Source organism: Alosa pseudoharengus, unplaced genomic scaffold, assembly GCF_046254945.1.
Source record: "Alosa pseudoharengus isolate Yale_2024_CS ecotype anadromous, Long Island Sound unplaced genomic scaffold, YU_APseudo_1.1 YU_APseudo_1.1_scf_7, whole genome shotgun sequence".
Taxonomy (NCBI): domain Eukaryota; kingdom Metazoa; phylum Chordata; class Actinopteri; order Clupeiformes; family Clupeidae; genus Alosa; species Alosa pseudoharengus.
In genome coordinates, this window is record NW_027468859.1 from 20,645,361 (window position 1) to 20,789,539 (window position 144,179).

Sequence of the window (144,179 nt, forward strand, 5' to 3'; positions counted from 1 at the left end):
CAGGAGTGGGGTCCGACGGACCTGCCACGACGGGGAGGGCGGGACTGCCGATGGCGTTGTGTGCGAGGAGCACGAGGTCACCCTTACGCAGGCCGGCGTCGAAGGGAATCCCTGCCTCCGTCAAAGAAGCGGGCCCAGTCGGATTTGGCCTGGATTGACCTGACGCTCCTCCTGGGCTGGGTTGGAGGAACAAAGTCCTCATCCGAATCGGACGACTGGATGGCGAGCAGAGGAGAACCGAGAGACATGGTTCGCGAGTTCTAGCTCCTAGACCAGGGGTCACCAAATGGCGGACCGCGGTCCGTCTCCGGACCCTGATGTGATCCTATCCGGACCCAGACCATAATAATTTAGATTTTCACGGAAGATTTCAAAGCTGCGCTAAATGTTTCGTAGGTTAGGATAACAGCTTCAGGAAAAATCATCTCGCTTGCTGCTACTCAGCCAGTGAAATCTGTGCATTCTGATAAAGTCGAGTCAGTGAGTAGGCCTAAAGTTACTATGGTGAAGAGACTCACTGATCGCCTGACAGGGATAACGATCGAGGAGACGGGACGAGAAACAATCGGATGGATATGTAAGTTAGCGATAAGTAAGTTATTTTCAAATCATGGATTGCTCAAAGGGGAGAAAGCTAGACAGCGAGAACAGAGCTTTATATAACGATCAGGGCAATTACCACGCATAACTGTCACGTCCATAACGTCAACTAAGACCCCGTTTACACGAAGGGAAAACGCAGATATTCCCCTGCGGTTTGGCCTCTCGTTTACACCAAAACCCCGTTTTTATCACAGAAAACTATTATTTCTAAAACCTCCGGCCTAAGTGGAGATTTCTGATAACGCCGGTTATGTGCTGCCGTGTCAACAGGGATAAACGGCGTTTTAGCTTCTTAAACGTCACATTATGCGCCAGAAAATCCTTAACGTCATGTGAGCGCCGTTTACAGTTTCTTTGGCTATTGATCAGGATTATCATGGATGCTGTTAAGGTGCTACCAATTTTTACTTTTGTGCAAACGCTTCTGGCCTGTTTGCATTTGCAACAACTGCTCTACATGGAGGAGCAGAGGCGAAGGATCGCACGGAGGTCAGCATTTTTACTGCTCGTGTTAGTCGTCGGTGTCGATTCTGAGGATTTTGATTGGCCAGCATGGCTTTATTCCTTTCCCTACACTGCCACCCATAGGTTTGGCATAGTTATTATGGCGCTCGACAGCGTAAATGCGGGTTGATGTAAATGACAAGTTTTTTGAAAACAATGTTGTGTGCACGATGTTATTATTGAAAACGGAGGGGTGAAAATATTCGTTTCTCTAAATACCCGGCTATGTGTAAATGTGGCCTAAATAGCCCTATGATGGCATTGTGTTGGCGTTATGGGTGTGACAGTTTTGCGCAGAACTGCCCTGTACTGACTCTTATACATATTCTGAGATAGGCGATTGCTAAAAGCGCCAATTTGAAGCTAGGCCTACCCATTCAACAGTGAACTGAGACCACAGAATATTTACGATTTAATTAAGAGTGCAATATGATTGATCCACCACAATCTTAACAAATCCATTCACTGCCCAACAATGTGATGTTCCTTAAAGGTTTCCAGGATTTCGGGTCAACATTAAAAAAAAAAAAAAATAGAATTAAACTTGCTGATTGATCCATCCTTGTCTCAGCTCAAATCTTATTTTAAGTTCACGTTAAGATCTTAAAATAGCCAAGGCTACTCAGTTTTTCTCCCCAATTAGGGCCTACTCTTATCTTCCTTATTTCTCCTCATTTCGAATGTTGCCTTTAGGCTACTAATTTTATTTCACATTAAACATTAGGCCTAGGCCTACAACTAGGCTCCATCCATCTATCCATCATCTATCCTCCAAATATATATATATATATATTATGATTCAAATTAAAATGATATATATTATGATGCTCCGGACCTTTGCTTGAGGACATTTTCCGTAACTGGACCTCGCTGAAGTTTAATTGAATACTCCTGTCCTAGACTTTCAAGGTAAGGTTTAAATTTGAATCGTAGAGTAACAAAGACGACTGCGGTAGGATGTCAAAGTCGGCGTACTGAGAAGCAGAAGCAGTGTTAGGTGGAACATATTTAAAGAGCCCACTGAATTCCTATAGGCTAGCGCTGATTGAATGAGCGAATGATCAGATTGCAGGGCTTTCCCGAAAAGCAGGCAAAGCTAAGATTGGTGAAAAGCATGGGAGGAGTAAAGGCTACACTACGAGTCTTCCTAGTAGAACTTTCGCTGAAGCTATCATGGAGAAAAGATAACTAAATCATCAGCATACATAAGGTGGTTTACCAGGGTGTTGCCAACCATGCATCCTGTGTTACTGGCTCTTAGTTGGTCAGATAGACCATTCATATAAATATTAAAAAGGTCGGGTGAGAGTAAACCCCCTTGACGTACCCCATTACCCATGCCAAATGGTGTAGAGACTGCATTCCCCCACTTGACCTGCATGCTCCTCTTTGACTGAGCTTAGTGGGAGTGACTGAGAGGTGGAGCTTTCTAGAAATCACAAAAATGCTATTACATATATTTTTCAATATTATCAAATCGTAATATACATTTTAGTAAATTAAATGATTAGAAATAGTCTATTCGCAAAACAATATAAAGAGACAACAATAAAACAATAAAGACCACATGATTTAATATTATTTAGGTAACTGACTATCACTCGATCTTGTTACTGTTTGAAACACAATTCCAAGAGCTATGTCTGTCTGATAGGATATGTGATATAGTCCAAGCCTATGAGCTAGAATTGGTCATTGTAAAGCATATAATAATATGTTTATCATTATAATCAGTTATTATTATTATTATTTACTTGTTGGAAGGTTGGATTGAAACAGGCTGTTCCTCAGGCAGTAGGCCTGTATAGATGATAAAATGTGTGTGTGAGGTCAAAAGAGTGTAAAACAATAGGGGGCAGTCTTGGCCCTGGACAGTAGGCTATTGCATGTAGCCCACATATGAGTAATGTGTGACTTTCTGTAAACTGGGAGCATAATTTTACACGTGTCTCAGTTGTCTTTAATGACTAATTGAAGTATAAATCCAAGATGTACTGTACCTAAATATAGCTCTTAGATTTTTCACCAAACAAACATGAGTACAACCACAATGTATTCTTCAAAATGGTGCCTATAGCAAAATAAGGAACGAACACATTGGCATGCAAAAAATTGGCCTACATCATCCCAAAAAAGCACGCCAGCAGATAGCACTCCCATGTGAATTCATCTCACAAAACAAAGCAATCATATTCTGGGAATGTGGCTGGGCTTGACGTCCCAGGCAGAGGTCATTTTCTGTTTGATGTTGTTTTTTCTGGCTCCCTGCCTCGCAGTAGCAACGGTTCCTCTCCCTGCTATCAGGGTTTGCACTTTGAAATGGCCTTTTGTTATGATTGCATCTCAAAGAATGATGGAGAAAATTAACGACTTCTGTTGACATAGAGAGGGGGGAAAAGACCCAACAACACGTAACACTCTAGACCATTATATAACGTCATGAACTTTCACATCCAAACACTGTAAAGTTGGTGCAAGTCATATTCTGATTCATTATTCTTCCATATTTAACTGGAATGTAGAATATGATGTTTAGTATAGTGTAGCTTGTAGAATGTGGTGTGTAGTCTTTTGAAGACCTGTTAGTATCTGGTTTCTTTTTATAATATGTTTCAGCATGCCATATGCATATCAACAGTGATACAGCAACAGTTTAATTCATGTCACATGTATTGTGAAGAGTGACACTAAGACATGGTACCACACATGCCATTGCACTCAGGAAGAGAGGGAGAGAGAAGGAAGGCAGAGAGGAGAGAGAGAAACAGAGTCTTAAGTCATACGTTCACAGGCTGAGCCAAGTGACAAGCACTAACGCTGTCTGTTCTCCTTCCGAGACTTAAGTGTGTGTGTGTGTGTGCCTGTGTGTGAGTGCAGCCTCTGCAATGCTGCTCAGCACGTGTGGTCGTCTAGATCGCTTTCATCTGTCCACCATGGGGGACCTCTGGCTCAGTGGGTGGCACACAGTGGCGGGGTGACTGAGAAGTGTGTGTGTGTGGGGGGGGGGGGGGGGGGTCTGGGCTATATCACCCCCCACCACCACACACACACACACACACACTCATCCTATCAAAAAAAAGACGGTTTCTGTCAGCTTGGAGGAGTAAGTCCTACGCTGGCTGGGGCCTGGACAGACTGTGTCACCACCTCCACCACAGCCCTCCCCCTCATCAGCAGAAAGCTCTCCATTAAAGGTGTAGTTCCCAACTCTAATCCAGACCATCACGTTTTGGTGAGGCTCAGTTTCAGTTTTCTCCATAGTCCACTCCACTGTATAATCTGTGTATACACAAAAACCCTGTTTTTATAAAGGGGTAATTAGACAAAGCCATATAATATTCAATCCAATAAACAATGTTGCTTCAGGTGCATGGATGTGTGCAATGTTGTTTGATTGGCTCCTGGACTCAAACAGCACCAACCTTGTAGCTGCTTTTTAGTCCCTGGGCAGACATGCTGACAGCACCTGCTCATAACACAACTGGTTTGCTCTATCTGCCTCACAAGAGTTTTCCATTTGTCTGATGGACACTCTTCTAAACAACCATCAAAAGGGGATAAAGTGCATCCTAAACACTGGGCAACCAGCAGGAACTGATTGACCATATGTATACTGGTATGCCAGAAGTATACGTCATTACACTCTACCGGGGACCAAACACATTTCTAAACAACACGCCTGGTGATTTCCCTGGAGTTTAGAATTTTCTTGAACACACTTATTTATTTTGTTACTGTATCTGTATGGTTTTTGCCGATGGATCTTTGGAAACATGCGTTTCTTTATTGATGTTTGTGAGATAAAAAATAGCAGGCTTTCAATTTCCTGTGTTCCTATAACATATAGTTTGTTTTATGCTGTCCTGATTTTTTCCTTCTTCTTTTGCGCACTTTCCTTAAACATGCCCTTCCTCCTCTGTATTCACATGTGTGGGATATTTATCTGTTTTTCCTCAGTCCAGATGTGGTCAACATCTGTGGCATTATTTCAAAGGATGCTCATCTGCAGTCAGCATCTGACTCCTCATGGCCCGACTCGGTGCATTCATGAACCAGTGACACTGCCTCGGGTAACGTTCACATGTATGAAGCTGCCACTGCAAACAACTAGCGCCGTCGGATTTACTGAAGCCCTCAGCACAAGCAAAAATGTCTGTAGCCAAGAATAATAACATCAACAATGGCATCAACAACAGTAATAACAATACAAGCTAAAGATGTCTTGAGTAAATAGCAAGTTATTTAGTTTTTCACTCAATATTTTCAACTGATATTCTAGCATAATCCCGTGCTTTAGGATGAAAGAGCAGAACATATCTCCAGAAATATCGAGGATTACTTTATGTGGATTCACATTACCTTGCCCCTTGACCGCCTAATCCCTGTCATTTAATCCAAGTCTAAGATTCCTCTGACTCTTATGATTAACTGCAGGAGAGGATTGATATCTGTGTGCCCCAATGCCGGAAGCTTATAAGGATATAGTCCACTGGCCATTGTAAAGGGTTATGTAAATGCCAGTAGGCTATTGGTGAAACAATTTCTACACATTTTCTACAAGAAATTCCCCTGTGGAATACTACCTTAAAATGCATAATTAAATGTACAAAGGCCTCAGAAAGATGTGGTGTCCTCCTTTTTAACAAGGAAATGTTCAGTCAAATGTGGTATTTGGACTGAGCTGACCAATAAACTGAAGTGGGCCATCTCTTTTACTGAAGAGAGTTGTGTGCTTCCTTAATATTCCTTCCCTTTCATTCACAGGACAAGCCTCATCATCAAACCTTAGTTCATGTCTGCTATCTGTTCTCTCTCTTGATCCTCTGGAGTCTATCAAAGGGAACAAAATCTGTTTGCCTAAATAGTGACGGGCTGATGTTTTCAAGACCCCCTTTCCCTGATCCAGATGAGGAATAAGGCTGCTCCATACTCGTGGCCTGGGTTCCTCTTACACTAACTAATATCCATCATCCGTGAGTGCTAGAACACAAAAGGCCCTTTGATCCAGTGTCCCTGGCTGCCTCCTGACTCCTCAGAAGATAGAGCAGGTTTGTCAGAGGATAAACAAAACGCAAAATGGAACATATTGCCTGTCTTTCTCTGCGTACGGGGGCTGCAAAAATTGGAAACAGATTGTGAAGAGCTGTTGCTTTGGTGCACTGGGGAGATCAGCAGTCCCTGAATGGTGCTGCTTAAGGCCTGAATGGCACCAAGGAAAGCAAATTGCATCAAAACCAATTTGTATACCTTCAGCTAGCACCTATAAGACATGCTTCATGGGATGCTTACATCTCCTGAGATAATGGTATGAGGGAATTGTTGAACTACGGCAGCTAAAGACCCTTTGGGTTATTATGCTTGAGTCCCTCTGTCTGTTGGCAGATGAGTTACAGCCTGTATATTCCCTACAAATGTATATATAAAAAAAACAAATACACAAGGGAATAGATTATCTTCATACACATCTTTGTATTTATCACAACATGTTTCTTTAAATTGTGTAATGCAGTGAAAGTCAGGAAAATGCTGCACATGATACACAAATGAAGCAAAATGTTTTCTTTTGATCACAATACAGTCATTGCTATTGAAGTGGTATGAGGCATATGAATTCCCTTTTGACCTGTGGATCTCAGTCTCGAGTAGTGCACCGTCTGGACAGAAGCATCAGTTCAAAGCTTAAAACGTTACAAAATAGACAATAAATACTGTACAGGTACAACCCTACCACTAATCAATGGAATTACTTAAATGACGTGGAGCACTTCATAAGAAAGAATGCAGCAAGTCATCCCTTCACAATAACAGAACTGCTGTATGAACATAGAACAATTCATACTCATAGACATGTTCATTTCTATATATACTTTAAATAAAGTGCCATTCATAGTAAGTGAATGTGATGCACATATGCACACACCGTAAAATCATATGTTCCTGATGAGAGGTCTGGAGCAAACAGTCCACAAGTTTTATACAGGCCTCAAGCGATGTATATGACATATATGAATAATAATAATCATTATAATAATATAACATAACATATACAATGAATGACAGGTTAATTGCTCGTCAAAGACTGCATGTTATGTAAACACATTGCAAAAGGGCTGTCATGTAAATGCACAAATAGTATCAACTGCATGTCAACATTCATTCGGAGACCATCACATATACCAACTAAATTAGCCATGTGTATTACTCTCTAACATTCATCCTTCCCCTTTGATGCTAAGTAACATTAGTGCTCCATTGTAGAGGTACATTGACTCTAACTGTAGTAAGATGCGCCCCCTGAGTTAACAGTGAAAATAAATGTCCTTCAGGTGTCCCCCCCAAGCACTGAGGTTGAGAGACCAACAATCTGTTGCTTGTGACTGATTTGAAGATAATAAAAAAACAGACTTCAGAACAAAGAAGAGCACTTGTTTCCTATTGGTATGTCGGTAGTGGAGCAAATTACCCATCTGTGAGGGACTTTCGATATTTGATGTTGGAATTGATGTTTTCATGAGTGGACAGTCCACCGTGTCCTGGGTGGGTCATGTCACCAAATTAAAGGGCCCTGCTTGAGCACTACCATTAGCACAGACAACAAGCTTAAACAACAGTCTCTCTCTCCTCTCCCACATTGTGGCGGTGTTGGGCTCGGCTGGCCAGAGAAGAGCTCTGAGCCAAAATAGTTTCCCCATGTTCAAGCTTCCCACAGTCGAACGGCTTGCCCCAGTCACACAAACAGAGGCTTGTGTGTTTGATCAGGCTGGATTGATGCTGCTCAGCTAGGAACTCTGTCCAACATTTAAACTCACTGCAGAGTTGTAGAGGCTCGTCAGGAATTCCACTCTTCAAATGTGTGAGTTGGAAAAAAAAACTTCAAAGGACTCACGGCTGATCAAATATCAAGTGCACGTCTACATATCAGTGGCAATCACCCCATCACATCACATAGCGTATCTGATGTCCTTTCTGTCCATCTTAGCAGCGGCATTGATATGAAAATATACTTTCTGTGTGTGTGTGTGAAAGAGAGAGAGAGAGAGAGCATGTGTGCAGAGCTATAATTTACAAACTCTGTAAAACCTCCAACATTGGCAAAGTATTGTCCAATCTCTAAATGCTGTTTTGCCAGGACTATGAGCACAACATGCAGGCACTGACAGTTACTGCGTGGTGTTTGAGTTAGACACGTCACCAGCCACAACACCAGAAAAACAACAACAAGAAAGTGTCATGCTTATGAGCTGTCAAGGTTACAACTTAATGTGCATGATCTAAGAGTTACAGTGCTCACAAGCCCATGCATGCATGCATGATCGAAGCAAGACCAACAAAGGCATCTACAAAAGTCCTTGTTTGGGTGCATTTTGAGTTAGTAGTTGGTAGAAGCACTGTGTGAGGGAGGACTGTGATATGGAACACCATAGGAATGTAGTTTCTGGTGGAGTGAAGGGAAAGGAACTAGTTTTGGGACGCGGTTGGTTAAGTCAGTGTTGGACTTGTTAATGCTAGGCTGGGTTGGTTTGGTGACTTGCCAGTTATTTCTTGCCTTGAGCCTTGAGCAAGAACAAAGGAAAGGGTTGGATAGAGTTAATCTCACTCAGGATGAGTTTTTCTTTTAATTGTTTGATACAGTCTGGATTGATTTGGCAATTCAATTCCATCAAGGCTCCTTTAGCTCTTGCTTAAGCGTTTCCTAGTTCTGTCCGGCTCGGGTCAGTTGGGTTTGGTCGGGTTGCTTCAGGCTGGGTTGGTACGGTGCGGTTCTGGTTGGGTTTCGGTGGCTCAGTACTCTCGGGCCTCCTCCAGCTCGTTCATGAACACGTCCTCGTGGGGGTTGGCGGCGCAGCCGCGGCCGTTGTTGGGCGGCCGCACGGCGTGGAAGCGGCTCCAGTCGCCCTTGCACAGGATCCAGGGCAACACGTCCACCTTGAAGTGGAGCTCGGGCGAGAACTCGGTGCTGATGAGGTTGGGCGTGCCGGCGCCTTTCCCCCGCGTGACGAGCCGCCCACGCTCGTCGTAGCAGCAGTGCTGCGCCGCCAGTGTCGTGCCCTCGCCTGACAGCGCCGACCGCGCACACGTCCTCGCCGACGGCTTGTAGATGTCCAGGCGCTCCTTTGGGCCGCTGGCATCGCGCCAGCGGAAGGTCCGGCCGTGGCCTTCGTCGACGATGCTGACCGCTGTATAAGCTAAGCCCTCAGGGTAGATGCAAGGGCAGCTGGGTAATTCTGACAGCACCTGCTGGAGGTAGCGCTGAAGAAAGTCGCTCTTGCAGTTCAGCCACTTCTCACAACTGTCAACATCTGGAGGAGAAATCAGTTTTGTCAATAACTGCCCCTGAAGATGAAGAATATCTGCTACGGTACCACCCATCAGTGTCTTAAAAGTAAAAGGGTGTAAAAAAAATGGCATTGAGTGAAATCTGTGTGTGAAAAATGTATCTAGGTCACTAACCTGTTCCAAAAGGTTCTGAACCATTCACCATCTCAAATGGGAACAAATCTGACACCGTATTCAAATCATCTGCATAGGAAAAAAAAATCTCAAGTTCATTTTCATAAATGGGACAGACAAAGCAAACCCCACAACATCCTTTGCTCTAAATCAATCTAATAGTTTCTAATTTCATTTTATTTCAATTACAAAAACAGATGAAGATACTATGGAAGTGTGTTTTATGTGATAGATAAGAAGGTGTCTAACCAGGGCATGGCTCAAGCTCACAGGTCCTGGTCTCTGTTGCCGTGCACGAGTAACCACATGACCGTGTACGGATCTGGTGCCCATGACCACAGGTGACATTACAGGAGGACCATGAACTCCACTCCTCGTTACCGGCATTCTCTGGAAACGAACAAAAGAAAATGCTGGACATTTAATGCTGAGGATACCGTTGATGTGTTACATTTATGGTTTGTTAAATCATTACAAAAAAATCAGTGTGAAATTATTTGCCTAAACGTCTTCCCGCTAGAATACAGTAAATGAATGAGTTTGGTCAGCGGGTAGCTGTCACTCATAAGCTCACAGCTCTTTAAGTGGTGCGCTTTCCCTTTAAAAGCCTTTTTTAAAGGCTTGTTTACCACACTCGTTTAATAGGCTCTCCAGGAAAAGGAAAACAACTTCAAAAGAGTGATTAGGGGCTTTGGCAGCCGTTCCCAAACGGGCATACTTGAGGCAAAAAATAGATTTAACCTTTGATTACCACTGGGTCTGCTGGGGACAACTGACTTGCACTATGATTTGTCATTGTGGCCCCAATGAAGAAGGACTAGCTCACTACTGCTGAGGTTCACTACTGACTCAGAGCCGTGCGTCCATGCTACTCTGTTTGTGTTTGTTTTCCTCTCGTGACTCACATATCATGCGCTGACAACTGATTTTTAAATCCAATGTCAAACAAAACCCACATCTAAGTGGGTAGATTTTTTCCACTGTTTTAACCTTGCCCCTCCCTTTGGTCCAGTAATGAAAAGCTGTCAAGATTACTGACGCACTTTGTCTCAATATTTGACTTTCAAGGCAGGGGGGCCGGTTTGATGTTTGGTGGATTGGTGAAGATGCAGAGTGCCTGGGCTGCCTTGATTACAGATATGCAGAGATGAGATGGCGTCTTTTTAGTTCTCCGCATGCACACACGGCATGCCCAGGCCCTTTGGCTTTGTGGGAGTGCCAAGTCGCTGCCGTGTGCGACACACACAGGAATAGACTTCCTGGAGTATTTTAATTATAGGAGGACACAGCAACACTGGTGCACATGTGTCTAAGTCGCTTGCTTTCTCGTGTCTGACCGCTCTGTGTGTGACGTGTATTGCCGGTTCTGCGGCTCACACAAGGCTACTTTTAAAGGGATAGAGAGTGTTTATAAACACAAAGATGCCTGCCACACACAGAGAGATTTGCAGATGTCCATGTCTACATGCAACACACACACACACACACAAACGTAGATGTTTACAAATAAATTTATACACATACCCAGAAAGAGGTGTGCATGGCTACAAGAAAACACAAACACACGTACGCACACACACAATTGTTTACAAGCAAACTTGAACACACACACAAACACAGATACAAGACCAATCTTAAATGTTAAAGTTCTGTGCTCAGTTCAGTTACATATTTAGAGAGCCATGTGAAACACTCAGCTAGCGGCACCAACTCAGCCTCAAGCTACAAGCAAAATGGATGGTGTGTATTAAGCGCTTCCTTCAAACAGCTCTACGTCCCTCTTGTTCGTTTACAAACCCTCGGCATCTCTCACTGCTCAGTCTGCGGCCAAATGAAAGGAGAGAGAGAGAAAGAGATTGAGAGAGAAAGAGAGTGAGTGAGAGAGAAAGAGATTGAGAGAGAAAGAGAGTGAGTGAGAGAAAGAGATTGAGAGAGAAAGAGAGTGAGTGAGAGAAAGAGATTGAGAGAGAAAGAGAGTGAGTGAGAGAGAAAGAGATTGAGAGAGAAAGCGAGTGAGTGAGAGAGAAAGCGAGTGAGTGAGAGAGAAAGCGAGGCGAGAGGCATGCCGCTCCTTTTTTCCCAGCAGAGCGAGGTTGAATCAGGAGAAAACAAAAAAACAACAGAGGCGTAATGTTATGCGCGGGCCCCGAAAAAAGGGCTCGGCTGAATTCTTGAACCAGCTCAAAAAAGGACGCGCCGCCTCTGAGCTGCACTGAGCCGGGGCCAGGGGGGCCAGGGGCCTCGGAGTCCTGAGTGGGGGGGGGGGGGGGGGGGGAGGGGGGGGCAGGGGCCTCGGAGTCCTGAGTGGGGGGGGGACTGTGGGCTCCACCAGGATGAAAAGAGCAGCCGAAAGGCCGCTGTCACTCCGTGTTCCCAATCCACTCCCTTAATTGAACACAAGTACCGCCGCGGCCTGTTTCTCTCTCTCTCTCTCTCTGTCTCTGTCTGTCTCTCTCTCTTGTCTTTTTTTTTTTCCATTTTTTCTTGTCAGAGGGAACAGCCTCACGCTGCCATTAGTGAAGGCATCGGAGCGGGGCCTTCAAAAGACAGGCTCTCGCTGGAGCCCAGGACCAGTGTCGACTTCAAAGAGCCGCCGCACTCACAAAGACCCAATGGTGGAGCCTGCATGCTCTCAGTAGAGAGAGACAGAGAGAGAGAGAGATGCACTCTCTATTCCCCTGACTGTCACTCTCCTGTTCCCCTACCAAGCTAGACTTTTTTCAAATGTTGCAAATATTTCTGTGATTTTCCTTTCCCAATTTACTCTGCTTCCACATTAAAGCTGACATCGGTAGCACTGCTCAAGTGTAGAGAAATAGGCCACATGAGGTTAGGCAGCATCCCTATCACCTGGAACACACACATACCAGACCTATGCAGTCTGTCAACATTTCCCTCAGCTTGAGGCTTTCTCCAAATACTTCCACTCACTACCGGATCTAAGCATGTTACAAGTGCGGAGGTTCCAGCTAAACAAAGTCCAGCTGCACTACTGGCTCCGGAGGCTTGTAGGTCAAACCAGCCAACTGACCCACTCATACGCTCACTCGTTTGTCTGCTCACCGTAGTAGCCCTGCGTGGAGTCCCATCCCTCATTCCAGTTGCTATCCCAGTCGCTGCCGCCGCCCCCCACCCCGCTGGGCAGGGGCTCCCCACTGTCGTACTCCAGCAGATAATCTTCCTCCTCGGGCGTGTCCTCCAGGCCTGAGCGGCCAGTACCGTCCTCGCTTGAGGAGTCTGTGTCCGTGTATCCCCAGAACAGTGGCCAAAAGAGCTTCTTCCCTTCCAGCCAGTCCACGGTGGATGAAGGGGATGAGGAAGATGTGGTGGAGGCTGAAGAGGAGGATGAGGAGGAGAAGGAGGAAGTGGTTGATGCTGAAGATGAAGAAGACTGCATGGGAGGCCACTTGTTCTTGGTCTCTCTGGGCAAGTCCATTTCCACTTCCATCTGAGGATCATCCACCACTTCAATGGTCACCTGTGATATGCAGTAGACGGAGAAACATTTAGGTCAGTTTGCTATTTCAGATGGAATAGATCTATTACATTATATTGGATAGACAAAAAACATCATGCATCAGTCATGCTCTGCATCAGCCGTTTTTCTTCCTCAAATCTGGTGCATGAGATCCTCTAAAAAGAATCGTACATTACGCAGGGTAAAATAAGACTCCAGTTAAAGACAGAGTCTGAGATCATTATAGAAGCTGAAGAGCCAAAAGGAAGAAAATAGAAAGCCTTTAGAGTGCATCTAAATGATTTCCTGCCTGCCGTGTCTGGAAAGAACCTGCTGGGTCTCAGACTCCACCACACCAACCACAGGAGTCAATCAAGCGCAGTTCCTTCTGTCTGTGCTCGAGCTGTGATCGCTTATCACGCCTAACTACTCCCCATTAAGGGGGGTGACTCACGCTGGACGCTAACCGAGAAGTCACAAGCCGAGAGGAAAGGAATTTGATTCGAACACGTCTGCGCTAACGCAGTCTGACTGGGGGTATGGGCGTCTTCTAAGTAACTGAGGAATGCTTCAGGGAGGAATGCAAGAAATGGACCTGTCAGGGGTTGGCGAGGTTAATAGCCAATGGAAAGATTAAGGGAGAGGGTTAAGGATTGTTTAGTGACCACAACATTCCTCATGGCCTTCTCAGTTCCACAATTTGGAGCAAAAACGAAAATTAATCCTATTGCAAAAATCCTATTATCCTGCTCAGACAAACAAAAGGACTCCCTTTTATAGAATATGTCTTGATCTCTTGATTTGAATTCACCTGAATGTTTGGATTCTGAGAACTGATGTCGGTGTTGGCCAGCTCCGGAAAGTTCTTCAGATCCAGGACGAAAGGTTTGGTCTCCTCCTCGGGTTCGGGCTTGGGCAGGACCCCAGAGGAGCGGTGCTGGGACCATCTCCTCTTGTGGCGGTGCGGCGCCTGCAACGCGTTCTGCACCTGGTTCAGGTGATGCAGTGGCCCGTGGGCATGATGCTCATCCCTGGGAGGCATCTCCAGATTTGCCTGAAAATAAAGATGATGGACCGTGTAAGTTTCCCAGACAATAACAATGATGGCTAAGAGATGTGTCTGAGTTGAGCTGATAGGAAGTCATGTGAGGATTGAGAGAAGCACTGTCCCATCTGTTACTCTCTCACAGCTCAACAAAGGGACAGCACTTTCCTTACTCCCTTTCCCCCATCATAGAACCATGGCATTGCCTGGCATTCGGCCCTTTGATATGTGGGGACTGGTGCCAGATTCCCCCAGCTTAATGAGAGGGCTCTGGTGGCATGGGACCTCTGAGATGCCTGCTTCGTGTCTGGAATCGTTGTGCCACCAAGATGGATAAGCGGCGTGGCGTGAGTTATGGCGCCCCTCCTCCTCTCTCCTGGCATTCTCCTGTCCACTCTGGTCGTGTTGCCACCCACCCCACCACACACACCCACACACACCCACACCACACACGATCACACCATGTACCCCCAACTGTTCCCCAAAACCTGTTTCATTCCCCTCTGGACATTCCTCTGAACAAATCCCTCTCATGACCAAATAAAAAAATCTGGACAAGGGCCACATGCTGTTCGTTACCATCTCAAGTTAAAAAGGGGGGGTCAACTGGAACAGTGGAAGAACTAGGTGGACTACACCAGCCGTTGGAACACGTTGTTCTCTTCACTAGCCATAGCCCCTTTGAAATATCCAAACATGAACACATATGATCGTCATTTGGGAATAAAAAGTTTCTGTTAAAAAACAATGAATGATCCCTCCAAGCATGATAAATTGATGGAACATCATTAAAGTATGAATGTGTGATAAAGGCACAAACCTCACTGAGGTCCACTTACATATTACTGGGTAAGTGACTAATAAGATCCATATAACAACCATTTTAATCTGACCTAGGTGTCCAATAGCACCGTTGCCCCTTGCTCGATCACTACATTCTCGTCCTCAAATTCCATATGGGTGGAAAAGCATCGCATACTAGTCTCTCAGTGGCAGCTTTGATGACACCGAAGATGAATAGCATGGCTCACATGCTGTAAGATAAGGCATGGCTGATGGGGGGACTGGGGTCAGCAGTAATAGCCTAGATTTATGGGAGCAGACAAATCAAAGGCTTCCAATACCAGGTCATTTCCAAACCATTGCATGAGAACAATAAACACTGGAAACCCTTTCACCATTGCCTTTGAAATATAACAACAACAGCACATACACACACACAAATAAAACAAGGATGGATTTTTTTTATATTTATGTAGGCCATTTTAACTACCCCCTTTCCCACACACACTTCAAGGCAAATCGCAGAGCAGGAAATTCCATGTTAACGCAGAATGGGGTAAAGATAAACAATCAACACAATGACCTCTGACCTGCTGGGAAGCCTGAGAGGGCCCTCTCTTTCTTTCTCTCTCTCTCACCCTCTCTTCCTCTCTGCCCTGGTTATGTAAGGGCCCAGTATTGTACTGCAATACTGTACTACACCACGTCCAACCCCTCAACACCTCCCCCCACCACCACTACCATCATCACCTCCAACGCCACCACCTCCATCCCCTGTTACCACAGCCAGGTCATGGAAAATGTGCACTGTCATCAGTCCTTAGTTAGTCAAGGGTGTCCACAGAGCCAGCGCAACCCGTGTTACTCCTGCCCTGATCACATTTGTTCAACATGTTTGAGCACCGACATCTTTTGGAATTGAGTCGAAACACTGAAGAGACAGGCAGGGAGGTCTGTCAGTTTCTTTCAAATTTGGCATATCTTCTTGATCCAGTGGATTTTTTGGGGGTGGGTGTGGGGGACTTTGATTTGGACCCCTTGAAGCATGACTTCCAAACCTTACGTCCATCCAAATATATGTACACGAGTGGCACAAACTTATGAAATATGTCTTAATAACGTAGCTTATGTCCCCAGGAAATGTTGAAAGAAAATTATTAATGAGGCTGAAAAAGGCTTGATAGGATTAATCATAAAAACACAAAATATGGTGGCATGGTAAAATATTATGACTTGTGTATCTGTATCTGCACTGGAACTATTTTTCACAATTTTACTTAATATTTTCAAAAATATTACATGTAGCCTAATGTACACCAACTACAATAACTTAACTAGAGGCTTCCATAGATTATTCTGATAACTTACCTCGGGAGAAACTCCATCCTGTAGTTTGCTGGTTTGGCTATGATGATATCGGGGGAAGCCTCTCACTATCCCAGCACAGCCGATGAAAAAAACTCCCAAGAGTAACATTACTTTCCTTTTTACATTAAACATGTCTGCCTTTTCTACAAACAAGACACCTTGGCTCTGTGATTGATGCTCGTGCAGCAAATCAACGCAGTACTTTTTGAGTTTCCGATGCTTGCCTGAATCCGGAGAAAAATGTCACCTTCGAAAGAAAATACATGATCATCTAGCCAATGGACACAGGGGATAAAATGCAATCTTTCGTCCAAGTATAAAGTGTTGCAGAACAACAAAAAAAACTATAAGAACAACAAAAAAAAACCCTGCCAAAAGTTGTGGTCGATAAAGACTAGCCTAGACGAGTTAATTGTAAATTTCCTAATTATTTTAATTCTGTTCAGTTGACCGTGGAGAGACCTCGTCTGATGCGTAGAGGCGCAGTCTGTCAACTTCGTCCAGCAGTGGCGGACTTCACAGCGCTCCTCCTGACCATGTGCAACCCCTTAAGAGCGGATACGTGCGCCTTGGTCAGTGTACACTGCTGGGAAAGGCTCAGTTCATTCCAAGCAGCTTTGGGTTTAAGTAGACCTTGTAAGTCTCCGAACAACGCTCTTACCCACGCTCTCTTCTGGTCCGCACCGGTGCGTGTTTAGTCAACTAATTCGTCGCCGGCTGATTTTCTTCCAATAGAATGACATCTGGAGTTCAAAGCAGGCTGCAAACGTTTCTAATCTCCGATGCGTTAATCCATTATCCAATTTAGCCCCCTTTATCCAGAGATGTTCTGGTAGTTAAGATGCTCCAGTTCTAACCCATCTCTTGCCCGAGTGTATTGTCTGGCACCGCTGCTTGGCCAACCACGACGAACTTGATGGGGTCGTGACGTTAGGGAGGAGGACCATAGATTAGGTGTCCCGAGAAAACACGCAGGAAGCTATGGCACACTCCACTGTAGCGTAGGGACTCGACTGCCTAACCCCCCCTCAAACGCACGTTCCGAGGAAAAGCGGATGAAACTTGACTGCTGGTGCGTTGTCTGTCGCATCACACTGTGCCACTCTTGAAGGTCATGGAGTTGTGTCGACAGGGCTACAATGCTATGCGATTGCTGTTTTTGATTCATATGTTTGATTTGAATACAATATAGTCGCAAAGCCAGGCTCAGGCCTAAAACTGTTCACATCACTTCACACATAACTACCCAAATGCAAAATAATTGGCCTAAGCGAGCAGTGATCAGACATAGGTTGGTCAGATTTTAAATGTGAAGATCAAATTTCTTCCTTCACTTCTCTCACTTTCACAAACAAGTCCTTTCGTTTCACAAAATAAATGTGTGTCTCAGTGTACAGTTCCACAGACCATGACTAACCATGCAGTGCGCAAACTTATCATTGAGTAGGCTGAAATCGAAAGTTACGATTTAAGTCACATGGCGACATCTAGGGGATATTGACCTCAAAGACAAAGAGCACAAGGAAACGATGCACATTTTAAGTTAAAAAAAGGGGGAAATCCAGTCACACAATTTCTATTTAAGAGTTTAAATATTCTTTTAATTTATTTGTCATTTTGGTACAAATGGTATTTAATGAAGTCACATTGAACAAATTAAATCACAGTTATGGAGACAAAACAAACATGTAACTTTAGCCATATCAGTCTCATTGGCAGAAATTACTGACCAGTTTACTTCTGGAAACAGTGAATATTGAAATGTCATGTAAAAAACAGACAAAGACAACAAAACAAGTAAAAGATTCTGGAATGCCCTTTGGTATTCTGTAGAAAATAATAACAGCACAGTAGCATTAAGGTCCACAGTGACACTGAAACTAGTCGCTTCAGTGACTACATCATCTACGTATGTCCAAACGCTCATCAGTAGTACGCGCACCGCTAACGCAAACCTTCAGAGCTGCCTCTGGGCAATTAAGAACAAGTGAGTCAGAAAGAGAGGGGACAGAATGACAAACGACAACTCTCAGTCAATAAATTAAAGGATTCTCTGTACATCGGACAAGCATCTGCACATGCGTTATCGTCATATGTTCAGATGGAAGCGCGTCATTTTGACATCAACGCTTCCTAACAACTACTTCAGTGAGGACTGAAGTAAAAATAATCAGTGAAGCCTAAGATATCAATCTGCAGAACTGACAAATATCTCATACACAGCTTTATCATCATTTGAAGAGTGCAAAAGTTCTTTTTTTTTCTATTAAAGAAGGCATTAAGACTCTTTATTAAGACATTAAGAAAAAATTTATAAGACGAATTCCACTTTCCTCATTGCAATCTGTATGCTTTCAGCTCTATGATAAGAGGGATGGCCTGTCATTACTCTATGCTCTGTCAGACAGGAATCCCAAACAGACACACCTGCTCTGGGGTTGCCATGGCAACAAGGTCAAGTAGTAGAAGGCAATTGCAAGTTCAAGGTCAATGCCAAAGAGTAAACATTTACAGTAAGAGAGGAATTTCCAAAACAAAGGTTTCAAGTTAAGACCGAGATGGTGGATGCTTTGATGGAATGAAAGCAATGTTTACATAGTAAAAAATTATGATAATACAAAAGAGTTTATGCCGTTTAGGGCATTTGAGGCCTGTAACATTAGTGATTTATGCTCAAGGTTCATGACTATTCGATTAATGTCATGATGCCTATCATGACAAACAAATATCTTTGAATTGAAAATTGAAGTGGTACTCATGAAATTTGGTGGGACTACAATTTGAACACCAAGGACTAGATATCATGAAATTTACAAGCTCTTTTCTCAGAAAGGTGATAGTGTTGCTAACAATCCTGAGAATCTTCTATTAAAATTCTCTTGCGATCATAATGATATAAATGTCTTTCCAGTCATACAACAAACAAACAAAACACGAAAAAAAAATAGACAAAAACTCTGATGTGACAGATGAGAGACACTCATCCAAGGCAACCTGGCCAACACAAAGGAAAAAGTAACAAGCGTGTGACACACACAACATGTGAACACAAAGACAGGACAAGACAGAGGGGAGGACAACTATGGACGTCAGCGCTGACGGCTTAGTGGTGGATGGTTGTGTCTCGCCTCGTTGTTGTGTTGTTGTTGCGGTGGTTGCCATCACTCCTGGCTCTCCAGGAACAACGCAGCCTCCTCGAGAGGTGATGGCCTCCCGTGTCGTGAGTATTTCAACTGGAGCAGATCCCCGACTTCGCTGATGGCGTTTAATGCCTGAGGAGACGCCAATGAGAGAAGAAAAAAAGGAGATATGAGATGAGATGGGGCTCTGCATTCGGCTCAACAGGCATGCAGAAGGCTTTGAGTCATCAGGAGAACAAACTGAAAACGAACGGAGGACTCGATCGGAGGGGTGAGTCACAGTCCTCATCACACTCTGCAAGGTTTGTGGAGATGCCTGGTGACAGGCCCATCTATCCGTCTCAAATAGGACAGAAGAAGAGACGTTATGAAGCGCTCAAATGAGAATGATTTCAGTGCACCGATGGAAGTCCTAACTTGACCCCACCCCCACCCTTCCAGAGAAAAAAGCTATCACAAACACATGGAGAGCTGGAATGGTAAGATTGTCTTGACAAAGTTTGAATTTCACTCAACGGGAGGAGAGCTTGCGCTAAATAGGCGAGGCTGCGTTTGAGAAACTGGTCGGCCGCTGGATGGGGTCCGAGCTGGGAGCTAAGCTGGACACACCCAGCGCAAACGATCCCACAGATCTGGGACACATTAGCCTTTGCTATGATTGTGTGTTTTTTTTATATATACTGTAACTGAGAGGAATTTTAGATCAAGGAAGGATATCGGGATACGTGGGTAGAGCAGAACTGTGTTCACATGATTGTAGCCGTAGAGAAGATGCTCGTGCTCTTAAGAACCATCTGACTATGGTGCCTTCACGCTATACCGTAAAATTGGTTTTCAACTGAGTGCATGTTTCTCTGTCAGATAAAGGGTGATTTATGCTCTCTTTCTGTATTGACATAGATCCCTCCGCTTCAAACGTTGCTCCATTTTGTCCGTATCCATAAGCTTTAAGAAAACGTGCAAAAGGCAGACAAAATGAAGGCTCTTTCTCTTTCTGTAATAGCCGTTTTTAACATTGAGCATAAATTAACGATTAAGACTAAAGACTGAAGTGCTGGGTTATGACTGAGGCATGTCAACTCCCATGCCATCTCACTGAGGGATATCAGAGGCAATGACTTTGGGAGAAGTGGAAAGCCATTCGTTTTGGCACTTTTGGAAGGTTGCCATTTTAGGGGGGGGGGGGGGTTATATGTGTTGTACATCGTCTTCTCAATTGTTAAATTGTTAAATTCTTTGAAAATGAGTCAAAGAAGTTATCAGTATTTATCCTTCTTGTAATATTTTTGTTACAACTTGCTTTCCTGCTTTCAATGTCCACAAGCCTAGAAATGGCCTTTCATAGGTTAACAGACTCACCGTATCAAGCATCTCTCTGGTGTGAGCAGCTGAAACACATAAACGTGCCCGTGACTCGATGATGGGTGTTGCTGGGAAACCCACCACCACTGTGCCGATGTTCCTCTTCAGCATCTCCCGTCCAAACGCTCTGAGAAAGAGAAAGAGGGAACCAGAGATTTTAAAATGAGACTTTATTACAATACAACAAGAACCGACTAAACTTTAATCAGTCTATGCAAAATACTCAGAAGCACAACCCCAAAATTTTTTAAATAAATACCAGAACCAGAGACAGAAAGAGAGAGAGAGAGAGAGAGAGAGAGACATTAAGCCATCTTAGTGCCTCTCTGCCCACTGGCCGAGCCGTTATCTCCAGACGGAGAGTCCAGATTCAGACTGCTCGGAGACTCACCCAATCTTGGCAGGCATGTAGAGCATCAGGGGCACCACTGGGGAGTCTTCATTTCCGTAGATGATGAAGCCCGACTCCTGCAGCCGCCGCCGGAAATACGTAGTGTTCTCTGCGAGCTGTCGGAGACGGTCCCGACCTAGGAGTGGATTAACAAGCAAATACAGATAAATACAGAACATATAACCACACATTAACAAAGTCTTTCTTTAAACAACAAAACAAAACAAACATCTGATCAGTTGGAAGCTGTAGGATGTAATACTCCAAAATGGAAACAAGAAAATCTCAAAAGCATCTTTGTTGTTCTCAAGAGCATAAAAGGGAATGTCAAGCTCTCTGATGAGCAGCACCAATGAGAAAAAGACTGAGACGACATTCCACTGGGATAACTAGTGCTACGTATGGAACGTCCTGTCTCTCTGCGTCCCAGACTCGGAGACTTCTAGAGCCGCGCGTGCCGCCGAGAGGGGGAGGGGAAGATGAAGAAGAAGGAAGCCCACTCCTCCTCGCCTGTACTTTCATCACCAAGGCGGCCTCTCTGTTTCACGGAGATCAGAGACAACACACACACACACACACACACACACACACACACACACACACACACACACACACACACACACACAGGCCCAGGTGCTCTGGATTCCCCCTCCGGACAGCAGACAAATACAGTAGACGGACCCCCGGAGGGAGAGGGCTCTTGGGGCAGGAAGAGAGCTAAGCGGAGTGTCTGGATGGTGCGTGTGTGTCGGGGCCATTAAACGGATCTTTTGAAAGGAACGTCCCAACTATATCATTCTGTCAAGTGCACACCACACACCAGTGTATTCAACCAGAAACTCTGTGTGTCTCATGCATCTCATAGGGGACCCCACTGTGGAGATCTGACTTGTCCTTCACCCTGGCCACAGTAATGTTATGTCATGACTATAGTGCTATGGCGATGAGGGCATCATGCCAGACAGAATGAATGACAGGTGGCCTTTCAAACAGAGCCAAAACAAAGAGCCTGACATGAGCCATCACTCAAATATACTGTGCAGCTATGGACCATCACATCTGGCCACAAAGAAAAGACATCTTGAATGGACTATAAAAAGTATAATACATCTGTTTAAATTAAAGTATGAAATACAATACAATTCACACTTAGCCTAGATAAAAATGCTCAGATTTTGTGCGTCCCTTGGTATTAGGGCTGTAATGATATGCGATTCGAAACCGAAATCTCGACACTCATATCCACGAACCTGTGTTGCGGTGTGAAAAGGCAGAACCAGTAGACTATGATAAACTAGCCAACTATGTTACTTTGTTCACAATATTTACAGCCTTCAACCAGACAGCTGAATTAAAGAGGTAGAGTTGTAATAGGAATAGTAGGCCTAGGCTATAGGCTAATCTGCTTAAAGTGTGCGGTCATAAATATCAGACATGTTGTAATCCTCTGGTGTTCTAAGGTAGGCTATTGAAATTGTATTTAATGTCTACCCCCCTCCCCCCCAAAAGAAAGAAAAATTGAGGTTTGTATCAAAAATCATGATACAAACCGAATCGTGAGGTTGGTGCATTGTTATAGCCCTACTTGGTATTCCAAGGAGCTGTCCCCTTTCTCACACCCATATGCACTTCCCTGCCCTCCCCTGTAGTCCTCATGATCAGAGAACATCTCTCAACTCAGCCAGCTCCTCACCACTCCCCATCAACTCACTCTGACACATCTGAAAGCCATAAAGGCAGAGGGGGGTCTACATGGAGATGGTCGACTTCAAGAGAGCGAGAGAGAGAGGGATTTGGCTGGCACGTTTAAGATCCAAGGGCAGATAGAGAGGAAGGAAGAAAGAGAGAGAGAAAGAGAGGGAGAGAGAGAGAGGAAGAAAGAAAGAGAGAGAGAGAAAGAGGGTGGATGAAAGTCAAAGAGTGAGTGAAGGAGAGCCACCGGCCATTTCTGTACAATATTACATTACATTACATTATGATTGTTCTTTTTCCTTGTATGTACATCTCTCTCTCTCAGCCTATCCTTCTTCCTCGAAAGTCTTCCGCCTTCTCTTTTTCCCTCTCCCTCCCTCTTTCAACACCTTCAGAGATGGGGCCCAGGGCTTGACACGGAGGCAAAGAGCTTCCAGATGTGGCTGTGAGGCACAGCGCGGCTCAGCACAGCGCTCCCTCTTCCTCCCCCGTGGCGGGCAGGGGCGTCCAGATGGGTTTCAAAGGGACGCCGCGCCGTCGCTGTCTGTTTGACGGACGGCCATCGGGAGGGTCCTGATCAAAGGAGAGGGCTAGGGGTGGGGTGGGGTGGCCCCTGCCGTACAGCACGGGGCGGATAGAAGTATTCTATGATGTGTACTAGCGCTGCTTGTGGGAGGTAAGATGTGTACAACCTGCACCAACATTTCACTGAAAAGTTGAGTTTGATATTATGATGCTGGTGGGTCAATGCTCTCTACTTTTTCTCTGTTTTTTTTTCCTACTTTATTCTCAACTTTCGGTAAAGCAGGTATGATTCCCTCTACATGTAATCCAGACAGTAAAAGTACATAATCCTTATTTAACTTAGCTGGAATACTTTATCATTAGACTCCTAGATATTAGACATGCTGCAATCTTGAAAAGCCAAGCTCTAAGGCATATAGAATCTGAAAAGGTTTTGGGTATAGAAGAAAACTTGACCCAAAAACTAGAATGTGAAACTACATTTAACACTGACACTTCCAAGCTAGACAGCATAGCAACGGGTAGACAAAGGCAGGTGACCGTTCTAGAAGTCAGTACATGACATTTGAATCGAGATGGAACGTGTGTTGAAAGAAAAGCGAAACCATAGCACTCTAGAGATCAACATGGATCAATATGTGACTATGTGCTCCATCGGACAAGCACATTGAGTGTTGGAATTGGAAAACTCAACACTACAGATGTTAGTTGGACATTTAATACTCATGCTGGATCCATTACCTCTCCAATTCTCCCCTCCATCCAAAACTTTAAAGCAGAAAGTGAACCTGTCAAGTCACATGACTTGACCTTGAGATAAATCAAATTTCTTTTGATTTTTCAGTTTTGGGTTGTAGCTCAGCTCAGTCATACACAGGAGGTTTCAATAGATTTTTTGTGAAACAACACAAGCCAAGAGTTGGTTAAAAGGGAAAAGAAAAGAACAGTTAAAAAGGAGGGGAGAAGCTTATATTGAAAAGGAAATGGGTTCTTGATGCCAACCTTTGCCTCAACTTCACAAACAAGGCACAGAGATCAAAAGTAACATTACGCATGTTTACTTCAGCATGTGTTGTTTCTAGGACAATCAAAGGAGCCACTGAGACTGCCATTGTGAACTGCAAATTGTGCTTATAATAAACTTGCTTTATCGGTTGTCGTTAAGACTTTCTGGCAAGTGCTGTAATTTGAAATGAACACTCAAACTTGCCACTGTGTCCCCAGCAAACAAACAGTGTGCAAACATGACTGTTTCCAAAGGATGTTCTGCCACCTTGTGGTCTTCGCATTAAATGCAATGTGATCTCACAGCATGTTTATTGTGAAACTTCCTGAACACCATCACTGTGTGTGTGTGTGTGTGTGTGTGTGTGTGTGTGTGTGTGTGTGTGCGTGCGCGCATATTTAGCATAGAGGGACCATCGGATGTCCAAATGTCTTACCTCCATAGTCACTGCTCTAAAGGTCAGTAAATGTCACTGTAAACACAGAATCCTTGGCATGGCGTGTAGACAGAATGTTCAAATGTGTAGTGTGAAGGAACCAGCCATCAAAGCTCACCAAGATTAGTGCCATCTTCTCCCATAATGCACTTCATAGAAGTGATGATCTGTTGGGCGACTGGTGGCGATATGGAGGTGGCATAGACTGCGCTATGTGAGTGTGTGCGCAGGTAGTCAATCAGCTCCTACAAAGCAACAGCAAATAACTAATTATTAGTAAAAATCTTACATGAGCCTATATTCAGAGATGAAAAAAGGGCTCTCGGATGACATTTTGTGATGTTCTGGTTGACATATTATGACAGACTGTTATGTCCTGTTTATCCGGTATAAAACCATAAAACACTTTTAAATATTCATGATGAGTGACAATTATAAAGTTATACTATTGATCATACAACTGAAATAAATAGAACCCAAAGCTTACTCAAGGGAAGCTAAAAGATATTGATTTGTAGCCTGACAGCTACAGAACATTGTCTATTAGTCTACTTGCCTTTTTGCCACCAATGTAGCCACCTGCTGCTCCAAAGCTCTTAGTGAAGGTCCCCATCATGATGTCTACGTCCCGTGGGTCCAAGCCAAAGTAGTCCACCACGCCTCTGGCCCTGGGTCCTAGTGCCCCAATGCTGTGGGCCTCATCCAGGTAGAGATAGGCCTTGTACTTCTTCTTCAGTGCAATCACCTCAGGCAGACGCACAATGGAGCCCTCCATGCTATCGGGTACACAAGCCAGAAGAGGTGGTGAGGGTCCTGCATACTCCAGGTAGTGTATGTATGGTGGCACGCACTAGGATATGCTTTCATCAAGTTAATCTGTTTGAAAATCTTCAGTGGCACAAATTACCCATAATTCCATCCAATACATTATGGCTCAGTGTGCTAAATGACTAGCAACAGTTCATCAAATAATAACTAGAAATGCAATTCCAAGGAATTACCAGTGCATGAAAATGCTAAAGTTGTGATGTAAAATATCATGTATAGTTAAAACAGATAATACAGAGATGGTTACTACAGTAATGCTAGGATAAACATGGTGGTTGCATAGCTTAATAAAAGTTGATAGTTTAAAAGTAGACTGTTTAAAAGCTGAATGTAGATAGTTTAAAAGTTGTTGATAGACAGTAGATAGTTTAAAAGTTGTTGATAGACAGCTAGTTTAATAGATAGTTTAATGATAGTTTAAAAGTAGACCGTTTAAAAGTTGAAGGTAAATAGTTTAAAAGTTGTTGACAGACTGCAAGTTTAATGAATGTTGATATTCAAATAGTTTAATGGCTGTGTATAGGTAGATATTTGACGATAACTGAAAGTTGGAATGGCTTTAATGTTTGCTAGTAGTTATGCTAAGATTTTTAACTATGCTAACCATGCTACTTAGCTAATGTTTTATAGCAGTGCTAGTAATGCTAACATGCTAACCATGCTACTTAGCTAACTTAGCTAACATTTTCTAGCAGTTTTGTTAACATGCTAACAATAGTAACTATGCTAACCATGTTACTTAGCTAACTTAACTAATGTTTTGTAGCAGTTTTGTTAAACATGCTAACTATGTTAGCAATGTTAACATGCTAACTATGTTAACCATGTGACTTAGCTAACCTAGCTAATCATTTTTAGTAGTTATGCTAACTATGCTAACTAACATGCTAACTATGCTAACCATGTGACTTAGCTAACCTAGCTAATCATTTTTAGTAGTTATGCTAACTATGATAACTAGCATGCTAATGATGCTAACATGCTAACTATGCTAACCATGTGACTTAGCTAACCTAGCTAATCATTTTTAGTAGTTATGTTAACTATGTTAACTAGCATGCTAACAATGCTAACATGCTAACCATATGAGAGTAGCTGGCTTCGTTAGTAGGGTACCTGTAAATTCCTTCTACCAGAATGAGAATCTTCTTCCAGGGCCGGTGTGTTCGGGGCTGGCCGTGCACTATGGCATCTCGCAGGAGCTTCTCCAGACTCTGCATATCTAGGATGAAGAACAGAGAGAGAGAGAGAGAGAGAGAGAGAGAGAGAGAGAGAGAGAGAGAAAGAGACAGAAAGAAAGAGAGAAAGAATGAGTTACTCAGTAACAAAAACACTCCCAATTCAGGGGTGTCCACGTCCAACTCCACCCAGAAAAAACACATTCACATTCCAACCATTACTGCCTTTCATTATCAGGGGATGGTTATGTTCAAGGCTGGGCCAGCTCACTAAATTGCCCAGAATATGGCATTCGATCCATCACACATGAGCCAGAGATAACAAGCTGCCATAAGCATGTGACTGGATAACTTTATAAGACTATGAGATAAGAGTGGATGAGAGAGGAGGGGAGGCCTACTGTTGTGTTTGAAGACGCGAATAGTGGATCCAGACAGCCTTGCCCCGAGCACCAGAGAGGCATGGTTCAACTCATCACTCAAAATCAGACAACCCTGAGAGTGAGGGAGAGAGAGAGAGAGAGGACAGACAGACAGAGAGATTGAGAGAAAGAGAGAAAGAGAGAGAGAGAGGGTGAGAGATATCTGTGTTTAGTATGCATAGTGCATAGTGTGTGAGCACCTTTCTGTGCTACACCCCTCATTCTTGTGTGTGTGTGGGTGCTTATCAGCACATAAAAGGAGTCAGTGCCATTTCCCTGTGCGCTACCAAAGTACAGGCCCATAAAGTAATCTCCTGCTCCGAAAAGAAACAAATGATTGTCACTGCAGGGTCATATTCTGCCATGATGTTATTAACGTCAATGACAGACGGAAGCCACCTGTTTCCAGACATTGCGGACTATCGCTTCATCATTCCTATGTTTCACAATACAAAAAAATACAAATCACTGTTCTATTTCAGCAAATCCATTGTGTCGCAACATCAGCAGGTGGGTCATGTATTTTTGTTAATACTACTGTGTTGGTTCATTTATTGATCAATTTCCTGTTGTTTAAATATATTAACACAAAATGTTTTGTTGTTTTGTCATTCCCTGCCAAAAAATGAATTTCCACCTTTATACAGTGCATATACGCATAATCATGGTCATGTGCATAGTCAGGCTGCTGATTCTAAGCTTCTTCTCCTGTTTGGCCAGTAACAGTGGCCAAACAGGAAGTGAAAGAGTGACTCAGAGGGCATTGCAGACTTCCCATGAACCTGCTGTGTGAGGCGCCGTGATGACGATTGGATCTGAAATATTTGAAGCCTATTCTGGAAAACAGGAGGTAGAACACTACACCCTCTTCTCATCAACTGAACAGCCATTAACCGCATGCTTTCATAACATGTAGAGGAAGCAATAATTCCATTAGTCATTTGAGGATTATTTTTTTGAGCACTTGTTTTCCAGCTCAAAGCCCTCTGATAACAAAGGTATGGAATGAACACATACTTTTCCTGTCAAAGCAGGAATGTTCATAGAGTTTGTGGCGAAGCCCATCCCAAAAGCCATGGAAGCCTCAACACCCAGAAATCTGGCAACCAGGTTCTCCAACTCCACATGTTTATCCAGGTTTCCTGTTTGTGGAGCAAGCGGAACAGTCAGTACCAGATCTAGTAGTCCCCTGAACTTTATATAATCAGCAAATTAGCATTATGTGTAAAATAACATGTTCATAAGAGACCTCTCTTTGTCAGTGGCATGACAAGCAACTGATACGTCCTGGCTAGAATGGAAATACTGTTGATTCATTCATTTTATTCTGGATTTAGTAACTAAAGTCAAGTCAGGTAACATTTAAGTAGTAGATTAAAGATTCATTTTAAAGTTAACTATTAGAAATGTCATTAGAACATTCATTCAACAATGCTGTGAGTGAACAACACAGTCAATGTTTACAGTAAGTAAACATTAAATTATGGTGCCATGAACTTATGGTGGCTAGATAGAAGTGAAGGCGTTTACCCATTTCATGCCTGGTGCTGTTGACTCCCACTCCGTACTGCAGGGTAGCCTTGGTGGCTGCGTCAGAACACGTGCCAATGTTCTCCGCAAAGCCCAGGTAGTTATATGAGCCCATGTTGATGACGTCCTTAATCACCCTGCCTGTGTGTCTATAGGTGGAAATCAACAAACAAACAAAAAAGGAAAAAAAAAATATTACAAACCTAACCTTTACAATTCTATGTGTGTATATTTTTCAATTATTTATATACCAAATACTGCCCAGTGATCAGCAGCCATCCCCACTGTGATGCTAAAAGTACAAGCTACGTCTTCCATTGAACACACACTGCAGTCTATTCATCCTCATTATTTGCTTGGTCACTTCCCTGCACTGCCTCTGTAAGCAAATATTTACTCTTGCCAAGTAAGTAACCCGGAATAGTTGGGACTATCCGGAGTAACCGTTTTATTTATCTGTTAATTTAAACACAGAGGGATTAGGAGAAGTCATCCCCCACCACACCTTCTATAAGGCTCAGCTGTATTGCAGAGAACAGGTCCAGTGTAAACAAACAAAGCCTGGTGGGGCTGATAAAAGCCAGATATTAATTCTCTACCCGTAGCTTCAGAAACCCTTGAAGGGAGCCACCTTGTTGTTAATCCCATTGATCAGTTTAATCGGAGTCTCAGTTAACGAGGCATGCATGCCACTCACTCAAAGGTCCAGTTGTAGTCGTGGGTGACCCGCTCCACCAGGTCCATTCGGGCTCCCGGGACGCTGCAGATGGGCCGGTTCCAGTTGTCCCGGATCCTCATGTACAAGTTTCTGGTGTAGAAGTTCTCAAAGTCCTGATAGAGAGGGACGAAGTCCTGAAAGACAACAAAATACATACAACGTAATCAGAATCTAAAGGATTTGTATTTGTGTTTTCATAATGTAATCATAATGTGACTTTTGGTGGCGATTCACAGTATAAAAAAGCAAGTAAACTGCCTCATCCAACATTACTTTAGCCTACATTACCTAACCAAGGCTAAGTTGGGAAAAGGTCTCGTACAATGCTATGATGAGGCACTAAACAATCCACAAAACAATCATGTCATGTTTCCACACAATGGTGCTAGTTGTACATTTCTGAGAGATCTTTAGTGCAACAGGTGATTGCTGACTGGGTGTGTGTGGTACCTTCTGCTCCTCACGTTCCCTGGCAATGTGGCACTTCTCAATTTTCCACTGTCTGAGGAAGTCACGGAGGTATCCGAAAATGGTGAGGATTCCATAGCCCATGTACGTGAGGACGGCGACTAGGAGAGGGGTCTCCTCAAAGGACTCCACGAACGGCTTGTTGTACAGTGCAGCGTTTCGGGAGACATGTTGGCTCTGAATGGACAGACACAAACACAGATACCCATGGAAGCATAAACATGGGGTGCCAAGCACACACATCCACACAGATACAAATGAAAAGACAGCACTGTTTAAAATGGTTAGCCAAAGTTCATTTCTATCAACTGGGTCCTCCATGCTTGATTCATGCTCCTCAGAAACTTTTTAGAATGTTATCTTTATTTTATTTTCAGCAATGTTCAGTCACAGACACAGGGGGTGAGAACACCTCTTTCACACCAAACAGGGAGATGACAGTGGATCCACACTTGAGCACTTTTCCCCTTATTGATTTAAAAGAAACCTACCGTGCAAACATTAAAGGGTGCTCAAAAGGCTGTTTCTAGTAGACATGTGTGTACACAGCACTGAGGTGTTAGCAGGTGATGAGTTACAGTTCGGCAAAAGAGCTTGATTGTCCGCTTGTCTTCTTTTACAGCTATTACGAAATTATCAGCAGCGAGTAACCTACGTTATGTAGAGATTCATGATGGTGCTGGACTGGTTCTGTATTTTTGGAGAAGTTGCGCTCATTCTAATGACATCGCACCGGCCCATCAATACAGCAAGGCCAGCCAGGTCCCAAAAAACAGGTTTGCCTATAACCTTAACCCTAGCCTGGAGCCTGTACTATTAGATAACTCGGCACTGCCCCTACATTGCAGGGTCTACCAACCCCTCAACGGAGGGACAGACTGGCCCTTTTTGTCCCTCTAATTCTCCCAAATCAAATGAGGCCAAAGCACAAGAAACACACAAAGTCAGTACCTCCGTCAGTCCCTCATTAAGAGCTGCTGGGCTGCTTAGCAACTGCATGTGACTGTGGTCATGCCCTTCTCTGAAATGCCTCTGATGACTGAGAGGGTGACTGGTGTGTGCACTCAATTGAGCTTAACATTAACATAGCCTCCAACCCAAATCCCCCTGGGTGTACTGACCATGTTACTCAGAAACCTGGTGGCCCCCAGGACGGGCTAACATTAACCAGCAGTGGGCCTACACGACACTACACAGCACGTTTCACTCCAGGCTACATTTGGGATCGGGAAACAAAGACAAGTGTTGTTTCTTCTTAAAGGCTGCTATAGGCTTGATGCAAAAATGTCCCACAGTTGAGGAATCTTAGACTCTTCCAGCCAGCATAACCGTCATTCCTGAGGCTAAGGCTAGGGCATTAAAAAAAAAAAAAAGGTTTGGTTCCTGTTGGTTGTCAGTTGAGGCCATGGGTCGGTAGGGATTTTTTTATTTATTTTTTTTCCAGTGGCAGTAAGGGATAGGTAGAAAATCAATCCCACCAGGATTTCGCGAGGTTTTTTGAGACTGTTGCGACCTAAAATGCCTGGATGGAAGTTGCGGTGATTTTAGCTGTTTCTTGTGGAGAAATTGCGGGAGGAAGTGAAATTGCAAAAATAGTTTAAATTTAGGGCAATTAAGGTTAGTAAGACCAAAATCACACTGATAATCTTGATGCTTATTAAAAAGGATAATCAAAGGTAAACAGTAAGGATTACAGAAAATCAAAGTAGGCCTACTTTATTTGTGAAAATGCTTTGACTGAGGTCATTCACAAAGCATTATAGTAGAACTGTCCAAAAAAGACAGTCACCTAAAGAGATGGCATCATGTCATATGTTTCAATACATTCATATATTTTGTAATTCATATTAAGTTCATATCTTTTTAATAATTCATAGTCTGTGGCCTGCATAATTACTAATAGCCAAGTAAGTATCTAGTCATTTCATATTGATTTAAACTATTTGACTACACTTCTGTTTAATGTCATTACATTGGTGGTGTACGTCTAATTGACTGCCTGCCCCTTTAAGGACGTGAGAGTAGCCTAAGTACATTTCTGAGTGGATTGGAAGGCTTGCATCTCACTGTGTTCGGCTACGAGTGTAAATCACTTTTTGCATAGTGCATTACGATATGTGGATGCAATTGGGAATGTCTTCTAAAAAATAAATGTTAAAAAAAACAACTCGAATGAAATCATTATTGGATCATAGAAGAGGTAAATGTCTTGCAATTTCATTAATTTCTATGATTTTGGTAGCACTACTCAAACTAAGCCCACAAGCTAGCAAACATGACATAAGCTAAAAGGACATATCCAGGTAAACGTTTGCCAATGGGTTGCATAGCCTACTCAAAAATCAGTAAACCAAGTAGGCCTTAATTAACTTACTTTCATAGCCTAGGTAGGTTAGCAACACCAGGTTGAGAGATGCAAGTAAGCAGATCATTAACGTTAGCCTTCTATTTATTGTCATCAAAACTGTAGAGGAACGAACACGTTAGGGCAGTCTTTTGTGTCATATGCAAAAGGTGCAGAGCCTTGGTAAGTGGTAACTTGGTTGAGCATTAATTAGCCTTGGTAAGTGACGAAAACAATCGTCTTCGTGAACAGCTGTGCATAGGCTACTTTGTAAAAGAGAGAATACGCTCATCCCTATACATAACGCAAGGGGTAATTAATGTAATTATAGTTCGCCTTTTATTTGTGGATTTATTTAATATATTTCGTGTTATTTCTTCCCCAAGCTCATAAAATAAATGTGGGTCGCACATAAATTGACAGGGTCGGTCGGAAACCGGAACCCAAGAATGTTTTTTTTCATGCCCAGGGGACAGAGGCAACTTTGAATACAGGAAGCACTGTCTTTTCACCAAAAACAAAGATCACGTAACCACTCATGACTGATAACTACGCCTGTGTTCACTGTTGTAAAATATTGTCAGCAGGTCTAAGAGGAGCTCCAACAGTCGGGGAACACACAGGATTAGATGAGCCAAAGGGCCTTTTCTAAAAGAAACTTGTTCCCAGGAGAGCCGCTCCCTTTGCCCCGGGAGCGCCTGGGAGGAAACTTAAAGATTTCAAAGAACTTAGCTCTCAGGTTACGCTAACGTATTCTCCACAGTGGTGTCAATGTAAACAGTCACCAACACAACTCACACAACACAATACAACCTAAAAACAGTGGGTCATTATCGAAGTATTGTGAGTCGACGCACTATTTAACACCATAAAACAGAAATGTATGTTTTGGAATGGAATCTCACTGAAATACAGCACGTATCCAAAGTAACCTAGCAGGTGCTATATGTTAGGGTCTAAAATAATTGCGATCCAGTTAGTTAGGCGATCGAGTTAACCCCCGTCAATGTCAATTTGCAACAGACTGATGAGGTCTTCCTACTGTTCACATTTCAGAAGCACTAACTTAATGTTCTGTCCACAGGCAAATACGGTATGCTGTTATCAAATTACGTTACGAGGCGTAACGTTACAATTAACAACAATAACAAACAACAACGAAGGGAATTGTGTGTTTTTAACCACCTAACCTTCACTCAGTTAAGACACTTTTAGGTCGGTTAACAAATGTTAACATCTGCTAATATAACTAATTTAAGTAGCCTAAAAACACGTTTAAGTTCAGTGAATCATTCATATTATCGTCAGCTAGTAACAAAAGCTAGCATGAATTTATCGAAACAACGTTACACCGATAGCTACCAATAGACAAACTTTCTGAAATAACAAAAGTGTACAATGCCCGAAACTAGTTACCTACAACAAATCACCATCGTTTAACATTCAAAACATTGGGCCAAAACCTTACTGTATTTCCGGGTATGCATACCACGACCCTTTCCTCTCCCACCCACTCTGTCGTTGTTGTATGGTTGTAGCGCGAGGGCCTTTTACCTTCTCCTTCGTGCGGCGGTACTTTTGCAGCTGCTGCTGTTGTTGGAAAAGACAGTGGTTCTTTACGAAGCCGTTTCTAGCTGCCTTCTTTCCGTTAGCGGTTCGGTGACAACTATCTCCATTTAGCAGTTTACTCGTGGAGCTTTCCGTCATGATGATGAGCCGAGACCCCCTTCTTCGCCCAAGAGACTCCGGGTTACTTGTGTAACAGTGAAGTTTCGACGCCGCTTCCCCTCAGTTGAGTGAAAGGAAATAACCTACCACCGCCCACTACGGGACGAAACACGAGATTAGTGGACAAAAACGCCCCTCAGGACGACAGAGCAGCTAACGACGAATGGCATGTAATTTCGTCACACAAGGGCGCGGTTTCGCGTGGAAAATTCAATAGGAGGCTGCCTGTCGTGAAATTAAGTCATCAGGCATAACCTGTAATAACCTCAACGTGGGTGTGGATTGCCATGCGACCACAACACTCACCATTCCTGTCGTAGTTCCACAAGGCCTACCTGCCTTGCATTAGATTAGGCAATGCCTGGGAGCGGCTTATCATTTCCAAGGACAGTAAAAAAAATGACCTTGGGAAGAATGAATGACTAAGAACATGCAAGGCAAAGCCTATTGTTCCGCTCATAAAATATATAAAAATGATGACACATTTACTGTGTTAAATTCAGTAAGGCCTCTACAGCTCATGTTGCCACAATTTTTTTTCTTTAACCAGTAAGGCTGCTTAGACTGGCCAAGACTAGAGGCTCCTTTTCAATGGGAAAATACTTTTCACATGTCAGCTATTTATGTATTTTAGAGGTCAAATTAATTTGTATGAATTCTTAGACAGCTCCATAGGATACAAGCAAAAATGGAACACCAACCCCTAACATACCTATTATTTGTAGGTTTTTAGTATTCATCCACACTCAATTCTGTCTATCAAAACGTCAAGGACTAATTTGACAGTGAGAGAAATAACAGGTGGTACAGAAGCAAATGGCAGGACAATCCAAGACAACCAATTGTTACTCAAAAGCCTATTTTAAAACCACCACCAATGTGCTCAATGAATTAGTCCCCCAGTTCAAACACAGAGAAAACAAAATAAAGAAAAAAAATAGTAGGCCTAAACCAAGCTTTTTCATGGTTGTGTATGAATGTGAACGATTGCCTTTTGAAGACAGAGAAGAAGAAAACTCTATTTAGTTAGGCTACATTGGTTGCATAATTCATAAAAAAAATCCTGAATGATATTTGGATCTTCTCTTGTAAAAGAACAACGGTGGGGGCTTAAAACACCATCAAGCTATGTGGGCCCTCAGTGTCTTGTTGCTTTTACTGTTACCCACTAGGTGTAACTGTTGTGCCACAGCGACTATCGAAGGATATATCTATCCCTAATCTGCAATTAATGATGTGGTCAAATTCCTCAAAAATGACCAAGAAAGCTATAATTTATGAACTATGAGGAACATTCACCATTTAACACAAATAAGCTACCCAAGGATGACTCAGGGTACCTCAGTAGGCCTACTATTTTGTGTTAGCTAATGGATGTGAAAAGATTCAGGTAATCTTCCCATCATTGCAATCTCTTTTGGCGTAGGAGGTAGAACTAAGCTTTAATGAGATCGGGGTTGTTTAATGAGATGAGAATGTGGATCTAATGAGTCATGTTAGAACTTCAGTGGTAATCAGACCCCATGCATGATATCTTCGTATTTAGCCTAGGAAGTATTATTACATAATGCTATATCATCCAGTTGTTCTGCTATGTCTGAGATTAAAGCCATTTTTTATCACATTTTATCACCATTCTTAATATGAGCCATTCATAGGTCAAGTATAAAAACAGGTGTGCCAAATGTGTAACAACAAACTGGAACAAGAGCCCTTAAACATTGCAAATATTTTACTATATTTGAACTGAAGAATTAAAGCATTACACAAGAGTCAACAGAACATTAGCATTCAGGTTATTTGTCATAAAATAACCTGCACTATTATAATATTATATGTACCTTGGGCTATGCAATAAATGCCAGACTGGTCAAGATGTTAACACAACATTCCACAGATCAATCTCTTCTCCCATGCTCTTTGACATCTTATCAGGAGCCCAGAAGAAGCCATTACTGCTTGGCTCATTTATCAAGTTTGAATGACATGATCTTAATGGCAAATTATAAAAAGAGTACATAATACAAGCAGCCCAGATGTATGACTGTGTTCGTCACTAGGCAATCCATCAATTTGCAGGTTACAAATCACTTTCGTTAAGGTCCAACCAAGGAGATAAATGATTTTCATCTCAGTGTTCCTCTGCTTTGAAGAGGCCAATAGCTGCAAGTAAAAAAAATCTCAGATCTTGAGCAGAGATAGAGAGAAAACACACTCTATCAGTGCCTAATGTGACATGAATATCAATACCAATATCAATTTCAATTAAAGGTTAAAGGGACACCTTTTGTGCATATATCATGATGGCATTGCAATGATTACAGTTTGCACTGAAATGTATACTTCCCTTTCAGTTGTGAAGTGATCAGTTGGTAAGAGGGACCAAAGTCCTTTGAGGCAAGTCCCTCCACTCTCCGGCCATATTGCAACACTTTTTGGGCACTTATTGGGCATCTATTTCGGCAGAAATGCACCTGTGCAAGGCTTAACAACACCAATCTTGCTCCAGCGGCGAGATCACAACACATGGCACGATGTCTGCACAACACACCACATGATTGGCTCAATGTATTCACAGCACAACACATGATTGGCTCAATGTATTCACATGTCGACGTTTTGCCACAGAAGGGGTGGGATATGTGTAGACAACTGCCATATTGGCGTTACAAACTAACCCCATGCATTTCTATGGAGGATTTTTTGAGTGCTGTGTCTCCTCATTAGAAAGTCTCTGGAGGGACACATAAGAGGGACACAGAGGCACTAACTGAAAATGTGTTTAAACAGAGCTGATCAGGGTGGTGAACTCAGTGTTGGACACTTTTGGTCTGGAATCAACAAAATACTTTAATTGTACTCCACTCATAACTTTATTGCTTGTTTACTGTATTGACAGTGAATGGTCTCAGATACAGACACAGCACAGCTCAGATACTTACATCTCAGTTCTTTCAATACGGGAATGCACAGAACTTTTTCATACAGTTTTATATATTGCACGTGACACAAGATGTGTATAACGGTATATATGGGAAAAATAATAGTCTCAGTGAATTGATGAAAACAACTCGCATGGTGGTTGGAAGTGAGGGAATGAAATGTCAATCTCATATTGCCAGTGGTTTTCCCGGCTCACTGATACAAACCTATCAGTCTTTGCTTTTGTTTGCTTGGTGAGGTTCCTATTGTGGCCTTGCACAATGTGCTCGCTGTTTGTGCCTGAAGCCACACAAAAGCTTGCATAAGAACCAATTTCCTTGGTCCGTCATGAATAAGAAAACTCATTTGTCCTCCAATGAGCACTTTCTAAAACCCTGACAAGAAATGCGAGTATACTCATTATGTGTCTGTCTGCTTGGAAAAGAAAGGGGGGAAAAAAGACATTACATACACCTGAAGGACCACACATTGGGCAAAGTGCAAATGCAAAGCACTGGAAAAACAGGGAAGCCAATCCCATTTCTTACTTTCAAGAAAAAAAGAAAGAGAAATGTCCAGAACAAAATTCTCTTATTACAGTCTGAGACTACTCGATATACTACTCCTAAGCAGAGCTGCAGTTTTTCTCATGGATGCATCACATAAGTGGTAAACTATTGAGTCTCGCAGGGCAAGGTGTTAATGCAACACACCTATTCCAATCAAAGTTCCCATGTTTTGTGAGCTTTGACTGTGAAGGCTACACAAATCCAGGCAAGCTCTTTTGTTTAGTCACCTCAGAAGAAAGGAGGTCCAGGCTCTTCTGCATGACTTTTTACAATGAGCAGAAACAGTAGACTGTTACAGTAAAAAATATAGATTCTGAGTGACAGATGGACAGATAGCCACAAAACTGGATCTGCTCCATTAAAGGCTTAGTATGTTACCCCTCTGCCCTGTCATCGGACACTGCCGCCCCTACACTCACTGCCATCCAGACTATTTTCATTTGTAGTCTAACTCCCCGACGGTGGAACACTTACCAAGCACTACCACCAGAGCAGAGACATCCTATCTTCAAGAAGCTCTTGAAAATTTTTTTTTTACCAGAGTACCTCCCAGAGTACCTTCCCAGAGTTTCCCATTTCCCATTCCCATTGCTAAATGTGAACTGATAGTGTTTGGAGCATCCAGGCAATGAGTAGTTCCTATGCCCGGAAGTCTGGTTTGGAACATGTTCAAAAGGCAAGATATAATCTATAGTGCCTTCATGCCACATTGGATATTCAAACAATTCCGACCTCCAACAGAGGAAAAAAGACTTGATCGTTGGGTCAGATTTTTTGCTCGGAGACAAGTCTTGTGCCCCAAGTTACCCGACTGGCAGGATACTCAAAATAGGACCCAAGCGCAAGACTCAATGCAGGCGGAATCTTCAGACAAACACATTTATTTGCTACGAACTTACAGTTACAAACTTACAGACAGACAGACAGCCAGACAGGACTTCACCAGGGTGAACAGAGAGACAATCTGACAAAGAACAGAGAAACAGGGGGCCAGAAATACACAGAAAGACAGAGGACTGGACCAGACTAACAAGACAATAACCGGGACAGGTGTGAGCAGAAATGGAGAGAAACTGACGAGACAGGAAGTGCAGACCATATAAGGGAATGGGTGGAGACAAATACACATGACCAGACAGGTAAATACAGAGCACATGACAGAAAACAATACACAGAATGGCCACCAGGGTGGCACAAAGTCATCAGTCCAGGCCAGATCCTGACACCGACTTGTCGTCACTATCATATTCTCCAAACACAGCGGCCTTCTTTGCAACAAGACAAGAGACTAATCTCACTCTCATTTCAAATAGGCAAGGTATAATTTATCACTAAATTAAAACTAAAAAATAAAGACATTTTCCTTCTTACTCAACCATAGTAAGCAGTTCTAATAACGTAGTTACACGTTTCCTATATTTGCTTTCTGAGCTGATCTCATGAACACACTTTTTTCGGAGATCGGGATTTTTAAAGTCCTCCGAGTTTACGGCCGGCATGAAGGCACTATTAATTATTTCAGACACCTCTGGGGAATTCATTAGGCCTGTGCACCTGCCACAGGTGCCACTGACGCCTAATTAATGTAATTTGGTACCACAGGGATGAGAGGATGACGACAATGATGACTGAACTCCCAGTCCAATTAATAATCTGGTACATAAATAAACAACTACCCAGTGTTCAGAAATGCCCCTCCATGAAGAGGCTTTCAAAATGGGAAACTATAAAAGACTTGCCCTGTGATCCATTACCCACTCCTTTAGTAGATGCATAGTGCATTCTATAGCTTAATGAAGAACCACCAGAACCTACCATTCACTATTTAGTGCATTACTGGGCTGCTACTGAGATTGACTATAATATTTATTATATTTACTCAGATTGTAAATTTGTAGCAAAAAGAAATAGGGCTAGTTTTCAACTCATAAATTCAAGAGAAGATTTTCCAGGGGTTTTCATTGGTAATGCTTTATAGTGGATAGTACAGTCTACAAGAGGACATTTAATGCAAATTGAGCAAATTTTTGAAGGGAAATTATTAAATCTGGGCAAACTAAATTGCCAAAGGATTCGTCAACGGAGTACCTCTCATTTTTCTATAACTGGGGAGTTGTCCAACTTTTTAATTCCTCAAACTATTCCCTGTAATATGGAAACAGCTTTGTCTTCACTGTTGCTCGCTCATTACTGGCCATGCAAACACAATTCACTAACATGGTCAACAATAAGTGTGTAATTGCACTGGTCTTTGGAGCATGCATCTTTTAAAACTTCAATTAGGCAAACAATAGCTGGCTTGAGGCAACATTTTGGCACAACTGTGTTTCGGCCCAAGCATACCAAGAAATCAGGCACAGTACTTTGTATTAATCTCATTATCTAGTTATAACTTCTAAAACATTGTCAAACATAGTCCAATCTAAAAGGGATAAGTATACTTCACAAATCATAGAAAGGCCAAAAAATATACTTAAAAAAAAAAAAAAAAGAACAGGAATGATAAGATAGGGATGGGGGCTGTATACTGTATGTCTTACAAACAACTACAGAGCGTTTTGACTTAAAATACACATTTTACGATTCAGCTCAGTAGCCACGTGTGACAATAGACCGCTGAAGTTCGCCTACAAAAAAGATCCAAAACGGCCATCTTTGCCCATATAAGGAGATCCGGTTGTTAATTGAAGCTAACTACCTATGGCAAATTGCATTGCAAGTTAGCTCTGGAGTAGCAAACATCTAAGTGTGCCGCCTTCACTTACCGGAGATCACAGTATCCACTCGAAGGCAGAGGACAAAAGTGTGTTCAGGAAAACGTCTGCATTTCAGACTTTTTCATCCCCACGAGACTTTAACAGGTGCGATTATTCAAAATCCCCATGTTATTTTCCCATAGGAAAAATCGCCAGATACCGGATGTCAAAGATGGCAGCTTTTTTGTAGGCGAACTTCAGAGGTCTATGGAGCACGTGGAGCGAACAAAGATCTACTCCGAGGTAGCAGCACAAGAGGTCCTTGGTATTCCCATGGGCGGGCTCAGGTCCCATAACAACACACAAAGTAGAGATGCTATGGAGGTGTGGACGTCTCTCCAGGGCGTTGGCTAGGCTGTGCTGCTCACTCCTTCCTCCGCTTCTTCTCGTGGTCGAAGTCCTTGGAGCGGCCGCTGGTGGAAGGCCTCTTGGAGCCACCATGCTGCTTGGCCTCCACCAAGAACCTGTCCAGACCGAAGGGATCCTCCTCAAACTGGACGGGTCCGTCCCGGCGAGGCCCGCTGTCTGCACCAGAGAACTCACGATCCGGCACAAACCTGGAGACAAACAGAGACAGAGAGAAAGAGATGGATGTGTGATGTTAGACAAGATCGTCTCACAAAGTGCTCCCACTTTACTTGCCGATACTGATATTTCTACCACAAAAATAATTATTAAGCTAGCATAAAAATGCAATGAATTGGAACACATTTTTTTACAATAAGCCTATATATATAATAAATAATCGTATCACATAAAATATGTAATATTCAGGCTATTTCAAACTGAAATGTCTCCACATTTCATTTCATTGTCACCTCATTTCATTTCAACAAATTATCAACAAGACTATTTTGTATTGCCTCCACATTATCTCTAGCCTGGAAATATCCAGACATTTTCACAAAGTGAATGAAAAGTCTGGCAGCTCTCGATTGGGAAACGTTTGCAACACTTGCATTGCGACGGGCACTAATGTAATTGAGTGGTATTATTGTTTCCAGCAGATACCCAAAATGTTGCTACACAAAAAATATACAAGTGGCTGAGGCATCTTCTATGCTAACTTAGTGTTCTTGCTTGGCCTGTAGATGTTCTGGGCCATTGACCTGTCTCCCCTGAAGGGCTGGTCATACACTGTGTACTGGTCATCATCACCAAAGCCACTGTCCATTCCCTGTAAGCCATAGAGAAAGAAAGAAAGGGTCAACACAGACAGACATTCAAAACCGTGGGCATCCCAAAATGGCACCATTACACAGGTTGACTTTGGTGCCAATGAAATTGTGTTTAAAGAACATCAATACAATTTTTTGTTTGTTTTGTTATATGTTTAACATATAAAAACAATCACAAGTCACAACCTAATACAAGATTTGTTGCAATGAATTAATCGGAAAGAGGCTATTGACTGTGTCTGCAAGTCTTTCATAAATTCTCCAGCCTAATAAGTAGTTTGGACAACTGGACGTTGATTGCATGACACAAACAAAGGGGAACGGTTGCAAAGAAACACGGCAAACTGATATTGACCTGAAATTCAAGCTAACACACTAGGCATGAAACCAGACACTTGTATTTGTGTCTTAGGAACCATGATCTCATTTGGTCATGGTACACTAATGTCTGGGAAAGAAGCATGCTTACGTACACTATATTTTTAACATGACAACAAACCCAAGACAAACACCATCATACACCACTTCACAGTGGGCACATAAAGTTGAAGTGTCATGTGAGAGTGATAGTGGCAATCAGACACAAGGTGCGGCAGGCTGCAATAGAGTGCATTACCTTGTTTTAGTTGAAGAGCCGTTGGTCATACTGGGCCATACTGGAGGTGCGCGGGTTGGGCTGGCCCCAAGCTATGAGCTCACTGATGTCTCGGTCCTGGTCCCTCTGCAGCTTGGACCTGTTCAGAGGAAAACCGTCAAAGCGTGTTCAAGATGATGGGAAGGATAGGGCAAACACTGTCTCAAGAACCGTACTCAGGGTAATGGTTCTCTAGTCGCAACACATTAGTCCTATTCTGAAACGGTGTGTGTGTGTGTGTGTGTGTGTGTGTGTGTGGCAAGATATGGTCATTCAGAGGATTATCTGACTGTTGCATTTTTTAAAACTAGAGCTTGCTGCATACATTATTAACAACTACCACTCTCATGGGGTTAAAGTGCAAGTCTGGCAGCTCCCAGACTGGAAGTGACAAGACCTGAATGGCAGAACAGGGAGGTTCTCAGATTTACATTAACCCCCTACATCGCTCAAAACGAATCCATTTAATACAGTTCAGAGAGCAAATGTGATCACGTCCTGGTTAGGGGATTCTGGGGACATATTCTTTCTTTTAACCCCTGGCTGATGATTTGTGCCCTGGAGGCTCCGACTGGAGTCTAATGTTGGCGGCGGGCTCAGGGGGGCCAGGCATGAATGATTGAGTGGGTGGGTTTAAAAATGCATGTTACCTCTTATCGGGTGCGGCCCGGGAGATGTTCCTGTCGTGCTGCCGCTCTTTCCTCCTGTCGTGGCGGATCTCGTCACGCTCCCTGGTCTCGCCGTCTTCGCCACCTGCCGGCGCCAGCGGGACAGGAGGAGGGAGGAAGGAGCAGGTGGACGAATGAGAGAGAAAGAAAGAGAGAAGGTCCAACAGAACGTACACAGGGATGGACAGACAGATAGACAAAGTGTGAACAGGGCCAACAGATGAAGGTACACACAGACACAAAAAAAGAGAGAAAGAGTGAGAAAGGAGTGTGAACAGGGCCAACACCACAAACGAAAGTATAGCCTTATCACCCTACACACTGTAGCAACAAACTCATTAGCCATGTTTACATGGACACTTTTAATCCGATTAGAAACGGAATAACGACTCAATCAGAATTCTCATATAAATACCTCAATCTGAATAAAAATGAGAATCAGAATTTTAATCAGAATGAAAGTGGTGGTGTAGTCCATGGAGTATAAGTATATATACTCTTTTGATCCCATCAGGGAAATTTGGTCTCTGCATTTAACCCATCTCGTGAATTAGTGAAACACACTCAGCACACAGTGAGCACACATTAATCCCGGCGCAGTGAGCTGCCTGCAACAACAGCGGCACTCGGGGAGCAGTGAGGGATTAGGTGCCTTGCTCAAGGGCACTTCAGCCGTGCCTACTGGTCAGGGTTCGAACCGGCAACCCTCCGGTTACAAGTCCGAAGCGCTAACCAGTAGGCCACGGCTGCCCCATGGAGTCATGTATACGGTAAATCAGATTGCTTGCTGTATCTTCAAGGAAAAGTAGGCAACAATGGCTATTCCGATCAAAGATTCTATAGCACTCGAGAGCACCTGATCGGAATAGAACGCACCCGCAACGACAGGACAGATTTTTCAATCATAATAGTTTAATCAAAATAACAAAAACAAACTGTCCATGTAAACATAGCTAGTGTCACAATCAAAGCACATCTCTCTTTTTCTAAAGCAAATGAACTTAACTGACTTAGGTTAGCCATCCTCTTAACCTCGCACAGAGATACAGTACATGTGTGACTATGGTTGAACTCCCTGACCACTGGTACAACGTGTGCACTGGACTCTCAAGTGTCTGTTCAGTTAAGTAAACCCTTGCCCTCCCTCACCCCTCAGTGGTCAGTGGAGAACATATCTGTTTGTTTGTTTTGCTTGCATGCGCGCGCGGTGTCAACAGGAGGTCAGGCTGTGGTGTGACCAGGGAAGCAGCGGCGCAGCAGTCTCGTACCTTTGTCTCCGTGACTCTTGATCCCAGCCCTGCGGTCGCGAGCCATCTGAGCCAACTCGCGCAGCTTCTCTTTCTTCTCCTTCAGGCCCGTCGCTAGAAGGCAAGCAAACCAAGCAATTGCTTGGGGCCCCGACAACGACAACGACTGGTTAAAAATAAAATGCAACGACAAACTGAGCGCCCCTTTGATAGTCAATGCAGTAAAGTGCAACGACACTGTTACCGGCAATACCGAGATCCCCCTCAAGGGGGCCCCTCTCAGTAGTCGCTGTGAGCAGCCAGCCAGCCAGGTTTGTGGTCTCTGCTGCTGCCGCGAAAATATAAAACCTTGCCAGTCATAATGAAGCGGAGTTATGCGTCCGGAAGCCAGAAGAGAAAGGAAGAGGATGACAAGAAAAAACAAGATAGTGGTAAGTGATAAATTACACTGGATAAAATAGCTATACTTGTCTTGTACAAATGGTGTAATTACTTGCAGCAGGAAGGCTAGCCTAGCAAAAAATGTTTATGTTAACTACCTGCCTGACGGCCCATGCTGCTTGTAACAAACTAGAACAGTTAGCGCAACTTTTTTTTTCGAACGGACGGAATATGGTTACATACTGTAATATGTTTATTAACGGGATAAGGAATCTTATCAGATCTTAGCAGATCTGTTCCAGAATCACTGTTTATCGTATTTAATGACATAACATTGCTAAAGCTTTGTAATAGGTTTTGATGAAAGTGGCATAGCTTCTCTGCTATAGCCTACTAACTATTCGACCGTGATAATCTATTTACCAAATGGGGGTTAGGAAAACCACACGATAAATTCCGTGCATCAAAGCAGACTGGAACATTCATGTCTAGTAGTATTCATGCACGCCAGCTGTTTACTGTCTTTAAAGCATCAGGTGCGTCTGTCTAATTCTCAAACAGCAGAATCTTAAATGCTATGTTAAGCTACAAGTAGGCCTAGGTCAATGTATAACATTAGCTTGGGATGGTTTTACAGTAAGCATTGGTAGTTGTGAAAGCAGCTGCATCCCTTCTAAATATCAAAATATGGAAATGCTAACATATCTTTTCTTTCTCCCTCAAGGTGCTTTGCTTAAATTTCTCAGCCCTCCGGCTCTTCCTAAGGATACCTCCACTGATGAAGATGGCCTGAAAGGTTAATCTTATGTGTGTGTGTGTGTGTGTGTGTGTGTACTTGTATTTATGTTGGATTTTTAAATTGCTATACAACCTGCACTCTTTATAGTTTGAACAAGGCATCCTTTTTCTGCATAAGATGGCAGTGTTTTATTTTCTCACTTTGTGAGAACTGAAAAATGTTAATGTGAGTGTGTGTGTGTGTGTGTGTGTGTGTGTGTGTGTGTGTGTGTGTGTTTAAGTATGTTGGATTTAGTTATTGTGCACTTTTTTGCATTTATATCGGATTTTATGGTATGGTGGTGTTTTTGCAAATGTTCAAATGTTCAAAACTAATGCACAGTATATATATATGCAACTGCAGTATTGCACTGTCAAAATTTTGTATTTATATAAACTGTGGGTGAACTTAAACTGTATGGCTATGCGGTGGTTCCTGTGGGCTTTGCGTGCGGTGGGGGGGGGGCCTCCATGTCCATTTTGCTTGGGGCCCCCAAATTCCTTGAAACGGCCCTGTTCTCCTTCTCCTTCTGCGCCATCTTCTTCTCCACCTGGGCACGCATCTCCACCGCCTCTCTGGCCTGAGGGGGAAAACATCATCGTTTAAGAAAGATAAAACTTACATTTCATATGGCCTCTCCTGTAATCATTTAACTGCAACTGCTCATACTTGGTGAAATAGTATTCACTTGATGTTAAATGGACAAGCACTTTAGTGTTGGAATTCCATAATGGTTCATTCAAACAGAGGCACTTGCTTTCAGACAATTAATAGCAATTCTTAGGTAAAGACTCCTGCAGTGATGCTGCATTTCAGAGTAATACTACACTCTCAACACCTGTAGGCCTACTAACCCATGTAGGCCCTACTGGTCACATTTTACATTGCAGTCAATTCGGTTTAATAGCTACACGTCCTAATACATGTAAATGCAGAGTCATTGAGTAACGATTACGTTTTCATGCACACCATATTCCAATTAAGGATCCTATTCTGCTTATGCCAATATTCAGAATAAGAGGTTTCCATGTGTAATAGAAACGGAATATTCCCGTTTACATGTCAATCAGTGCGTCATGACAACGGAATATTCCCGTTTACATGTCAATCAGTGCGTCATGGCATCTCCATGGGCTCCGTCCCTTAATTTCATTCATGACTGCAAAATAGGTGTATTTGGCCAGAATAGAGCTGCTATTCCGCTATTGTTTTGCCTTTTAACCGTATAATAGGCTGCTTTGAGTTTTTTTTTTTTTCACCAATTCTTCATCTGTCAGTAGGCTAGTGAGCGCAAAACCTGCGTCTCTTTGAGCATTACGATGCTCCCACCCATCGTCCATCCTGACATTAAAACTTTCAATTTTATTACATAAATTGACATCGTCTTCACTCTAGAAGTGAACTTTTGCCTTTATATGAGATTAATCAGGTAATGACAGCTGGAATAAGGCGTTTACAGGAGTCATGCGCAATCTGAATTATTATTCCGAATAAAACAGGAATAAGGTGTGCATGGAAATGTAGTCAATCATTAACATGTTGATAGTTTTATGTTATATACAAATAGCAGGGGATTAATGTACCATTACACACAGATATTCAGGTCTAGTTCAGTTCTGGGACATTTAATAGTGTGATTTTCATATAACAAGGTCATAATTCCAATAGTAGAGAGAGTGCCACTGATTCTATTCACAACATAAACTTTTTCATAGATAAAAATCACTGCTCTGCTTACTTTTCTGTCTGCTATGTACAAAGCCTCTGCCAGCTTGGCAAAGTTCTCATTGATGTGAACCGTCTGCAGGCCTCTTCCATCTGCAGCCAATCGCTTGTCCAGAGGGATCGTGTAACCCTAAGAGAGGAGTATGCCATGCCAATGTTAACCTCAGCCGTCAATACAGCACATCTGTGGCCTTCTAAATTATTAATGAAGATTCTTATTCTGGGAGTGAGAGGCCAGAGAGAGAGAGAGAGAGAGAGAGAGAGAGAGAGAGAGAGTCCAACAAACCTTTGCATTCTTCCAGTTAGAGATACATGGAGGTATCTTCCACTCCTGCAGCTCTTTCACGGTCATCTGGGAGAGATGGAGAGAGAGAGAGAGAGCAAGAAATGGAGAGAAAGAGTGAGCGAGTAAAGGTAACGACATATTGTGCACTTAGCCTTTGTCTCCATTAAGAAACTATGTGTAGCCTTCCCCAGGGGTATCGCCATATGAAACACATGAATAGGCCGGCTTTACCTTCCTGCTGGGGGAGTGCATGACTGGAGCAGGGGGGGATGGGGGTCCACGAGGAATCTTCTTGTTGATCCTGCACAGAGAGAATATTCAACCATTAACCACTTGAGATGCATCCAAGGAACACTTCATGCAAACACAGAGGTTTTTTTTTAGAGGCCAATTTTAAGAATTCGGGTGTAAACAAAGCCTAGTTAAGGCATCCACCAAGAAAAAAGTGCATTACTCAGTGGACAATTACATTGCTCTATGTCTTCAAAGATGAATTTCTATGTTACCAAACACATCTTAGGTGCTACATTATATAATAAAGAAAATTAGCTGGAGGACTTAGTTTTAGAGCATAGAAGTCAAGAATGGGAAATCTTGAGAGATAGAGCAGTGTGGAGTGAAGTGTGGAGGCTCCATGGGATCCTTCTGCATGTCCACCATGCGAATGACTTGCTCCCGAGTTGAATGCCACTCCCTGCTGTGAAGGCGTGTACCTGAATAGAAACACAGTAGTATTTTCAATGTGATTACTGCACAATAGTAGCCTAGAAATCTAGACGCACCCTAGCGGCAGCAAATTACATTTGCTTCCAGGGCTAGTCTAGCAACTCTCCGCTGGCTAATGAGCTCGAAAAATTAAACTTCTATCAGGCCAATCAAATCGTGTATAGAGTCGTTAGGCGGGCTTAAAGGGGTCATAGAATGCAAAACCGAGTTTACTTTGTCATAGATGAATAGTGATAGTTCAGTGGGTGAAATGGACATACAGAGAACTTCAAAACCCCACCGACACCTCCTTCCTATGCAAATCTCACAATTCGAAACTCCCGCCATAAAACAGGCGAATCCTAACGAAGCTGCAAGTTTACGCAAACTCGCAGGTGGTACCTTATTTGGCTCTGGCCTGTACATTTGTCACGCCTCAAAATTTACATACAGACCAGCCCACTGGTGCTCTGAGCCCAGGAACGTGAATGGAGAGCGAAGATGAGACAAACACTAGTTTAGCTGCCTGCTCGTTTACTTCCACAGGAATTATAAAGCAGACAGTTCGTCAAGGATATCAAAAATGAGCCTCGGTCGTAAATGCAGTGTTCCAGGCTGAAACTTAGGCTACAAAGAAAGCTGAGACTTTCCATATTCTTCCCAAGGATTCAAAAGTTCGAGGGGCATGGATAATGTTTTTCTACCAGAAGATCCCTGCAAAGTTCAACACTCCGTTATTAATTTGCAAAACATTTCACCGAAGGCAAAACCTTGGACAGTTAAGCAGGATTTGCTAAGCTGCTGTTACTGAAACGAGGGGCTGTTCCGACCGTAAGGCCATCACAACCGCATGCTGTAAGTATTATTTTGTCGCTAAGCAGTTATTAGCCATGCTAACGTGTATCTAGCAAGTAGAATGTGTGATTTAGTTCATTGGCAAGGCTATTTAATTTTCCTGTGTGTCATTCGGATAAAACCTGTCTTGTCATGTTAACCTACATTTTACTATGCATGTTTGTCGAGATCTCTGACAGGTTATGTTCTCAGCAAGATAGCTAGCAGCTAACTGAAGCTGAGTAACACAATAGTTTGGTTGCTAAGCTGTAATATAACCCATACCCATATAACACATACGTTTTTGAAGTGGAAACAACTTCACGTTATCAATTCAAATGATATCTAGTCGATATGTTGAAAACCGTGTTGTCTAGATACAATGGATTTATTTGCACGTTCTTATTTTAGAACATTACAAACGCAGCATGCCAAACAGATGCTCCAAGTGTGGCATCTTGCGGAGCTTAAAAGCAAATGCTTTTGCTGTGAGTTAACAGCTTGGTGTGTGCATGCAAAAGTGACTTTCACTTGTGTTACAACATTTCTGTTGTTTGGTTTAGGTTTTATCTTGCAGCCATGCACTTCAATGAGAATGCTGAGTCCCCACAACGGAAGACAGCCAAGGAGAAACGAAAGGCTATTTCATAGCCGCGGTTCTCTGAGGGAGATAAGTAAGACACAGACTGTGACTCTAAGGGATATAGCGCCCTCGCACGACCGTTCTTGAAGCCCTTTAAAAACGCCTATTGGCTGAGTGAGCTGTCAATCATAGGCGCCCCGCCCGCCTATAAATTACCGTGACCGCTCACTCATCTTCACATTGACCAGCTCTGAAAGATGAGCAAGCAGAAGGGGCGACGCAAGTCTGTGTCTCACTTATCTCCCTCAGAGAACCACGGCTATGAAATAGCCTTTCGTTCTCTTTCGGTCGACTCGTTCGACACAGACTGTGACTCTATGGGAGTTTTAACAACGCCCCTGATGCTCAGAGCCTAATCAATATACCTGAAGGTCAAAGCCACGCCGAAAGATGCTAAGAAGCAGTTTTTTCGCGGGCCTAGACGCTGCACCACAGTAGACGCCGTAACATCGAGGCGATAGTGCTTCACAAACGTATGCGGCGAGGCCCAGCCCGCGGCCGCACAAATAGCCTGGAGAGGCACACCCCAAAACGCGGCCATACCTCTGGTAGAATGAGCCCTGACAACAGGAGGGTCGTTCCCTGAGGCCCGATAGGCCAGTGCAATAGCCTCAACAATCCAATGAGATAGCCTCTGTATCGACAGCGCACGGCCCTTAGACCCCGTCGCAAAGCACACAAACAGTTGGTCACTACGCCTGAAAGATGCAGTCTTGGCCAAATACAAGCGTAATGCACGAACCGGGCAGAGAGAATGCAATCTCTCCTGCTCCTCCGAGGAAAATGGAGGGGGATAAAAAGATGACAGCTGCAACGCTGAGCAGCCGTAAGACATAGGCACTTTAGGCACAAACGCTATATTGGGCCGCAAAGTCATCATATTGCCGTTCGCACCGAACTCCAAACAAGAAGGGTGCATAGAAAAAGCATGAATCTCACTCACTCTCTTCGCTGAGGCGAGTGCCAGCAAGAGAGCCGTCTTATAAGATAGAATTTTAATATCCGCATCCTGCAGGGGCTTGAAAGGCGCTCCACAGAGAGCGTTCAGAACCAGGGACAGATCCCAGGACGGGAGTGTTGGTCGAACCGCCGGTCGGAGGAGACGGACGCCCTTTAAAAATCTACATGCGAGAGGATGCGCCCCGGGAGAGACGCCATCGTAACCTACATGACAGGCCGAAATTGCTGTAGATAGACTTTAATAGTAGAAAAGGCCAAGCCCTGTTCAAACAGGTCTTGAAGAAACATGAGCACATAAGAGATCGAGCATTGAAAGGGAATGACGCCCTTTCGATCGCACCACCTCTCAAACGCTTTCCATTTCAGATCGTACAGAGACCTTGTAGAAGGGGCTCTGGCACTCTGAATAGTGGCAATAACGTTAGGTGGTAAACCTACAGCACTTAGCGCTGCCCTTTCACGAGGAAGGCATGTAAATTCCACCGTGTCGGGTCTGGGTGCAGCAACTCTCCCCCCATCTGAGACAGGAGATCCTTGCAATGGGGGAGCCGCCACGGCTCCTCGGCCAGTAGCTGGAAAATTTCCGCCAGCCAGGGTCTGTTCGCCCACCACGGAGCAATCAGCACCAATGCAAGACCTCTCTCTCTCACTCTCGTCGGTACGTGGGGGATAAGGTGAACGGGGGGAAACGCATACAGCAGAACGTTCGGCCACAGATGTGCCAGGTAATCGTCTAGGTAGCCATATATTCTCATACCCCGTTCCCTGAGGGGGGATATGACAGCATCCATTATTTTTGAGAACAGGCGGGGCGCGGTAGCTAACCCGAATGGTAGAACCTGAAATTCTAGAGCTCTGCCCTCGAAATAAAACCGCAGGAACTGTCTGTGGTGTTTGTGAATCATGACGTGAAAATACGCCTGCTTTAGGTCCAACTCCGTGAACCAATCTCCCGGTCTCATGGACGCAAGAAGTTGCTTGTGTGTCAGCATTTTGAAAGTGTATGTCCGTATGTAACGGTTCAGTACTCTCAGGTCCAAGATGGGGCGTAAGCCGTCGTCTTTTTTGGGGACAGCAAAATATTTGCTGTAAAATCCTGACCGCGCTTCGTTTGGGGGGACTATTCTCACTGCGTTCTGTTCGAGAAGAGAATTTATTTCTTCTCTCAGTACCTGCGCTGACTTCGTATTCACCACCAAGTTGAGCAGTCCCCTGAAACTCAGAGGCCTCCAAGCAAATTGTATTCTGTAGCCCTGCGCGATCTTAGAGAAAACCCAAGGACACGTGACGTGCGTGTGCCAGGGACAGGGGATTTGTGTGTGTGGGAGAAGCAGTTTGACAATCTAGACCCAGAGGTGGAACCGTGGGACATAGTGTGTGTGTGTGAGGGGAGAGACTGGGGCCAGAGGCCTTTATTTTTGTCACCAACAAGGGATATATGCTTGTGAGACATAGAGTGTTTGTGAACTTCCCCAGAGCAGTGCGTGGGGGTGTCATAGTTTGATGTCGGACAAAGCGTGTTATCGCCGGTCCGACACCGCACAGGTACAAGCGGGGCCAGCCATCCAGCTAGGCTGACTTCTTCTTCTTAGCCGCTAGGCTCGGGCGCGGTGGTCGACGCATGTCCGCGTCGAGCTGAACGGTGGGTCGACGTGCCCACGCGCCCTGGACCACTGTGTGTTGCGGTGGTGGCTGAGCAGGGCGAGCCACCGTAGCCTGGGTTCGTTTACCAGTGGGCCACTGACGGGCAGGTTTAGCCATCGGCAGCTGGGTCGGGTGAGGGCGTTGCACGGACTGCGTGGACGACGGAGCCAGTTTGCGAGGGAGAAGGTAGCTGAAAGCCTCGTTCTCTTTCTTTTTTGACTCGCATCGAATCTGCATCGCCTGAACGGCAGAGCCGAATAAACCGTTCGGATCCACCGGGGCATCCAGAAAAACGTGCCGGTCCTTATCCGGATTGCTGCTCCGACCTCTGCCTGCAGCTCGGCGACGTAGGCGAGAAGCAGTGAGATGGTATTCTGAGCGCGGGCAGCCTGTCCGAGGACTTTGAAAGTTTTCTCCAGTTGTTGGGAGGTAAACTTCGGCTGTTTGTGCGGTAACTGTGAGGATGCAGTCAGGCCCATGTTAGCGTCAGGGGCTAAGTAAGATGCCAACGACTGCTCGGCTCTGGGGCAGTCCGATAGACCCTTTTCTGCCGCACTCTCCATCTCAGTCAGAGCCCCGAAACCAGCGATAACAACCCTGTTGGAGTAGGGCTTGTTCCACGTTTTCACCACATCGTCCAAACAGTCCTGGGAGGGGGGGACCTCCGGTCTAGGTGCTGGCGCTGGGGGCGGGAGGAAATTACCGTCGAGCCTATTGCTAACCCGTGCCGGTGGCGGCTGTGGCCACTCGACGCCGAGACGCTGGGCTGCGCGTTGGCAAGTTTCCAAAAACAGCTTGCTGGCTGTGGTGTGCTGTTCGGTGGAGACAGGCTCGTCGAGAACCGAAGCAGCTGCAGAGGCGTGCGTGATCTGTGAAGGGGGGAGAAGCAGTTCGCTGTCCCCGTTCTCGTCCATCACCTCATCTTCCCCTGATGATCCGTCCGCCGCGTCCACAACCGGGGCCTGGGAGGGGGCCGGCTGCGGGTGGTCTTCGGCAGGTTCAGTCCAGTTAAGGATCTGCGCCTCGTCGTCCTCGCTCATGATCAACTCGGAGAGTACAAGACCGGAAGTTCGAGGGTTAGTCCAAAGCCTTCGAAGCGTTGCTGCAGAGTTCCGAGCCCAAATCGAGAACAGGCAGCGCATCCCTGAGGGTTTTCCAGGGCCTCTCGGGCATGCTGGAGACCCAATCAAGAGATGCAAACAGTATGGTAATCCTTCCTCTCGAGAGACTGGCCGCATGCGTTGGGGCAAGGTCGACGTTTAGGACGTGCCGCAGCAGGACGCATGGTGCAGGTCGAGGAACATGGCCACGTGTCCGTAGAAGAGGCTAAAGACACGAGGTAGAGTAAGTTAGTCAAAACCCGATGTGAGGGCAGCAAGCAGGTGCGGCTTTCCCCAACAAGTCAGGCTAATAGGAAAAGTTCGAGAGATGAGGCTAGCCGAAGCGGCCAAGTTCCAGAACCGTACGTATGTGAGGCTAGCTCCTTGCAAGCAAAGCGGCGCGGAGTCCTCACTAAAAATCTTTTTTTTTTTTTTTTTTAGTAAGAATCCGAATATCTCGACGCTTCGCGGGGTTGAGAACCTCTTCCCCTATGAAACAGTTAAGACGGGATATCGGAAACAACTCGAATCTAGTCGGCGTGGTATAACTCTGTCAAGTGGCTTCAGCGAGTCTTGAAGAGCTAAAAATGTGAAGATGAGTGAGCGGTCACGGTAATTTATAGGCGGGCGGGGCGCCTATGATTGACAGCTCACTCAGCCAATAGGCGTTTTTAAAGGGCTTCAAGAGCGGTCGCGCGAGGGCGCTATATCCCATAGAGTCACAGTCTGTGTCGAACGAGTCGACCGAAAGAGAACTATGTACAGACTTGCCAAACAATTTGTAAGTTTAATAAAATATATATTTTTATTACAAACAACAAATCAAAATGTGCAACAGTATAGGCACTAAAAAGAACGTATCGATTCACACACAACAGGCTGTCTTAGACCTGATGCTACTGGTGTCGAAATCATCATCAGTACTGTAAACAAAGCACAATGTGCAGGGCCATACCATTTGTTTATTGTACAGTATACAGCCTACAATGCACTGTATTACAGTATCCAATATAAGTCCTCTTTCTTGTCCTCTTCGAGATCATCAAAGACCCTCTTCCTTATTGGGATGCCGTCCAGCGGATTCCTGTGCCCCAGGACTTGTGTGCTCAGCTTGACAGACCTTCCATGGAGGATGGAGGATGCTGTTGCTGAACATGTGTCACGGTTCAGTCGAAAAGGGGTCTGAATCCAACGTACTGCCCTGAAGTATCCGGAAGCTCCCTCCATATGTGTAGCACCACACACGAGGGGATCATGACACGGACGCTTCTAAGGAAACCCCAGCTCCTGCTCACAAAAGACCTGTAGGCCAAGTCACTTCATTGCCTGCGACGAGAACAGGGTGGAAAAGCAATTTTTTTTTACTATTTATTTTTTTATATTTTACATCAAAGTATCACTGGACGATTGTTGAAAAAAATATATAGTTTATAATTTTGTGGTGTTGATCAAACTGTGTTTTTGCAATATGCTGAACCAATAATAAATGTGTATTGGTTAAAAATATTTTATTTATATACTGTAACTGCTAACACTTGTATCAGATTGTTCTCACCTTTCCATCCCTGATTCTCAAACGGCCATGGTCAGCTCTGTAAATATTCATTGCATTTTGCAAAGAATATAGAGGCACAACGGATCGAGGCCATGATGGTCATTCAGGTCAGCTCCTCAGGAACCTGGGTCACTCTTTTAATAACCGGTAAAAACATAATTTCCCTGCTGTTATTTCGTAATTTTGAATGAGCAGGTAGCACAAAGTACCAAATGTCTGCAGTTTTAGTTACCAGAGTTGTAAGATCACATATTAGGCTACTACATGGAAAGAAGGTAGTAATCTCAATCAGATGTCAGCAGGATAGTTACAAGATTACATTAGACCTACTGACTGTACCTACTGTATTTTAAACAGTGATATTTATAGGATTTTTGATTATTGTACCCTACTCCATGGTACTATGTAAATTGCCCCTTGGGGATAAATAAAGTGTTTTTGAATTGACACAAACGAGAGTAGGCCTAGTAATATTTTCGTTGACCTCGTTTCACTTCAGCCATAGGCTACAAACTGCACAGAGCTCCTGCCCAGCTAACTGGATGTCCTGTTGTAAGATCACATATTACTACATGGAAAGAAGGTAAAAATCTCGATAATCAGATGACTTAATCAGCAGGATAGTAGTTACAAGAGTACATTAGACCTACTGACACAAATGTAATATTTTCATTGACGCGAGCAGTAGGCTACTCGTTTCACTTCCGCCATATAGCCTACGAACTGCACAGAGCTCCTGCCCAGCTAACTGGACGTCCTGTTGTAAGATCGCATATTACCACTACAATAATGTATGTAACTCCTAATCAGATGACTTATTCAGCAGGAGAATATACTACTGACTAAAATGAGTACTTTCCTTGCAAGCAGCACTCCTTTCACTACAGCATAGCCTGGACTGGCTACGAACTTTTCAGCTAGCTTCTAACTGGACATCTTGACAAAAACTGCACAAGGGTACAAGTTGTAAAACATTTGTTTGTGTGCAAATGAATAACTTATGTTGCTTACAATGCTAAAAAAGAACCTAATACAATGTTTAGCTTAGTCTACGACACTAATGTGCGAGTATTGCACTAGTATTACAGCTAGCTAACTGGGCTACGTGTGGCAAACTCAAGTAAATGACAAAACTTACCACTCTGAAGTAGTCATTTCCAATCTATGGGCGACTGGTTGCTCCTCTATTTCAGATTCTTCCTCTGATGCTGGTCTTGAACAGATGCTGTTCAACACCTACTGTATGTCTCCGTATTCCACCTTGGCTGTTTCAGCGAGTGGTGTCGGCCATCTTGCCGTCTTTGCTCTGGAGCTTCGCTCGTTGTAAACCAACCAATCAGCACGCAGTTCATTTAAATATTCATGAGCATACCATAAAAGGGAGAAAACCTCTCGTTCATTCTAGGGCCTATTTCCTAGGCTTGCCTTAGGGCGCATAGAACAGCACACGGGCCATTTTCAGCCCAACCAATGTTACATACTCTATTCGGAAACCTTAAGGAACAGCATGAAATACCCTATATAATCATTCTATCACCCCTTTTTGGCTTGAATTCCCTGCTACTTGAAAACAAAGAAGATGGATGTTGCTGTTGGCCAACAGTGTGACACGAGTTAAGCTTGTTTTAAGTTGGCAAAAGTTTGAACTAGCCAACTAGCTCCGCTGGTGGGAAAACGCATGGGACTCAGCGCTGTCCTATTGCGTGCAGAGGGAATTTGAAAGACAACCGATTATCCCGCCCCTCGGACTGAGCACTGCGAACGGTGAGTGCCCAGACCCTACATTTTAATGTGAGTCTGGCTCGTCAGGCTAGCACAATAGTGCATCTAAAATAAACAGTGCACATCTAAACATACCAGAGCTAGTGAGCGGTATGGAAGCATATGGGTAGCTTTATTCAAATGAGAATGCAATCTGCAATATGCAATTCAAAAATACATTACATTATGCAATTGACAATTCATTATGCAATTTAATATTGCAATTTGCAATAATATCCAACAAATTGTATTTTAATCTGCAAAGTGACAATGAAATCCTAAAATCAATTCCGATAATTTTGGTTAAAAAATAGAATAAATATGGATTGAATTGCATTCCATTTTGCCATGGTACTTCAGTCTCAAAATTCAAATGGCAATTCATTTTGCATTTCAATTTTCAATATTCAGTTTCATCATTTAACTGTCAATTCGTTTTGCAATTTAATATTTAAAGGGACACCAGGCAACGTTTTTGTGTTAATTACTCATCTTCGTAAGTCGGTATATGGTTAAATGACTCATTACAGGGCGAATGAAGACTCTCTCGCCCGCCCCTACTGCCCGTAGGAAGAATATCCCGCTTGCAAGTTCAGTGTATCGTACCCGGCGACCGAAGCAGTTTCAGTTTCCATCCTGCATCCACAGCACAGAGGGAGGCTAACGAAACGCTAGCAATTGTTGCAAACGTGTGTATAATGGCAGAGCCGGCAAAGAAGCAGCGAAAACCCTTGACGGCAGATGCAAAGAAAAGGAAAAGAGCTTCAGACCGAGCGAGGGGGAGTTTCGTAGAGAAAAAGCATCAGGCTTGCCTGGTGTCCCTTTAAAGTGCAATGTAGGATTGCATTTTAAAAACATATTTGGCAAAACTGTCAATGCCAGCCTGAAAAGATTTTGGATTATTTTGGGCAAAACGTTTGCCATCGTTTTGAGGCATTTTATTCAAATGGAAAAGAAATAGCGCCCCCCGTGATTGCATTGCACTTTGGTCACGCTCTTTGTGTTGCAAAATTCAAATGGCCATTCAATCTGCCAAACGCATTGCAATCTGTCAAGTCACTCGTCAAGGCGGGAACTAGGCTACGTCACTTCCGTGTTTAGGTCTTCTTACCCAGTTAGCGTTTGCAATGGAGGAGTTTGCAGTCTCTGGCCGACAGACCCGGCTGTAGAGTACAGTGACAGAGGGGGCATTTGCGATTTTCAAGGGGGCACTTTTTTTTTTATTGGGGGGGGGGAGTGTTGGCGGCGCAAACATGTCACAGTTGATGAATAATGTTAACCGTGACCGCGAGTAGGCCTAGTGTCCGTGAGACCCAGCTGTGTTCTTACATTATTAAGGCTCTTATGTTGCTGCTGATAACTTTGCCAACCAGCGGCATCTTCAGTTGCACCCCCTCCCCCCAGCAATCAGTAGCCTACAAATAAGCATCGTATACAACAATTCAGCGAGATAGATTTGAACAAACGTGGTCCCGGAGCGACCGCACCCCCCGGTCCGCTTATGAGGCTAGCCAGACCACGGAGGGGAGTCTCCGTTGTGTGTGTGTGTGTGTGTGTGTGAGAGAGCAGGACAAGGAAAGGCTGTGTGAGTTTTAGCCTAACTCACTGTCCTGTGAACTCCAAAGAGCTCCGCAATCTCCCTAATAGGAGAGGTAACCCTCTATTCCCTCCAGTGGTATCCACAGAAGGTCTCCCCACCGGCTAGCGCCCATTAGCTGTAAGGCCTCAGAAATCTTTGAACGGACCAGGTTGACATCAAATCGGACAAGTAGGGCTAGATAGCCCACTCTGTCGTCCATTTTCAGTAATCTGTCCGTTGAGTCAGACTCGTTGACAGTGTTGGGGAGTAACGGAATACATGTACCGGCGTTACGTATTCAGAATACAAATTATGAGTAACTGTATTCCGATACAGTTACAAGTTAAATAGTTGGTATTTAGAATACAGTTACATTGTTGAAATCAATGGATTACATGACGATACTTCTCTGTTTCATAAGTTTGTTCACTCACTAAATAAATTAAGGCAAGTCCATTTCCCAGAAGCTCCTGAAAGTAATCTATGATGAAATTGTTTACATGTTTAAATCCAAGCCCCGTCGTCTTGCACTAGCCTCAAAACGCAGCCAGCGCGCATTATGGACGCGTCATATCGGAGACCCTGAAATGACTGTTTGCACAGCAAATTACGAGTAAAGTAAGTGGAGGTAACTCCTGTTTCTCACTGATCGTGGTTCCTGATGTCTGTTCAAAGGATATTTTCCCAAGTATTAATAGCTCAGGCTACTTCGGCCAATCGGTTACACAGTTTGCTAAGCAATAAGCAAAGCCTAGTTCACGTGTTGATTTAGACCTAGGCAATAAAACCAATCTCTAAAATAGGCACTGCATTCTAAGTTGTTTATTCTAACTTAAAATAGCTTTATGGATTATTATTTTTTCTAATTAGATCTACATTTACGTTTTAAAATGAATTATATGGTGCAGCCTCTGAAGAATTATTCTTGCGAGTAGGCCTAGCATATTTTAACGTGCGGTTTTTGATTACGCGATCACGTTCGTTTTGAGAGCACTGATATACAGTAGCCCATAGTGTTTACATGTACAGGTCATTTGCGTTCCACCAGTCATATGCGCCCCTCACTTGTACTGGGTTGATGCCACCGAAAATTCTCACAGGCACACCTTAATTATAATTTCTGGCTACGCCCTTAAAGTAGCCTATTTATTTTGTTTGTTTTAATTAGCCTAGTCGCCTGCTGTAGTTTTAGTGGTCACCTTGCTATTTTAAAGTTGTATCAGGTAGCTTAGGCCTAGTTGACTTTACATTCTCCTATGTGGGCCTAACACAGCCATTTGGAACAGATGAACACACCAGAATAGGCCTGTTTAGTAGGCCTAAGCAGGATTTGATGGCCACATTCCAATGCAATTCAATGCGGAAGTAATCTAAGTATTCAGAATACGTTACTCAGATTGAGTAACGTAACGGAATACGTTACAGATTACATTTTTGGGCATGTATTCTGTATTCTGTAACGGAATACGTTTTGAAAGTAACCCTCCCAACACTGCTCGTTGACACGGTGGTGTTCTACATAATCAGCCAGAGACCTTAGTGCAGCTGCAAACTCCTCCATTGAAAGCGCTAACTGGGTAAGACGTAAACACGGAAATGACGTAGCCTAGTTCCCGCCTTGATGAGTGACTTGACAGATTGCAATGCGTTTGGCAGATTGAATGGCCATTTGAATTTTGCAACACAAAAAGTGTGCAATGCAATCACGGGGGGCGCTATTTCTTTTCCATTTGAATAAAATGCCTCAAAGCGATGGCAAAACGTTTTGCCCAAAATAATCCAAAATCTTTTCAGGCTGGCATTGACAGTTTTGCCAAATATGTTTTTAAAATGCAATCCTACATTGCACTTTAAATATTAAATTGCAAAACCAATTGACAGTTAAATGATGAAACTGAATATTGAAAGTGCAAAATGAATTGCCATTTGAATTTTGAGACTGAAGTACCATGGCAAAATGGAATGCAATTCAATCCATGTTTATTCTATTTTTTAACCAAAATTATTGGAATTGATTTTAGGATTTCATTGTCACTTTGCAGATTAAAATACAATTTGTTGGATATTATTGCAAATTGCAATATTAAATTGCATAATGAATTGTCAATTGCATAATGTAATGTCTTTTTGAATTGCATATTGCAGATTGCATTCTCATTTGAATAAAGCTACTCATATGCTTCCATAGAGCGGAGGTACTATAGTTCTTTGCGATTTAAGTTTTCTAAGGTGACAATTCGGCTTGTAGATTATTTCTCCCTCCTTTAAATTGGAGCGAGCGAGAAACGATTTCACTGGAGCGGGAGGATTTTGAAGTGGAGCGGGGAGCGAAATTGAGCGGAGTGGCCTGACGTGAATTTGAGCGGAGGAGCAGCCGAGTGAACAGCCACCTGAGCGAGGAGCGGGATATTCGCACTGCTCAGCTCCGCTCACTAGCTCTGAAACATACTGCGTCTTTATACAAAATTTCTAAACAATGCATTTTGATTACCCTACCAGGGGATATGTGAGATGCCCTGTGGGGGTATGGGGATCTGTGAGAGATTGAACTATAGCCTACCTAATATACTGTGTTAGCTTATCTGCAGCACGCACAGGCATGGCAGCGGCAATATTCTGCGAGACCTGCTTGTCCAGTGCAGCGCACGTCTTCTCTGTGAGCTACGGAGGACAGATAAAGAGCAAAACACCACATAAAGTGACAGTTCCTCAGTAGAACTATCAGTAATTGGACATTGGTCCACACAAGTCTGTGCGAGATGAAGGCTGTCTCAAAACTCACCTCCTTCACTGCCTCCTCATCGGGCCTCTCAAGCTCTGGGGCATCGTCTTTCAAGACTTCCTTAGGAAGCAGGTCTGTGTATTTGCTGAAGATCACCTGTAATCAGATTTAAACAAGCAAAAACTAATTACAAATGCTACTGATATCATTCATCACAACCCATAGATGCATGTACATCACACATCTTAAATGTGGGGCTGCAAAAGTGCAACCAACGATTATTTTCATAATTCATTACCGGTAATCTGTCCATTACTTACTGAATTGTTGAATCAATATAATGTCAGCAAATGGTCAAAAAATGAAATGTCAATCACTAGGTGGGTTTACATGGACAGTTTTCAGATATCAGTTATCATTCTGATTAAACTATTCTGATTGAAAAATCTGTGCCGTCTGTTTACATGGGGTACGTTTTATTCCGATCAGGGGCTCTCAAGTGCTTTAGAATCAATCGGAATAGCCGCTGTTGCATACTTTTCCTTGAGGATACAGCAGGCAATCCGATTGGCCATATACATGGCAATTCAAATTCTGATCGGATCGGCAGTTTTATTCCAATCAAGGTGTTTTTATGTGAAATATCTATTTCCGATTGTAACCGTAATAAGTGTCCATGTAAACCCACCTAGTGTTTCCTAAAGCCCAAACATTGTGTCCTCACATTTTTTTTTGTCCACACACCAAAGATATTTAGTGTACAGTCACAGGAGTAATTCAAATGAAACCCATCACACTGGTTAGCTTTTAAACAATTTAGAAATAAATGCACACCATCTGTGCGGAAAGCTAAATCTAATTATGACCGCCGCGCAGCGAAGCGGTGAATATCTCGAGAACCGTAGGGTTTAGGAGGACCACCTATTTTTGTATGTTGATCTTAAGGGGCCATGTCAACCCATTCCATAACCACTCATTTCATGTATAGTGCCACCTAGTTAAAAACAAAAAAGTAAAAATGAGGTGTTGTAATCGCAGGTATCTGTGACCTAACATGGTCAAAACTGCACGAAATTGGAAGTGTAGGATCATTATGATACCCTCTGAATGCATGCCAACGTTTCGTGGAATTCCGTTCATGGGGGGCCACACAATAAATTAATTTATGTTACTATACACCAACTGGCCTGTAAGTGGCCGGAGACAGTTTTCTGTGAATATCTCGAGAACCGTAGGGCCTAGGAGGACCACCTTTTTGGCTCCAAAAGGAGGACCAAATTTGGCTGTGCGAAAAAAGAAAAAAAAAATCTGACTAAACCGCCACTTTGCTGCGCGGCGGTCATAATAAGATAGTACAGTATCAGCTACTACTATTTACTCATTTCACAGTCTCCTCACTAAGGTTTTTTTCTTTTTTGGGCATTGATTACTTTTCGACAGCTGGGACATACCCACTGTTTTGGGACCCTTTTCCTGGGAAGGCAGGTTTGGTGAAACTTTTTAACTGAACAAAAACCTGATGCACAGACCAACATGTTCCTTGCTTCTGGCTCACGGCAGTAGCACCACTGTTGTTGACTATGATCAGCTGCTGCTGCTGGTTTTGGCACAGAAAAGTACTTGGCTAGCAGCTCTGGAATGATACATTTTTTTTAAAGAAGTCACGAGCACATTCCAATTCTTTGTCAAAGAATGCCACATCAGGTGTGACGCGTTCAACAAAAGGAGAAGTACTTACCCTTTCAGTCCACAGAATGAAATCACAATATGGTTTGTCAGTAACAAATAGCTGCATCTGCACTTGATGATAGTATGCATGGTCCCGCTTCAATCAAATTTTTTCTTGTGCATCTTTTTCAAGGCAAAAGTGAGCAACAGAATTTTCTGCCTCATTAACAGAAAGGTCCTTTACAGAAAATGGGCACTTAATTTCTATAACACCTGAACCACAGCATCTGCAGGGAAACATATCCAGGGCCGCGTTTGGGCATTGGGCAAAGGGGCTGCTGCCCCGGGCCCCGGCCACTAGGGGGCCCCGGCGCGGGACATTTAAAAAAGAAAACAAGTGTCGTCACCTGTCTTTGCCCGTATCAATGCATGCTATCACAGACAACAATGGCTTCGCATGAGACAATTACGAAATATGAAGGCGGATCTCGAAAAAAGAGAGCTTCAGCCAGACGTTCTCAGTAAGGCGTGCCAAAGCCATGGCCGTACGCACTGTGCGTATCAGCCAGGCTACTCAACAACGAGAGAGAATTTCCCCTGTGTGCGTGTGTATTCACACCAAATTGGCCTAGGCTACCATAACTTCTCAACTCTGCACAGTAGCCTATTCCATTAACTGCATGTCAGTAGGCTATTTACAATTTTCTGTAAAGTAAAGTTTGTAACGTTATCAAAATCAACTTTATGCAGAACTATGCATGCGCGCACCTTTTGTTTGAGCAGGAGAGATACACAGGCATGCTACAGAAGTTGTAGGCTAGCTTGTTGTTTTCTATTACTATCTATGCTGGTTATCAGCACACAATGGTAAGCTAATTCATTAACTCGAGACTCATGGATATAACACGTTTTTTTAAACAACGAAAACAGAAAGGATGGAGACCGCAAAGCGAGAGGAGTTATTTCAAATGGGCAAGCCGCAAGCACAAGGTAGGCAAGATTATTGCTTGTCAAAACGTTAGGCTAGCATTACCACTGTTTAAAGCCATACGTGAACGTAGCCTTTGCCAGAACAAAAATAGGTAACTTTAGCCTTTATAGGGCTATACAAAGTTGTCCAAATAAATAGGTCGTTGTTAGGCGTTGTTGTTATAAAGATTGCATGTGGATGTTATTAGCCTACTACAGTATGGGCTACTTTTTAACTGACCAATGCAGAAACCTAACCGGGAAAAATATTATCAAAGCGTTGAAAGTTATGTGGGTGTGTGCGTACCATCGCATTCATTCCTGCAGGTGCCCTGTCCACTTTTTTCAAAACGAGGATCAAAATAGGGATAAGTCCACGTATAGGCATACTACCTCTTTCCCTGACAACGTTACCGTTATCGGCTGAGACACCACCCTTGTTTGTATTTGATGTGGTTGGGCTGTGTGTGTGCACTAGACTGCGTGTTTCAATGTATTTGACGTCGTGGCTGGCTAGGGCTGCGTGTTACAGTGTATTACAGACAGCGTGTTACAATGCATCATGATGTGGCTGTGTGCGTGCGTGCCAAACTCTAGGCTACAATGTTTCATGAGTTCAGAGTTCGGGAGTTGCACATTTTAGTCTGACCTGGGTACCACTGGCAGTTTTCAAGCCTAAGTTGAAGTAATTGATGGTAATATTTCATGGTTGATTTTTTTGTGTGCATTGCCCCATGTTTGTAGGCTACTTGTTTTTTGTATGTTGGTACAATTGTATGTTGATTATATGGTTCCACAATATAAATGCAAATTTCATTTTTACATTATGTCTGTCATAATTCAATTGCCTCTCTCTCTCTGTCTTATCTATATTGATGATAATAATAATAATAATAATAATAGTAATATATTATTATTGGGGGGGGGGGGGGCCTCAGGGATGCCTCTGCCCCGGGCCCCAGATGGCCTTAACCTGGCCCTGAACATATCAGGTGAGGCCCCAATAAATGGGTGCAGGGGTGAAATCCTGAATCCAGCTGTTTCTACCATGACATCCGTGTGTGAGAGGCGATGCTGCATTTCATAGTATTTTCTTGCCAATTCCTCGTGCTGACATCCCCATCTGAAGAAACAACAATAACATTAGTTTTGGACAATAGTAATGCCACCCCACACTGGCACCTCCCTGTACTTTCAAAAGGATACTACTTGGTTTTACACTCCTGCTTTTTTAGAATAGTACTTCCTGGATTTACCCTCCCTGTTCTTTTACATACCGTATTTTCCGGACTATAAGTCGCACTTTTTTTCATAGTTTGGCTGGCCCTGCGACTTATAGTCAGGTGCGACTTATATATGAAAAAAATATATAATTGAACATGTTTTTAAATGTTAATTCATATTAACTGACATGAACCCTACATGAAACATTACTGTCTAGCCGCGAGAGAGCGCTCTCAAATGCACAAGTTCTGTGCACTTTCAGTCAGAGATTAGTGGTTGCGCTATGCCTGAAACACACTACGGCCAGGATTCTGTTTGGGCCTCAGATTCGGACAAATAAAGGCCAGTAATAATTTTGTTTCAATTTAACTCATAAAAGAGCTCTTCTTAATATTTTATATTGTTGGTTGGTTTAATATTGTTGCCAATGAAAAGTCATTGTCTTACACATCTCCAACAACTTGCTCTCAAGCTATCAGTTGCATGCCGCCCCCTTCTGAGCTTGCCAGAGGCTGAAGCAGTAACCTAGCCTACATTTAGGCTAAACACAATTGTTGCTGCCAGGCATCAGCCTACGGATTTTATAAAAAAGTAAATCATGCATGATAAAAAATAACTAAATGTAGGCTGAATAAGGTTTCCATTTCAGCTACACACGTTCCATGAATAAATGAAAGCGGATGCCTTATCTCGCAATAAGCAGATGGAAATCCCAACACCCTTACATGAAACTTAATAGTGAACCATCAAATACCCCGCAGATTTCAGTGGTCATCAGTCCCGATATTTAGCAATATCATCAAACATTAAGCCATGCCCCAAATAAAGGTGCTGTGCTTTGCGCAGCCTAAATAAAAAGACCCCAGTGATAATTTGAAGATTTATGATAGTCTGTCTCCTAAACATTCCTCACCCGTTATCTAGACATGCATGAAAACATTTGAAAACAAAACTTACTGCCATAGGCTAATATTTGATCGCTGTTTTGCTACTAATTATATTTCACGTACTGAATACGCACACTAGAAAGTGAAAGTAGGCCTACTTTGCGCTCCGTGTCTGCATGTCTGTTCATGTCCGCAATCGATTATAACGTTCCTCAAATAGAGAACACATCCATGTTCTCTGGCGTTATAGGCTGTCATGCTTCTGTGTTTACAAAATTCCTGACGGTTCCTGATCGCTAAACGTTTGGTTTTCTTTCCTGTCGATCGCGATTGATGTAGAAGCACCTCCTAGGCTATAATTTGACTTCAGCGATGAGAGAGGGAGAGAGAGAGCAAAGTGGCCCATGCGCGCGTGTGTGTGTGTCTCTGCATCGGGTTCAATTTAAGTCAGAGTCAGGCCCGTCGCTAGAAGGCAAGCAAACCAAGCAATTGCTTGGGGCCCCGAGCTGGCCAGGGGCCCCAAGACAACGACTGGTTAAAAATAAAATGCAACGACAAACTGAGCGCCCCTTTGATAGTCAATGCAGTAAAGTGCAACGACACTGTTACCGGCAATACCGGGATCCCCCTCAAGGGGGCCCCTCTCAGTAGTCGCTGTGAGCAGCCAGCCAGCCAGGTTTGTGGTCTCTGCTGCTGCCGCGAAAATATAAAACCTTGCCAGTCATAATGAAGCGGAGTTATGCGTCAGGAAGCCAGAAGAGAAAGGAAGAGGATGACAAGAAAAAACAAGATAGTGGTAAGTGATAAATTACACTGGATAAAATAGCTATACTTGTCTTGTACAAATGGTGTAATTACTTGCAGCAGGAAGGCTAGCCTAGCAAAAAATGTTTATGTTAGCTACCTGCCTGACGGCCCATGCTGCTTGTAACAAACTAGAACAGTTAGCGCAACTTTTTTTTTCGAACGGACGGAATATGGTTACATACTGTAATATGTTTATTAACGGGATAAGGAATCTTATCAGATCTTAGCAGATCTGTTCCAGAATCACTGTTTATCGTATTTAATGACATAACATTGCTAAAGCTTTGTAATAGGTTTTGATGAAAGTGGCATAGCTTCTCTGCTATAGCCTACTAACTATTCGACCGTGATAATCTATTTACCAAATGGGGGTTAGGAAAACCACACGATAAATTCCGTGCATCAAAGCAGACCGGAACATTCATGTCTAGTAGTATTCATGCACGCCAGCTGTTTACTGTCTTTAAAGCATCAGGTGCGTCTGTCTAATTCTCAAACAGCAGAATCTTAAATGCTATGTTAAGCTACAAGTAGGCCTAGGTCAATGTATAACATTAGCTTGGGATGTTTTTACAGTAGCAGCTAAGCATTGGTAGTTGTGAAAGCAGCTGCATCCCTTCTAAATATCAAAATATGGAAATGCTAACATATCTTTTCTTTCTCCCTCAAGGTGCTTTGCTTAAATTTCTCAGCCCTCCGGCTCTTCCTAAGGATACCTCCACTGATGAAGATGGCCTGAAAGGTTAATCTTATGTGTGTGTGTGTGTGTGTGTGTGTGTACTTGTATTTATGTTGGATTTTTAAATTGCTATACAACCTGCACTCTTTATAGTTTGAACAAGGCATCCTTTTTCTGCATAAGATGGCAGTGTTTTATTTTCTCACTTTGTGAGAACTGAAAAATGTTAATGTGAGTGTGTGTGTGTGTGTGTGTGTGTGTGTGTGTGTGTGTTTAAGTATGTTGGATTTAGTTGTTGTGCACTTTTTTGCATTTATATCGGATTTTATGGTATGGTGGTGTTTTTGCAAATGTTCAAATGTTCAAAACTAATGCACAGTATATATATATGCAACTGCAGTATTGCACTGTCAAAATTTTGTATTTATATAAACTGTGGGTGAACTTAAACTGTATGGCTATGCGGTGGTTCCTGTGGGCTTTGCGTGCGGTGGGGGGGGGGCCTCCATGTCCATTTTGCTTGGGGCCCCCAAATTCCTTGAAACGGCCCTGGTCAGAGTTGGTCCGTCCAGTCAACAGTCCCGCATTCAGGCCGCTCCATTATTAGATTAATGTTATCAGACAGCACTGTAACATGTGTGGGAATTTCTCTCACTATGATAGAGTTGTGGGACTTTTATTATTATGCTCAATACTTAATAACTTATGCGCAATAGCCTACCCGCAATCCTGCGCTGAAATTTAGGCCCTGGTTTTAAATGCGCATCTTTTTTTCTCGCGCTCTCTCGGAGGTGGCCAGCCGAGCAATTGTTCTGCTAGGCCTACCAGTTTGTGCCAATAGATCGTCCAAAATGCTTGATTGCATTGCATTCTCCACATTTTTAGCTAAATTTTAATGTACCACATTAGCATTTTTGTTCAGTGAATCTTTTGTAAATTGCTTCACAATTAGCGCGGGCACTCGTCAGCAGCCTTCGGCTTGCCTCTTGCCACTATTCACTCCTTCGTCTTCATTAACATTCCCTGTAGAATTCTCAATATTTTTGGCCTCTATGTGTCCAGTTACATCTGTCTGTTGGATTTTGTGAAATACATTTCTAAATATCACCTGCTTGCTGCAGCTTTGGTCTGCACTATTAAAACCGGTCTGTGCAGTCTTTTTAAAACGCATCTTTTTCTCTCTTGTGGGCATTTAATCTGCTGCAGGCTTGTCTCTCCACATCGCCCAAAATGATTGATTGCATTGCATTCTCCACATTTTTAGCTAAATTTTCATGTACCACATCAACATTTTTGTTCAGTGAATCTTTTGTAAATTGCTTTACAATTACTGTCGGGCCTATAGATCTATGCCTGGCTTGCTTCGGTCACGTCTTTTTAAAACCATCTTTTTCTCTCGTGAGCATTTAATCTGCTGCCAGCTATTGACTCTACATTGCCCAAAATTATTGATTGCATTGCATTCTCCACATTTTTAGCTAAATTGTCATGTACCATATCATCATTTTCGTTCAGTGAATCTTTTGTAAATTGCTTTACAATTAACTTCGGGCCTATAGATCTATGCCTGGCTTGCTTCGGTCACGTCTTTTTAAAACCATCTTTTTCTCTCTCGTGAGCATTTAATCTGCTGCCAGCTTGTGACTCCACATTGCCCAAAATGCTTGATTGCATTGTATTCTCCACATTTTAGCTACATTTTGGTGTACCACATGGCATTTTCTTTCAGTGAATCTTTTGCTTTACAATTAGGCCTATCCGGCCCTCTTCTTGGCTGCCTTCACTCCTTCATTAACATTAATCTTTTTGGCTTCAATAGTCCAGTTACATAGTCTCTGTTTTTGGATTTTGTGAAATACATTTCTAAATAAATGCGACTTATAGTCCGGTGCGACTTATATATGTTTTTTTCCTGTTCATGACGAATTTTTTGACTAATGCGACTTATACTCAGGAGCGACTTATAGTCCGGAAAATACGGTACATCACATTCACTTGATTGTACACCATCTGGAAATGACATTTTTACACATAGGAACAGATACACACTGCATGCCCTATTTTACCCTAACCCTTCTATGCTCATGAATACCTGGTAGCCTCACTGGTGAAACTATGGGACTTTGGGTAGCATATTTGTCTTATCAGAGACACTGTCTTTGTGGCTGCTCTGAAGGTAGATCCTGTTACCCTACCACTCCTTTGCTCAAACAAGATTTTGGACTTGGACTGGGCTCGGGTCTCCTCCTCTACAATATCACTCTGAAAACATGACAATCCAAACTGTTGCACATAACATTTTAAGTTAGCACAGACTGTACACATGCAGTACATGATAGCTTTTAGATTTCAGTTATTAGCTCCTGTTATTTTAAACAAAATAAAATGTTCTGGACCTGTTCTTTGGTCACAGTTATGTCTTCAAATAGTGCTTCTGCTCGATCTGCCAGGTTGAGGTCTCTTGCCTGCTTGTTATACAGGTTGGTGAGGGGTTCTGGTAGATCCAGCATGCTTTGGCACATAGGATGCTGCGTACTCTTTGACAACAGACAGGACTACTGGTTTGATGATCTGCTCCTCTTGTGTGCGACATTGGGAGAGGTTGTTGTAGAGTTGGGCTTGCTCAGCAGCGGTCAGAGGTGGGAAAGCTGGGGGGGGCAGAATGACCTTTCGAAGATTGTCCTTTTTTATATTGTTGAGAGTTGTTAAAAATGATGTCCTTGCCCTGCTGATACTCTTTACAGAGTCCTCACTTGGGGTGGCCCACTTGCAATTCTTAGATGTTACAGCTATCTCTTCTTTTCTTCTATTGTTATGCTGCCATAATGCTGAACAACACAGCTGACACATGGGAGCAGCTCTCACCAAGTCCAGCTGTGCAATTGCAGTGGGCTCCCAAGACAACCCCATCATTCCTCACCACCATCCATGGCTTTAACTGCGGGTCATTAAGCCTTTGGGAATGATTAACCTGTACATGAAATTAAAGATGTCAGCTAACTTGGTTGAGAACATCAAAGATACAAACTAGCTACAGATAGCCAGACGCACCACGGTAGCTAGCCAAGCTATCATAAACAAACAACCCGGACCCCTACTAGCCATGCTAACATTACACTACCGATTAAACTGGGACACTTACCCTTACAGTGATGATAAAGCAAATTTTTGCTTGAAGATTCCACAGCTGGATGTTCGTTACAAAGCCAGACTGAGTCCATTTGTAACCCTCCAGGCTTTTGTAGGCTTTTAGAGAGTCACCCGAGTAGGACGATGGGAAGTTTATCAGCTAGTTATCCGGATACTGCAGATCTGGGACGTCTTCTTCAGCAGAGATAGTTGTGAAAAGCACCCTGGGGGCATTGTATGGGTCGGTAATATTTAACCTATTTAATTTTAAAGCTCAATGTCATGCGAATTAAAGTGATATGAGTACTCCGATGGTTTGAAAGCTTTGGCGCTGGTGCTGGTCATTTTTACTGCCAAAATGGTGTCCCAAACACTGGTAGTCACGTGGGGTCTGGATCCCGGGGTCATCCCTATGTTCCCCGGGTCCTATGTTCCCCGCTACCGGGGAACATAGGACCCTTTTTTGAAAAAAGGGTCCTATGTTCCCCACTGCTTCCAAGACTGCAGCCGCACGGCAAGGCGCGGGTTGGTGAAGTGCTGTCGCGCGTGTTTGACCCCCGAGTCGCCTCTTCTTGGAGGAAGAGCGCATGTTTGAATCTGCAAGCACGTTCACTAATGAACATTTCTTGACGAAGCTGGCCTATCTTAGCGATATATTTGATATATCTTAGTGATACATTTGAGTTAAATGTCCAGTTACAAGGCAAAGACAAGCACCTCACCTAGCAAATAAGATTACTGCATTCACCAAAAAAACTTGAGTACAGGCGCCTCGATCGCGACAGTATTATGCCTTTGAGATTTCTGAGCGAAATCGCTGAAACGTATGATTGGGAGGCACTCTTGTGATCCCATATATTAAACAGTAGGCCTACATCACATCCCTGCAAAGTTTATTTCAAAAATATTTCCCAACCAGCAGTGCTCAGTATGACTGGATTATGGATCCATTTAATGCAGCATGTTGGCATTTCATTGAATATATTGTACAATGCTGTATAATGGCCAATGCTAATATGTTGCTGGAAAACAGAAATATGTGTTATTATATCTGCAGCACCAGCTGATTTTAACTCTGTTGAAGAGGATATAATTAGAACTTGTCATTATTTCAATAAATTTGACAATTTTAAGCTTGACCTACCACTTTCTTAGAGCGATGAGGGACAGGTGGGGCTCGAGAATGCCCCCTCAAAGTGGGGAATGAAAGAAAAAGTTTGAGAACCACTGATCTAGTTTGTTAACTACCACAGTCACAAGTTAGGTCGCGATAGTCTGTCATTTTTAAAAAGTGGGTCCCCAGAAAAAAAGTTTGAGAAACTGTTAAATCTAGCCGAGTCTGCATGGCTTCAGTCCCAAGCTTGTCATTGTCTTTGCACTTGGCATGTCATTGTTGATTCTTACTGTACAAGAGGTAAGGGAGGTGATCTATAGCCTTTGGTTGAGCTGTCGGAAGAATGGGATTAATTTTAATGGAACAAAGAGATATCAAACTATACTGGGCTGTAGACCCAAAGGGACATTTTTGGATTATTGACGAGTCAGACCAAAGGGGCTTCGGAGCAACGGGCAGTCCCCCCTGCAGCGTGCCAGCGAACGGAAAAATGAATAAAACAAACCAATTAGGCTAAATATCAACTTAAAAAGGCATGTAGTTGTAGCGCGTTTCTTCTGTGAGAGGTGCAGCTCGTGTACGTTGCTGTCCTAAATTTAGTGCTGAAGGGGACAATGCGACGTTACCTAGAATGTTAACTTTGAACTCGTTATATTCAGTAAAGAAGCACAAGTAAAACCATTGTAGGCCTATGTTATAAAAAATGTTCTTCATCTATTCTTTTACTCCGCTATACTCAACGTGGAAGATAGGAAAATCGCCCTTCTGGCTTGTGTCAATATTGCACCGTGCGCGTATGTGTGGTCTACCTGGTGTGCTACGGCAAGCAACATTGATAGAAAAATACATTTTGCTACCGTTTGTGCACGAAATGTGCACTCGCAAGCATATCTCATGCAATTTCCGTGGTTAGATACAAGGCGGGGAACATAGGTATGGTATAAAATTCTCGCCAAAAGTTTTCTGTACCTGTACCAAAGTTTTGTGCTTGTAAGAATATTTTGTGCTCGTAAAAATGATTTGTGTACATGTAAAAATAATTTGTATCTGTAAAAATATTTTGTGCATGTAAAAAAGGTTTGTACATCTTCAAATCCGTTTTCTCACTGTGTAGAATTTGTTTTTGTGAATTTGCGAACGATATTTGCACGCACGGATTTTCCATTTGCAAGTGCGCATCTGTTTTCTACAGACATGAAACAGATCTACGGGTACGAAACGAATGTACAAGTACAAAACTTTTTTACAAATTTTCCCAAAACAGCCAATCACAGCACTGCTTACTGAACGGCCAGTCAGCCGATCAGCTCGCTTCTTTAATTCTGAAACGCTGGACATAGAAAATACCGCTCTGGGTACATCCATGTAAACACCACAGTTCAGAAGAGGTGAAACACTTAAAAAAGAAGAGCTAACTTAGCTAACAAGCAAACAGCTCAACTTAACTCTATTCCTTCCCTACTATGAATCTAATATCATTAACTAGAACTAATAAAATTCGGATCATTAGTATTATTATTAATGATATAATTGTTCTGTATAGTTATTGTGTTTTCCGACTAGTCATTCCTCCCTTTGTATTTCCCACGTTATATGTGCGGTGCTTTCACGTAACGTTAGCAGAGACGGTTGATAAAAGAAGTATCTTTGACGTTAGCTTAGCCCAGCCAATACTAGCCCAGTTAGCTGCCATTACCTATTGTTACCTACTAATTACCTATCCAGTGCTCGCGTTTTAAACTATACTGTTTATTAGTTATAGTTAATGATATTAGATTCATAGTAGGGAAGGAATAGAGTTAAGTTGAGCTGTTTGCTTGTTAGCTAAGTTAGCTTGTTACCTAAGCTATCTAGAACAACAGTTACTGCTAGCTGCTACATGACCAAAAAAGTTCAGGGTGGCTTTAGGCTGACTATGACTAAAGACCCATTCATTCTGGACTTAAAAGACGGATTTCACACGCCCTAACCATTGTACTTTTACACGAAATTGGGTAATTTACCATTATGGACGAAAATGAAGCGTGTCTCATTAAGAGTTATTGTTCCCACAGGGTTAGTATTATTATTAATGATAATTGTTCTGTATAGTTATTGTGTTAGTGTTTTCTGACTAGTCATTCCTCCCTTTGTATTTCCCATGTTATATGTGCGGTGCTTTCACGTAACGTTAGCAGAGACAGTTGATAAAAGCAGTATCTTTGACGTTAGCTTAGCCCAGCCAATACTTGTTTCACCTCTTCTGACTGTAGTGTTTACATGGATGTACCCAGAGCGGTATGTCCAGCGTTTCAGAATTAAAGAAGCGAGCTGATTGGCTGACTGTCCGTTCAGTAAGCAGTGCTGTGATTAGCTGTTTTGGGAAAATTTGTAAAAAAGTTTTGTACTTGTAAATTCGTTTCGTACCCGTAGATCTGTTTCATGTCTGTAGAAAACAGATGCGCACTTGCAAATGGAAAATCCGTGCGTGCAAAAAAAAAAAAAACCCTACGCTCCTTGGATCCCTATGCAAGGATGGCTGAATGTCAACGGACTTGTGCGCTATGCACGAATAGAACTTCAACAATGCATTTTGCTCAATAACCCAGACTTGAGGATCAAATGGCTTCAGTTTATTTTTTGGAACAATGCTACAGGCTTTGCAAAAAGGTTGCTGTGTAAGCCTGGAGCAGTAGGCTACCATCGCAGCAGTCTACGACCAGTGTCCATAAGTAAAACATTATTGTCAACTCAAGGAAGTGCTATGTTATACAGGTTTAATGAACTCGCTAGGTAATAGCCTAGCAGTAGAGCAGGTTTTATTTATGCACATTTGGACAATGCTAGCACTCGCTAGCCAAGCGAAGTTCATACCATGTAGCTAAAATTAGTTGATAACAGCTACCATCACGGCAGTCTATGACCAGCAGTCCGTAACTAAAATGTTATTGTCAACTCAAGAAAGTGTTATGTTATACAGGTTTAATGCACTCGCTAGCCTAGCATCCCATGAAGCTAAGCTGTTAGTATATATAGCTAAGCTAAGCTGTTAGTATATATATCTATGGATAACGGCTGTCATGTTATGGACGAAACCTACTAGCTGTTAGCCAATCAGAGTCAAGGAGCTTAGCTCGTTGAATATTAATGAGAACTGGCGCAAATCGAGTCTTCATGCAGGCTTTCAATACCACGCTAGAATGGCTTGAAACAAGGTAACCAAGGCATGTTTTCCACAAAAAAATGTTACAGAGTCCATGGTAGAACTTCAGACATTAACACAAAGTAATGAAATATGTGTGGCAGGGCATCTTTAAGATCAACATACAAAAAAAAAATTGGTCCTCCTAAACCCTACGGTTCTCGAGATATTCACAGAAAACTGTGTCCGCCCTACCCTCCTTTCAGGGGGTCCAGTCCAGCGGGGGGGCTACAGATCAAAATAAAAAAAACAACGGTTCCATGCTATCCTTGTGGGGCTACATGCCCACCAAGTTTCGTGCACCCCGGTCTTTCAGTGTCCCAGGAATCCTTGACGGAAAATTGGCCATGCGGAAAAAAAAAGGGGAAAAAAATCTGACTAAACCTCAGCGAAGCAGCGGTCATAATAAATTAAACTATATTCAAGAACCAATCGGTAATATGATTTTTTTTTTTAATTAATCAAGGCCTGTCAGGACTTATCTCGCTAGCGACATTTTCCTCTCCCGAATTTGACGTCACAAGATCTGGCGAGAGTATTTATTTTGACATCATATCCATGGTGGCCAGGGTGGTAGGCTTTGATAAAAAGACACTGGTTTTGACTACTGACTTTAAAGGGGAACTTGGCAACTATTTCAACGTAATAAACCCGTTTAGAAATCATTTGGATGGTTAAATGACCTGTTCCGGTGAAAATGGTGACTTTTCCCGCTGCCCCTAGCGTCCCCAGGCGGAAAACCAACCTTGCAACATTGAGACTACCGTCCCGAAAAGATAAGTGAGAAACAAGAAACTAGTTTTAAATCGTGTTTCTTACCTTGTAACATCCACATTGTCTGCCAAACTTATGCTAACCGTTTTGCTAGCTTGTAAACAAATCCATGTGCTTTATCGTTACCTTTTTCCACAGTTTGAAATAGCATAATGCACAATTTCTCCAGCAGAGGGGGAAATCCTGCCAAGTTTCCCTTTAATGATAAACTGTAAGAGTGACAACAGTGTTTCACTAGTTCGCCCTTCTATATGATTGCTCAGCTAGACTAGAATGTATGGGAGAAGTGCGTGTTTGGCAAGGTAGCTATCTGTGGTCCTGGAGTGCCTGGAGCGGATATCGCGATAGAGCGATGACCGCTTGCACCCCCCTGTGTAAGGAGGATGAGTAATCAGGGCAATTGGTGAAATGGAGGAGTAGGGGGAGGAGGGGGGATGATTTCGCGAACGTCGGAGCATGTGACGTTTGGAAAGGGAGGTCGGCTTAAATAGGCCTACCCTGCGGCGTCAGTGGGTGAGTTAATTGCTGTCAATCATCCCGAAGGCTCCTCCCGAACTTTGTTTAGAAAACATCATTTAGTGTGTAGGCTACCACATCTGAACTGTCCAAGGCTAAATAATTTACTGCAGTCCCTCTCAAAAGCAAATTTTCTCTGCTTGGTCCCACTGTGGAGATGAGGACAATGATAGTTGGGTTCCATCATCATTATCTGTAGCAGAGGAAAGGGTGGGAAACACTGACAGACTTTTATATCCTTTATTATATAATTAATAATCATGCATTTTTCTTTAGTTGCACACATTTCTTTTACCCTTTTTATTACCGTGGTAATCTTTCCTTTGAACACTACGAGGGGGCACTTGAAATACATGTAGCCCATATAGAAAAAGAAACTTACAGAGAAGTATCTGTGTGTTTTTTGAATGTGTGTGTGTGTGTGTCAGTGAAAGAGAGAGAGATTTCATGCAGTGTGCTTGTCAAAAAGCCATTAGCTAAAAAACAGAAAAGGCTTGTGATTGTGTTTCCATTTATCCAAACAATCGCTCCTGTCACTTCTTGTTCCTTGCTCTGTCACTCTCTCATCAATTGAGTTTTTTCTCCTCTCAACAGGCTGTCAATCATCATCAATCAAAAGAGTTAGGGCTTACTGAGAGCCCAGTAATTAGTGTTGCCAGTCAAAATACTTTCTCACCGAGAGAGACATTTTCCTTTGTTACTTGAATTAGCAATGACAATGACATTGTCCACCACAGTGGGATTGGCACCATCCAACGGAAAAAAGATGTCACTCAAATTCAAATTTAATTGCACCAAGAAAACTAGCTCAGTGTTTCCCATTGATTTCGCAATGCTTGCATCCACCAGTACTATTTCACTCCTTTCACCTTTTCTGGTCTTATTTAATATCAAATTATTTTTTCTCTTTCAGTAATGCATTGACCCATATAAAAGCTGATTGCCATCCTCAAAGAATGACAAACATAAGTTTCATCTTCTTAAATATCCTATTTAAGCTGGGATGAAGAAGGTTACTGAATCAACATAATGTATCAGGAAGTAAGTGCTGATTTGCTGTGATCTTCTATGATGTGCTGGTCCTGCATACAAATTCAGTGTGTCCTCCTGCAATGTGTAGGGCAGGCACTTGCTTCACAGCCAGGCAGGTTAACCTGAGAGGACAGTTGATGTTATCCTTGGCAAAATAGCCTAGAGGGACCCTGCAGGCCATGCCTATGTCAGTCTCCATTTGTACCAACAGGAGTCTTGCGCCGCATAAACACTATGGAGTTGCTCTGTAGATGCTAAACAACAACAGCATAAAAAACACGTCATAATGAAAACGTGAGAATGACTCAGTTGTAAATGTATACATCAAAGCTAGAGCTGTAATGATATGCGTATTGAAACCGAAATCGCAACCCTCATATCCACGAACCTGTGTCGCGGTGTGATAAGGCAGAATCGTGACACATCTAGTGTTTTACTGGTACGTTGTCCAAAAATAATTAAGTAAATCATAATTTCATAGCTCTTGTAGCTTTCATTGTAGACTATGTGTGCAACTTTACAAACAGTATAGAATGTAAACCCCTTTCCTTGCCTCTATCTCTCTCTCCCTCTGGACACGCGCCCCTCGGCATGCACATTTAATCCAAATAAAACATTAACAACCGTGAAAGCAAGGACGCATAGAAGACGACTAGCTAAATTACTATTAGATCCGGTTGGCATCATTGTCATGCTGCACACATTTAAAACTCTTGCATTCAAGTTGACTGATCATCTCAATACCAATGTTTTTCAAGACTCAAAAGGGCCTGTCCCAAAGAGAAAAAGTATTACCTTGAAACTTAAACACACGTGGGGAAACTGAACAGTCCAACTAGACTATGATAAGCTACTTTGTTTACATAATAATAATATAATAATAATAATAATATACCCCCCCCCCCCCAAAAAAAAAAAAAAATCGAGGTATCGAACTGTGGGTTAAAAATCGTCAGACAAACCGAATCGTGAGTTTGGTGTATCGTTACAGCCCTAATCAAAGCTGTAATCGAAACCCAGAGGCCTTGGCCATGAATATCTGAGAGAGAGAGTGTATGTGTGTGTGTGTGTGTGTGAGGGAGAGAGAAAGAGAGAGAGAGAGAGAGAGCACAGACTGCTATAAGGTATCAGTCGGCACTTTATGTGCTGAGTCTCTACTGGCCAGGTTTTTGGATTTCTTTTCATTCATTATTTATATATTACATGAGCGAGTGCTTTAACCTTGAGCAGCCTGCTGTGTGCACCCTCTCTCACCTCTCTTCCCCCTCCCTTTCTCTCTCTCTTTATTTTCCTTTTCTCTCCCTCTCTCTCTCAGATGGAGCAGTCTGTCACTCTCTCCGGAGCAACACAGTTATTAATGTGACAGAGGGTAAAAGAACATGTCGGTTGAAATCAATCATAGTGGCCAGGCAGGGGGATGAGCAGGCTTTTAATAGGCCCAATCATCAGCACAGAGGAGCCTCTTCCCTGCTGCATATGGGCTGGATGGACGAGCCCCCCCCCACCACCGGCGGTGTTCCCCGGGAGATCTATGGACCACTCAGGAGATGCTTCTGAATGATGTGCCTTGCTTGGGACTGGGCCTCTGCTCTGTGAGCATCCCACAAGCTGCTCCTTTTTAAAAGCTTAGCTGGATGTGCATTCAGAATGAGCATCTTTATGAGCCTTATGAAGTTCTTTCAGAGTGGAAGAAAATATATACTTATTGTCATGGAAGGGTGCAATGGTGTAACTGCAATAATTTTCATTCACAACATGCTCATCTCTTGCAGTAGAATACTGACATACCATTAGTATTTCTCTCCTGGATATTAAGAGATCACTAAGAGATCACTGGTTAATCAATCTAGGTTGAACCTCTCTTAACTCTCCATGTACCTGTGCCTATACAGCATGTGGTTTCTCTCTCTCTCTCTCTCTCTCTCTCTCTCTCTCTCTCTGTCTCTATCACTCATTCAAAAGCATGACCCCACCAGTCTGGGGTCGCAGCATCCACGTGCCCGCGACACCAGGGCTCTGCCACCATGGCTGAGGAGAACCGACAGTGAGGTGGCAGTGCCACAGGCCACGTCAGCTCCAGACGCACGGAGGTGTGAGAGGGAGAGGGAAACATCACATGTTCTCAGAGCCCCCCTGCTTACTAGCGAGCTGCTTGAAACATGCATGCTCACACAGACACACCAACACACACAGATTGTGTCGTGCACTATACACTGTACGCATATTCACACATGCGTATAGTGCACAACACAATCCACATAAAGAGACAAACACAGACAGGAACATATCAAAGACTCAAGTGCATGAATATACAAACACAGTTTCAGTATAGACAACTGATAGATTCAAGTATTGTTTCTAAGTTGCTATGGGCAAAAGCGTCTACCATGGTGTGTTCTATGTTTTTGTTTTTGTACCCATTTGTATTCCAATAGATGAATGGGCAGATACACAAACAGAACAATATACCCTCACATTCATGCACACCGATGGAAACAGTTTTAGTGCTCAACTGAAGGCCTTCTATTATGATAACTGATGGTAAAAGTGCTCCACTTTTTAAAGTGCAGTGAAAGAGGTAACTGTAAGTGGTCATAACCTGAGATAATATTAGAAATTTATTTCATCGGGTTCAGTTGTTTCAGGGTTTTTTTATGTGAAGTCAGCACCCTTTTAATGGCCTATGAGTGTTCACACATCTTAAACTGTTGTGTGGGCTTAAATGACACTCCCTCAATAGCAGCTTTGGCTCAGATGAATCTACAATTCAATCTTCTCCCTTTGCTTTTGAAGACGAGATAATGGTGGACCAATTAGCCTCAACAGCCTCCCATGAGCGAATAATTTCAATGTGCAAAGAGACTCTTCTGATTGGCAGCTCAAAGAGAAATCATACTCCTTTCTTTCATTTCTTTCTGTCTTTCTTTCTGTCTTTTTTTCTTTCGGTCTATCTTCCTCCCAGAATCCTGTGCAGTTGTGCACCCAGGCACTGGCTCAGGCTTGTCGGAAATGATTAATTTCTCATTGATTCACAGGTAAACGCTCCAAGGAAGCGAATTCCACCAGACCCCCCCCCCCCCTCACCCTTCTTTTTTTTGGCTGGCGAGAAATGAATGCAGAGGAGAGAAAACAACAAAGTGGGTCAGCTAGCTGCCTCCCAGTCTGGGGAGCATGCAGTGCCTGTGTGGAGGGCTAGACTGAGCCAGCAGCGCCCTGGAGAACGAGCCAAAACGCAACAACAAAAAAAGAGAGCATGGCTCACATAAAAAAAGAGAGAGAGGCAGGATGGGGTGCAGTAAAATGGAGGCAGTCAAAGTTGCTGAATGAGAGACTGCACCAATGACACATTACACGAAAAGGCAATTTTTGGTTCAATTGCAGGTGGATGATACAAATTCAGTTCTCAGTTCTGAATATGTCTCAGCAGACAATATTACCTCAGTTGCCTTTTCACATGAAAGGCCCAGGGAAACAGGTCAGGACAGGAAAGAAATCTAACATTATTATCAAGAACTTTTTGAGCTGTTTTCTGTAATGTCACACCATTTCTAATTCAGCTCTACAGACGGCCCTATCGTTAGGCTGCTGTGGACGAACGCCATGCTGTTGCTTATGCTGAGAGTGTCACCATCGTCCATGGACTTGACCTGATGGTCTGTGTCTTTATGTAAAGCACTTTTGTGCTGGAAAATGTGCTGAAAAATAAATGAATGTATAGATTTACTTACTTACTGTATGTTCTTTGCATATTTTCCTTTATTTTTAGTAGATACACTGAAAAATGTGTAATAAAAAGCCTGGCTTGAGCCAAGGATAGCTAAATGACTTGTTGATAACGTAGATAACGTAGAACTAGTTCTTCAGACACTCAGTTAAGCTCAGTATCTCAGGATTCTGAACAGTTTTGATAAGGCTCTTTAATACCCCTGCATCCCCAGAATATTTGTATTCTAGTCTCTCTCTGTCTCTCCAGTGCAATTTTGTTTGAGCCCACAGTGGGTTTTCTCCTAAGGGTGTTTGTGTTCCAGAGGCACCCATCATACATCAAGAGGACAGGTGTGTCGGTTCCTATTGCTGTACATTTAATCAGCGTTAAAGCACTGTCTCACTTTGATCCCACAGAGCATGGGAGTTTTAGTAGAACACTCAAACTGGTTCTGCTATCCTCATTAGGATTAGGAAGTTAAACAATAACTGGCAGATGTTATCTCCATGTGTCACTGAAGTGCTTGGGATGTTTTGTAGGTAGAACTGAAATGTGCCTGGACCAACAACACTATCATGAGAATTGCTGAAAGCACTCGCTGTCAATTTGTATAGGAGAACTAACCCCATTGCTGCGTTGCATGATGGGAAATCAGAAAATGTTAATAAACATTAAAATTACATTGTTTCATCCTTTGTGCACACAGGTTTATACAGAGTGATGAATACCCCTACATCTTTACTTCTAAGAGACCCTGCCTCTCTGGGATGCTCTTTTTCATATCTTGTTACCAGTTACCCTGATTAGTTGAGAAACATTCCTCCTTTTGATTTATTTATCATTACACAACTTTTACACCATTTTGTTACCCCCATCCCAACCTTTTTTTAAACATGTTGCTGGTATCAAATTCAAAATTAACATATATTTTCCATGAAATAGTCAAATTGGTCATCTTCAACATTTGGATGTTGTCTGTGTCCTTTTTGCAACTAAATATGAGTTTAAGAGATTTGCAGATTATTACATTCTGTTTTTATTCACATTTTGTACACTGTGAGTGAAAGAGTGTTATTTGGGTTAACCAGCAGTAGTTTACACTGCACACTGTCTGTGAGTGAAAGAGTGTTATTGGGTTAACCAGCAGTATACACTGTAAACTGTGAGTGAAAGAGTGTTATTTGGGGAAAAAACTTCATTGACATGGCTGAAAGGTGTTAAAGGCCCGTAGTGTCTTGGTCAGTAGTCCTGAGTTGAAACTACATCAGAAAATGGAATGTGTCAGGGGACAGCACACTGTGTGTGTGTGCCTGTGTATGTACTCGCGTATGTGTGTGTGTGGTGTGTGTGTGTGTGTGTATGTGTGTTTCTGTGTGATGTTATGTTGGTCTGTATCGACCTCTCCCTCACCAACACCATCCATAGGGACCTGAGACCTCTATCAGGTCTGTTTAAGGTCCGCGTGTATTTGAGTGATTTTCTTTTTTCTCTCCCCATTTCCATTTGAAGTGGGGTCAATCCCAGCAATCCGCATGACTAACACGCATCAGAGGGGAAGTGCAGTGCAAATAAGCGAGTCAGGCAAGGGCAGCGGTGGGTTTTAAAAGCTTACAGGAGTAAATAAACCACGGAGCAGGACCTCGCAGGCCCAGAGCTTAAAAGCTTTAGAGGGAGAACTACTACAACCCCAAGGCACTGCAGGGACTCTTCAAGGATTCTTATGTACAGATACATTTGGGCTTGTGTTTGTGTGTGTGTGTGTGTGTGTGTGTGCACGTGTGAAAGAAAGAGTGTTATACACAGATACATTTTAGTTTTGTGTATGGGTGTGCACATGTGTGTGTTTGAGAAAGAGCCTTTGGCAGCATTTTAACTCGTCCTACACAAAACATATACTTCAAAAGGCAGAATTTTTACCTCATTTACCTGGCAATGATATGGACATTATAACATATTTTGCTCTGACACATCACAGACCATTGCCATCAGCAAGACATGGACACAAGGTTGGATCGATCCAAGGACATGCACCAGGCTTGCTCAATAGGGTTTTCCTCACTGCTGTGGCATACACTCTGCTTGCTGTGTAGGCGTTTAATCCGGAGGTTCTGTCAGGAACCATGCGACAATGCTCATTGTTACCAGTTGTATATAAATAAATAAATAAACTTGAACAGAATTGGTGCTGTGTGCCTTGGCTGAAGTTCTCATCTCAGCCAGCAGATGGCAGTACTGACTGAGGTCTCCCAAGCGAGTGTCCACTGTTTTGTTAGCACAGAAGCTCTGTGGCTAAAAAAGGAGACTATAATGGGGTATTTTTTTGCTCATACCCCAGCCAAATAGCTTGTCGTCTCATGCCATAGGAAGTAAAGCATGTGAATTTTACCTTAATTTAGGCCACACTAGTGATCAGAAGAGCTTGAAGATTCAGTATGAGCCTCAAGAGATTAAGGACAAGAGAGATAGAGAGCGGAACGTGGAGGATTCAGCCTGTTCAAAAATGCAACTTTTCTCTTTCACGCCTGCCTCTCCTCTTTCTAGTCGATCTTAAACAGATTATGCTGGAAAACAGTCCTTTCCAAGAAGGCTCCACTCCCGCGGCGGTGAACGCAGCTCCCACACCGCGGCCAAATCACTCACTACCTAATCGACTCCAAAATTGCTTCATCACTCCTTGAGTGCTCGTTAAGCAGCAACGTGATGGCTAATTAAAAACGCTCTCAGCAAACATCGACAAGCTTTGGTGCAGCTATCGCAACAGTGCCGCTCATGTTTTCGACGTTGTCTCGCTGTCAACTGTATCTGAGCAATCCCATCTTTTCAGCTGGATTCAGGCTGGAGGCAGCCAATGCATGACCTTGAAAACGACAGCTATTTGCTCGAGGCCTAATTTAGCGAGCACGTCTTTCGATTGGAAATGTAGATACAGCCCTTTTCAACCACAGCTCTGATATGGAGAAGATATCGACATGGCTGGCAAAAACATTTGGGAAATTGTAAGGTATCTTCTCATTTCTCCTTGGTTGTACTATACCTGCTAAGCTTTTATTGCTTAATGGTCTTAAACATGAATTGAAATGCTGCTTACCATACACCTCAGAAAAGTTGAGTAGAATTTACGCAATGCTGCAAAGGAAATATTTCATCATATATCACATATATATGTACATGGTCATATATTATTTACAGTAGGCATATGTATGATGTTTAATCATCTATGACTTCACAAGCTAGCTGTCGACCAAACTGGGGTTGGTAAATGGAAAAGATCATTTTTCAATTGATTAATTTTTTGAAAAGTCTGTCCTGTGATGTGAGTTTGCAACGCATTGGTAAGTGAGACAAATGAATGGGAGCGTGTGACTGATGTGTTCTCACTAAACCCATGTGGTGCCATTGAGTAACGTGATCTTGATCACACTGTCTTACTGAGAATAAGCTGGAGGAGGTGCACCTGTGCTGTTTGCGAAAGTGAGTCTCTCTCACCGTGAAACTGAAGGGAACAGACATTTTTAGCTGCCAAACCCCAACCTTCCATCAGAGGAATGAGGCAGTTTAACTGAAAAAAAGAAATCACACACAGGATTTCAACAGGCGTGTGACATTTGTCGACAAAGTGTTCAGTTCTGTCACATGCACACCTCTACATAAAGAAATTGAGAAAGAAAGAAACATAGGCCTATCCTTCAAACAGATCAATCACTCATTCTTGCGAACAAAAGGCCCAAATCAATGTGAATCAAATCGCACATGTCGGTGGGAGTCAACCCTGAATAAACTCTCTGCTTCCATCCTCCCATCTCATGCTGGGTTTTTTCCATGTACCATTTACCCTCAGACCTGGGCCTTTATACTGGCCCAAAGCTCACCTTAGCGGGGCCGCTGTCTAAATCCCCTCCTGCCCTCCACGTCCTTCCCCTTCGGTTACGGATGGAAGGCTTGACAGGAAAGTCGTCCCCTCCGACCGCTGTCTGATCGATTTGTCAGAGGAGCTGAGGCCCTTTGCACTTCCATAGTTATGCATTGAGGTGGAGAGGTTGAGGCATGAACCCCCAACCCTTGTGCCTCGAGGGGACTCTCGCCTTGTGCTCGGGTAAGCGAGCTCATTTTAATAACAAGCCCGCAGGACGTTCCACCTGCAGGCGAGGGGGAGACACGCTCGACAGCACTGGAAGTCAGCTGGCCTGTCGGAACGATCCGGTTCGAGGTGGGTGCCCTTGTAGGTACATTCCAAACAGGTGATGTCAGAGAGATTCTGGTGCTGTGATTTTCATGTCCTCCCAATCCTTGTGTAACAGTAAGACCTGATGGGCTCTAATTTGTGTCACACACAATGTACAAAATGTGTTATGTAATACAGACCCGCACAAACTAATGCTAATTTAAAGAACTGGGCAAGACACTTAATTTAATACTACAAAAGACTACACTACACGCAACCATCGCTGGATTAGCACACAGACTAGTTGTCAATTGTGCCATCCAATGCATCAATAAATTAAATAGTGGTATCATTGCCTGTTTTCATTGCTGGGTTTCCACAGCATAGATGTTTATTGTGCATGTTGCAGATTCAAGTTTGTGCCCAATATATCATAATGACTGTTAAAGAACTATGACTGTTCGACTTACTATGATAAACCACATTTAAATAATCTTTTTATCCTTCATTTGAAATCAGGAACAAAATCTTACATTTGAAGTGAACGTTAGGGCCATGGGTATGTTTTATTGGTAATTAAGCATTGTCAGGGTTAATTGATAATTAGAATTTCAAATAAAATGTAAATCTTTTAGTTAAGTTAAAGGTTTATTGAACACTTATTAAATAGCACATGTCACACATAGCACATATTTTTGTGAGCATCAGTAAAGTGACAGGCGTGTGGGGAGTATGGTGGCAGGGGCAGCTGCACACACCATTAAGCGCAGTGATAATCTCTCCCTCACTGTGAGTCAGGTGGGGTGATGTTCAGTCGATAAAAAGGGATGTAGCTGCATATGCAGAGCCGCCAATCAAAGTCCCAGTCGCCCCTCCCCCCCCCAACAACCCCCCCCCCCACACACACACACCTCGTCTCATCCTCGCCATTCAGGACCCACTGGAGCCCGCCTGCTTGACGACGTCTGCCACTTTAAACGCAGCAAAAAGAGCCTCGCTCGCTTACAGATGAGCTACTCAGCTGAGCTACTCAGCTGACTGTCTGCTGAGGAGACGCTGCGTTGGGTGGTGTGTGTGTCCATGTGTGTGTGTGTGTGTGTGTGTGTGTGTGGTGGAGATCACAGGCTGAGTGCATCAGCACGCTGGCCGTCTCAACTGGCCAGAAATTAGCCGTGCGTGACGGCAGAGCGCTAGCCGTGAAATTAACCACAGCTTTCTCGCCACTGATCTTGGCCCTCTCTCGCGCGTTGACACTAATGTATTCATTTGGCCCACCACCACCCCCAACCCCCACCTCCTCCTCCACCTCCTCCTCGTGTGGTAGTAAATGAAATATGCTGATGGTTGGACTGGGCCACACATTATGAGGGTTACGCGAGTCCGGCATGAGGAGGTGTTGGGATGACAGGAGAGCAGGTGATGCCAGAAGCTGAGCTCCGTTGACCCCCAACCCAGCGAGTGGAGGCAGAACCTTAAGGGTGTTGACATTGACCCTCCTATATACACTGGATGAGAGACCGAATGAGTTGGCTACACCTTGGTCAAATTAGATACACAACAAGACAAAATAAGGCAGAGTAACTCTACTTCACTTGGGGTTGGTTGATTTTTCTCTTCCTCCTGCGTTGTGGGTGGAGGGAGAGGAGTGATCTGTGTTAAATCTTCATCATCTATTGTGTTAAGAAAACAAAGCTAAAAATGAAAACATAGTAAAGCAACAGCCTGGTGTGAAAAAAGGGTGTTGACATTTAACTGTGGAGGAGTGGTGTGAATGGCACGCACACACACACACACACACACAGACACTCACTCACTCATTCACTGACTCATATACGCAGAAATGGGATTCAAAGTCAAGATCCACGGTCAGATAGAGAGGGAAAAGAGACTGTGAAGGAGCCTGTGACTCCCATGAGCCTCTAAGCTGTTTGACAGATCGTGACTGTGGTTTGACTGACAGTTCCATTTTTGGGTCACAGAGGAGCGCAGCCTCTGACTTTGAGCACTGCCAACACTCGGGCTCCACCACAGCCACCCAGGCCTGTTGGGGGTGTCGGGTTTGACCTGCTGTGGTAACACATGGAGAGGCTAACACGGCCTTGCTAATCTACTACCCAACGATACAGTACCCATATCTCAGACACAGTTATTGCAGGTTGGATGAATCAGCATTGCAGCTAGCTACCAACACTTAGTTGTAGTACTGGAGAGAAACAAATGGCATTGATTTTGCATGTTGAAATGCATGTTAAATGTACTCAATATCTGTCTCTCACTCTCAAACAGACACAAACTCACAATGTTTGCATTCTCACACACACTATCAATGAAATATAATGAAACAAAAGTACTTTCACTCACTGTGAATGTTAAAAAGAATCTGTCACTCAGCACACCAGCTTGCTCACGCACATATGTTGAGATAGTGTACAGGCTCACTGCACTATGCCATACATATAAGTGATAATTGCCAATTGCCAACTGCCCCAGCTGTCTCCCTCCTTAATGGCCTTTTAACCCCCCTGCATCCCTCTAATCTGGATAAATCTTCCCTGAAGACACAGAGGGGCGAGCACTCATTAACCTCCACAGCGCCAGTGCGCCAGCACAGCCAGAGAATAGCGATGAGGAGCTGCGTAGGAGCGCTGAGCGTCAGGAGGCATCTTGTTTCTGATGTTTTATGCCATTTTGCCCCACTGTTTTCCATAATCCAGTCCAAAACAGGGCTCCTTGAGAGTTTACTGAAAGGGTCTTCTGAAAGCTCTTTTTGGCCTTTGAACCCACTGGCTGGAAGGAAGGGGGCAGTGCTAAGATAACGAGGCTGACAAAATATGTTTTCCTTTAAAAAATAAATAATTGTGCTGATTTGTTCTGCTCTCTTTGAACTTGCAGGGCACAGTCCCCTTATTGAAATTCTGCTCTCACGGTGTCTCTTGTGAAGGAACTGGTAACTGGCTTAAGTGGGGATGAAATTGTTCACTGGCATTAAAAGGGCAGTTTCAAAGGAGAGGGTGTGCCTGTAATGGACTACGTGCATCAGAATGCCAAAAACTGTTGTCCTGTTTAGCTGAAATTGGGGCCTCAAAGGGAAAAGCATAGCTACAATAAATGCAAAAATACCGGCTAGATAACCACTATTCTCTGTGTTAGTGTTGGCTAATGCTGGTGTCTCGTGCAATGTCATTGGGAGGGACACAAAGAAAGGTTAGCCCGTGGTGAAGAACTTTCTCAAGGATAATCCTTCCCTTGGCGTGACCTGTCAGGACCTTTGAAGTCTTCGCTAAGTGAGCATCCTTTTTTCAAGGTGATTGTGCAGTAGCATGGGAGCGGTGCAAAGAGAGCATTCTCTGGTGTCGTCGCCTGGAGCCGAGGTGATGTGGTGGTGTTGGCGCGCCGGCGGTGCTGGTGTCAGGTTGTTACGGCTCTGGCGGGCAGGGAGTTTGGGGATTGCCTTCGCTGCACCTCTCCATGCACCGCCTCCCAAATCTCCCAGGATGCCTCAGATCATTAACGAAGACAGATGGTGGCACGCCTCTCCCCCTGCCTTCTCTCTCTCTTTTTTGCTCTCCTTCTCTCTTTTCCTCTTTGCCACATAGTCCATCTCTCCGTCAAACCCTTGTCCCATGTGTGTGTGTTTTCAGTCTGTGCCTTTGCCTGACTTTCACTTTTCCATTCCATTTTTCAGTTCCTTCGCATCACTGCATCATATGCAGCTTACATCAGAGCTGCTCTGTGTGACTGGCTCACCTAATGGACGTAGAACAGCAAACACGCATGTTATAACATATGTATTAAGGTGGTATTACAGTCAAGTCATAACCATTATTCATTTGCACTGTAAGACAGGTGTCACTTGCGCTCAAGCCAGGGGCGTAGCACTAAATTCTGGGCCCTATGCACAAGTGGTGGCCATGCCCCCCCCCCCCCCCCCCCCCAACCAACCAACCACCGGCTGTAAGCATGAGGTTCACAACTAACTAGGCCTACTATCTAATCACACATTGAATTAAATTCAGGTGCACAAACGACTGACGTTTCGACGCACTGCATGAGGAAGACGCAGTGCGTCGAAACGTCAGTCGTTTGTGCACCTGAATAAATAAAAAATAAAAAAAGTTTAAAAGTTCTCTGAGTGCTCCGGTCATCCATGGGTGCAGTCTCTCTGAAGTGGCCCAGACAGTTTTTCTGATTATTCATTTGCAGTTACATCTGTTGCTGCACATTCATCAATATAGAATTTTGCTATTATTAATTATACATTATATGTACATATTATTATATGTGTGATTTCTTTCTGTCTGCTACTGTGCTTAAAGTGTGTGATGAGGTCAAATATTTAGGGCAACTGATGACCTATCTGATGATAGGGACATTCACAGACAGTACTGTATGATGAATGCACAAGCTAATATGCTGAACCGCAAATGTAGTATGTGTTCATTGGCTGTGAAGACCACACTTTTTTAAAGCTTTCTGCACCCCAATGTATACTGCCCACTTGTGGCGGTGCTATAAAAAAAAGCAGTATGCAGAAACTCAGTGTGGCATATAATGATGGCATGAGGCTGCTGCTTAACCCATTCGCGCTGGATGCTGCATGACGCAACATTGACCCTCCCGCTGGATGCTGCGTAGCGCAACATTGACCCTCCCGCTGGATGCTGCGTAGCGCAGCATACTTTTTATGTCATGTTTAGGTGCTACAGAGGCTTAGATATTACATTTTGGTAGATTTTTTTTTTTTTTTTTTAGTATGTTTTCAGAAAACCCTCAGGAAATAAGGTTATTTAGTCTAGAATGCCATGGGATTCTATAGGCGTTTTTAGCAGGCATTTTAGGAGTAAATGGGTTAAAGTGCCACGATGGAGCAGTGCAAGCCAAATGCTTGTAAGTGCTGATGTATCCACCTGCCCTGCTGTACTCAGGAATCTCGTGTTGAGATGTATGTAGACTAACTAAGTCATTCAACAGCATAATTGCAACACTAGTGAACCCTGCAATGAGTATGGTTAGGTTCACTAGTGAACCCTGCAATGAGTAGTTCTAGACTGTGGAACCATTGGCCTTTTAATTTATATGCTAATATCTGAACTGTCTTTTTGTGTATTGTGGAACTCTGACTGTTGTAGTCATTTTATTGTATGTGTTTTTTTTGACTGTCTTTTTACTATGTTTTGTATTGTGATATGGACCGCTCTCTGTGTCCTGAATAAAGAATGAATTGAAAAAATCGAATTGAATATGCTTATTATTGCTCAGCATATACTCAATCAAATAGTAGTTTTAGACATTTGCTGAAAATGATTGATCTCTCCCATGCTGAAGCTGGGTTCCCACGCTGCCTTTGAAGCACTTCAAACCTCACCTGTAATGAACAGAGGGTAGCAAGCCAGTGAGCAGCCATGTGTGTGTGTGCGTGTGTGAGTTTAAAGAACCCGGGAGTTTGAGCCCGAGCCGAGGCATTCCTCAGTATTGGTAATGACCAGCGCTGCCTGCGGCCACATTCACAGGGGCCAAATCACTTCGTCTTCCTCCTCCTCCAACGCCCCCCTCCCTTCGACTTTCCTCCCTCTCCGTGACTCATGTTTTTCAAAGGTGCACATACATATCCTGCGCACAGGCCGCCCCAGGACTGTGGAGTGGGGGTGGTGCTGGGGGGTGAATATGGGCATTTGGGGGGGGGGATTAAGGTGGTGGAAGAGGGGATGGGTGGGGGGGGTCTTATCTCCTTCCGCAGCCTTGCAGAAATAAATGATTAATCATGACGAGGCGTGATGGAGACACCTCATCAGCCGACGTAATGATGAATGTGTGGCCCTAATAGGGAGGCAATAAACTGTATCATTCCTCGGCTGATGCTAATAAATGACGGCAGAGCAGACACGCGCGCGCACGAGCAAGCGAGGAGGCCGGGGAGATTATGACGGAAGAGCGCATCCGCCACCGATAACAGACGCCTGACGGAGAGCTGTAGCTTGGGTCTCAAACCGTAGAGCGAATGAGGCGTAGGAGGTGTGTGTGTGTGTGTGAGAGAGAGAGGTGTGGGTCTGAGGAATGGCATGTGAGTATTAGTGTAGAAGTATTTGTGTGACACACACATTGTGTGTGTGCATGAGAGGAGGTGTGTGTGTGTGTGTGAGAGAGAGAGAGAGAGAGAGAGAGAGTGTGTCTGTGTGTGAGAAGGTGTGTTTAAATATGTGTGTGTGTGTGAGAGAGAGAGAGAGAGAGAGTAGAAGTGTGAGAAGGTGTGTTCATGTGTGTGTGCGTGTGTGTGTGTGAGAGAGAGTGTGTCTGTGTGTGAGAAGGTGTGTTTATAAGCGCTTTCAGATATAACCTCCGGAGTATATGCGGAGGTTTGTCAAACGGAGGTCCTACCCTTCAGATGATTCAGATATGATGCTAACCTGCGGACCTTATACTGACCTTATACGGACCAATGTGTAAACGACATACACGCACATTACAGAATCTCTGTGTGGTTGTCGAGTGAGGGGTGGGGGCTTGTAGAGTTCACAAGAGGCGAGATATGACGCAGAATATATGCGGCCGCTGTCACAGCTGCTGTTTGTTTACAAAGTGTATGCATTATGTAGGCTAAAGAAGAAAAATCTATTGTGCGTAGGCTAATACTTGAAGTAGTCACGTAAGTGCGCACTTGAAATTGACCTACAGTATTTGTATGTGTGCTTCGAATAAACACATTATCTGTTTTCAACGTTATATAGCAGAATTACTTGGCTATGGAACCCCAAATCTGGTTTGCGTTGGAGAGAGCATGCACAAACTTTATGGTACCAGCCAATTCAGTAGGCTAACTCAAGACTTCAAGGCCATCATATACAACGTTTTTAAGCAACAAACAAAATACTAACATAACAGTGAAGTGGTTTGTTTTTTATGGTTTATTTTTCCAAAAGCATCCTCTCCCCATGTGTCTATTGCATTTACGCAAGGAGTTTGGAACAAAGTTGGGTTTTCATCGTTTTCATTTTCTCTAGGCATATTTATGCTCAACAAATATCAGCTCAGCAGTGAGGTCATGAGAAGGCTATCAATGAACAGAAAACCGACCATGTTGGCAAACAATTTATTAAATACTCCTGTTATTGTCGTCAACGACGTCGCTGTAGGCTACTGCCTTTTCAGCGACTTCTGTTTATGATGATTCGGTCTTTAGAATTAGTTTGGCCTTGCGATGCAGTTGTAGGCTACATCAACGTGTCTCTTGCTGTTCCCTTCATTATTTTGAAAAGCTTTTGATGGAGTCATTGAGAGAGGCCCAATATATTGTTATTTGATGTTCTGGGAATCTCTTATCTTTCTTTCCCCCTGAGTTGCTCATTTGAAATATTGATTCTCTTCATGGAACATCGTATTCATGATCTGAAGACAAGTCGTTATTGTAACCTGGAGCCAATGTTTAAAATGTGCACATGCTCTCTCTCTTTCTCTTGCTCTCTCTCTCTCTCTCTCACACACACACACACACACACACAAACACACTGCTGAATGGAATTGCAATATTTGAACAGCCCTGCATTTGCTGTGTCAGTGTTTTGCTACCGGCAATGAGGTTGACTCATTTGGCATGTACATTTCAATTTATTCTTATGCTCTATCTCTCTTTCTCTGTTAGTGCCCCTGGGTCTACATTTTGCTGCAACATTCCACTCCAAACTCACAAGCACAAGATGAGATTTAAATTTTTCTGCACCACATCACTAGACATATATACACACTACACTGGCACAAACTATATACATTACATACATTAAATGGTTAAAAAAACAAAGCAAAAAAGCAGTCAAGCTCATTTGTAGTGATCCCCCAACCCTTCCAAAAATGTCAGTGGTGGTCTCCCAATAGTATCTGCATCCTGCATCCTCAGTTGAAGCAAGCCCTCTTGCAGCTGAAATTGCATGACAGCAGATATTCAGACACACTTCCAAACCACCCAGCCTGACCCCTACTGTATATTTTGATTCCGATCAATGATATCAGCTGGAAAAGGTTGTTGACGCACACATTGCCTGGTTGCGAGTGCTATTCACTTGGTTACCTAGGTGAAAGGGTAGCGATGATCTCAGCACTTCAAAGATAGCAAGGGGCCACGAAAACTCAAGCTGGTGTTCCAAGTTTTAAGTTTAACACCTGGGCTGACATTGCATTTTTTCTTCACTAAACAAGTGAACAAAACATTATTTTGGGAATCATGTCAATTTGTGTGTGTGTTTGTGTGTATGTTTGCATTCACACATACATATCTCTCTGTTTACAGTCCCAGTACCCCCCCCCCCACCCCTCTCTGTCTCTCACACACACACACACACACACACACACACACACACACGACAGCAGCACTTTCAAGTCCTTAACCTGTCTCTGTCTCCCTCTTTCTCTCTACCTGCCACTCTCTCCCCTTTTCTTCATCCCTCTTTCTCTCTTTCTCTCTCTCTCTCTATTACTCTTCCAGGGGATTTCATTTTCTCCCCCTTTTATTTCCCCCCACCCCCTACCCTCCGGGTGAGGTGGAATCGTCCTGAATGCTATCATCCCGTGGCAGCTGCCACCCCGCCAAGCTCCCGGATATTCACCTGCCGCACTCGATGACTTCCCATCAGATGACGAGCGCCAATCGGGCCGAGCATCTCCGTCCGGTCCCTGCACAGTCCCCTCATCTTCTGCCATCTAGTACTCCCACTGCCACAGCGACTGATGCAAGACACGAGCCAACTGACAAGAGCCAACTGACACACATATGAATAGAGACAGATGGCGGCATCTTAAATCAGATTCGTAACGTGCTTACAAGTGCTAATAAATCAGAAAGATGAAAAGGGGTCAGTGGAAAGGGAAAGAAAAGGAGGAAGAAGGGAGGAAAAAAGAAACGATATTTCTCTTTGACCTCTTCTGCTCTTGTGAGGGGTGACGGTGCGGCGTCGGATCAGACGTTCTCGGTGACAAAGCTGTCTGTGGATGTTCATGTTGTGTCACACTGCCACTTTCAAGTGAAGCACGATGGGGGAAAAAAGTATATTTTGACAAGCTGCTAAAGATGTTTCTACCTGATACCTGTCTCGCTGCCTCCGCAGCGGAAATTGGATGACACTAAAGGTCTTTTGCCGAACATGTTGGAAGGACTTGACTGCACCAATGGGGAAATAAAGTGTCGTAAATGACACCACATACTCTACTTTTTATACATTTATTTGTTTATTTAAAAAGGCTTACATTCGCAAAGTGTTCTACAGAATGAATTAATTAAGCTGTCAGTACTGTGTATGTCTCGGGAGAGGTATGGTGTGGTTTTCAGGAGGAGGATATTTAGGGTTGAATTTCATGCCGGGCCTGCATGCACAGTGTTGTCTCACCTTTAATGCACGGCTGAAAAAGGAGAACATTCTTGATCAATGCCACACACACTGGAGGTGGTGGTAAAATTCTGTTCACTTCAACATCGTTCTCAGGATGATACAAAATCATGGTGCTATCTTTTAGGATGTCCATGGACTCTAGTGGAGAATAAATACACACACACACACATGTTCACACACACACACACTGTTAATTGCTCTGTCGGTCTGAGTTTGAAATTGTGGATGTGAGCGTTGTCCTGACCTTGAGTGGCGGTGAGAGGCACCCACCCATACACACACACACACACACTCACCCCTCCTCCACCATAAATGCAAGCTTACACTGGTCTGTCGACGATCCCCTTCCCTGAGCCCTCGTCATGAGAACCAGCCGATGGCTCCGAGGCTAATGCCTTTATTTAAACACGCTGCAGTTCTGTTACTGTGATTGTCATCCCTAATGCAACACACACATCTCCCTCCTTCCTTCCTACTGCACTCTCTCTCTCTCTCTCTCTCTATCTCACTTATTTCTCCCCTCACTTTCTCAGTCTTCCTTACAATCTCTCTCTCCCCTTCCCTCTCTCTCTATCATCCCTCCACCCCCTCCCTCTCTCTCTAACTTAGGCTCGAGGCAGAAGAGGCAAAGATTACAAAAGCCGCATTACGTAATTCATTATGGGGCCGAGTCAGGATTGGTTCATGGGAAGGGGAGCTTTTTTTAGCGGAGGGGGAAGAAAAGGCCTTTTTTTTGATGGTGATCCTCTGCGCGGACCAAGGCGCTGAAAATGGTTGTGCAACGCCTCATTGATTTCTGCAGAGTCGGAGGCTAATCTGCCCATCCGAATCCACACACACACACACACACATACTTCACACCACCATCTCATCAGCATCCCATCTCATCTAGCCACAGCCCCCACTCCACATCCCCTCGGTGTGTGTGTGTGTGTGTGTGTATGTGTGGGGTATTCGGTGAGACTGTGAAAGTGTGCATGTGTGAATGCAAACACACCTGCACATTCAAAAACAGACAGGCAGACAGACAGACAGACACACTCACACTCTCAAGCATGAATACATACAAGCATGTGCCACATGCACACACAGATACATTAATCATGCTTGACACACATGTACTGTAGACTCACACTCACACACATCCACCCTGCTCGACAACACATGCACATGCACAGACACACACACATCCACCCTGCTCGACAACACATGCACATGCACAGACACACAATATCATTATCCTTCCAGAACCTTTATTCATACACACACACACACACACACACACACACACACACACACACACACACACACACTGAGACTCATAGAAGACGTTCACAGATCAGTGGAGCGCGAAACCCCAGTAGTCATTATCACTATTGAATCTTTACAACATGCTTGTGCGGTTTTCTATTAGCCATTAACATTCTTTTGCCCACAATCTGAAAAGAAATTACAATGGAATACTCCGAAGTCTTACAATGTCCTTACAATGTAAAACAGTGTGCTGCTTCCTGAAGTAGTGATGCTCCTCTTGTTTTTTCTGCTGATATTGACAAAAATAGGCGACCATAACCTCAGCACCGAGTGCCAGAAATTATGAGACCCGCAGGGCCCCGATTGTCTATGGTGGCTCTGGTCCTGGTCCAACCTCTTAATTAGCACCTGTGCTTGTGCTTGAGAACTGACATATCAGAGGTGCGTTCAAATTCGCAAACATAGGCAAACATTTGCAAACATTTGCAAACAGTTTTCTGCGAATGTCTGAAAACAGTTTGAGGTGCACGTGAACATGTTGGGTGTTGAATGGAGAGGTACCATGGAGATGAAATAATTGCATGAAATCGTTACACGAACATGAATCGTTACATGAAAAATTTATCTGTTCAGACAAACTTGTTCACATCTGTTCATGGAATTTGAACGCACCTCAATGACGTGTGTGGAAAGGAGGAGGACTATACCGCTGCGTTTTGGAAGCATCTGGTTATGGGAAATGTCATGGTGACAGACCTGCCAGTTCTCTTTGCTCATAAGTAGATCTGGCATTCACTTAATTATAGAGGTGGGAAAGGATGGGGTGCGGTTTAATAGTTTGGACACTAATGCAACAGTCTCCATCAATGTCAAAATATCAAAGGGGAAATTCCCCAAGAAGCGGGCAGAGCAGCAGCAGTAGCTGTATCTGTAAAAATAGCAGTTCCTTTGTGGCCAACGCTCAAATATGTCTAGCCAGTTTTGACACACAATTTCGTTAGATCTCAGGGCCACCGGATGAAGACAACTCTATTCCGCCCTGTCCAGGGTGTCTGTGATGATCTGCAGTTGTGATGGTTTACTAATGTAATCTACTGCAGTTGTGTGTAATAAATCAGGATTAATCTGTTTCTGGGGATAATAATATATGGATCATGCTTACGAATAGATCTAAAAAAGTAATATTGTTAACTGATGGATGTTGGATTTAGTATTAGGCTATTGTTACACATAAATGTAATAAGTGCTTTCAATCAATGATGCTTTTATACAAGGAGAATAAGAGCACTATCAATGTATTTGGAGGACATTCAGCATTTCAGTAAGAGCACAGAAAAAGCACATGCTGAAATCAAGAAGGGGGACCTGTCACATAATACAGTACTTATTATTTAAAGACACACCACAAATGAATGAAAACAATATTAGTGTAACATAATGGATATATTTAAATACCTTAAGGAGTAGGGCTAGGCAAATTAATATTCTGTTGAGGCCAGAAAGGAGATAGTCAATTAAGCATGCAGAAACAGGGCCAAGGTCAAAGCAGTGGTCCCAGGACTACCATCCAAGGGCAGCTCCCCGTCTGACGTGTCTCTGGGGGGATTTAACTTACCCTCCCCAGGCCTTGCTCAGGAGAGACCATGGGTGAATTACCAAGGGCACCACACAGCCTTTAATATTTAGCCTTTACAGGAACAATTACATTTGCAAATGAATGCGTGCATCATAAGTTTACAGCGCCAGGGCTACATAGCGCTGCACAACTTTCCTGTGCAGATTTGCATTGTCTTTGCACAAAGCTGTCCTTCAGACTGATTTGCAATGCAGAGATTACAATAGCCACAAAACAAAGGCACCAGAAACAATGGAATGCCTTGCATTTAAGTTTCCTGAACTAATATTATGTATGTACTGCAAGGCCGTAGTCATGATGTCAACATTGGGGGGGGGGGGGGACCAAATCTGTGGTGGGGTCTGTGGGACCACCAAACAGAATTTCAATACATTTCCTACCATGCAAAAAGTATTATTAAAAATCACAAACAAGTCGTTAGTTAAGTCAGTCAGTCAACTTTTGACAGATATAGGCATGGCATGGATGGATTATGAGCCCCTGGGCACAGAAGCCCCCCACCCCTCCTCCAGATAGAGGGGTCCTGAGTCATTCTCCCTCGGAAGATTTTTTTTTTAAATGACCCTTTAAATGATGACTTTTGGTGCAACTTCACACAGAGGCTTGGGATTCAGGACCTCCTGAGCTCTTGGGCCCAGTAAGCCCATTCAGTAGTCCATCCCTGGATATATGACTCCATTTGTCTTCAAAATGTATACTTAAAAAGAAATTACAAACTAGAGTATCTTTGTTAACCTCTATATTACACAGAATGTGGTTCTTTGACTTATTACTTACACCTGAAGATTTTTTTAACTAAGGCTTAGACTCATAGGTTTAGGCTCATAAGATTTTGTCTTTTAATTTAGATTTTATTATGCTGGCGGCTAATCACACAATTTTAACGTTGAAAGGGACAGGATTCAGGAATAGGCTACTAACACAGGCCCCTCTTCTGTCTGACTCACCTCATGTTACCCCCTGCATTATAGACGGGCTTCTGACAGAAATTATGTTTTGTGCCAACATGTAGAAACACTAGGCCTACTACAGACTTTAATTGGTGACTGGAGGTGCAAATTCCTTTTTTTTTGGTTATTGTCCATGATTCACATTAACTGTAGGCTTTCACCGCCAGTGCATTGTAAACGTTTTTTCCAACTTGTGTGCCATCGCCACATTTAATTCCTACGTTTTGCCTGTGTAACCGGCAGACTAACTGCTGTACCAAGTTTGTCCTCCTGTTCTCACCGTAGCTCCTCTCCTATTGGTCACGCCCTCCAGTTAGCTTGCAGGTGGCTATGTACTCATTAGCGTCAATGGCACTTTCTATAAGACCGGCACCGGAGGTGGGCTAGTAAGTGATCCCTAGGCTCCGTACGTCCTCCCTACACTGTGTTCGCTGTGCTGTCACCTATGAAAGGTATGTGCCAACGCTCCTTTTTCACTGCAAACATGTTCTTTTAGCCAGCTGTGTTTAAAGTGCAACTGTTTGACAACAGGTATTTGGCTGTGTACCAGACGCTTCCGGGTAGTGTTTTGTTGATCTACCGAAGGTATTTACAAGCACTCTACACCATAGATGATTGAACTGTATGGTCCTTTTGTAAATGCCTTCACGCACATTCACAGCAATGTTTTTAACGTAGGTCTTGACTGAAAAGACGCCGTGTACGCGCAGGTTGCACTGTCTATTGGGAGATGCGTTAAGGTAACATTGGCTGTATAGCTCAGTAAGGTTTGCCATGTAATGTGTGTGCATGTGTATGGATGTTTATATGCATGTTTACAGTAACTGGATCTACTATAATGTGTCATGTTTCGCTGTAAGTCCTTGTGATTTAATGAGCCAATAACCTTTTATTATGTTGTATGTGGGCTATGCTTGTGTGTGATTTTTATGTAGGTTTGCGTACTGGAGAGATACCAGGGGGTCCCATTTCCATTCATGTTGAGTGGTGTATTCCTAGAGGTAAAAGGAAACCCTGTTGTATTGTATTTGTATTGCTTGATATTGGTTTAGGCTGTATTTACCATAAACAATGGATTTTAACTGTGTTTGTTTACCCCTTCAGAAAGATTGCCACTGCTGCTTTGCCTCCGGTAGATTTAAGTAATTGTAGCTCTTGCCTCATTTTGTTTTCTTTATTTTGTTTTGTTTGTCCGATTGATTTGGCCTAAACATAGGCGTGGCTGTGTTCATTTATCTGCCCTTCGTCGTGGTGTGTCGGCAACAGGTGTGGTATTGGCTGCCCCAGTATTTTGCTGTGGTTATGTGTTACGGTGGTAATGCTAACATCTAGCTTTCTTGACCCAGCCAGTTATTGCCAATAGCAACCATATCTTCCCTTCTCCCCTCCAGAGAAACAGAGTGTTGCAGCTGTTCCGCGGGGCAGGTCGCTGGATCTGAGTCCTCCTCTTCGCGTACTTCACACAGTATCTGTAGTGGTAACGTGCACCTCACTATTTGCAGTGATCACTCTTTGTAGTACCTGTGCCTATGCGAGTGTGTGTGTGTGTGTGTGTGTGTCTGTGAATAGGCAACAGAATCAGCAGCACGGGTGGTGTGTCGGTCTCACTCCTCTTCCAGGACAGGTAACCTCTCCCGAACAGCTGATCAAATTAACCCTACGTGATTACATGTAATATTCCTGGTGGCAGCCACTGCCTTCCTCTTGCTGGCCTATTGGGCCTAATATGTATTGCACTCCATCCTGAGAAACAAACCCAAGACTGACTTTTTACTGAATTGCTTGTAAATAAATATTGTTTATTTTTTCATTGAAATACCACGTCTCTGTCATTACTTGCTTATCTGTGTGCGAGAGCCCTCTTGTCTAAATCAAGGTGTTGGAGGTCTAGCTAAAGTACATCTTGGTGTGAAAGGCCCCAAGTGGCGTAGTCGAGCACCCTAGAGTCAAGACTGACTTGTCATCTGACTCCCGTGGTCACAATCTGGCGTAGTCGGCAGGATTAGTATACAGAGACGTGTATTTCATTTGTTTTTTTTTTTGTTTTTTTTTTCCTTCCCTCCTTATATGTTTATGTGTTGTGTTCTTTTTGCTATTGTTTGAGGCAATATACCGTAAAGCAGGTAATAGAGGCAAAGCAGCAGCTGGCACATCGGGGGACCTGACAACTCTACCTTGAGGTACCATATCACCGCACCCTCTTGTGGCCACCCCAGAAGTAATCTAGCCCTTCTGTTTCAGCTATGGCGGAAGAGTTACAGGAACTGAGGGAGCAAGTGCGGCAGCTTCAAGCGGACAAGGAGCGATTGCTGTATCTCCCTAGGGAAAGGAAATGTCCTGTGTTCAGGGGCAGATCAGGTGTTGGTATTGATGAATGGGTGGAAGAAGTGAATGCTTGTGTGCGTGCCAGACATTTGGGTTCACGTGACCAGGCCTATTTTATGTTTGATCATTTGGATGGTGAGGCAAAGGATGAGATACGCTATAGGCCTAGGGCAGAGAGGGAAGACCCAGACCAAATTCTATCTATCCTTAAAGACCTTTATGGATGTTCAACATCTTATGTTGCCTTACAAGAGCAGTTTTTCTCCCGGAAACAACTTGATGGCGAGTCCCTACAGGAGTATTCTCATGCTCTTCTCTCTTTAATGGATAAGGTTAAACAAACTTCCCCTGAATCAGTGCCCCAATCTGACTTGCTGCTGCGTGATCAGTTTGTAGAGCATGTCATCGACTCTGATCTTCGTAGAGAATTAAAGCGGTTGGTACGTCAGACTCCAGGGCTGTCCATGTTGGAGGTGCGGGCTGCAGCCATTCGGTGGGAGCGTGAAGGTAGGCCCAGCGACTTCCCCCGAGGTAGAAGTTATTCAGTCCCTTCCCTCTGTGCTATGCAGACCTCTAGAGGTCAGTATATTCCCCCTCCCCCGGTGAACCTGGCTAGTTCAGAAATGACAGAATTGAGAGCGATGTTGCTGAAACAACAGGAACAGATTAATCTGTTAACTAGCAGTTTGACTGCTTTGCAGGGACCTGCACGCAATGTCCGGTCCAGCCGCCCTTCCCCAGTCATCTGTAGGCGGTGTCAAAAACCTGGTCACTATGCAAGGGAGTGTGACAATGAGCGAGTGGTTTCAGCACAGCCCTTAGCTCCTCAAACCCATCGTCAGTCTGACTCCGTTTCCACTTCTCAGCTGACGGAAAACTAGCTCCCTCCAATGTGCAGAGCCACACGTTGGGTGGGGGCAGTATGGGCTCTCAGGGTCGCAACCCGGCACGCCATACTGTGTCGTCTCTTGTTGGACAGTGTCCCAAGGTAGCTGTTAGGGTAGGGGGAGTAATTGTTAACTGTTTATTGGATACAGGGTCCATGGTGTCCACTATGGTGGAAAGTTTCTTTGTAGATAATTTTCAAGACCAGCTCCAGCATTGTCATTGGTTGCAGCTTCGCGCTGCAAATGGTTTAGAAATACCCTACACAGGCTATGCAGAGTTCACGGTTGAGTTGCTGGGGAGGGTAATCCCTCATCGTGGCTGGTTAGTAGTCAAAGATCCACCAGGTCAGTCTCTTTCATCTGCAGTGCCCGGTGTGCTGGGAATGAATATCATTCGAGAATGTTATGATGAACTATTTGGCCAGCATGGCCCCGCCCTGTTTGATCTCCCACCAGTGGTGCATGCTTCACCTCCATGGCAGAGAGCCCTGCAGCATTGCCACCAAGCCCAGTTCAACTTCCCTGGAACTAAAACTGGGATTGTTAAAGTTAGGGGTCGGAGGCCCATCCATATACCTGGCGGTACTGTCAAGTTGGTGCCCGCCACCTGCTCTCCCCAGTTCTGTAACGCCTCTGCCGTTCTTATTGAACCAGCTACCAATTCGTTACCTGAGGGCCTTCTTGTTTCACCTGCCCTAGTTCATGTAGAGCGAGGTACAGCTTTTATTCCTATTGTTAATGTTGGGTTTACTCGTGCTACACTTTACCCCCGTAGTTCAATAGGTGTGGTGGTCCATGTCACCGTTGAAAGCCTCCCTACAGGGATTACTGAGGTTGTTCAGGGCACTAATACTGTTACGGCCACCCTTAAGGCCCACACTGGACAGGTTAACTGTGTGACTGAGCAGATCCAGGCCATTGACTTATCCGTGCTCTCAGAGTCTGAACAAGAACACGTGAGGGCCTTCCTGCTGAAGCATGAGTCAGTTTTCTCAGCTTATGAGGGTGATATTGGCTGTACCAACCTGCTGTCACACGACATTCCCCTGTTAGATGACAGGCCTATTAGGCAGAGGTATAGGCGTCTCCCCCCTTCTGACTATGATGCTGTGAAGGCCCACTTACGGCAGCTTTTAGACAGTCAGGTCATCCGGGAAAGTAGTAGCCCCTATGCCTCTCCTATTGTTCTGGTGAGGAAGAAGGATGGCAGCCTTCGCATGTGTGTGGATTACCGACAACTCAATCACAAGACACGGAGGGATGCCTTTCCACTTCCCCGCATTGAGGAGTCCTTAGATGCATTGTCTGGGGCACAGTGGTTTTCCACGCTAGATCTGACTAGTGGCTATAACCAGGTACCAGTAACGGAGAAAGACCGCCCAAAGACCGCCTTTTGCACGCCCTTTGGGCTATTTGAGTTCAATCGAATGCCTTTTGGGCTGTGCAATGCTCCAGGCACCTTCCAGCGCTTAATGGAGAGGATGTTTGGCGCTCAAAACTGTCAGTCACTCCTGCTGTACCTGGACGACATCATTGTTTTTTCGTCTAACATAAATGACCACCTGTCCCGCCTAGATCTGGTGTTGAGCCGACTCCAGAAAGAAGGCTTGAAGGTAAAACTGGAGAAATGCTGCTTCTTCAGGAAGGAGGTCCAGTATCTGGGCCACTTAATCTCCCGCGACGGCGTGTCTACGGATCCAGCCAAGGTGTCTGCCGTTGCCAACTGGCCTCATCCTACCAATGTCTCAGAGCTGAGGTCTTTCCTTGGATTTGCAAGTTACTATAGGCGGTTTGTTGAGGGGTTCTCAAAACTAGCGGCCCCATTACATCGTCTGGTAGCTGAGCTAGCAGGGACTAAGACGAGGAAGGGCCACGGACCACGGCTAGATGGAGCCTGGACAGACGCCTCCGAGCAGAGTTTCCAGGAGTTAAAGAGGAGGTTAGTGAATGCACCTACCCTGGCTTTTGCTAACTTTACTCTCCCCTTCATCCTTGAGGTGGATGCCAGCCATATCGGGCTTGGAGCAGTGCTCTCACAGGAGCAGGAAGGCAAAGTGCGCCCAATTGCCTACGCCAGCCGGAGTCTTAGCCCTGCCGAGAAGAACTACAGTTCCATGAAGCTGGAATTCCTGGGCATGAAATGGGCAATGACTGAGAAGTTCCGGGAGTACTTGTGGGGCCAACAGTGTACTGTCTGGACTGATAACAACCCTCTAAGCCATCTGGATACAGCCAAATTGGGCGCGACCGAGCAGCGATGGGTAGCTGAGTTGTCTGCCTACAACTACACCATTCGATACCGTTCTGGTCGATCAAATAAGAATGCAGACTCTCTGTCCAGACAGCCCCCTGCAGAAGGCCCCAACCCTGTTTCAGGGCTATTAGTGGTCGGAACTGCTCTACCTGTGGCCGTACAACAAGCTGCTCGACGAGAGGAATGTCTTCAGGTGACCCAGGCGGCCATGTCTGTCTTTCCTTCTCATACCACTGAGGATCTGCAGGCACTACAAGGGACAGACCCGACTATCAGGGCCTTCCTCCCATTCTGGCGAGTGCAGAAACCACCTAACTCTACAGCCCGGGAACGCCTACCTGGACCAACCAAGGTACTGTTCCGCCACTGGGATCGCATGGTGGAAACTGCTGGTCTGCTTTACCGCCGGATTCACCGGCCTGACGGGGGTGAGGAAGTTTATCAACTGCTGCTGCCAGGATGCCTAAAGGGTGAAGTGCTGAAGCAGCTGCACAATGATCACGGCCATCAGGGCATCGAACGCACTACCGAGTTAGTGCGGCAGAGGTGCTATTGGCCGGGAATGAGGGAAGACATCAGACGGTGGTGTCTAGACTGTGTGCGATGTACCCTCGCCAAATCCACTCACCCCAAGCCCCATGCGCCCATGGGACACTTGCTAGCGTCCCGTCCAAACCAGATCCTAGCAGTGGACTTCACCTTTCTGGAGCCCTCCAGAGATGGTAAGGAACAGGTTTTAATTATAACTGATGTGTTTTCTAAGTTCACACAGGCGGTGCCCACCCGGGACCAGAAGGCGGCGACAGTGGCTAATGTGCTGGTCCGGGAGTGGTTTTTCCGATACGGGGTCCCCGCTCGTCTGCACTCTGACCAAGGCCGCTGTTTTGAGAGTGCTGTTATTTATCAGCTGTGCAGCCTGTACGGGATCCAAAAGACCCGGACGACACCTTACCACCCGCAGGGCAACGGTCAGTGCGAGCGGTTTAACCGCACTATGCATGATCTGTTGCGCACGCTCTCGGCTGAGCAGAAGAGCCATTGGCCTGAGTATCTCCCTCAGTTGGTGTTCAGCTACAACACCACAATCCATCAGTCAACGGGTGAGTCCCCGCATTTCATAATGTTTGGTCAGGAGCCTCAACTACCTATTGATTTCCTTTTGGGCAGGGTACCAGAACCAGAAGGTGGCAGAGTGAGTGAGTGGGTGCAGGAACACCAGAGACGTCTAACCGTGGTCTTCCATGGTGCTAAGGAAAGGTTGCAGGCGGCTGCTGCACGGAGGAAGGAACGGCATGACCAAGGAGCCCAGAATGTTCCATTGGAGGTAGGACAGTTCGTCTATCTTCGAGACCACGGAGTGAGAGGGCGCACCAAGATCCAGGACGCCTGGAGCCCAACCCTACATCAAGTGGTTCGAGCCCCACCCCCTGGTGGTGTGGTATACTCCGTAGCCCCCGTGCATGACCTCAATGGGAGTCGGCAAGTACACCGGGTGATGCTAAAGCTTGCCCGCCAAAATCACCACCCAGAGCCTCCCGATGTACCCTTGGAGCCTACGACAGCAGCTGATCATGAGACTGAAGATGATCACACCGGTCAGTGGGTTGTTGTGAGGGCACCCGGAGTCCAGACACAGCCTGCCCATCTTGACCCAGTGGCCCCTCCCCCTGAAGTGTCGGATCCATCTAGCCCCCTGGTGCAAGTCGACCCGTCTGCTCCGGCTCCATTAACTCCTACAGCAGCTAGCCCTGATCACGGCGCCCTAGCTCCACGGCGGACCTCCCGGACCACTGCTGGAAGACATGGAAATCTCCATCGGCTCCCGGTATCAGTGGTGAGTAGGACAGACGGGGCTACGAACTCCCAGGTTCCTGGCTCTAGCAGTAATATGACTGCAGTTTTCAGACCCTGGTGTTACTAGGACCCTGTTTTTATTTGTTGTCCTAGATCCAGTGCTTTTTATTTTTATTTATCTGCGGGACGCTGATAAAGAATGGGGGGGTAGAATGTAACCGGCAGACTAACTGCTGTACCAAGTTTGTCCTCCTGTTCTCACCGTAGCTCCTCTCCTATTGGTCACGCCCTCCAGTTAGCTTGCAGGTGGCTATGTACTCATTAGCGTCAATGGCACTTTCTATAAGACCGGCACCGGAGGTGGGCTAGTAAGTGATCCCTAGGCTCCGTACGTCCTCCCTACACTGTGTTCGCTGTGCTGTCACCTATGAAAGGTATGTGCCAACGCTCCTTTTTCACTGCAAACATGTTCTTTTAGCCAGCTGTGTTTAAAGTGCAACTGTTTGACAACAGGTATTTGGCTGTGTACCAGACGCTTCCGGGTAGTGTTTTGTTGATCTACCGAAGGTATTTACAAGCACTCTACACCATAGATGATTGAACTGTATGGTCCTTTTGTAAATGCCTTCACGCACATTCACAGCAATGTTTTTAACGTAGGTCTTGACTGAAAAGACGCCGTGTACGCGCAGGTTGCACTGTCTATTGGGAGATGCGTTAAGGTAACATTGGCTGTATAGCTCAGTAAGGTTTGCCATGTAATGTGTGTGCATGTGTATGGATGTTTATATGCATGTTTACAGTAACTGGATCTACTATAATGTGTCATGTTTCGCTGTAAGTCCTTGTGATTTAATGAGCCAATAACCTTTTATTATGTTGTATGTGGGCTATGCTTGTGTGTGATTTTTATGTAGGTTTGCGTACTGGAGAGATACCAGGGGGTCCCATTTCCATTCATGTTGAGTGGTGTATTCCTAGAGGTAAAAGGAAACCCTGTTGTATTGTATTTGTATTGCTTGATATTGGTTTAGGCTGTATTTACCATAAACAATGGATTTTAACTGTGTTTGTTTACCCCTTCAGAAAGATTGCCACTGCTGCTTTGCCTCCGGTAGATTTAAGTAATTGTAGCTCTTGCCTCATTTTGTTTTCTTTATTTTGTTTTGTTTGTCCGATTGATTTGGCCTAAACATAGGCGTGGCTGTGTTCATTTATCTGCCCTTCGTCGTGGTGTGTCGGCAACAGGTGTGGTATTGGCTGCCCCAGTATTTTGCTGTGGTTATGTGTTACGGTGGTAATGCTAACATCTAGCTTTCTTGACCCAGCCAGTTATTGCCAATAGCAACCATATCTTCCCTTCTCCCCTCCAGAGAAACAGAGTGTTGCAGCTGTTCCGCGGGGCAGGTCGCTGGATCTGAGTCCTCCTCTTCGCGTACTTCACACAGTATCTGTAGTGGTAACGTGCACCTCACTATTTGCAGTGATCACTCTTTGTAGTACCTGTGCCTATGCGAGTGTGTGTGTGTGTGTGTGTGTGTCTGTGAATAGGCAACAGAATCAGCAGCACGGGTGGTGTGTCGGTCTCACTCCTCTTCCAGGACAGGTAACCTCTCCCGAACAGCTGATCAAATTAACCCTACGTGATTACATGTAATATTCCTGGTGGCAGCCACTGCCTTCCTCTTGCTGGCCTATTGGGCCTAATATGTATTGCACTCCATCCTGAGAAACAAACCCAAGACTGACTTTTTACTGAATTGCTTGTAAATAAATATTGTTTATTTTTTCATTGAAATACCACGTCTCTGTCATTACTTGCTTATCTGTGTGCGAGAGCCCTCTTGTCTAAATCAAGGTGTTGGAGGTCTAGCTAAAGTACATCTTGGTGTGAAAGGCCCCAAGTGGCGTAGTCGAGCACCCTAGAGTCAAGACTGACTTGTCATCTGACTCCCGTGGTCACACCTGCATGGATGCGCGATTGAGTACGCATCTAAATAATATGCAAGATGCAACAACCATTTCTAAGAGCCCTATAAACGGTAATTTCTGGCAGTACTACTAGCATATGAATGCATTATTTATGTTGAAAGAACATGTGAAAGAAATAAATGACACAGGCTTTCACAAATTCATCATTTAAAATAAAACGTTTCACTTTCGCTATCATTGCCAGAATAGGATACAATGGAAAATGTTTCAAAGTTCCCTTTGAGTCTGATCGGCTCCAAAAGTGTATGGGATTTCCTTAGCCTGTGCTACACCTTTCCAACAAGTTTTGTGAAAATTGTACCGGTATAGCTTTTGCGAAATTGTTGACAACCCTACCTCACTGCAGTAGGGTGCAGTAAATGGAAGCTTTTACTAGCGCACGCCACTAACGAAAAACGGAAAACCACCAGGACAAACCACTCAGGGGTGTAGGCTACTCTGGAACCATCACTAGGTCACTAATTTGTGCGTTATTTACGTTTGATTACATTTCAGATGGTGGTGCGTGTTGGTTTCCTGTAGGCCTATAGCGCTTTTTTCTTTCTTTCTTTTTCTATGTCCAAGTATTGGGGGGGACACGTCCCCCTCAATGTCTATGGTGACTACGGCCCTGATACTGAGATGCACAGTATTGACTGACATGTACAAACCATGAATTTCAACAACAGAAAAAAACTGCTGTGCAGAAATTTTTCAGTTAACCAATGAGTCATGTTTCATTAAAGATCTCTTTTAAGCTCTCTTATAAGGCAGCAATTCATTAAATAAATCAACAAGTCATTTTCACATCACTTTTCTAATGTTCAGTAAGTAGTAACCACTGTTGTTACTGTGTTATTAATAGGTATAAAGGTTAATTACTGCATTCAATCACTGTCATTCAGTCAATGGAACCTTCAAATAAAGCATTACAAGATACTGAAAAAGGGGCACATGTGAACAGCCCAGCATAATGCAGTTACTCAGAGATGGTGAACATTTCAAACCCGAGAGCCTTCCCCTTTGTTTGCGGTGTAGTTATTTGCACAGATCCATGTTAAATGTGATCAGGGCAACCTGAGCAACCTCCCCCATCCAAAAACACCCCCTGGTCCCGAGGCAGCATAGGTCAATCAATTTAGTGGGGAGGGAGAAACCGTCGCCAGACCCTGGCACCATGAACACTAATGATTTTACGCCTCATGAGCATTCCCAAAGCTGTTGATCAGACTTCTCTAAAGCAGGTACTCCCGAGAGACTGGATGTGTTTTCCAGTCGACCGTAGATTTACACCCCAGACCACGGACAATGGAGCCCCGGACGTGGCCGCTGTTTACCTAGAACACCTCGTATTGCTCTATGTAACATTGTTGTCGTTGGAGCATGATCTTTTTACTTAGTTTTAGAGGGCTTGGGTAACCCAAATTGGGTACCCAGTACATTGAAAATGGACAAGAAGCGGGGATTCCTAGACTGTGTTATTAAGGCAGTGGGGATTCCTAGACTGTGTTACTTTAAGGCAGTGGGGACTCCTAGACTGTGTTACTTTAAGGCAGTGGGGATTCCTAGACTGTGTTTAAGGCAGTGGGGGATTCCTAGACTGTGTTTAAGGCAGTGATTTACAGTGTCTGTTCAGTCTTTACCTCACATCAGTAGCATGATTGAAAGCTAAAAGCACAGAGTAGGTAACACACATGGCTATGGGCCCTGATGGACAACATCATTACCTAAGAGAAGGACATGCACTTGGGCTGCTATTTGACACCTGCATTGTTATGAGTATAGGAGGTAAAGCAGTGGTCCCCAAACTACGGCCAGTGGTCCGGATACCGCCTGCCACCTCATTTTGGGTGGCCCCCCAAAACATGTCCGTGGTATATAGCATCCGGCCCGCACGGGAGTATGACATTGTGAAACTATAACCTCCGCAATTTCCCCCATTCATTCTCTATGGCGAGTCTTAACAGTACACATGTAATACTCTTTTTGTCCACTGGTGATTGTTTTGCCGCTGTTTTGCGTTTGCCATCGAAAACGGAATAGGCCTACCTGCAAACAATGTAAGAGGCCTATGCTGACTGCATCAGTGCTCAAAGTATTATAAAAGTTTATCAATTAATAGTTAATAACTAACTAACTTCTATTCAAGTCATATTTCTGGGACTTTCTGTGATAATTATTTCTATTTTTTTATTCACTCGTTCAAATGTTCATACAAAGAGTTCACAAAGTTCTCATCAGGTGAGTGAAAGTTAGAATGGTGGTCATTTCAGACCACTTCAGCACTTCATAAAATTTTCATAGTTTGAGAACTTTAAATTATTTGTAGGATATTCACAACTTGAGCTGTGTATGCAAAGACAGAGTTCAGAGTTCACACATTTTTAATAAAATATATGTTTGGGACTCCCTGCTAATACTTTTTTGAATGCAAAAGTATTTTTATTAGTATTATTTAATTTGAGCTACAGTACATTTTACACTGATATGGCATGATGGCAATATAAAAACAGCTAACAATGGTATTAAATTACAATAGCCTATGATTAATGGAATATTCAACTGGTAGTCTCTCTGACCCTCTCTTAGAGCCAGGCAGTGAGCTGGCCCTCTGAAGAAAAAGTTTGGGGACCACTGAGGTAAAGGATGCATTGGTCCCCAGCAAAATAAGAAGATTTTCATCTTGGATTGCGATTTTCATTCTCCATTAATAGTTAGAATAATGTAGTCTTTCTTCTCTCTGGATGTATACATCAACTAATAGATGAATAATACAATAAATGATCTAATAAATAAATAAAAAGTAATTTTAACTGGCATGTGTGAAAGAGGGCAAGAACTGAGTTTAACACCTCTGGGTGTTTTCACATATTATCAGTAGCTCACTTGGCAAAATCAGGCTACAGTTGCATTTGCAAGTTTGCATAATAAAATTTAAACTGAACACAAGACAATCTGTTACTCTGCACTAATACTCAAAAATGATCCCTAGCTGCCTCAAATTCAGTATATAAAAAGTAAAAATGTTATTATATCTGTAGATGCATAACTACTGTTGTGGTTGAGAGAAGGGGCCTCAGAGGAAGCAGATCTGCCACTAACGAGGCCACAGCGCAGCCGTGACAACGGGAGCGGCTGATGGGAGAGCCTATGCGTGAACATAGTAGATGAGTGCTAAGCTAATGCTAACGTCAGCAATCTAGCAGCAAGAGGGTTGCTAATGAGACTAGCGAAGTGACAGATGTGGGGGCTGTTGGGCTTCAAGGGACAGGATGTGTGGCTGAGAGGGCCTTGGTGACTGTATTTGCTGTGGAAGAGGAATATTTTTCCATGGTTTCTAACTAAGCTCAAAACTATACCGGTATGTCTTTATGAGACTGTTCATGGCTAATGTTGAGGTGTTCACTCTGAGAGGCTTGCCTTCTTGCAGCTGGACCACTACCTTCATGAGTTACAGCACAATCAAACCCATTTTCTAATCCAGTCCTGCAATGACATTCATCTCAAATAAAATATTTCAGATGTCGTCTGGGCTAAGGGAACTGTCGTGAGCAGTGAATCCAAAAGGCAATTTCCAGTGAGATTGGGGCAATGACAGCTTTTCTTCAACAATGTTGCAATGCATAATTCTTACTGAAAGAATCGTCATTATGCTTTTAGTATCTCTTATTTCTTAAACCCACCGTCAAACAGAAAAGTCAATTTGAGCTGAGAGACAGCTTCCATTACATTCCTAAACAGGGAGACCTAGTATGACGAGGAGCTCTGGACTGAGAGTGTCATTTGCAATCCTCATGTGCAGACCATCTTCTTTGACATGCGTCGGGGCTCATAACTGATGTGGGTCATTGTGCGGTTGCCACTGTAACACGCACACACACACACACACATTATCTCTCTCTCTCTCACCTGAGCACAGTCGTCCGCAGGCCATGAATTTCATTTAGCAGAGCTGTCAGACCACAACCAAGACGTCAGTGGGGAATGAGTAGTGGGGAATGACTAGTGGGGAATGACTAGTGGGGAGGTGGGCTGGTGGACAGAGGAAGCGGGTGGACACACACACATGAACACACACATAAGCACAAACGTACGCACACACATGAACACACACATAAGCACAAACGTACGCACAAACATACACACACAAATACGCACACACATACACATCCATGAACACACACACACACAAGCACAAACATACGCACACACATACAGTACACACACACACACACACATGCATGCATGTACACAAATATACACAGATACACTGATATAAATGCACAGACATACTGGCAGATGCACACACACACACACACACACACACACACATACACACACACACACACACAAAAAATGTGCACAAACATACACATCAGGTCACACATTTATTTTACTGGCCATCATGTTACTCTCCACCGCACACCTCTCTTGTCCCTGATGGATATTTATTTTTCACGTGAGAAGCCAACCGACCTCGTCCTCTGCTCTGCGTTGCCACGGCTCTCCGTCCTCAGAGATCCAGCGAGAGCCGGCGCGGCTAATCCTCTCCCACACACTCCTGTGACTTAGCGCCTCTCCGCTAATCACACGCTCGCTCTCTCATTAACGCCGCGGCCCACCCGCCTCTGAGCTGCCTTTGCCATGTCTGCCGTTAGCCTGGCCTTGCCTTGAGCCGCCGCGGACCCCACGATCGCTCTGAAATAAAGCACAAACTCTCCCCATGGCCGGCGCTGCTATGTTACTCTTCTACGCAGCCACACTTGAGTAGTTCACGCCCGCAGGGCTGTTGAAGTTGATGGGGGTGAAGAGTGAAACAAAAGAAAAGATATCCGCACACTGTGTCTAAAGCTCCCAGGTTAACGGTGGGTGATACACAACGTTTCGACCACTCAGGCAAAGATGGTTGATTATGAAGATACTTCATGAGAGGCCATTTCCTGTCCCTGGAAATTTATGCAAATAGGGTAGCAGTACACGCCCCCGCACATTTATGCAGTGATCGGGCTCTCTTTTTAACATTGAGGTCTATGGCAGAATCCAAGAATTTCCCAGAATTTGTCAAAGCCTTATTTTTCTGAGCAATGGATGCACATTTCGGACACGGTATCATGATCTCCAAACCCTCCTCCCTATATCAGTAGAATGTCGTGATAGTATGACCCTCCAGTCGGGAGAAAATCAACATTAATGAAGGTGTACACCAAGTTTATTTTGTACTCCGGCTTGTCTGGCGTGGAACCGATGCGTTCAAACGTAAGTCATACGTCAGTGACACGCCCCTGTGCAGGCGGGAACTGAACCAGAGCCCGTCTCTGACTGAACTCCACTTTGCCCTTATAGACATGAACTAGGACGACCCATCTTGCTACGCATTCATTATCTTTGACTCAGGTCTTCGTCAGGTGTGAGTGGTCGATCACCCACCATTAAACTGGGAGCTTTAGACACAGTGGGTGGATATCTTTTCTTTTGTTTTACTCAGTATTCATAGTATCCAGCACCTGTAGAATCAATATAGATGTCAGGGGGTGAAGAGTGAGACATTTCTGTGAGTCTACCAGAATAGCAGTATATTAGCGCCCCGCCTTAACTTGCCCCTGCTTAACTGTTGAGATATTTAGGTAAGTATTAGGGGCAGCTGGTTCATCACTCTCAAGCAGACCCTCTCTTGAGGAAATATTGGCACAAAGACAATTAAATGTGCTTTACGCCATTGGAAAACAAATAATAAATATAGCTGCAAGCAGCAATGTGGGGGCCAAGCAGTGCGCTATAGCAGGAATGGCGTTGCCATGGCATGAGCAAGCACTCACAGCAAGAAGCCAAATTACACCAATGTCCTTGTGCATTCTCACAATCAGCTACAATGTCCCTCTACCAAGTTTGGACTTCATATACCAAAGTGTTGCTGAGATGCGAGCTCACTTTCTTTATTACAGCACCCCTAGAGGCCAAATGAGACCACTTTCCTTGCATGTCTTCACAATCAGCTAATATGTCCATGTATCAAGTTTGGACTTCATACAATGAAGCGTTGCTGAGATATGAGCCCACTTCCTGTATTACAGCGCCCCCTATAGAGGCCAAATGATGCCAATTTCCTACTGTGTCCTCACAATCAGGTTCCAAGTCTCTGTACCAAGTTTGGACTTCATACATCAAAGCGCTGCTAAGATAGGAGCTCACTTCCTGTATTGCAGCGCCCCCTATAGAGGCCAAATGATTCCAATTCCCTAGTGCGTCATCATAATCAGGTAACAGGTCCTTATACCAAGTTTGGACTTTGTACACCAAAGCGTTGCTGAAATACAAGCTCACTTCCTGTATTACAGCGCCCCCTATAGAGCCCACATGATGCCAATTTCCTAGTGCGTCCTCACAATCAGATACCAAGTCCCTGTACCAAGTTTGGACTTCATACATTAAAGCATAGCCGAGATGTTAGCCCACTTCCTGTTTGGTGGCTTCATCGCCATATTTGATTGGCTGTCACAGGCAAACAAAAATGAAATTAAAAGATCTGACAAGTATCGTTTGTGCGGCTCGGTCTGAAGATCATCTCCGACAAGTTCTGTGAAAATCGGATGAAATTTGTAACCGCTGAAACTTTTTGTAGAGTTTGGACTAAATCCAATATGGTGGAGGTCCAATATGGCGGAAAGTGATAGGATAGGGGTCGATGAACTCTGTATGGTCCAACGATTCAGACACAACCTCAATTGTGAAAATCAGACAAAAGAGTCAAGGATCACGCGCATGAACGCATGTCCAGCATTGAACTGGTGGTGGCGCTAGAGTGTTCAATGTATATGCATATAAATTGCTGTGAGTGATTGGGACAGTGTCCTGACTAATGGTATCGAGTTTTGTTATGTTAACTCAAAGTGCCACAGAGATGTTAGTCCACTTCCTGTTTGGCGCTTCATCGCCATATTTGATTGGCTGTCACAGGCAAACAAAAATGAAATTGAAAAATCTGACAAGTATCGTTTGTGCGGCTCGAGTAGAAGATCATCTCCGTCAAGTTCTGTGAAAATCGGATGAAATTTGTGAACGCTGAAACTTTTCGTAGAGTTTGGACTAAATCCAATATGGCGGAGGTCCAATATGGCGGAAAGTGACGTAATAGGGTCATTGAACTTAGGTCGGTCTAGGGATTGCAACGGTGCCTGATATGTGAAAATCGGACGCACCATTCAATGGTCACATGCGTGAATGCAATCCAGGTTCGACCCATTGGTGGCGCTAGAGTGTTGGGCATAGAGTTCTGGAAATTGGTGAGAGTGATCATGGGACAGTGCTGAATCAGTGTGTCAAATTTCATAACGTTAGACCCAGCGGTTCAATTTTCGGCCAGATTTTGACCCGTTGGTGGCGCTAGACGGCTGGATTTAGAGATCCGTAAATGAGCGTGAGTGGTCAGTGGAGTGTCCCGAAACTTTCTGCCAAAAAATCTGCACTTTTTAGCCAGGCGTTCTATGGGCTGCCATAGACTCCAATGGCAGAAGTGTAATAATAATAGGAAAAGCTAGTAACTCAATGGGTGCCTTCGCAGCTTCGCTGCTTGGCCCCCAAATATAGCTGCAAGCAGCAATGCGGGGGCCAAGCAGTGCGCTATAGCAGGAATGACGTTGCCATGGCAGGAGCAAGCACTCACAGCAAGTTTGATTGCAATTGGATAAAGAACGGCTGAGAAATAAGCTCATTTACTTTGTTAGAGCGCCCCTAGATGCCAAATTACACCAATGTCCTTGTGTGTTCTCACAATCAGCTACCATGTCCCTCTACCAAGTTTGGACTTCATACACCAAAGTGTTGCTGAGATGTGAGCTCACATTCTTTATTACAGCACCCCTAGAGGTCAAATGAGACCACTTTCCTTACATGTCCTCACAATCAGCTAATATGTCCATGTATCAAGTTTGGACTTCATACAACGAAGCGTTGCTGAGATTTGAGCCCACTTCCTGTATTACAGCGCCCCCTATAGAGGCCAAATGATGCCAATTTCCTACTGTGTCCTCACAATCAGATACCAAGTCCCTGTACCAAGTGTGGACTTCATACATCAAAGAATTGCTGAGATACAAGCTCACATCCTGTATTGCAGCGCCCCCTGTAGAGGCCAAATGACGCCAGTTTCCTAGTGCATCCCCACAATCAGGTACCAAGTCTCTATACCAAGTTTGGACTTCGTACATCAAAGCGTTGCTGAGATACAAGCTCACTTCCTGTATTGCAGCGCCCCCTATAGAGGCCAAATGATGCCAATTTCCTAGGGCGTCCTCACAATCAGATACCAAGTCCCTGTACTAAGTTTGGACTTCATACATTAAAGCGTAGCCGAGATGTTAGCCCACTTCCTGTTTGGCGGCATCGTCGCCATGTGTGATTGACTGTCACGGGCAAATAAACTTGAAATTAAAAAATCTGACAAGTATTGTTTGTGTGGCTCGGTCTGAAGATCATCTCCGCCAAGTTCTGTGAAAATCGGATGAAATTTGTAACCGCTGAAACTTTTCATAGAGTTTGGACTAAATCCAATATGGCGGAGGTCCAATATGGCGGAAAGTGACGGGATAGGGGTCGATGAACTCAAGATTGTTCAAGGATTCAGACGCTACCTCAATTGTGAAAATTAGACAAAAGAGTCAAGGATCACGAGCATGAACGCATGTCCAGCTTTGAACTGGTGGTGGCGCTAGAGTGTTCAATGTATATGCATGAAAATTGGTGCGAGTGATTGGGACAGTGTCCTGACTAATGGTATCAAGTCTTGTTATGTTAACTCAAAGCGTCACCTAGATGTTTTACCACTTCCTGTTTGGTGGCTTCATTGCCATATTGGATTGGCTGTCACGAGCAAACAAAAATGAAATTAAAAAATCTGACCAGTATCGTTTGTGCGGCTCGGTCTGAAGATCATCCCCTCCAAGTTCTGTGAAAATCGGATGAAATTTGTAACCGCTGAAACTTTTCGTAGAGTTTGGACTAAATCCAATATGGCGGAGGTCCAATATGGCGGAAAGTGATGGGATAGGGGTCATTGAAATTAGGTCGGTCCAGGGATTCCAACGGTGCCTGATATGTGAAAATCGGACGCACCATTCAATGGTCACATGCATGAATGCAATCCAGGTTCGACCCATTGGTGGCGCTAGAGTGTTGGGCATAGAGTTCTGGAAATTGGTGAGAGTGATCATGGGACAGTGCTGAATCAGTGTGCCTAATTTCATAACTTTAGACCCAGCGGTTCAATTTTCGGCCAGATTTTGACCTGTTGGTGGCGCTAGATGGCTGGGTTTAGAGGTCCGTAAATGAGTGTGAATGGTCAGTGGAGTGTCCCGAAACTTTCTGCCAAAAAATCTGAACTTTTTAGCCAGGCGTTCTATGGGCTGCCATAGACTCCAATGGCAGAAGTTTTATAATAATAATAATAATAGGAAAAAATATAGCTGCAAGCAGCAATGCGGGGGCCTAGCAGAGCGCTATAGCAGAAATGGCGTTGCCACGGCATGAGCAAGCACTTACAGCAAGAGGCCAAATTACACCAATGTCTTTGTGCGGTCTCACAATCAGCTACCATGTCCCTCTACCAAGTTTGGACTTACACCAAAGTGTTGCTGAGATACGAGCTCACTTCCTGTATTACAGCGCCCCCTGTAGAGGCCAAATGATTCCAATTTCCTAGTGCATCATCATAATCAGGTAACAGGTCCTTATACTAAGTTTGGAGTTTGTACACCAAAGCGTTGCTGAGATACAAGCTCACTTCCTGTATTACAGCACCCCCTATAGAGGCCAAATGATGCCAATTTCCTGCTGTGTCCTCACAATCAGATACAAAGTCCCTGTACCCAGTTTGGACTTCATACATTAAAGCGTCTCCGAGATGTTAGCCCACTTCCTGTTTTGCGGCTTCATGGCCATATTTGATTGGCTGCCATAGGCCAATAAAGTGGAATCTGAAAAATCTGACAAGTATCGTTTGTGCGGCTCGGTCTGAAGATCATCTCTGCCAAGTTCTGTGAAAATCAAATGAAATTTGTGACCGCTGAAACTTTTCGTAGAGTTTAGACCAATTCCAATATGGCGATGGTCCAATATGGCAGAAAGTGACGGGATAGGAGTCGATGAACTCGGGATGGTCCAAGGATTCAGACGCTACCTCAATTGTGAAAATCAGACAAAAGAGTCAAGGATCACGCGCATAAACGCATGTGCAGCATTAAACTGGTGGTGGCGCTAGTGTGTTCAATGTATATGCATGAAATTTGGTGTGAGTGATTGGGACAGTGTCCTGACTAATGGTCTTGAGTTTTGTTATGTTATCTCAAAGCGTCACCTAGATGTTTGTCCACTTCCTGTTTGGCGTCCTCGTCACCATATTTGATTGGCTGTCACGGGCAAACAAAAATGAAATTGAAAAATCTGACCAGTATCGTTTGTGCGGCTCGGGCAGAAGATCATCTCCAACAAGTTTCGTGAAAATCTGAGGAAATTTGTAACCGCTGAAACTTTTCGTAGAGTTTGGACTAAATCCAATATGGCGGAGGTCCAGTATGGCCAAAAGTGATGTAATAGGGGTCAATCAACTCAAGTCAGTCCAGGGATTCCAACGGTGCTTAATTTGTGAAAATCGAACACACCGTTCAATTGTTACATGCGTAAATGTGAGTCCAGATTCGACCTATTGGTGGCGCTAGAGTGTTCGGCATAGAGCTTTGTAAATTCGTGAGAGTGATCATGGGACGGTCCTGAATCAGGGCGCTAAATTTCATAATAATAATGACTTGCAAATACCTTTCAACCCAGCTTTTCAACTTTCAGCCAAACTTTGACCTGTTGGTGGCGCTAGACGGCTGGGTTTAGAGGTCCGTAAATGAGTGTGAGTGGTCAGTGGAGTGTCCCGAAACTTTCTGCCAAAAAATCTGCACTTTTTAGCCAGGCGTTCTATGGGCTGCCATAGACTCCAATGGCAGAAGTGTAATAATAATAATAAATATAGCTGCAAGCAGCAATGCGGGGGCCAAGCAGTGCGCTATAGCAGGAATGGCGTTGCCATGGGATGAGCAAGCACTCACAGCAAGTTTGATGGCAATTGGATAAAGAACGGCTGAGAAATAAGCTAATTTACTTTGTTAAAGCACAACTAGAGGCCAAATTACACCAATGTCCTTGTGCGTTCTTACAATCAGCTCCCATATCCGTCTACCAAGTTTGGACTTCATACACCAAAGTGTTGCTGAGATGTGAGCTCACTTTCTTTATTGCAACACCCCTAGAGGCCAAATGAGACCACTTTCCTTGCATATCCTCACAATCAGCTAATATGTCCATGTATCAAGTTTGGACTTCATACAACGAAGCGTTGCTGAGATATGAGCCCACTTCCTGTATTACAGCGCCCCCTATAGAGGCCAAATGATGCCAATTTCCTACTGTGTCCTCACAATCAGATACCAAGTCCCTGTACCAAGTTTGGACTTCATACATCAAAGCGTTGCTGAGATACAAGCTCACTTCCTGTATTGCAGCGCCCCCTGTAGAGGCCAAATGACGCCAATTTCCTAGTGCATCCCCACAATCAGGTACCAAGTCTCTATACCAAGTTTGGACTTCGTACATCAAAGCATTGCTGAGATACAAGCTCACTTCCTGTATTGCAGCGCCCCCTATAGAGGCCAAATGATGCCAATTTCCTAGTGCGTCCTCACAATCAGATACCAAGTCCCTGTACCAAGTTTGGACTTCATACATTAAAGCGTAGCCGAGATGTTAGCCCACTTCCTGTTAGGCGGCATCGTCGCCATGTGTGATTTGCTGTCACGGGCAAATAAACTTAAAATTAAAAAATCTGACAAGTATCGTTTGTGCGGCTCGGTCTGAAGATCATCTCCGCCAAGTTCTGAGAAAATCGGAAGAAATTTGTAACCGCTGAAACTTTTCGTAGAGTTTGGACTAAATCCAACATGGCGGAGGTCCAATATGGCGGAAAGTGACGGGATAGGGGTCGATGAACTTGGGATGTTCCAAGGATTAAGACGCTACCTCAATTGTGAAAATCAGACAAAAGAGTCAAGGATCACGCGCATGAACGCATGTCCAGCATTGAACTGGTGGTGGCGCTAGAGTGTTCAATGTATATGCATAAAAATTGCTGTGAGTGATTGGGACAGTGTCCTGACTAATGGTATCGAGTTTTGTTATGTTAACTCAAAGCGTCACGGAGATGTTAGTCCACTTCCTGTTTGGCGGCTTCATCACCATATTTGATTGGCTGTTACAGGCAAACAAAAATGAAATTGAAAAATCTGACAAGTATCGTTTTTGCGGCTCGGGCAGAAGATCATCTCCGCCAAGTTCTGTGAAAATCGGATGAAATTTGTAACCGCTGAAACTTTTCGTAGAGTTTGGACTAAATCCAATATGTCGGAGGTCCAATATTGCAGAAAGTGACGGGATAGGAGTCGATGAACTCGGGATGGTCCAGGGATTCAGACGCTACCTCAATTGTGAAAATCATACAAAAGAGTCAAGGAATACGCGCATGAACGCATGTCCAGCATTAAACTGGTGGTGGCGCTAGAGTATTCAATGTATGCATAAAAATTGCTGTGAGAGATTGGGACAGTGTCCTGACTAATGGTACCGAGTTTTGTTATGTTAGCTCAAAATGCCACAGAGATGTTAGTCCACTTCCTGTTTGGCAGCTTCATCGCCATATTTGATTGGCTGTCACGGGCAAACAAAAATGAAATTGAAAAATCTGACAAGTATCTTTTGTGCGGCTCGGGAAGAAGATCATCTCCGCCAAGTTCCATGAAAATCGGATGAAATTTCTGACCGCTGAAACTTTTTGTAGAGTTTGGACTAAATCCAATATGACGGAGGTCCAATATGGCGGAAAGTGACGTAATAGGGTTCATTGAAATTAGGTCGGTCCAGGGATTCCAACGGTGCCTGATATGTGAAAATCGGACGCACCGTTCAATGGTCACATGCGTGAATGCAATCCAGGTTCGACCCATTGGTGGCGCTAGAGTGTTGGGCATAGAGTTCTGTAAATTGGTGAGAGTCATCATGGGACAGTGCTGAATCAGTGTGCCAAATGTCATAACTTTAGACCCAGCGGTTCAATTTTCGGCCAGATTTTGACCTGTTGGTGGCGCTAGATGGCTGGGTTTAGAGGTCCGTAAATGAGTGTGAGTGGTCAGTGGAGTGTCCCGAAACTTTCTGCCAAAAAATCTGAACTTTTTAGCCAGGCGTTCTATGGGCTGCCATAGACTCCAATGGCAGAAGTGTAATAATAGGAAAAGCTAGTAACTCAATGGGTGCCTTCGCAGCTTCGCTGCTTGGCCCCCAAATATAGCTGCAAGCAGCAATGCGGGGGCCAAGCAGTGCGCTATAGCAGGAATGACGTTGCCATGGCAGGAGCAAGCACTCACAGCAAGTTTGATTGCAATTGGATAAAGAACGGCTGAGAAATAAGCTCATTTACTTTGTTAGAGCGCCCCTAGATGCCAAATTACACCAATGTCCTTGTGTGTTCTCACAATCAGCTACCATGTCCCTCTACCAAGTTTGGACTTCATACACCAAAGTGTTGCTGAGATGTGAGCTCACATTCTTTATTACAGCACCCCTAGAGGTCAAATGAGACCACTTTCCTTACATGTCCTCACAATCAGCTAATATGTCCATGTATCAAGTTTGGACTTCATACAACGAAGCGTTGCTGAGATTTGAGCCCACTTCCTGTATTACAGCGCCCCCTATAGAGGCCAAATGATGCCAATTTCCTACTGTGTCCTCACAATCAGATACCAAGTCCCTGTACCAAGTGTGGACTTCATACATCAAAGAATTGCTGAGATACAAGCTCACATCCTGTATTGCAGCGCCCCCTGTAGAGGCCAAATGACGCCAGTTTCCTAGTGCATCCCCACAATCAGGTACCAAGTCTCTATACCAAGTTTGGACTTCGTACATCAAAGCGTTGCTGAGATACAAGCTCACTTCCTGTATTGCAGCGCCCCCTATAGAGGCCAAATGATGCCAATTTCCTAGGGCGTCCTCACAATCAGATACCAAGTCCCTGTACTAAGTTTGGACTTCATACATTAAAGCGTAGCCGAGATGTTAGCCCACTTCCTGTTTGGCGGCATCGTCGCCATGTGTGATTGACTGTCACGGGCAAATAAACTTGAAATTAAAAAATCTGACAAGTATTGTTTGTGTGGCTCGGTCTGAAGATCATCTCCGCCAAGTTCTGTGAAAATCGGATGAAATTTGTAACCGCTGAAACTTTTCATAGAGTTTGGACTAAATCCAATATGGCGGAGGTCCAATATGGCGGAAAGTGACGGGATAGGGGTCGATGAACTCAAGATTGTTCAAGGATTCAGACGCTACCTCAATTGTGAAAATTAGACAAAAGAGTCAAGGATCACGAGCATGAACGCATGTCCAGCTTTGAACTGGTGGTGGCGCTAGAGTGTTCAATGTATATGCATGAAAATTGGTGCGAGTGATTGGGACAGTGTCCTGACTAATGGTATCAAGTCTTGTTATGTTAACTCAAAGCGTCACCTAGATGTTTTACCACTTCCTGTTTGGTGGCTTCATTGCCATATTGGATTGGCTGTCACGAGCAAACAAAAATGAAATTAAAAAATCTGACCAGTATCGTTTGTGCGGCTCGGTCTGAAGATCATCCCCTCCAAGTTCTGTGAAAATCGGATGAAATTTGTAACCGCTGAAACTTTTCGTAGAGTTTGGACTAAATCCAATATGGCGGAGGTCCAATATGGCGGAAAGTGACGGGATAGGGGTCATTGAAATTAGGTCGGTCCAGGGATTCCAACGGTGCCTGATATGTGAAAATCGGACGCACCATTCAATGGTCACATGCATGAATGCAATCCAGGTTCGACCCATTGGTGGCGCTAGAGTGTTGGGCATAGAGTTCTGGAAATTGGTGAGAGTGATCATGGGACAGTGCTGAATCAGTGTGCCTAATTTCATAACTTTAGACCCAGCGGTTCAATTTTCGGCCAGATTTTGACCTGTTGGTGGCGCTAGATGGCTGGGTTTAGAGGTCCGTAAATGAGTGTGAATGGTCAGTGGAGTGTCCCGAAACTTTCTGCCAAAAAATCTGCACTTTTTAGCCAGGCGTTCTATGGGCTGCCATAGACTCCAATGGCAGAAGTGTAATAATAGGAAAAGCTAGTAACTCAATGGGTGCCTTCGCAGCTTCGCTGCTTGGCCCCCAAATATAGCTGCAAGCAGCAATGCGGGGGCCAAGCAGTGCGCTATAGCAGGAATGGCGTTGCCATGGCATGAGCAACCACTCACAGCAAGTTTGGATAAAGAACGGCTGAGAAATAAGCTCATTTACTTTGTTACAGCGCCCCTAGAGGCCAAATTACACCAATGTCCTTGTGCGTTCTTACAATCAGCTCCCATGTCCGTCTACCAAGTTTGGACTTCATACACCAAAGTGTTGCTGAGATGTGAGCTCATTTTCTTTATTGCAACACCCCTAGAGGCCAAATGAGACCACTTTCCTTGCATGTCCTCACAATCAGATAATATGCCCATGTATCACGTTTGGACTTCATACAACGAAGCGTTGCTGAGATTTGAGCCCACTTCATGTATTACAGCGCCCCCTATAGAGGCCAAATGATGCCAATTTCCTACTGTGTCCTCACAATCAGATACCAAGTCTCTATACCAAATTTGGACTTCGTACATCAAAGCGTTGCTGAGATACAAGCTCACTTCCTGTATTGCAGCGCCCCCTATAGAGGCCAAATGATGTCAATTTCCTACTGTGTCCTCACAATCAGATACCAAGTCTCTATACCAAATTTGGACTTCGTACATCAAAGCGTTGCTGAGATACAAGCTCACTTCCTGTATTGCAGCGCCCCCTATAGAGGCCAAATGACGCCAATTTCCTAGGGCGTCCTCACAATCAGATACCAAGTCCCTGTACCACGTTTGGACTTCATACATTAAAGAGTAGCCGAGATGTTAGCCCATTTCCTGTTAGGCGGCATCGTCGCCATGTGTAATTGGCTGTCACAGGCAAACAAACTTGAAAATAAAAAATCTGACAAGTATCGTTTGTGCGGCTCGGTCTGAAGATCATCCCCGCCAAGTTCTGTGAAAATCGGATGAAATTTGTAACCGCTGAAACTTTTCGTAGAGTTTGGACTAAATCCAATATGGCGGAGGTCCAATATGGCGGAAAGTGACGGGATAGGGGTCGATGAACTCGAGATTGTTCAAGGATTCAGACGCTACCTCAATTGTGAAAATCAGACAAAAGAGTCAAGGATCACGCACATGAACGCATGTCCAGCTTTGAACTGGTGGTGGCGCTAGAGTGTTCAATGTATATGCATGAAAATTGCTGTGAGGGATTGGGACAGTGTCCTGACTAATGGTATCAAGTCTTGTTATGTTAACTCAAAGCGTCACCTAGATGTTTGTCCACTTCCTGTATGGCGGCTTCATCACCATATTTGATTGGCTGTCACGGGCAAATAAAAATGAAATTGAAAAATCTGACCAGTATCGTTTGTGCGGCTCGGGCAGAAGATCATCTCCAACAAGTTTCGTGAAAATCGGATGAAATTTGTAACCGCTGAACCTTTTCGTAGAGTTTGGACTAAATCCAATATGGCGGAGGTCCAGTATGGCCGAAAGTGACGTAGTAGGGGTCATTCAACTCAAGTCAGTCCAGGGATTCCAACGGTGCATGATTTGTGAAAATCGAACACACCGTTCAATTGTTACATGCGTGAATGTGAGTCCAGATTCGACCCATTGGTGGCGCTAGAGTGTTCGGCATAGAGTTCTGTAAATTGGTGAGAGTGATCATGGGACGGTCCTGAATCAGGGTGCTAAATTTCATAATAATAATGACTTGCAAATACCTTTCAACCCAGCTTATCAACTTTCGGCCAAACTTTGACCTGTTGGTGGCGCTAGACGGCTGGGTTTAGAGGTCCGTAAATGAGTGTGAGTGGTCAGTGGAGTGTCCCGAAACTTTCTGCCAAAAAATCTGCACTTTTTAGCCAGGCGTTCTATGGGCTGCCATAGACTCCAATGGCAGATGTGTAATAATAATAATAGGAAAAGCTAGTAACTCAATGGGTGCCTTCGCAGCTTCGCTGCTTGGCCCCCAAATATAGCTGCAAGCAGCAATGCGGGGGCCTAGCAGAGCGCTATAGCAGAAATGGCGTTGCCACGGCATGAGCAAGCACTTACAGCAAGAGGCCAAATTACACCAATGTCTTTGTGCGGTCTCACAATCAGCTACCATGTCCCTCTACCAAGTTTGGACTTCATACACCAAAGTGTTGCTGAGATGTGAGCTCACTTTCATTATTACAGCACCCCTAGAGGCCAAATGAGAACACTTTCCTTCATGTCCTCACAATCAGCTAATATGTCCCTGTACCAAGTTTGGACTTCATACACCGAAGTGTTGCTGAGATACGAGCTCACTTCCTGTATTACAGCGCCCCCTATAGAGGCCAAATGATTCCAATTTCCTAGTGCATCATCATAATCAGGTAACAGGTCCTTATACTAAGTTTGGACTTTGTACACCAAAGCGTTGCTGAGATACAAGCTCACTTCCTGTATTACAGCGCCCCCTATAGAGGCCAAATGATGCCAATTTCTTACCGTGTCCTCACAATCAGATACAAAGTCCCTGTACCAAGTTTGGACTTCATACATTAAAGCATAGCCGAGATGTTAGCCCACTTCCTGTTTGGTGGCTTCATCGCCATATTTGATTGTCTGTCACGGGCAAACAAAAATGAAATTAAAAAATCTGACAAGTATCGTTTGTGCGGCTCGGTCTGAAGATCATCTCTGCCAAGTTCTGTGAAAATCAAATGAAATTTGGGACCGCTGAAACTTTTCGTAGAGTTTAGACCAATTCCAATATGGCGGAGGTCCAATATGGCGGAAAGTGATGGGGTAGGAGTCGATGAACTCGGGATGGTCCAAGGATTCAGATGCTACCTCAATTGTGAAAATCAGACAAAAGAGTCACGCGCATGAACGCATGTGCACCATTAAACTGGTGGTGGCGCTAGTGTGTTCAATGTATATGCATGAAAATTGGTGTGAGTGATTGGGACAGTGTCCTGACTAATGGTCTCGAGTTTTGTTATGTTAACTCAAAGCGTCACCTAGATGTTTGTCCACTTCCTGTTTGGCGTCCTCGTCACCATATTTGATTGGCTGTCACGGGCAAACAAAAATGAAATTGAAAAATCTGACCAGTATCGTTTGTGCGGCTCGGGCAGAAGATCATCTCCAACAAGTTTCGTGAAAATCGAAGGAAATTTGTAACCGCTGAAACTTTTCGTAGAGTTTGGACTAAATCCAATATGGCGGAGGTCCAGTATGGCCAAAAGTGATGTAATAGGGGTCAATCAACTCAAGTCAGTCCAGGGATTCCAACGGTGCTTAATTTGTGAAAATCGAACACACCGTTCAATTGTTAAATGCGTAAATGTGAGTCCAGATTCGACCTATTGGTGGCGCTAGAGTGTTCGGCATAGAGCTTTGTAAATTCGTGAGAGTGATCATGGGACGGTCCTGAATCAGGGCGCTAAATTTCATAATAATAATGACTTGCAAATACCTTTCAACCCAGCTTTTCAACTTTCAGCCAAACTTTGACCTGTTGGTGGCGCTAGACGGCTGGGTTTAGAGGTCCGTAAATGAGTGTGAGTGGTCAGTGGAGTGTCCCGAAACTTTCGACGAAAAAATCTGAACTTTTTAGCCAGGCGTTCTATGGGCTGCCATAGACTCCAATGGCAGAAGTGTAATAATAAATATAGCTGCAAGCAGCAATGCGGGGGCCTAGCAGAGCGCTATAGCAGGAATGGCGTTGCCATGGCATGAGCAAGCACTCATAGCAAGAGGCCAAATTACACCTATGTCCTTGTGCGTTCTCACAATCAGCTACCATGTCCCTCTACCAAGTTTGGACTTCATACACCAAAGTGTTGCTGAGATGTGAGCTCAATTTCTTTATTACAGCACCCCTAGAGGCCAAATGAGACCACTTTCCTTGCATGTCCTCACAATCAGCTAATATGTCCCTGTACCAAGTTTGGACTTTGTACACCAAAGCGTTGCTGAGATACAAGCTCACTTCCTGTATTACAGCGCCCCCTATAGAGGCCACATGATGCCAATTTCCTAGTGCGTCCTCACAATCAGATACCAAGTCCCTGTACCAAGTTTGGACTTCATACATTAAAGCATAGCCGAGATGTTAGCCCACTTCCTGTTTGGCGTCCTCGTCACCATATTTGATTGGCTGTCACGGGCAAACAAAAATGAAATTGAAAAATCTGACCAGTATCGTTTGTGCGGCTCGGGCAGAAGATCATCTCCAACAAGTTTCGTGAAGATCTGAGGAAATTTGTAACCGCTGAAACTTTTCGTAGAGTTTGGACTAAATCCAATATGGCGGAGGTCCAGTATGGCCAAAAGTGATGTAATAGGGGTCAATCAACTCAAGTCAGTCCAGGGATTCCAACGGTGCTTAATTTGTGAAAATCGAACACACCGTTCAATTGTTACATGCGTAAATGTGAGTCCAGATTCGACCTATTGGTGGCGCTAGAGTGTTCGGCATAGAGCTTTGTAAATTCGTGAGAGTGATCATGGGACGGTCCTGAATCAGGGCGCTAAATTTCATAATAATAATGACTTGCAAATACCTTTCAACCCAGCTTTTCAACTTTCAGCCAAACTTTGACCTGTTGGTGGCGCTAGACGGCTGGGTTTAGAGGTCCGTAAATGAGTGTGAGTGGTCAGTGGAGTGTCCCGAAACTTTCTGCCAAAAAATCTGCACTTTTTATCCAGGCGTTCTATGGGCTGCCATAGACTCCAATGGCAGAAGTGTAATAATAATAATAAATATAGCTGCAAGCAGCAATGCGGGGGCCTAGCAGAGCGCTATAGCAGAAATGGCGTTGCCACGGCATCAGCAAGCACTTACAGCAAGAGGCCAAATTACACCAATGTCTTTGTGCGGTCTCACAATCAGCTACCATGTCCCTCTACCAAGTTTGGACTTCATACACCAAAGTGTTGCTGAGATGTGAGCTCACTTTCATTATTACAGCACCCCTAGAGGCCAAATGAGAACACTTTCCTTCATGTCCTCACAATCAGCTAATATGTCCCTGTACCAAGTTTGGACTTCATACACCAAAGTGTTGCTGAGATACGAGCTCACTTCCTGTATTACAGCGCCCCCTATGGAGGCCAAATGATTCCAATTTCCTAGTGCATCATCATAATCAGGTAACAGGTCCTTATACTAAGTTTGGACTTTGTACACCAAAGCGTTGCTGAGATACAAGCTCACTTCCTGTATTACAGCGCCCCCTATAGAGGCCAAATGATGCCAATTTCTTACCGTGTCCTCACAATCAGATACAAAGTCCCTGTACCAAGTTTGGACTTCATACATTAAAGCATAGCCGAGATGTTAGCCCACTTCCTGTTTGGTGGCTTCATCGCCATATTTGATTGTCTGTCACGGGCAAACAAAAATGAAATAAAAAAATCTGACAAGTATCGTTTGTGCGGCTCGGTCTGAAGGTCATCTCTGCCAAGTTCTGTGAAAATCAAATGAAATTTGGGACCGCTGAAACTTTTCGTAGAGTTTAGACCAATTCCAATATGGCGGAGGTCCAATATGGCGGAAAGTGATGGGATAGGAGTCGATGAACTCGGGATGGTCCAAGGATTCAGATGCTACCTCAATTGTGAAAATCAGACAAAAGAGTCAAGGATCACGCGCATGAACGCATGTGCAGCATTAAACTGGTGGTGGCGCTACTGTGTTCAATGTATATGCATGAAAATTGGTGTGAGTGATTGGGACAGTGTCCCGACTAATGGTCTCGAGTTTTGTTATGTTAACTCAAAGCATCACCTAGATGTTTGTCCACTTCCTGTTTGGCGTCCTCGTCACCATATTTGATTGGCTGTCACGGGCAAACAAAAATGAAATTGAAAAATCTGACCAGTATCGTTTGTGCGGCTCGGGCAGAAGATCATCTCCAACAAGTTTCGTGAAAATCTGAGGAAATTTGTAACCGCTGAAACTTTTCGTAGAGTTTGGACTAAATCCAATATGGCGGAGGTCCAGTATGGCCAAAAGTGACGTAATAGGGGTCAATCAACTCAAGTCAGTCCAGGGATTCCAACGGTGCTTAATTTGTGAAAATCGAACACACCGTTCAATTGTTACATGCGTAAATGTGAGTCCAGATTCGACCTATTGGTGGCGCTAGAGTGTTCGGCATAGAGCTTTGTAAATTCGTGAGAGTGATCATGGGACGGTCCTGAATCAGGGCGCTAAATTTCATAATAATAATGACTTGCAAATACCTTTCAACCCAGCTTTTCAACTTTCAGCCAAACTTTGACCTGTTGGTGGCGCTAGACGGCTGGGTTTAGAGGTCCGTAAATGAGTGTGAGTGGTCAGTGGAGTGTCCCGAAACTTTCGACGAAAAAATCTGAACTTTTTAGCCAGGCGTTCTATGGGCTGCCATAGACTCCAATGGCAGAAGTGTAATAATAATAATAAATATAGCTGCAAGCAGCAATGCGGGGGCCTAGCAGAGCGCTATAGCAGAAATGGCGTTGCCACGGCATGAGCAAGCACTTACAGCAAGAGGCCAAATTACACCAATGTCTTTGTGCGGTCTCACAATCAGCTACCATGTCCCTCTACCAAGTTTGGACTTCATACACCAAAGTGTTGCTGAGATACGAGCTCACTTCCTGTATTACAGCGCCCCCTGTAGAGGCCAAATGATTCCAATTTCCTAGTGCATCATCATAATCAGGTAACAGGTCCTTATACTAAGTTTGGAGTTTGTACACCAAAGCGTTGCTGAGATACAAGCTCACTTCCTGTATTACAGCACCCCCTATAGAGGCCAAATGATGCCAATTTCCTGCTGTGTCCTCACAATCAGATACAAAGTCCCTGTACCCAGTTTGGACTTCATACATTAAAGCGTCTCCGAGATGTTAGCCCACTTCCTGTTTTGCGGCTTCATGGCCATATTTGATTGGCTGCCATAGGCCAATAAAGTGGAATCTGAAAAATCTGACAAGTATCGTTTGTGCGGCTCGGTCTGAAGTTCATCTCTGCCAAGTTCTGTGAAAATCAAATGAAATTTGTGACCGCTGAAACTTTTCGTAGAGTTTAGACCAATTCCAATATGGCGATGGTCCAATATGGCAGAAAGTGACGGGATAGGAGTCGATGAACTCGGGATGGTCCAAGGATTCAGACGCTACCTCAATTGTGAAAATCAGACAAAAGAGTCAAGGATCACGCGCATAAACGCATGTGCAGCATTAAACTGGTGGTGGCGCTAGTGTGTTCAATGTATATGCATGAAATTTGGTGTGAGTGATTGGGACAGTGTCCTGACTAATGGTCTTGAGTTTTGTTATGTTATCTCAAAGCGTCACCTAGATGTTTGTCCACTTCCTGTTTGGCGTCCTCGTCACCATATTTGATTGGCTGTCACGGGCAAACAAAAATGAAATTGAAAAATCTGACCAGTATCGTTTGTGCGGCTCGGGCAGAAGATCATCTCCAACAAGTTTCGTGAAAATCTGAGGAAATTTGTAACCGCTGAAACTTTTCGTAGAGTTTGGACTAAATCCAATATGGCGGAGGTCCAGTATGGCCAAAAGTGATGTAATAGGGGTCAATCAACTCAAGTCAGTCCAGGGATTCCAACGGTGCTTAATTTGTGAAAATCGAACACACCGTTCAATTGTTACATGCGTAAATGTGAGTCCAGATTCGACCTATTGGTGGCGCTAGAGTGTTCGGCATAGAGCTTTGTAAATTCGTGAGAGTGATCATGGGACGGTCCTGAATCAGGGCGCTAAATTTCATAATAATAATGACTTGCAAATACCTTTCAACCCAGCTTTTCAACTTTCAGCCAAACTTTGACCTGTTGGTGGCGCTAGACGGCTGGGTTTAGAGGTCCGTAAATGAGTGTGAGTGGTCAGTGGAGTGTCCCGAAACTTTCTGCCAAAAAATCTGCACTTTTTAGCCAGGCGTTCTATGGGCTGCCATAGACTCCAATGGCAGAAGTGTAATAATAATAATAAATATAGCTGCAAGCAGCAATGCGGGGGCCTAGCAGAGCGCTATAGCAGAAATGGCGTTGCCACGGCATGAGCAAGCACTTACAGCAAGAGGCCAAATTACACCAATGTCTTTGTGCGGTCTCACAATCAGCTACCATGTCCCTCTACCAAGTTTGGACTTCATACACCAAAGTGTTGCTGAGATACGAGCTCACTTTCTGTATTACAGCGCCCCCTGTAGAGGCCAAATGATTCCAATTTCCTAGTGCATCATCATAATCAGGTAACAGGTCCTTATACTAAGTTTGGAGTTTGTACACCAAAGCGTTGCTGAGATACAAGCTCACTTCCTGTATTACAGCACCCCCTATAGAGGCCAAATGATGCCAATTTCCTGCTGTGTCCTCACAATCAGATACAAAGTCCCTGTACCCAGTTTGGACTTCATACATTAAAGCGTCTCCGAGATGTTAGCCCACTTCCTGTTTTGCGGCTTCATGGCCATATTTGATTGGCTGCCATAGGCCAATAAAGTGGAATCTGAAAAATCTGACAAGTATCGTTTGTGCGGCTCGGTCTGAAGATCATCTCTGCCAAGTTCTGTGAAAATCAAATGAAATTTGTGACCGCTGAAACTTTTCGTAGACTTTAGACCAATTCCAATATGGCGATGGTCCAATATGGCAGAAAGTGACGGGATAGGAGTCGATGAACTCGGGATGGTCCAAGGATTCAGACACTACCTCAATTGTGAAAATCAGACAAAAGAGTCAAGGATCACGCGCATAAACGCATGTGCAGCATTAAACTGGTGGTGGCGCTAGTGTGTTCAATGTATATGCATGAAATTTGGTGTGAGTGATTGGGACAGTGTCCTGACTAATGGTCTTGAGTTTTGTTATGTTATCTCAAAGCATCACCTAGATGTTTGTCCACTTCCTGTTTGGCGTCCTCGTCACCATATTTGATTGGCTGTCACGGGCAAACAAAAATGAAATTGAAAAATCTGACCAGTATCGTTTGTGCGGCTCGGGCAGAAGATCATCTCCAACAAGTTTCGTGAAGATCTGAGGAAATTTGTAACCGCTGAAACTTTTCGTAGAGTTTGGACTAAATCCAATATGGCGGAGGTCCAGTATGGCCAAAAGTGATGTAATAGGGGTCAATCAACTCAAGTCAGTCCAGGGATTCCAACGGTGCTTAATTTGTGAAAATCGAACACACCGTTCAATTGTTACATGCGTAAATGTGAGTCCAGATTCGACCTATTGGTGGCGCTAGAGTGTTCGGCATAGAGCTTTGTAAATTCGTGAGAGTGATCATGGGACGGTCCTGAATCAGGGCGCTAAATTTCATAATAATAATGACTTGCAAATACCTTTCAACCCAGCTTTTCAACTTTCAGCCAAACTTTGACCTGTTGGTGGCGCTAGACGGCTGGGTTTAGAGGTCCGTAAATGAGTGTGAGTGGTCAGTGGAGTGTCCCGAAACTTTCTGCCAAAAAATCTGCACTTTTTATCCAGGCGTTCTATGGGCTGCCATAGACTCCAATGGCAGAAGTGTAATAATAATAATAAATATAGCTGCAAGCAGCAATGTGGGGGCCAAGCAGTTGAGCAGGAGTTGTCATGGCAACCCAATGTTGTTACATTATACACACACCCAATTAACCCCCCGTCGCACACATACACATATACACAGATAAACCTCCTCTCCCACACACCCCAATAGCCCCCCACACATACGCATGCCTCAAACATCACCAAATGTATTGTGCGTCCTCAGGTTGTAGTCACAAGTCCACATACCAAGTTTGGTGTCGATACGAGAAAGTGTTGATAATTATAGTGCCTCTAGTGGTCAAAAGTCACTAAATATATTGAGCGTCTTCAGGATGTGGTCCCGAGTCCTTGTACCAAGTTTGGTGTCGATACGAGAAAGTGTCGCAAATTATAGCACCCCTAGAGGTCAAAGGTCGCAAAATTGATTGTGCATCCTCAGGATGTGGTCACAAGTCCACATACCAAGTTTGGTGTCTATACGAGAAAGCGTTGATAATTATAGCACCCCTAGTGGTCAAAAGTCACCACATTTATTGTGCATCCTCAGGTTGTAGTCACGAGTCCACATACCAAGTTTGGTGTTGATACGAGAAAGTTTTGCAAATTATAGCACCCCTACTGGTCAAAGGTTGCTAAAATTATTGTTTGTCCTCAGGATGAGGTCCCAAGTCCATATACTAAGTTTGGTTTCAATATGTGAAAGCATTGCTGAAATATGAGCCCACTTCTTGTGATTATAGCGCCACCTATAGGTCAAAAGTCATCAAATTTATTGAGCCTCCTCCTAATTGGGTCCTGAGACCCTGTACTGAGTTTGGTGTTGATACGCGAAAGCATTGCTGAGATATTACTTCACTTCCTGTTTGGCGGCTTCGCCGCCAAACTTGATTGGTCGTCACGGGCAACGGGGATTTGAATATGGTTCCAAAAAGCAATGCATTTGTGAGTCATGGTCTGAAGATCTGCGTCAAGTTTCGTGAAAATCGGACAAACTTTGCGAACTTTGATGCCTTTTAAGTGTTTTTGATGAAATACAATATGGCAGTCGGATCAATTACTTTGACGTCACATGTTGGCATGTGTCGGCCTAAGGACCTGTCAAGGTATTAATAAATATCACTAATATGTTTTAATTCCAAACACATGACCTGTTACAGGTTAAAACGTAATTTTGCTAATTATAGCGCCACCTATAGGTCAAAAGTCATAAAATGTATTGAGCCTCCTCCTAATTGGGTACTGAGACCCTGTACTGAGTTTGGTGTTGATACGTGAAAGCATTGCTGAGATATTATTCACTTCCTGTTTGGCGGCTTTGCCGCCAAACTTGATTGGTCGTCACGGGCAACGGGATTTTAAATATGGTTCCAGAAAGCAATGCATTTATGAGTCATGGTCTGAAGATCATCTGCGTCAAGTTTCGTGAAAATCGGACAAACTTTGCGAACTTTGATGCCTTTTAAGTGTTTTTGATGAAATACAATATGGCGGAAGATCCAACATGGCGGAAATTGACGTCATGGGGTGCGTTGAGTTCGGCCTCATCCAAGACTTCCAAAGATATTGCGATATTCAAAATCGGGCATACGGTTCAAAAGTTAATTGCATGGATGCAATGTCAACTTTGACCCATTGGTGGCGCTAGACTCTCTGTGGTTCAGGCATAAAACTTGCTCAAATTCATTTTTATACTGTCCCGAATCAATGTGCCAAATTTCACAACTTTTTACTGTACGGTTCTATGGGCTGCCATAGACTTCAATGACAGCGGAAAGATGTGTAAATATAGCTGCAAGCAGCAATGTGGGGGCCAAGCAGTTGAGCAGGAGTTGTCATGGCAACCCAATGTTGCTACATTATACATATACCCAATTAACCACCCGTCCCACACACACACATATACACAGATAAACTTCCTCTCCCACACACCCCAATAACCCCCCATACATATGCACACCTCAAACATCACCAAATGTATTGTGCATAGTCAGGTTGTAGTCACGAGTCCATATACCAAGTTTGGTGTCGATACGAGAAAGTGTTGATAATTATAGCACCCCTAGTGGTCAAAAGTCACCAAATTTATTATGCGTCCTCAGGTTGTAGTCACGAGTCCATATACCAAGTTTGGTGTTGATACGAGAAAGTGTTGCAAATTATAGCACCCCTAGTGGTCAAAGGTTGCTAAAAGTATTGTCTGTCCTCAGGATGAGGTCCCAAGTCCATATACTAAGTTTGGTTTCAATATGTGAAAGCATTGCTGAAATATGAGCCCACTTCATGTGATTATAGCGCCACCTATAGGTCAAAAGTCATCAAATGTATTGAGCCCCCTCCTAATTGGGTCCTGAGGCCCTCTACTGAGTTTGGTGTTGATACGCAAAAGCCTTGCTGAGATCACTTCATTTCCTGTTTGGCGGCTTTGCCGCCAAACGTGATTGGTCGTCACAGGCAAGTGGTTTGGAATATGTCTCCAAAAAGCAATGCGTTTATGAGTCATGGTCTGACGATCATCTGCGTCAAGTTTCGTGAAAATCGGACAAACTTTATGACCTTTGATGCCTTTTAAGTGTTTTTGATGAAATCAAATATGGCGGTCGAATCAATTATGTTGACGTCACATGTTGGCATGTGTCGGCCTAAGGACCTCTCAAGGTATTAACAGATATCACTAATATGCTTTAATTCCAAACACATGACCCGTTACAGGCTAAAACGTAATTTTGCTAATTATAGCGCCACCTATAGGTCAAAAGTCATCAAATTTATTTAGCCTCCTCCTAATTGGGTCCTGAGACCCTGTACTGAGTTTGGTGTTGATACGCGAAAGCCTTGCTGAGATTACTTCACTTCCTGTTTGGCGGCTTCGCCGCCAAACTTGATTGGTCACCACGGGCGACGGGTTTTGAATATGGCTCCAAAAAGCAATGCATTTATGAGTCATGGTCTGAAGATCATCTGCGTCAAGTTTCGTGAAAATCGGACAAACTTTGCGAACTTTGATGCCTTTTAGGTGTTTTTGATTAAATCCAATATGGCAGCCTGATCAATTACGTTTACCTCATAAATTCACATCTGCGTTGAGTTCGGTCTCATCCAAGGATTCCAAATATACCTTAATGTTCAAAATGTGGTGTACCGTTCAAACGTTATGTGCATAGATGTAATAAAAAATTTGAAATGTTGGTGGCGCTAGAGCACTCAAAATGCAGACTTGAAACTTTGATAAATTAAAGATATGACTGAACCGAATCAATGTGCCGAATATCCCAACTTTTTACTGTATGGTTTAATGGCAAATTAGCGTTTCGTTATAATAATAATAATAAATATAGCTGCAAGCAGCAATGCGGGGGCCAAGCAGTGCGCTATAGCAGGAATGGCGTTGCCATGGCATGAGCAACCACTCACAGCAAGTTTGGATAAAGAACGGCTGAGAAATAAGCTCATTTACTTTGTTACAGCGCCCCTAGAGGCCAAATTACACCAATGTCCTTGTGCGTTCTTACAATCAGCTCCCATGTCCGTCTACCAAGTTTGGACTTCATACACCAAAGTGTTGCTGAGATGTGAGCTCATTTTCTTTATTGCAACACCCCTAGAGGCCAAATGAGACCACTTTCCTTGCATGTCCTCACAATCAGATAATATGCCCATGTATCACGTTTGGACTTCATACAACGAAGCGTTGCTGAGATTTGAGCCCACTTCATGTATTACAGCGCCCCCTATAGAGGCCAAATGATGCCAATTTCCTACTGTGTCCTCACAATCAGATACCAAGTCTCTATACCAAATTTGGACTTCGTACATCAAAGCGTTGCTGAGATACAAGCTCACTTCCTGTATTGCAGCGCCCCCTATAGAGGCCAAATGATGTCAATTTCCTACTGTGTCCTCACAATCAGATACCAAGTCTCTATACCAAATTTGGACTTCGTACATCAAAGCGTTGCTGAGATACAAGCTCACTTCCTGTATTGCAGCGCCCCCTATAGAGGCCAAATGACGCCAATTTCCTAGGGCGTCCTCACAATCAGATACCAAGTCCCTGTACCACGTTTGGACTTCATACATTTAAGAGTAGCCGAGATGTTAGCCCATTTCCTGTTAGGCGGCATCGTCGCCATGTGTAATTGGCTGTCACAGGCAAACAAACTTGAAAATAAAAAATCTGACAAGTATCGTTTGTGCGGCTCGGTCTGAAGATCATCTCCGCCAAGTTCTGTGAAAATCGGATGAAATTTGTAACCGCTGAAACTTTTCGTAGAGTTTGGACTAAATCCAATATGGCGGAGGTCCAATATGGCGGAAAGTGACGGGATAGGGGTCGATGAACTCGAGATTGTTCAAGGATTCAGACGCTACCTCAATTGTGAAAATCAGACAAAAGAGTCAAGGATCACGCACATGAACGCATGTCCAGCTTTGAACTGGTGGTGGCGCTAGAGTGTTCAATGTATATGCATGAAAATTGCTGTGAGGGATTGGGACAGTGTCCTGACTAATGGTATCAAGTCTTGTTATGTTAACTCAAAGCGTCACCTAGATGTTTGTCCACTTCCTGTATGGCGGCTTCATCACCATATTTGATTGGCTGTCACGGGCAAATAAAAATGAAATTGAAAAATCTGACCAGTATCGTTTGTGCGGCTCGGGCAGAAGATCATCTCCAACAAGTTTCGTGAAAATCGGATGAAATTTGTAACCGCTGAACCTTTTCGTAGAGTTTGGACTAAATCCAATATGGCGGAGGTCCAGTATGGCCGAAAGTGACGTAGTAGGGGTCATTCAACTCAAGTCAGTCCAGGGATTCCAACGGTGCATGATTTGTGAAAATCGAACACACCGTTCAATTGTTACATGCGTGAATGTGAGTCCAGATTCGACCCATTGGTGGCGCTAGAGTGTTCGGCATAGAGTTCTGTAAATTGGTGAGAGTGATCATGGGACGGTCCTGAATCAGGGTGCTAAATTTCATAATAATAATGACTTGCAAATACCTTTCAACCCAGCTTATCAACTTTCGGCCAAACTTTGACCTGTTGGTGGCGCTAGACGGCTGGGTTTAGAGGTCCGTAAATGAGTGTGAGTGGTCAGTGGAGTGTCCCGAAACTTTCTGCCAAAAAATCTGCACTTTTTAGCCAGGCGTTCTATGGGCTGCCATAGACTACTCCAATGGCAGATGTGTAATAATAATAATAGGAAAAGCTAGTAACTCAATGGGTGCCTTCGCAGCTTCGCTGCTTGGCCCCCAATAATAATAGGAAAAACTACTAAAACAATGGGTGCCTTCGCAGCTTCGCTGCTAGGCCCCCAAATATAGCTGCAAGCAGCAATGAGGGGGCCAAGCAGTATAGGCCAGAGTAGCCATGGTGACAAGATTAAACTCAGCAGATACCCGCCATCAACACTTTCAACAAGTGTCACATCAAAATATAACTGACTTTGTAGGGCTGAAACAGAGTATTGCCGCTGCCGCCTCCGCCAGCCAGCCCCCCCACCTAATCACCCCTGCCCGTCCCACCCCGTCCCGCTCCGCTGTTGCACGGACACATTAGAATGAACTGGATGGAACATGTTGTCATCAGTTTCACATCAAAAAATAAAAGATTGATAAAACACATCAGCAACTACTGATCAAAAGGCAATTGCTAATTGCAGCACCCCCTACAGGTCAAAGGTCACCAGATTTCTTGGGCGTCCCCCTGATTGGGTCCTGAGTCCATGCACCAAGTTTGGCTTTGATATATGCAAGGGTTGCTGAGATATGAGCTCACTTCCTGTTTGGCGGCTTCGCCACCAATTTCGATTGGCTGTTACGGGCGAATGCTTTTGTCAATTTTTCCAAAAAGCAATGCACTGATAAGGCATGGTCTGAAGATGGTCTCTGCCAATTTTGGTGAGGATCCGCTAAAATTTGTGACCTGCGAGAACTTGTACGTGTTTTTGATTAAATCCAATATGGCGGCCGAATCAATTTTGATGACATCACAAGTTGGCTTGGGTCGGCCTAAGGACCTCCAACAGTTTTACCAGACACCACTAGTGCATTTTAATTCTAACCACAACAGCAGCTACAGGCCAAAAGGCATGTTTCTAAATTACAGCGCCCCCTAGAGGTCAAAGGTCACCAGATTTCTTGAGCGTCCCCCTGATTGGGTCCTGAGTCCATGTACAAAGTTTGGTTATGATAGATTAATGGGTTGCTGAGATATGAGCTCACTTCCTGTTTGGCGGCTTCGCCGCAAATTTTGATTGGCTGTTACGGGCAAACGGTTTTAGTTCCGAAGACGAAAAGGAGTATCTTTTGTGAGGCTTGGTCTGAAGAGCATGTGTGTCAGGTTTGGTGTCGATTGGACAAAATTTGTGACCTGTGAAAACCTTTTAGTGTTTTTGATTAAATCCAAAATGGCGGAAAATCCATCATGGCGGAAAATGACGTCATAGGGTGCGTTGAACTCGGCTTGGTCCAAGGATTCCAACGATACCTCATTTTTGACAATCGGCCATACGGGTCAAAAGTTACGTGTGTGAACGCAAGTCCAACTTTGGCCTGTTGGTGGCGCTAGAGTGCTTGAGGTGCCATCATGAAACTTGCTGACATTAATCATTGGACTGTCCCTAATCAGTGTGCCAAATTTCACAACTTTTCACCAGACGGTTCTATGGGCTGCCATTGACTTCAATGGCGGAATAATAATAATAATAATAAGAAATATAGCTGCAAGCAGCAATGCGGGGGCCTAGCAGAGCGCTATAGCAGGAATGGCGTTGCCATGGCATGAGCAAGCACTCATAGCAAGAGGCCAAATTACACCTATGTCCTTGTGCGTTCTCACAATCAGCTACCATGTCCCTCTACCAAGTTTGGACTTCATACACCAAAGTGTTGCTGAGATGTGAGCTCAATTTCTTTATTACAGCACCCCTAGAGGCCAAATGAGACCACTTTCCTTGCATGTCCTCACAATCAGCTAATATGTCCCTGTACCAAGTTTGGACTTTGTACACCAAAGCGTTGCTGAGATACAAGCTCACTTCCTGTATTACAGCGCCCCCTATAGAGGCCACATGATGCCAATTTCCTAGTGCGTCCTCACAATCAGATACCAAGTCCCTGTACCAAGTTTGGACTTCATACATTAAAGCATAGCCGAGATGTTAGCCCACTTCCTGTTTGGTGGCTTCATCGCCATATTTGATTGGCTGTCACGGGCAAACAAAAATGAAATTAAAAGATCTGACAAGTATCGTTTGTGCGGCTCGGTCTGAAGATCATCTCCGACAAGTTCTGTGAAAATCAGATGAAATTTGTAACCGCTGAAACTTTTCGTAGAGTTTGGACTAAATCCATAATGGCGGAGGTCCAATATGGCGGAAAGTGATAGGATAGGGGTCGATGAACTCTGTATGGTCAAAGGATTCAGACACTACCTCAATTGTGAAAATCAGACAAAAGAGTCAAGGATCACGCGCATGAACACATGTCCAGCATTGAACTGGTGGTGGCGCTAGAGTGTTCAATGTATATGCATATAAATTGCTGTGAGTGATTGAGACAGTGTCCTGACTAATGGTATCGAGTTTTGTTATGTTAACTCAAAGTGCCACAGAGATGTTAGTCCACTTCCTGTTTGGCGCTTCATCACCATATTTGATTGGCTGTCACGGGCAAACAAAAATGAAATTGAAAAATCTGACAAGTATTGTTTGTGCGGCTCGAGCAGAAGATCATCTCCGCAAAGTTCCATGAAAATCGGATTAAATTTCTGACCGCTGAAACTTTTCGTAGAGTTTGGACTAAATCCAATATGGCGGAGGTCCAATATGGCGGAAAGTGACGTAATAGGGGTCATTGAACTTAGGTCGGTCCAGGGATTCCAACGGTGCCTGATATGTGAAAATCGGACGCACCGTTCAATGGTCACATACGTGAATGCAATCCAGGTTCGACCCATTGGTGGCGCTAGAGTGTTGGGCATAGAGTTCTGTAAATTGGTGAGAGTGATCATGGGACAGTGCTGAATCAGTGTGCCAAATTTTATAACTTTAGACCCAGCGGTTCAATTTTCGGCCAGATTTTGACCTGTTGGTGGCGCTAGATGGCTGGGTTTAGAGGTCCGTAAATGAGTGTGAGTGGTCAGTGGAGTGTCCTGAAACTTTCTGCCAAAAAATCTGAACTTTTTAGCCAGGCGTTCTATGGGCTGCCATAGACTCCAATGGCAGAAGTGTAATAATAGGAAAAGCTAGTAACTCAATGGGTGCCTTCGCAGCTTCGCTGCTTGGCCCCCAAATATAGCTGCAAGCAGCAATGCGGGGGCCTAGCAGAGCGCTATAGCAGGAATGGCGTTGCCATGGCATGAGCAAGCACTCACAGCAAGAGGCCAAATTACACCAATGTCCTTGTGCGTTCTCACAATCAGCTACCATGTCCCTCTACCAAGTTTGGACTTCATACACCAAAGTGTTTCTGAGATGTGAGCTCACTTTCTTTATTACAGCACCCCTAGAGGCCAAATGAGACCTCTTTCCTTGCATGTCCTCACAATCAGCTAATATGTCCCTGTACCAAGTTTGGACTTCATACATCGAAGAGTTGCTGAGATACGAGCCCACTTCCTGTATTACAGCGCCCTCTATAGAGGCCAAATGATGCCAATTTCTTACTGTGTCCTCACAATCAGATACAAAGTCCCTGTACCAAGTTTGGACTTCATACATCAAAGCGTTGCTGAGATACAAGCTCACTTCCTGTATTGCAGCGCCCCCTGTAGAGGCCAAATGATGCCAATTTCCTAGTGCAACCCCACAATCAGGTACCAAGTCTCTATAACAAGTTTGGACTTCGTACATCAAAGCATTGCTGAGATACAAGCTCACTTCCTGTATTGCAGCGCCCCCTATAGAGGCCAAATTATGCCAATTTCCTAGTGCTTCCTCACATTCAGATACCAAGTCCCTGTATCAAGTTTGGACTTCATACATTAAAGTGTAGCCGAGATGTTAGCCCACTTCCTGTTAGGTGGCATCGTCGCCATGTGTGATTGGCTGTCACGGGCAAACAAACTTGAAAATAAAAAATCTGACAAGTATCGTTTGTGCGGCTCGGTCTGAAGATCATCTCCGTCAAGTTCTGTGAAAATCGGATGAAATTTGTAACCGCTGAAACTTTTCGTAGAGTTTGGACTAAATCCAATATGGCGGAGGTCCAATATGGCGGAAAGTGACGGGATAGGGGTCGATGAACTCGAAATTGTCCAAGGATTCAGACGCTACCTCTATTGTGAAAATCAGACAAAAGAGTCAAGGATCACGCACTTGAACACATGTCCAGCGTTGAACTGGTGGTGGCGCTAGAGTGTTCAATGTATATGCATAAAAATTGCTGTGAGTGATTGGGACAGTGTCCTGACTAATGGTATCGAGTTTTGTTATGTTAACTCAAAGCGTAACCTAGATGTTTGTCCACTTCCTGTTTGGCGGCTTCATCGCCATATTTGATTGGCTGTCACAGGCAAACAAAAATGAAATTGAAAAATCTGACAAGTATCTTTTGTGCGGCTCGGGCAGAAGATCATCTCCGTCAAGTTCCAGGAAAATCGGATGAAATTTGTGAACGCTGAAACTTTTCGTAGAGTTTGGACTAAATCCAATATGGCGGAGGTCCAATATGGCAGAAAGTGACGGGATAGGGGTCGATGAACTCGGGATGGTCCAAGGATTCAGACGCTACCTCAATTGTGAAAATCAGACAAAAGAGTCAAGGATCACGCGCATGAACGCATGTCCAGCCTTAAACTGGTGGTGGCGCTAGTGTGTTCAATGTATATGCATGAAAATTGGTGTGAGTGATTGGGACAGTGTCCTTACTAATGGTCTCGAGTTTTGTTATGTTAACTCAAAGCGGCACCTAGATGTTTGTCCACTTCCTGTTTGGCGGCTTTGTCACCATATTTGATTGGCTGTCACGGGCAAACAAACTTGAAATTGAAAAATCTGGCAAGTATCTTTTGTGCGGCTCGGTCTGATGATCATCTCAGCCAAGTGTCATGAAAATCGGAAGAAATTTACGAACGCTGAAACTTTTCGTAGAGTTTGGACTAAATCCAATATGGCGGAGGTCCAGTATGGCGGAAAGTGACGTAGTAGGGGTCATTCAACTCAGTTCAGTCCAGGGATTCCAACGGTGCTTGATTTGTGAAAATCGAACACACCGTATAATTGTTACATGCGTGAATGTGAGTCCAGATTCGACCCATTGGTGGCGCTAGAGTGTTCGGCAAAGAGTTCTGTAAATTGGTGAGAGTGATCATGGGACGGTCCTGAATCAGGGCGCTAAATTTCATAATAATAATGACTTGCAAATACCTTTCAACCCAGCTTTTCAACTTTTGGCCAAACTTTGACCTGTTGGTGGCGCTAGACTGCTGGGTTTAGAGGTCCGTAAATGAGTGTGAGTGGTCAGTGGAGTGTCCCGAAACTTTCTGCCAAAAAATCTGCACTTTTTAGCCAGGCGTTCTATGGGCTGCCATAGACTCCAATGGCAGAAGTGTAATAATAGGAAAAGCTAGTAACTCAATGGGTGCCTTCGCAGCTTCGCTGCTTGGCCCCCAAATATAGCTGCAAGCAGCAATGCGGGGGCCAAGCAGTGCGCTATAGCAGGAATGGCGTTGCCATGGCATGAGCAACCACTCACAGCAAGTTTGATGGCAATTGGATAAAGAACGGCTGAGAAATAAGCTCATTTACTTTGTTACAGCGCCCCTAGAGGCCAAATTACACCAATGTCCTTGTGCGTTCTTACAATCAGCTCCCATGTCCGTCTACCAAGTTTGGACTTCATACACCAAAGTGTTGCTGAGATGTGAGCTCATTTTCTTTATTGCAACACCCCTAGAGGCCAAATGAGACCACTTTCCTTGCATGTCCTCACAATCAGATAATATGCCCATGTATCACGTTTGGACTTCATACAACGAAGCGTTGCTGAGATTTGAGCCCACTTCATGTATTACAGCGCCCCCTATAGAGGCCAAATGATGCCAATTTCCTACTGTGTCCTCACAATCAGATACCAAGTCCCTGTACCAAGTTTGGACGTCATACATCAAAGCGTTGCTGAGATACAAGCTCACTTCCTGTATTGCAGCGCCCCCTGTAGAAGCCAAATGACGCCAGTTTCCTAGTGCATCCCCACAATCAGGTACCAAGTCTCTATACCAAATTTGGACTTCGTACATCAAAGCGTTGCTGAGATACAAGCTCACTTCCTGTATTGCAGCGCCCCCTATAGAGGCCAAATGAATTTCCTAGGGCGTCCTCACAATCAGATACCAAGTCCCTGTACCAAGTTTGGACTTCATACATTAAAGAGAAGCCGAGATGTTAGCCCACTTCCTGTTAGGCGGCATCGTCGCCATGTGTAATTGGCTGTCACGGGCAAACAAACTTGAAAATAAAAAATCTGACAAGTATAGTTTGTGCGGCTCGGTCTGAAGATCATCTCCGCCAAGTTCTGTGAAAATCGGATGAAATTTGTAACCGCTGAAACTTTTCGTAGAGTTTGGACTAAATCCAATATGGCGGAGGTCCAATATGGCGGAAAGTGACGGGATAGGGGTCGATGAACTCGAGATTGTTCAAGGATTCAGACGCTACCTCAATTGTGAAAATCAGACAAAAGAGTCAAGGATCACACGCATGAACGCATGTCCAGCTTTGAACTGGTGGTGGCGCTAGAGTGTTCAATGTATATGCATGAAAATTGCTGTGAGTGATTGGGACAGTGTCCTGACTAATGGTATCAAGTCTTGTTATGTTAACTCAAAGCGTCACCTAGATGTTTGTCCACTTCCTGTTTGGTGGCTTCATCACCATATTTGATTGGCTGTCACGGGCAAACAAAAATTAAATTGAAAAATCTGATAAGTATCGTTTGTGCGGCTCGGGGAGAAGATCATCTCCGCCAAGTTCCATGAAAATCGGATGAAATTTCTGACCGCTGAAACTTTTCGTAGAGTTTGGACTAAATCCAATATGGCGGAGGTCCAATATGGCAGAAAGTGACGTAATAGGGGTCATTGAACTTAGGTCAGTCCATGGATTCCAACGATGCCTGATATGTGAAAATCGGACGCACCATTCAATGGTCACATGCGTGAATGCAATCCAGGTTCGACCCATTGGTGGCGCTAGAGTGTGGGGCATAGAGTTCTGGAAATTGGTGAGAGTGATCATGGGACAGTGCTGAATCAGTGTGCCAAATTTCATAACTTTAGACCCAGCGGTTCAATTTTTGGCCAGATTTTGACCTGTTGGTGGCGCTAGATGGCTGGGTTTAGAGGTCCGTAAATGAGTGTGAATGGTCAGTGGAGTGTCCCGAAACTTTCTGCCAAAAAATCTGCACTTTTTAGCCAGGCGTTCTATGGGCTGCCATAGACTCCAATGGCAGATGTGTAATAATAATAATAGGAAAAGCTAGTAACTCAATGGGTGCCTTCGCAGC

General features: G+C 44.0%; 3 protein-coding genes and 1 long non-coding RNA gene across 5 annotated transcripts; 1 reads left to right on the forward strand and 3 right to left on the reverse strand.

The window, feature by feature from the left end:
- Nucleotides 1-6,556: 6,556 nt before the first annotated feature.
- On the reverse strand, nt 6,557-17,153 carry ism2b (isthmin 2b). Its single transcript, XM_076272751.1, has 6 exons — nt 16,212-17,153; nt 13,827-14,069; nt 12,622-13,036; nt 9,808-9,948; nt 9,559-9,627; nt 6,557-9,407 (listed from the first exon to the last, which is right to left on the reverse strand). Exons 1-6 carry the CDS (start codon nt 16,341-16,343, stop codon nt 8,890-8,892), a joined length of 1,518 nt encoding a protein of 505 aa, XP_076128866.1. The 5' UTR covers nt 16,344-17,153; the 3' UTR covers nt 6,557-8,889.
- Nucleotides 17,154-18,462: 1,309 nt separating this feature from the next.
- On the reverse strand, nt 18,463-34,055 carry sptlc2b (serine palmitoyltransferase, long chain base subunit 2b). The gene is made up of 12 exons (XM_076273370.1): nt 33,806-34,055; nt 29,890-30,084; nt 29,419-29,573; nt 28,722-28,870; nt 28,209-28,333; nt 27,171-27,264; nt 26,708-26,813; nt 25,320-25,539; nt 24,882-25,008; nt 21,105-21,240; nt 20,711-20,840; nt 18,463-19,483 (listed from the first exon to the last, which is right to left on the reverse strand). The coding sequence occupies exons 1-12, from the start codon at nt 33,956-33,958 to the stop codon at nt 19,373-19,375; spliced, it is 1,701 nt and encodes a 566-aa protein (XP_076129485.1). The 5' UTR covers nt 33,959-34,055; the 3' UTR covers nt 18,463-19,372.
- A 4,262-nt stretch (nt 34,056-38,317) lies between these two features.
- snw1 (SNW domain containing 1) lies at nt 38,318-93,162 on the reverse strand. The gene is given in 15 exon segments (XM_076271904.1): nt 38,318-40,783; nt 41,336-41,403; nt 42,021-42,138; nt 42,689-42,791; nt 43,975-44,047; nt 45,624-45,692; nt 46,851-46,967; nt 47,124-47,189; nt 47,355-47,427; nt 47,743-47,793; nt 47,795-47,836; nt 60,465-60,565; nt 60,687-60,782; nt 78,580-78,680; nt 93,069-93,162. Coding segments are annotated over 15 exon segments (1,365 nt in total). The 3' UTR covers nt 38,318-40,590.
- Nucleotides 93,163-97,926: 4,764 nt separating this feature from the next.
- LOC143109725 (uncharacterized) lies at nt 97,927-106,567 on the forward strand. Of its 2 annotated transcripts, XR_012983944.1 has the most exons (5): nt 97,927-98,140; nt 98,220-98,273; nt 98,367-98,428; nt 98,624-99,312; nt 106,322-106,567. It is a non-coding gene; the product is annotated as an uncharacterized LOC143109725 (long non-coding RNA). The 2 variants fall into 2 exon arrangements; XR_012983943.1 differs by having other exon boundaries at nt 98,367-99,312.
- The last annotated feature ends 37,612 nt before the right edge of the window (nt 106,568-144,179 follow it).

Bases quoted from the DNA above. Each gene is read 5' to 3' on its own strand.
- sptlc2b (XM_076273370.1), bottom strand. From the start codon at position 33,958: ATGACGGAAAGCTCCACGAGTAAACTGCTAAATGGAGATAGTTGTCAC. The intron at 28,871-29,418 runs GTGAGTGGCATG...TTCCACCTATAG, and splicing joins GACTACAACTGGACCTTTGA to ACACACAGGCAGGGTGATTA. The intron at 25,009-25,319 runs GCAAGTAGACTA...GTTGCTTTGTAG, and splicing joins GCTACATTGGTGGCAAAAAG to GAGCTGATTGACTACCTGCG.
- ism2b (XM_076272751.1), bottom strand. From the start codon at position 16,343: ATGTTTAATGTAAAAAGGAAAGTAATGTTACTCTTGGGAGTTTTTTTC. The intron at 13,037-13,826 runs GTGAATTCAAAT...TGCATATCACAG, and splicing joins CTCAGAATCCAAACATTCAG to GTGACCATTGAAGTGGTGGA. The intron at 9,408-9,558 runs GTTAGTGACCTA...TTTCTCCTCCAG, and splicing joins TTCAGAACCTTTTGGAACAG to ATGTTGACAGTTGTGAGAAG.